At 53.4% G+C, this 118,259-nt stretch overlaps 4 protein-coding genes, 1 long non-coding RNA gene and 1 other non-coding gene across 7 annotated transcripts; 3 read left to right on the top strand and 3 right to left on the bottom strand.

Moving 5' to 3' along the window:
• Window positions 1–26,343: 26,343 nt before the first annotated feature.
• LOC102965774 (NADH-cytochrome b5 reductase 3) lies at window positions 26,344–54,199 on the top strand. Of its 2 annotated transcripts, none has more exons than XM_042993433.1 (9): window positions 26,344–26,435; window positions 34,168–34,299; window positions 37,848–37,920; window positions 38,306–38,412; window positions 40,460–40,589; window positions 41,100–41,183; window positions 41,406–41,491; window positions 46,038–46,137; window positions 53,032–54,199. In XM_042993433.1, exons 1-9 carry the CDS (start codon window positions 26,415–26,417, stop codon window positions 53,202–53,204), a joined length of 906 nt encoding a protein of 301 aa, XP_042849367.1. In that variant the 5' UTR covers window positions 26,344–26,414; the 3' UTR covers window positions 53,205–54,199. The 2 variants fall into 2 exon arrangements, with proteins under 2 accessions (XP_042849367.1, XP_007079538.1); XM_007079476.3 differs by lacking the exon at window positions 26,344–26,435 and adding an exon at window positions 28,448–28,497.
• Window positions 54,200–54,283: 84 nt separating this feature from the next.
• Window positions 54,284–58,618, bottom strand: LOC102966049. The gene is made up of 3 exons (XR_006220279.1): window positions 57,188–58,618; window positions 55,440–55,590; window positions 54,284–54,813 (listed from the first exon to the last, which is right to left on the bottom strand). It is a non-coding gene; the product is annotated as an uncharacterized LOC102966049 (long non-coding RNA).
• Window positions 57,765–57,914, bottom strand: LOC122240589. The gene has a single exon (XR_006220377.1). It is a non-coding gene; the product is annotated as a U12 minor spliceosomal RNA (small nuclear RNA).
• Window positions 58,253–80,116, top strand: POLDIP3 (DNA polymerase delta interacting protein 3). The gene is made up of 9 exons (XM_007079475.3): window positions 58,253–58,358; window positions 66,256–66,646; window positions 67,576–67,662; window positions 68,800–68,895; window positions 70,633–70,812; window positions 71,380–71,457; window positions 74,228–74,357; window positions 76,733–76,799; window positions 77,758–80,116. Exons 1-9 carry the CDS (start codon window positions 58,300–58,302, stop codon window positions 77,933–77,935), a joined length of 1,266 nt encoding a protein of 421 aa, XP_007079537.1. The 5' UTR covers window positions 58,253–58,299; the 3' UTR covers window positions 77,936–80,116.
• A 7,507-nt stretch (window positions 80,117–87,623) lies between these two features.
• Window positions 87,624–95,364, top strand: RRP7A (ribosomal RNA processing 7 homolog A). Its single transcript, XM_042993432.1, has 7 exons — window positions 87,624–87,710; window positions 89,889–90,031; window positions 91,608–91,733; window positions 92,401–92,518; window positions 92,940–93,037; window positions 93,402–93,600; window positions 94,845–95,364. The coding sequence occupies exons 1-7, from the start codon at window positions 87,638–87,640 to the stop codon at window positions 94,928–94,930; spliced, it is 843 nt and encodes a 280-aa protein (XP_042849366.1). The 5' UTR covers window positions 87,624–87,637; the 3' UTR covers window positions 94,931–95,364.
• Window positions 95,320–116,240, bottom strand: SERHL2 (serine hydrolase like 2). The gene is made up of 12 exons (XM_042993431.1): window positions 116,164–116,240; window positions 115,077–115,226; window positions 114,851–114,964; window positions 114,435–114,476; window positions 113,992–114,011; window positions 113,445–113,519; window positions 111,859–111,968; window positions 111,116–111,195; window positions 104,585–104,619; window positions 98,172–98,254; window positions 96,586–96,682; window positions 95,320–95,768 (listed from the first exon to the last, which is right to left on the bottom strand). The coding sequence occupies exons 1-12, from the start codon at window positions 116,165–116,167 to the stop codon at window positions 95,655–95,657; spliced, it is 924 nt and encodes a 307-aa protein (XP_042849365.1). The 5' UTR covers window positions 116,168–116,240; the 3' UTR covers window positions 95,320–95,654.
• Window positions 116,241–118,259: the final 2,019 nt, after the last annotated feature.

The following is a 118,259-nucleotide window of genomic DNA, read 5'->3' as shown; positions in this document are numbered from 1 at the left end:
GACCCCGAGGCTCCAGAGGGCGCCCCGCAGCCCCTCCGGGTGTCTGAGGCGCCCCGGACAGAGAGCGCGGGGTGGGGGGGGGGCGGGCAAGGGGGGCAGCTCTCCGCAGGCTGATTCGGCCCCTCACCAGGCCCCCCAGCTCTCCCACCTCCCGGCCTGTGTTCGAGCCACGCCCTCGGCCGGAACACCTTCTCCACCCATTGAACTCCTGCCGATCCTCCCAGGCCTTCCCGGGCAGCCTCCCCAGGCCGCCCACCCCGCCCCAGGACAGAGTTTCTGCTCCGCCCTGCGGCTTCCCCGGAGCCCACGGCCCGAGGGTACTGCACGGTTCCTAGAGGGGCCGCGGCCTCTCCTCCCCGCCGAGGGGTCTGCAAGGGGGACAGACGCCGGCTTAACGGGAACATCTCCTAGAGCGGTGGAGACACGAGTGCGCGCGCGCACACACACACACACACACACACACACACACACACACACCGGAGATGCACGCACAATTCGTAGGGAGACACGCCGCCGCCAGGAGTGGCTATTAGGGGTGCAAGAGGCCGCAGGCCCGCAAACCCGCGCAGGGAGCCTTTTCTTGGCCCTGGGCGCCCCCTGGTGGCCGGGGCCTGCCCGCGGGCGCGTACCCTGACTGTGCGCCCCCCACCGCTGACTCAGGGCCGGGTAGCCTCCCGGGGCCCCTAGGCCGGTGTCCCCTGTCCTGCCCCACCCCACCTCTCCCCAGCGTCCTCTCGGTCTGGGCGGACCGGCTGGGAGTCTGTGAAGAGCGTGCGCCTCCTCCAGGAATACCGGGGTCGCAGGGAGGGAGCAGGCAGGGGGAGCCGAAGTCCGGCAGATCTGAATCCACCACCACCGGACAGACCTTTCCGTCCCGATCCACCCCCCCCCCCCGCCCCACGCTGGATGGCACGCGCACACCGTGGGCACACACGCACGTGCCGGGGGCACACACTCGCCCCACCATACTTCTGCAAACACGCACTCACAGGTGCGCACGACAGCTAGCACTGCTGTAGGAGTGGGGTGGGTTAAGGGCTGCTGTGACCACACCACACCGCAGCGCTCGTGGCTGTGATGGTGGGATTTTAGGTCCAGTGACAGGCTGGAGGGGAGTCCCAAGCCCACTTACTGAGTAATTCATCACTGCCTTCCTAATTTGAAATGTCACCTTGACACTGGACTTCAAATGTTCCCCTGATGTCTATTCTGCATTGGACAGAACCAGGGAGCCTCCGCCCCACCCCCTCTGTTTCCCAGCAGAGGGGAACCTTGCTACCTGCCTAGGGTATTCTCTTGTGCTGCGGCTGGCCTGAGAATTAACTGACCTGAGACAGGTTATCCCGAAGGAAGCATACAGATTTATGTAATGTTCCTATGTGTACACAGGAATCTCTAGAAGAAAAAATAAAGACCCAAAGAAGCCATTGGGCCCCCAAGCTTGTATACCTTTCTTTGCATAAAGAACGAGATATCTTGGGGCGCCTGGGTCGCTCAGTTGGTTAAGCATGGGACTTCGGCTCAGGTTATGATCTCACAGGTTTGTGAGTTCGAGCCCTGCATCTGGCTGTCTGCTGTCAGCACAGAGCCTGCTTCAGATCCTGTTTCCCCTCTCTCGTTGTCCCTCCCCCCCTCAAAAAGAAATAAACATTAAAGAAGAAGAAGAAGAAGGAAGTACCGTGTAGGGATGTGACAAGACAAAGGGTTTTGCCTGGGGCAGTAAAGCTGTGGGACAGTGAGTAGGAAATCTATGGAGAAACTCTTGGAAGAGGCGGCTTATTTTAGATTTGTTTCTATACATCCGATTTGGCTTGGACCCCTAGTTTCCGGCGATAAGAATGTTCTCTTCTCAGCGCAGGGAGGGCCCGCTTCTCTTGGCAAATGTTAGGAGGGGCTTTTAGGTAGGAAGGGAGTGGGCAGGGAGCCCTTGCTCCAGCCGCTGCTTGTTAAAGGCCTTCAGCTCAACGTAGTCAATATAACAAAGCTGCATATTTTGGTGTAACTTGTTCTGAACCTGTCCCCAGTACTTAGAGCTCTGGCCCCAGGCATGGGACCTCGATTGGTGAACTGGGATGAGGACAAAGCTGCCAGTATCTGTCCCCTCACCCTCGACCACCCCAGTCCCCAGAGAGCCCCTCCCACTCCTAGGTATGGGGGGTTGGTGGCATTCCCGGCTGCTTGTGGCTGGATGGGGAAAGCCCGTCCCTCTCTGGGTCGGTTTTCCTTTCCTTTTTTTAATGAATAGAGTTTGTTTTTTGGAGCAGTCTTAGATTTACAGAAAATTGAGTAGACAGTAGAGAGTTCCCATATACCCCCCCTCCCTTGCCCACTGCTCCCCTGTTATTAACATCTCACATTAGGGCGATGCATTCATTACAACTGATGGACTGATACCCGTACCTGGTTATTAACTAAAGTCCGCAATTTACACTGGGGCCCACTGTCTGGGTTGCACAGTTCTGTGGTTTCAGATAAATGCATCATGTCATGTATCCATCATTACAATGTCAGATTGGCCTCTCTTTGACTAAGCAATATGTGGGGTTTTTTTTAAATTTTTTTTAACGTTTATTTATTTTTGAGACAGGGAGAGACAGCATGAATGGGGGAGGGTCAGAGAGAGAGGGAGACACAGAATCCAAAACAGGCTCCAGGCTCTGAGCTGTCAGCACAGAGCAGGGCTCCAACTCACGGACCGCGAGATCATGACCTGAGCTGAAGTCGGATGCTTAACCAACTGAGCCACCCAGGCGCCCCAGCAATATGTGTTCAAAGTTAGTCCATGCCTTCTCATGGCTTAATAGCTAAGTTTTTTTTGTTTTGTTTTGTTTTGTTTTTAGCCCCGAAGACTATCCCATCGAATGGATGTACATTCCATTATCTATTCATCTACTAAAGGACATTTTAGTTGCTTTCAGTCTGGGGCAATTATGAATAGAAATGCTATAAACATTAATGTGCAGGGATTTGTGTGACCAATAAGTTTTCAGATCAGTTGGGTAAGTACCAAGGAGTGGGACTGCTGGATCACACGGGAAGGCCATTTTAGCTTTGTTAAGAAACTACCAAACTGTCTTGCAAAATGGCTGCACTGTTGTGCATTTCCACCAGCAATGAGTGAGAGTTCCGTTGATGCACATGTTCACCAGCATTTGGGTATTTTTAGGTTTTTTTTCGGGGGGGGGCCATTTTGATTTTAATCGTTGTGTGTGGTATCTTATTGTTGTTTTAATTTGCAATTGACTAATACATGTGATTTTGGTCATCTTTTCCTACGCTTATTTGCCAACCTGTATGTCTTCTTCGGTGAGGTATCTTTTATTTATTTATTTATTTATTCATTTATTTATTTATTTATTAGAACTTCTTTTCACTTTTCCTTTTTAATTTTTTTTTATGTTTTTATTTATTTTTGAGACAGAGAGAGTCAGAGCATGAGCAGGGGAGGGGCAGAGAGAGAGGGAGACACAGAATCCGAAGCAGGCTCCAGGCTCTGAGCTGTCAGCACAGAGCCCGACGCGGGGCTCGAACTCACGGACTGTGAGATCATGACCTGAGCCGAAGCCGGACGCGTAACCGACTGAGCCACCCAGGCGCCCCAAGGTGAGGTGTCTTTTTAGATCTTTTGCCCATTTGTGGGTTGTTCATTTTTCTTACTATGGAGTTACAAGAGTTCTTTGTATATTTTGGATACAAGTTCTTTATCAAATATGTATTTTGCACATACTTTTTCCCGGACTCTGTCTTATCTTTTCAATCTCTTAATGGAGTTCTGCTTTAAGAAGCTCATTATTGGGGCACCCCCAGTCAGTAGAGCATGTGACTCTTGATCTCCAGGTTGGGAGTTCAAGCCCCACGTTGAGCATAAATCTTATTTTATTTATTTTGTAAAATGTTTAGTTTTGAGAGAGAGCAAGCAGGGGAGGGGCAGAGAGAAAGGGAGACACAGAACCTGAAACAAGCTCCAGGCTCTAAGCTGTCAGCACAGAGCCCAACGTGGGGCTCAAACCCAGGAACAGTGAGATCATGACCTGAGCTGAAGTTGGACGCTTAACAGACTGAGGCACCCAGGCACCCCGGCATAGACCTTACTTTAAAAAAAGAAGAAGGGGCGCCTGAGTGGTTCAGTGGGTTGTGTCCGACTTTGACTCAGGTCATGATGTCAGTTTGTGAGTTCGAGTCCCATGTTGGGATCTCTGGTGTCAGCGCAGAGTCTGTTTCAGATCCTCTGTTCCCCCCTTCTGCCCCTTTCCCACTTGCGCATTAGCGTGATCTCTCTCTCTCTCTCTCTCAAAAATAAACATTTGGGGGGGGAGGAGGAGGAGGAGAAGGGGGGAGGAGGAGGAGGAGGAGGGGGAGGAGGAGGAGGAGGAGGAGGGGGAGGAGGAAGAGAAGCTCATTGTTGCCACCACCTATGCCTCGACCCCGAATCCAGCTTCCGTCAGTAAGAGTGATGTGTCCCTGACTTCTCTGTCCTTCTCTCAGTGGGTTTGAGTTTGGGCAGGGGGAAAAGAGTACCTGTTTTGAGCCCCTAAAGCCCTAATATCTATTACGTCAAATGTTTAAATGAGGATCAAATGGTTGTTTTTACTGGAACATATTAAGTGCTCAATTAACTTAGATAATTATAATAAGCACTACATCTTTTGATAGCTAATGGAGTCAGTCTTTGCTCATTACACTTCCTTTCCAGAATTTTTCCTAGCTATTTTCATACGTTTACTGTTCTGGATGAATTATTTAATTAATGTTTTAACTAATTTGTTTGGATTTCATTAAATGCATAAGGAATTTAGAAAAAAATAGACATTTTAATGACATTGGGTTTCTCTCCAAGAATGAAGCTCGACTTTTGATTTAGGTCTTGCTTTTTGCCCCTTTTCTTCACATAGAACTTACACAATCCTTGCTAAATTTATTTCCTGGTACTTTCCTGTTTCTTCTTAAATGCTATTATGAATCAAGTCTTTTCTTCAGATACATATCCTAATCGATCACTATATATAGGCAATTGATTTTTTTAAATAGCCTTTATTATTTGGAACAGTTTTAGGTTCACAGCAAAATTGAGTGGAAGATAACAGAGATTTCTCTAAAACCCCCAGCCCTCACACATGCACAGACTCCCTGTTATCAGCGCTCCCCACCGGAGTGGGACATTTGTCACAGTTGATGAACCTGCATTGACATGTCATCGTCACCCAGTCCATTAGGCTTTCTTCTTGGTGGTGTACCTTCTATGGGTTTGGACAAAAGCATAATGACATGTGTGCACCATTAAAGTATCACACAGACTAGTTTTCGCTTGATTTTTAAGTAGTAATTTTTTTCTAATCTCCTTAAAGGTTCTAATAGTGGTTCCAATCGATTCTCTTAGCTTTTCCAAGTAATAATCTAAAAACGGAGGAATTTGGCCTCTGCATTTCCAACACTTATCCCTTTTATTTATGTGCCCTGTCTAATTGCATGGCTTAGTTCCCCCAGAGCAGCATTAAATAGCGGTGACAGGAAATACTTGCCTTGTTCCAGAAGTTAATGAGAATGCATCTAGTGTTTCGCCAGAGAACATAATGCTGGCTTTTGCTGTCATACGTTTATACATATTTTACCATGCTGAAGCATAAAATCTATTCCTATTTTAATAACATATTTTTCTAAAATTAAGAATGGAGGGGGGGGGGCGCCCGGGTGGCTCAGTCGGTTGAGCGTCCTACTTCGGCTCGGGTCATGATCTCATGGTTCGTGGGTTCGAGCCCCATGTCAGACTCTATGCTGACAGCTCAGAGCCTGGGGCCTGCTTCAGATTCTGTGTCTCCCTCTCTCTCTACTCTTCCCCTGCTCATGCCCTGTCTCTCTCTATCAAAAACAAATAAACATGAAAAAAATTAAAAAAAAAAAAGAATGGAGGGGTGCCTGGGTGGCTCAGTTGGGTAGGCATCCAACTCTTGATTTCGGCTCAGGTCATGATCCCAGGGTTGTGGGATCGAGCCTCACATGGGGCGGAGGGGGGGGCGGTGTGGAGCATGGAGTGTGGAGCCTGCTTGAGATGCTCTCTCTCTCTCTCTCTCTCTCTCTCTCTCCCTCTGCCCCTCTCCCCCGCCTCTAAAAATAAAAAAAGGGAAAAAATCTATTAAAAAAATAAAATTAGGAATGGATGTTGGCTTTTATGAAATACCTCCTTAGTATCTATTGAGACACTCATTTGCTGTTTCCCCTACAGTCAATTCATGGTGGAAGACAGGTTCTGTACAATTCGGGAAACAAGGCTCAGGCAGGTCAGGTCATTTGCCCAGGGTCACACAATGGGCAGGTGACAGGGCTCCTCGGAGCCCATGCCCTTTATCACCTGCCTGCCCCCCAAAGCTGCCTGCTCTGAATGCTTGTGACCTTGCAGCTCCTAGGAGGCCACCCTGCACCCCTAGTCCCCTGCCAGACCTTACCCACAGTCCTCACAGCCTTTGTGGCCCCCACATCCCTGCTCTCCTGCAGGAGATGCCAGCCCAGGTCAGCAGCCACCCGTGTCTCACCCATAAACACAGGTTAAAGCCACAGGAGACAGGCCTGGGCGGAGCAGGGGGTATTAAGCAGTCCCAGGGTCGCAGAAGGTAGAAGAAAAAGGTTTTTCCACCAGGCTTGATGAAAGAGGAAAGGGCATACAGCTGCCCTCAGGCAGAGGCATGGCTTCACAGGGGTGGGTTTAATTTTTTTTAATTATTTTTTTAAATGTTTATTTATTTATTTTTATTTATTTTTTAATTTTTTTTTTAATGTTTATTTATTTTTGAGACAGAGAGAGACAGAGCATGAACGGGGGAGGGTCAGAGAGAGGGAGACACAGAATCCGAAACGGGCTCCAGGCTCTGAGCTGTCAGCACAGAGCCCGACGCGGGGCTCGAACTCAGGGACGGCGAGATCATGACCTGAGCCGAAGTCCGCCGCTCAACCGACTGAGCCACCCAGGCGCCCCGATTGTTTATTTATTTTTGAAAGAGAGAGAGTGAGTTCGTGAGGGGCAGAGAAAGAAGGGGAGAGAGAGAGAGAATCCCAAGCAAGCTCTGTACTGTCAGGGCAGGGCTGGATGCAGGGCTTGAACTTGCATCGTGAGATCGTGACCTGAGCCGAAACCAAGAGCCAGACACTCCACTGACTGAGCCACCCAGGCGCCCCTCACGGTGTTGACTTTAAAGCAGATACACAGGGGCACCTGGGTGTCTCAGTTGGTTCAGCATCTGACTCTTGATTTCGGCTCAGGGCATATCTCCACGTTTGTGAGATCATGCCCCTCATTGGGCTCCATGCTGACAGCACAGAGGCTGCTTGGGACTCTCTCTCCCTCTCTCTGACCCCTCCCCTGCTCTCTCTCTCTCTCTCAAAATAAACTTAAAAATAAAATAAAATAAAATAAAATAAGATAAAATAAAAAAATGAAATGAAATAAAATAAGTAAACTAAAATAAGGTAAAATGAAATGAAATGCAATAAAGTAAAATAAAATAAGATAAAATAAAAAAATGAAATGAAATAAAATAAAGTAAAATAAAATAAGATGAAATGAAATGAAATAAAATAAAATAAAGTAAAACACAACAAAATAAAATAAAATAAATAAAATAAAATAAGATAAGATAAAATGAAATGAAATAAAATAAAGTAAAATAAAATAAGATAAAATAAAAAAATGAAATGAAATGAAATAAAATAAAGTAAAATAAAATAAAATAAGATAAAATAAGATAAGATAAAATAAAATGAAATGAAATGAAACAAAGTAAAATAAAGTAAAATAAAATAAAATAATGAAATGAAATGAAATAAAATAAAGTAAAATAAAATAAGATAAGATGAAATGAAATGAAATAAAATAAAATAAAATAAGATAAAATTAAAAAATGAAATGAGATGAAATAAAATAAAGTAAAATAAAATAAAATAAGATAAAATAAAAAAATGAAATGAAATAAATAAAATAAAGTAAAACAAAATAAAATAAATAAAATAAAATAAAATAAGATAAAATTAAAAAATGAAATGAAATGAAATGCAATAAAATAAAGTAAAATAAAATAAAATAAGATAAAATAAGATAAGATAAAATTAAAAAATGAGATGAAGTGAAATAAAGTAAAATAAAATAAAGTAAAATAAAATAATGAAATGAAATAAAGTAAAATAAAATAAAATAAGATAAAATGAAATGAAATAAAATAAAATAAAATAAGAAAATAAAAAAATGAAATGAAATGAAATAAAATAAAATAAAGTAAAATAAAAAAATGAAATGAAATGAAATAAAATAAAGTAAAATAAGATAAAATAAAAAAATGAAATGAAATGAAATAAAATAAAATAAAGTAAAACAAAATAAAATAAAATAAAATAAGATAAGGTAAGATAAAATGAAATGAAATGAACTAAAATAAAGTGAAATAAAATAAAATAAAATAAGATAAAATAAAAAAATGAAATGAAATAAAATAAAGTAAAATAAAATAAAATAAAGTAAAATAAAAAATGAAATGAAATAAAATAAAATAAAGTAAAATAAAATAAAATAAGATAAGATAAATAAAAAAAGAAATGAAGTAAAATAAAATAAAATAATTAAATGAAATGAAATAAAATAAAATAAAGTAAAATGAAATAAAATAAAGTAAAATAAAATAAAATAAAGTAAAATAAAAAATGAAATGAAATAAAATAAAATAAAGTAAAATGAAATAAAATAAGATAAAATAAAAAAATGAAATGAAATGAAATGAAATAAAATAAAATAAAGTAAAATAAAAAATGAAATGAAATGAAATGAAATAAAATAAAGTAAAACAAAACAAAATAAAATAAAGTAAAATAAAGTAAAATAAAATAAAATAAAATAAAATAAAATAAAATAAAATAAAATAAAATAAAATAAAATAAAATAAAATAAAATAAAAGCAGGCACAAAGAAAGCATCTGGGCTCAGAAGAAGAGCCTCGGGTTCTGGCTCAAGCCCATCCTGGCCATCCCAGGACCCTGCCCCTTGCCGTGCTGGGTGACCCGGACAGGCCCAGGCCCGTGAGTGCTGAGGCACAGAGCCCCACGAGGAAGCCTCTCAGAGCTCCGGGCCGGCCCACGAGGCAGGCGGCAGGGGAAGAGCTGGCCACTCTGCCTTCCGCCCTGGTTGCCACCCGCACCTGCTGCCTCTCTGGCCGGCGCGTGGAACAGCTGAGCCCGGAGGTGGCTCGGAGTCCCTGCAGGACCAGCATTTAGTAGAGACGCTGCGGTGGCCACACGCTGTGCTCATTATCCCATTTAATTTAAATTAACTTACTGTAATTAAATCCCACCTGGAAGATGACACGGTCTTCTCAGTGTTGAGTGCTTTGCAGACCATCTCATTTACCCCATTTTGCAGATGAGGAAGTTGAGGTGAGGGATGGAAAATAATGTACCCAGGGTTTTGGGGGGGGAGGGGCGGCAGGGAGGTCAATCAGAGCCAGGGTCCCTGCCTTTGACTGCAGTGTTAATATTTCAGCCTCCTGTAGATTTTCTGAGACCTCTGAGGTCACCCTGTTCCCAGCTGGCCACACCAGTGAAAACAGGTCGTGTGGGGGAGGGGGAGGAAACTGCAATTAGCCCAGGGCCTCCTGAGACTGAAATCCATGTTTACTTACGACAAAACCGAGAATTCGAGTGGCCTGAATTGTCCACCTGGGGGCGCTGGATACCAAGCCGGGACAGGAGCTTTGCAGAGATCTCTTTCCCAGCTGCCTAGGACATCTCCCCTCTGGGCCCCAGGGATGCGCTCCTCCTGCCTGCTCACGTGGGGCTCCTCCTCACCCCCTGCCCCCCCCCCCCAGGAGCCTGGACAGACCTCCAGGTGTCATCTTTGGCTCACAACCGATCCCCCCCTCCCCGACCCCCGCCAGAGTGTGGGAGGCCAGGCCTGCGCTGATCAAGGTGACACTTCTGGCCCAGATCAGGGCCTGGGCAGTCTGACTCCCCGACCTTGCTGGCCTCTCACCTGGCCAGCTGCGCCCTCGGCCATGTCCCTGCCACCTCTTCCAGCTCCAGAATGTTTTCTTTTCCTTCTTCAACTCCACTCTAAAGCAGGGACCCAGAGTGGGGGCTGGTCATTCTATAACAACCTGCTTCTGGGCCTGGGACCCAGACCTACAGCGTCTCAAGGGCAGGCCCGCGGAGGCCTCCCGGCGGTGTGCCGAGTGCACAAACAGCACGAGGTCCCTTGTGGGTGGTGCGTCCAGACAGGACAGGGCCTCGGGGGGGACCGGACATCCGGGGATCTGCGGTTGTAGCAGGATTCTCGCACAGAGAGTCGTGACTCTGCGGCTTTTCTTTCCAGGAAGCAACTTTAGTGGTGCCGGCACCGCTTTGTTGGCTTCATACCCGAAGAGCTGAGCCCTGAACGCCACGTGGCGTCGTAGTTTTTTTATATATTTTCTACCTCTTTGTCTCCCATCTATGGTAACATGCAAACAGGCAGTCTGATGAAAGGTCGTGAGGGATGTTGTCACGTATGGTCTAGCCAGGTTGCCTTGAGGTTTTTTTGTTTTTGTTTTTTCTTTCCTTAGGGGTGGGACCCTACCACATGGTTGGTCCTCTGCCCTGCTGTTCCCAGAACGGCCGGAAGTGGACCATATGGGACTTGACTTTCTGCTAACCAGACTCCAAGAAGCTGACCAAGAACCCAGAGTAGCCAGGTGCTGATTCACAGAGATGGTCACGTGTGTGGGGTGGCCTGCCCAGGGGAGCTGCTGAGGGGAGCGGGAGGCCTTCGGCCACAAGCCCAACACCATTCTGCGCAAGGCATTTCCAGATTCATCCAGCAAGCCCTTTGCCGCTCCACCTGGTGCACCCGTGACCCCCTGGGACTGGGGATCCGGGGTTATTTAGTGCTATGTGGACAGGCTATGTTAACTAATGTGGGCTCCCACGGAGAGAAAGTTCTTGCCTTTTCAAGTCCCTCTCCAGCCTTCTCATTAGGGCAAAAGAAAGCCTCGATTGGGTGGATGGCCTTTACGACCCTGGCAGAGCACTCTTTTCATCCAGACATGAACAGCCCTATCCCCAGCCCCACCCCAGGCCTCCAGGGCAACAGCATCTGGCTAGAAATGAATCACATGATTTCCATTGTGCCTATCTTTATGGTTGCTTTTTTTTCTTTTTTCTTTTTTAAGTTTTATTTATTTTTGCAGAGAGAGAGAGAGAGAGACAGAGGGTGAGTGGGGGAGGGGCAGAGAGAGGGGGAGACACAGAATCTGAAGCAGGCTCCAGGCTCTGAACTGTCAGCACAGAGCCCGACATGGGGCTCAAACTCACGGACCGCGAGATCATGACCTGAGCCGAAGTCGGACGCTCAACCGACTGAGCCACCAGGCGCCCCAAGTTACTTTTTATTTCTTGTAAATGATACTTGTTCTCTATTTGGGATGACACAAGTTTTTTGTTTTTGTTTTTCTAAGTTTATTTATTTAGAGACAGAGACACCACGAGTGGGAGAGGGCAGAGAGAGAGAGAGAGCGAGAGCGAGAGAATCCCAAGCAGGCTCTGTGCTGTCAGTGCAGAGCCTGACATAGGGCTTGAACCCACGAACCAGTGAGATCATGACCTGAGCTGAAACCAAGAGTCGGACGCTTAACCGAATGAGTCACCCAGGGCCTCGACACAAAGTTTTTTGTTTTTGTTTTTGTTTTTTAAGGAGAATAGTAAATCCGTTTGAGGACATAACAGAAGAGGTGGGGCTCAGATGGACCAAATCTGTCAGAATGCCCTGGAATGCATGGAGGTGGGGGAATGGAGAATGCATTCCTCTGACCCTCTCAACTACCCAGGAGGTGACCAGAGCTGGGGGATTGTCACCTTTGTACAGCTGAGGAAACAGAGGTCTTGAGAGGGGAAATGACCATGACAGAGAAAGCCCCTGGACCAGGTGGGAACCTGCCATGGCCATCCCACACACCCCCATGCCCACAGGGCCTGGGCCCCTTCATCTGCGGCCAGGAGCCCGTACCTTGGCTGGCAGCCTGGGCCTCGAGAGCCAGGACGTAAGGCTCTTGAGTGTCAGGGGCTTGAGCAACAGCTCTGTCTCCAGAGCACTCACCACTGACCCACGAGGCCCTGCGAGGTACCCCCTCCCGGAGGAGGGAGCGTGGCCCCACAGACGTGGTGTGTGAGGCACACAGGCGTCATCGTCTCCACACTGCTAATGGGGAAACAGACTGCAGCCAAGTGACGCGTCCAAGGTCACACAGCCAGGAGGCGGGTGGACGGTCTGGGCCTCGAACCCAACGCCATCTGACAGTGGAGCCTGTGTTCTGTCCTCTGCCCAGCTTCCGCCGCATCGAGAGTCTGAATGCTCCTGAATCCGGGAGGCCGGCTCCTTGGGAACCCACCCCGGGACTCTCTCTGGACTCATTTCTTGTTCCCATGATGCTCTTTGTTGGGGCCACAGCCAGAAGCGTGGGAAGAGGCCGGGACTGCTAGTCTGGCACCCAGCCGTGGGGCGTCTCCGGCTTTCCCGTGAGCCTCAGTTATGGCCTCTGGGAAACCCTGCCCATATCCCGCGCGGGGCTGCTGTGTGCGTCCCCGGGCCCTCACTGTGCTCCCTCCCCTCCTTGACCCCGAGTCTCTGTCTCCCCACGCTGCACCTGCAGCACAGGAAGCCTCACACGGTCGAGGTGTCTTGACCTCTGCAATCAGGACCACAGACGGGTCAGTTACTGAGGAAGTGCACTGAGTTAGCGGACCCGAGTCAAATGGAGCACCGTACCTTCAACGGTTGACTTTAACACGTGTAAGCGGACATCCCCTCGGGATCTGCTGATGAGGACCCCAGACCCTCCTGGAAACTGGGGCTGCCGCTGGAGACGGGATCGTGCTTCTTGCCTAGCCCACCCCCATCGAGCGGCCTCTGTGACTTCCAGGCGTGGCCCCCACAGCGCAGCGAGAACCTCCAGAGGTTCGCCAGCCACGGGCACACAGACCCCTCCTGGGTTTTGCTGATTTCCTCCCCGTATTTCGTAGCCACCTCATCCGCCTAATTTGTAGAAGCAACTTGCTTGTATCAAGCCTTCCCGTGGGATTCAAGTTTATTCTCATGGAAACCACCACGCTTTTTCTGTTTTGCCCAAGTTTCAACACCTTACATAACACTTAATTCCTGGATCTCTCTCGGGTGGGAGTGGCCTCGAGAGAAGCCAAATTGGCACTCCAGGCACCCTGTGGGCACGGAGAGATGGGGTGCCCACCGGGGGGGCAGCTTCTCCCCGTTTTGTGTCAGCTGCAGGGACTCCGGGAGCACCTTCACAGCCAGAGTGGGATGCATCTCCCAAGGGCCAGTGCATAAACAGGTGTCGCTGGTGGTCCCCACTCCTCGTGTCCTGTGGGTGACGGCACAGCCTCTGGCCCCTTCCCCTCCCCAACACCAGGACACTCACCCACCCAGAGTTAGGGCCCCTTCTCCTTGTCGCCCCACTGTCATCCTGCACCTGGTCACCGAAAGCCTCTGGGGATTGATGAGTCACCCCATTACGAAGCCTCACGGAGCCCCATTCTCTTCTTTCAGTCAAGGATGGGACTTGGGTAAAGCGAGAGAGGCAGAGTCATCAGGCCCCAAATTGAAGGGGGTGACCCAAAGCAGTCATTAGGACAAACAACCCAATGAACAGGGGGCACAGGGTCTGAATACACATTTCGTCAAAGAAGATATGCAAATGGCCAACAAGCACAGGAAAAGACGCTCAACGTCACTAATCATTTGGCAAATGCAAATCAAAACCACGCTGAGGTGACAGACACCTCGCAGTCACCGGATGGCTGCAATCAAAAAGAGAAGCAAGGGGGCGCCTGGGTGGCTCAGTTGGTTGAGCGGCCGACTTCGGCTCAGGTCATGATCTTGCAGTCCGGGAGTTCGAGCCCCGCGTCAGGCTCTGGGCTGACAGCTCAGAGCCTGGAGCCTGTTTCAGATTCTGGGTCTCCCTCTTGCACTCTGCCCCTCCCCCACTCACGCTCTCTCTCTCTCTCTCTCTCTCTCTCTCTCAAAAATAATAAAATAAGAGTGTGAATGACCTAAATATCCATATACAGATGAATGGATAAATAGACCATATATCCAAGCAACAGAATGTTCTTCAGCCAGACCTTGGTTTCTAATGCCATTCTTCAGAAGGAGGAACCAAAGCTCCTTGGAGAAATGGCTGATTCTAAGCCTGGGGAAGGATTTATAGGAAATAAGCCTGGGGCACCTTGTAGCACCAGGAACCAAGGAAATGTTTAAACACACACAATGCTGTGCTAAAGGGACGCGGGCCAACTGAAAGAGTTACCAATGGCCAAAGAAAGAAGGAGAGAATTGGACGATAACCCAAAGTAGGAAAATTTCTTTAAAAATATAGCCATGAGGGTCGCCTGGGTGGCTCTGTCGGTTAAGCGCCTGACTTCGGCTCAGGTCATGATCTCGCGTTTTGTGGGTTCAAGCCCCGCATTGGGCTCTCTGCTGACAGCTCAGAGCCTGGAACCTGCTTCAGATTCTGTGTCTCCCTCTCCTTCCGCCCCTTCCCCGCTCCCTCTCTCAGAGATAAATAAACATGAAAAACTTTTTTTAAAATAAAAATATAGCCACAAGTCCATACTGTTATAAATCAATGGTTGAATAAATAAATGAAAAGGGGAAAGGAGACAAATCTCGCAGATAGAAGAATTCCAAATAACTTATGCAGCTGCCCTGAACGTGGGGAGGTGGGGCATAACTCTCTCTCGAGTGTACAGGTGCATAGAGGCTTCCTCCCAGAGTGTAGATGATCTGATTGGATCCTTTCAAGAACGCCATTAGGAGCACATCGTTATTGTAGCCATTTTACCGATGATGAAACTGAGACTCGGAGAGGCCAAGCTCTAGGTCACCCAAGTAGTAAACAGGGAACTTTGCAGCTCCTTGAGGGAGTCCTAGCCTGTTCCCCGCCATATGCCCTCGGATCTCACAGGGACTAGGGGTGTGATTGGTGCTCAAAGAAATTGTCAAATGAGGGGCGCCTGGGTGGCTCAGTTGGTTAAGCTTCTGACTCTTGATTTCGGCTCAGGTCATGATCTCCCAGTTCTCGGGTTTGAGCCCCGCGTTGGGTTCTGCGCTGACAGTGCGGAGCCTTCTTGGGATTCTCTCTCTCCCTCTTTCTTTGCCCCTCCCCCTGCTGTCAAAACAAACAAACAAACAAACCTTTTAAAAAATTGTCAAATGAGTGAAAGGAGAGGACAGGAGAGGAGACTGAGAGATCACAGTAGAGACTGGGTGCTCCTGAAGCCACTGCTGTGGGGCTGTGTGATCCCAGGCAGCTCCTGGACCTCTCTGAGCCTGTCTTGGGATCCTCATCTATAAGAAGGTGATAGGCTTTCCTGCCTCAGAGGTTGCTGTGAGAATAAAGTGAGGTCACTGGTGTGTCTTCATATGAACCTCATTCAAGACTCTCGAGGAAACACAACCTCAGCTCTAGAGTCTTCGGGAGTTACAAGTGGGGGGCTGGGTGGGGCTGGTCCACAGGTTTTGGCCAAGATGCCCATCTTCAGAAATCGGCATAAGGTGGCTGAAATTGAGCAGCTCCCTGCTGCCTCCTCATCTCTGTGGGGCCCAGGGGCTTTTCTACACACCACCTGGGTCTGTCCTCTGGCAGTGTGGCCCGCTCAGGAAGCAGATGCCATTAGAAACGTCTTGTCCCGTTGTCCAAGAACCAAGCAGAGGTGGGAGTGGAAACCCAGCTTGAAACCCGGTGCAGCTGCCCAGAAAGCCCTGGATCCCAGCGTGGGGCAGAGAAGGGCCATGTCCCAGAGGGGGACCTCCCTAAGCCTCTCGCGCCTTGCCCCAGCCCTGGGTCCACCTCTCTGGTCAGGGCTGGGAGCCTTTATTCCTCCGTGTGTTCTCAAGGAGCCCTGACCATGCTGGAAGCCCTCTTCCTCTCACAGACAGGCTGCCGGCTTTCTGCCCACCGCCAGCCCTTCCCCCGGGGCAGCCAGAGCAGGGAAAGGGAAGGAGGAAAATACAGGGGAAGACAGAGCCCAGATCACCATCTCTGATCCTATCTCTCCACAAAGGCAAAGCGCCTGGCACCCGGGGGCTCCCTTCCTCCTTTGCATAGTCACCCAGCCTTCCCAGGTTCTCTGAGCACCTTGCCATCCTCCCCTTGCCCAGGTCACACAGTAAGTCAGGAACGCAGTCTTTTCCCGCTCTAGGACCCAGTGGTGACTCCCAGTGGGTGGCAGTCAGCTCACTTCAACTGCCCTGTGGTCACTGGCTTGCTGACCCCTTCTCCTGGGGACCCTCCTGGGCCCACCGCTCACCAGCCCTGCGCTTTCAGTGGGAGTTACCCCGCCTCCAAGCCCGCCCCCACCCACCCCACCCTTGCTTGACTCCACCTCCCTCACCAGAATGGTGGCTAAGGGGAGGCACCTGACCCAAGATGGGCCAATCGGAGAGCGCCAGTCCCCAAAGAAGGACATATGAGAAAACGGACCAATCAGGACCCTTCCCTAAGATTTCTTTGCTCAAACCAGTCCGGTGGGTGGCGGGAGGCGCATCCCTGCGGGAAGGGGCCCAGAAGGACTGGAGAGAGGAAGCTCCCTGGACGAGAGAGGCAAAGACGTGCAGGAGCCGAGTCCTGGCAGCATCCAGGCCATTCCCAGCCTCTCCCAGCCTCTCCCTCCTTTGATTTGTTGAGCTCCTTCGAAGAGCCTTTAGTAAAGCCCTCCCTGGTTAGCGAAGTTTGAATCGGGTTTCTGCTCGGGCGGTAGGTAGCACATCACACGTGCTAAGATCATGGACTCTGAAGCCAGCCAGCACTTAACCTTGGGTGCGTTCCTGAATAGCTCAGGACCTCAGTTTCTCCCACTGTAGCCCACACTTACCGCGGGGGGTTAGCGGAGTTATAATAGCACCTGGCTACACCCGGAAGGCCAGAACCCCCCCCGCCCCCCCCCCCCGGGCCGACAGCCCGCGATGGACACTGAGATAGACTCAGAATTGCCCCCTCTCTCAGTGGCTAACTTTGTTTTGGGGTGCAGCACACCACATATGGGACCCAGCGCAGTGGTGCTGGAAGGTGCTCCAGAAGGGTGAAGGCTGTCATGCCCGGGTGCCCAGCTCCTGCTCCCAAGGGTAGCTCCCTCCCAGGGCCTCTGGCCGCTCACACAAACAGCCATTAACCACGGGGTTGGACAGATCCGCCCAGATCTGCCTGAGCCCCAGGGTGCCCCCAGCTTGGACTCCGGCCGGGAATATGCTGTGCCCAACCCGGCTGTGCCAAGGAGCAACGAAACAGCTCTGTCGTGGGTTGAATAGTGTCCTCCAAAAAGATGTGTCCCCCTGGGGGCACCTGGGTGGCTCAGTCGGTTAAGCGGCCGACTTCAGCTCAGGTCATGATCTCGCGGTCTGTGAGTTGGAGCCCCGCATCTGGCTCTGTGCTGACTGCTCAGAGCCTGGAGCCTGTTTCAGATTCTGTGTCTCCCTCTCTCTCTGACCCTCCCCCGTTCATGCTCTGTCTCTCTCTGTCTCAAAAATAAATAAATGTTTAAAAAAAAAAAAGATGTGTCCCCCCGGAACCTCAGCCTGTGACCTCGTTTGGAAATAGGTCCTTGCAGATGTAATTATTTAAAGATTTCGAGATTAAATCATCCTGGATTTAGGGCGGGCCCTAAATCGAATGGCTGGTGTCCTTATGAGAAGAGGGGAGGACACAGACGCAGACAGAAGGCGGCGTGAAAATGGAGGCAGAGACCCCAGTGCCACAAGCTGAGAAACACCAGAGTTCAGGCAGCCGCCAGCGCCTAGGACAGAGGCGTAGGAACTCCACTCCCTCAGGTCCTCCAGAGAGAACCAAACTCGATTTCAGACTTCTGGCCTCCTGAACTGTGAGCGAATAGCTTTCTGTTTGTGGAAGGCAGCCCGTTTGTCGTCATTCAGTAACGGCCACCCTAGAAAACTCTCACCTGCTCACACGACGTGCCATCTGGCAGTCTGGCCGTGTTGCCAGGAAGCTTTGAACTTTGCTCTTTCTTTGCCCACGCAGTTCCACGTCTAAGCACGTACCTTTTACAAAATAATCGGAAAAACAAAGAGGTACGTGCAAGGGCATTGCCCACAGTATTGTCCAAAATGGTGACAAACTAGGAAAGAGCTAGATACCTATGAATGGAGCTTAGTCAAATAAAGGCTAGTACTCCACACAGTGGGACATCGGGCAGCTGTTAAACACCATTATGTGGGACGCCTGGGTGGCTCAGCCAGTTAAGCATGGGACTTTGGCTCAGGTCATGATCTCGCGGTTTGTGAGTTTGAGCCCCGCGTCGGGCTCTGGGCTGACAGCTCAGAGCCTGGAGCCTGCTTTGGATTCTGTGTCCCCCTCTCTCTCTGCACCTCCCCTGCTCACGCTCTGTCTCTCAAAAATAAATAAATGTTAAAAAAATTTAAAAAATATAAAGTAAAAAATAAGCACCATTATGTGTTTAATGTCCACAGAGATTATGTAGTCATACATGAAAAAAAATGTTTCGAAACTGCCTATCCGCACAAAACAGATTTACCGTAGGAAAAGATCGCCAAATTGGATTTCATTAAGATTCAGAACTTCTGGTCATCAAAATACAACATAAAGAGGCTGATTTCGAAGGCCAGTTCTCCCACTAAGTGGCTATGAGACGTTGGGTGAACTAGTTCAATCCTCTGCGCCTCAGTTTCTCATCTATAAAATGGGGAGACTGTCTTCGTGAGGTTTGTTCCAGTTAACTATTATTGCGTGACCAACCACTCTAAAACTTAGTGGTGTGAGACAGCAACGGTCTTCTTATTCTCTCATCTGTGTGAAATTAGAGCAGGGTTTGCAGGGGGTGGCTCACCTCTGCTCCTCAGGGCGCCGGCTGAGGTGGCCCAACGGGGGCTGGAGGACCTGCTTCCAAGATGGCGTGCTCACATGGCTGGCAAGTTGGTGCTGGCTGTTGACTGGGAGCTCAGGTGAGCGGAGGGTCCGAGGCCTGGGCTCCTCTCCACGGGGGCTTCTCTATGGGCTGCTAGGACTTCCTCACAGCATGGTGGCCGGGTTTCAAGAGCAAGCATCTCAGGAGACGGGACGTGGAGGCCACCCATTTCCTATGGGCTGCCCCTCCCACCCCCGCCAATGGTAGAGTGTCACTTTTGCCATATTTTTTTTTTTTTATGTTAAGTTTTAAATTTTTAATTTTTTAATTTGCATCCAAATTAGTTAGCATCTAGTGCAACAGTGATTTCAGGAGTAGATTCCTTAGTGCCCCTTCCCCATTGAGCCCTTCCCCCCTCCCACGACCCCTCCAGGAACCCTCAGTTTGTTCTCCATATTTATGAGTCTCTTCTTCTTTGTCCCCCTCCCTGTTTTTATATTATTTTTGTTTCCCTTCCCTTATGTTCATCTGTTCTGTCTCTTGAAGTCCTCATAGGAGTGAAGTCATATGATTTTTGTCTTTCTCTGACTAATTTCACTTAGCATAATACCCTCCAGTTCCATCCACGTAGTTGCAAATGGCAAGATTTCATTCTTTTTGATTGCCGAGTAATACTCCATCGTATATATAGACCACATCTTCTTTATCCATTCATCCATCGATCGACATTGGGCTCTTTCCATCCTTTGGCTATTGTTGATAGTGCGGCTATAGACATGGGGGTGCATGTGTCCCTTCGAAACAGCACACCCGTATCCCTTGGATAAATACCTAGTCGTGCAATTGCTGGGTCGTAGGGTAGTTCTATTTTTAGTTTTTTGAGGAACCTCCATTCTGTTTTCCAGAGTGGCTGCACCAGCTTGCATTCCCACCAACAACGCAAAAGAGATCCTCTTTCTCCGCATCCTCGCCAACATCTGTTGTTGTCCGAGTTGTGAATGTTAGCCATTCTGACGGGTGTAAGGTGGTACTTCATTGTGGTTTTGATTTGTATTTACTTCTGCCATGTTCTATTGGTCAAGAAGTCGCAGAACCCAGATTCAAGGGGAGGGGACCCAAACCCCCAATCTCTCAAAGGGTGGAATGTCAAAGAATTTACAGACATATTTTAAGACTGCCAAAGGGCTGCTTATGAGGATTAAGTCAAATCATGTCATCACAGTCTCAAAGGATCATCCCATAGATGACTTCCTAAATGCAATACGGCTTTACAGGGTAAAGCCTGGCCGTCGGCTGAGCCAAGTGGTCAAAGCTAGCCTCACAGAAATGGAATAAACCGACATGATTGCTGCTTCTTAAAGAAGCCACGCATACTCCTGCCTCAGGGCCTTTGCACTTGCTGTTGTTCTCACTGCCTGGAATGCTCTTTCCCCAGTTATCCACAGGGCTTGCTTGCTGACTTCCTTCGGGTCTCTGCTTCAATGTCATCACCCCAGGAAGGCCTCTCTGGCCCCTACATAAAATTGCTACCCCCGTCTCCTTCTGGCCCTGCTCTGCCTTTCCTTTTCCACCAGACATTACATGTCTTTTTTTTTTTTTTTTTTTTAAATTGTTTCTGCTTTATTCTGTTTTCCCCCATGAGAACGCCAGCTCTTCAAAGGCATTTTTGTCTTGCTCACTGCTGGACCCCCAGCACCTAGAATGATGCCTGGAACATAGTAGGTGCTTGGTAAAGATATGAGGAATGAATACATGAATCTGGTGGTGGCAGCCCAAATGTCACCTCTTTTGTGAGGCCTCCCTTGATTTCACCCGCAAGTGAAAGGCCTTGACCTCCCCCCCCTTCCTCCCCACTGTTTTCAGCTTGCTGCTTATGTGTGTCCCTGGGGACTGAGCCACATTCATCTCTCAGTCCCCAGCCTGCTCTCAGCATGCCAGAGACACTCAGGTAATCACGCTTCCAGCTCTCATTTCCACCTGCCCACAGACCCAGATTTGGGAAGCAGTTTACACGTGGCATCTCAGTTAACCCTCAACATAGCCTTCTGAGATATGCGGATCACCCCTGTTTGTGGACGTGTCCCGGAGAGGAGTGGTCACTGGCCCTAGACGGCTGGTTTGGGCAGAGCCAAGCCTAGAACCCTCGACTCCTGCTTTCCAGGGAGCAGAGTGCATGAGAATTACACACTGTCGGAGCACCTCACACACGAGGACCTGAACCTCAGCCTCATCAGAACCTGAAGGGCCCCCAGGCTGGAAGCTGATACGGCAAGAGCCTCGGATTTATCATAAGAAGCCAGAAATCCTAAGTTGGCAATTAATTCAAATGAAGCCAAAACCCAGAACAGATTCTCCCGTGGGCTGGATGCCACCCTTCGGCCAGCACTTTGCGACCTGCGTTCTGGCGAGGTTCTATCTAGATTCTAGATGGTCGTCTATTTTGTAGGCAAGAAAACAGGCCTAGAGAGGGGAGTGATTTGCCCAAGGCCACATGGCAAGAGCCAAGATTTTGAAAATTTCTGGTCTAGGGGCGCCTGGGTGGCTCAGTCGGTTAAGCATCCGGCTCTTGGTTTCGGCTCAGGTCGTGATCTCATAGTTCATGAGTTCGAGCCCCATGTCAGGTTCCACACTGTGCAGAGCCTGCTTGGAATTCACTCTCTCTCTCCCTCTCTCTCTGCCCCTCTCTGCGTGTGCTCTTTCTCTCTCTCAAAATAAATACACTTTAAAAACAAAAAAGGAAAGAAAATTTCTGGTCTAGAGAAGGCAGTATTTTATGGGGAGTGACCCGGAGCTCCCCACCCCGGAGTCAGTCCCTGCCATTCGCTGTAAGGCAGCCCAGGCCAACAGGGAAGAGGGAAAACAGATGCCTAATTCCAGGGTCAGGCGGCCATGGGGAGAGCTGAGTTTCAGAAGCAAATAGACCCGGGTTCAAACTCCAACCCAAACCCCCATCAGCTGTTGTGACATGTGGCCTCGAGCAAGGTTCTTCCCTCTCTGAGCCACGCCTCTCCTCCGTAAGCTGGGCACACGATACCCTGGGTAAGAAATGACTGGCTCCCGAGCTCGGCTGGGACTGGGCTTCGAGTACTTCCGAGGAGAACTGATGAGGTTGCCACATAGAATAGACACCGCCCCGATTCCTGTTTCTTCAGCCTCCCAGGTGCCCACACGAAGACTGTGCCAGAGCAGGCTGCTTGGCTTCCAAAGAGGCCTCGGCAGAACAGGTCTGGTGATCCTGGGGCTAACCTCCTGTCCCAGCACACCCTCCCTGTCCCAGCACTTTCACACACGGAGCAGGCGGCTGGATTCCACCATTAATGCTTCGGCCTCTGGCTAGGCAGCCACCCCAGCCCTGCAGCTGCTGCTACTGTGTTCCCCTAGTTCCTCCTACGGCAGGAGGTAATTTGGGCAGAAATGCCTCCCAGGTCCCCGCTGCACAGCCCCCTGCCCCACCGTAGCCCTGTGTCCCTCTTTCCCCGCCCCGGAGCCATTCTCTCCTCGGGCCTGGCCCCTTCTGAACTCCAGATGCCGGACCCCATTGACTCTCAGGCCTTCCCCGCCCCCTCTCCCACAGCCCCTTAAACTTACCCCGCTCATGCCAGGCCAGAGGCCTCCTGCCCACCTTCCTGAGCTGGTGGGCCTCAGGCCCCATAGGTCCTGCCCCCTGAACGCTCTTTACATCCCCTGAGCATTCGTCTGAACCTTATGGCATGTCACTGGTCACTGCAGCTGCCCCCTGATTGGTCCTTGACCTTCAGTCTTGCTCACCTCTGCCCACACTCCCCGCCTCCCACAGCCAGAGGAAGCTTTCTCTTTAGGGCTTGGACTCACGACCCGAGATCGACAGTCGCATGCTCTACCACCTGAGCCAGCCAGATGCCCCCAGAGGGAGCTTTCTAGAACTGTCTGGCAAGGGCCTTCCAAGCTCAAGTCCCTTCTTCCAGGGCTGTCATCTACTCTGACAGAAGGGCAGCTCATCTCAGCATTCAAGGCCCACCAATGTCACCTGCCTCATTTCTTGCATCTGATAACACCTGCCACACATGCTTTTATTCCCTACATCTGAGTTTAAAAATTATTCATTGGTACCTTGAAATTAAAATTGAACTGGATGTCCTATATCTTACTTGGCAACCCGAGTGTCAGTCCGAACATCCTAGACATCATGAGGTTTTAGTGTAATTTTTGGTGCAGCAACTGGGACATACTTAACTACTAAAAAAAAGTTCATTGTTTAACTAAAATTCAAATTTAACCGGGCACCCTATATTTTTATCTGCGAAATCTGGCAACCCAGATCTTACACAGATAACAGGGACCAGGGAGGGGGGCTGTCAGGGGTCAGAGAGCCCCAACCTGGACCCAGAAACCCTGCCCGTTATTCTGCCCGAAAGTCTCCTTCCCAAACGCCCAGCCTCGTCCATGGAGCCCAGAGACTCCTTGGGAGGAGCTATTCCACTTAGGCCACGTCTCTCCTCTCCCTGGGCCTCAGCTTCCTCTTCTAGCAAATGAAACTAACGGTTTTTCCATCCTCTCAGTCTCTCCCAAGGATCAAACCCCTGACTAGAGGAGGGGATTCCCAGCTGGCAGGGCGTGCCCAGATGGCAAACAGGCTTGGGGGGAGTTTCTGTTCTTTGGCTCATGGAAGGACCTTGAGGAATGATTAGGATGAAGGTCTTCCCCCAACCCAAAGCACCTTGTAAACCAGTTAAACCACCTCCTCAGTGGTAATTGATTCAGGCAAGCAGCATCCGCACATGCTAAAAACCGCTGGATCAAAATTTGTTGGGGATCAGGGCATTCACATAGCATCAAAGAAGTTACCTTATTGTAGGTAGACCGGGCCGGGCAACAACAGGGAACAGTCCATCACCTGCCCTCTGATCCAAAGGAGACCTGCCAGGTAAACTCCACGCTTAACCTGGGATTAAACCCTGAACCAGAAAAAAAAAAACAAATAAATAACAGCCAGAAAGGACATTACAGGGGCATCTGGGGCGATGGAACGTGGACCCAGGACTAGGTAACAGTATTGTATCAATGTTAAAGTTCCTGAACTTGATCACTGAACAGTGGTGTGTCAGAGAACAGCCTTGTTCTTAGGAGAAATGTGGTGAAGTATTCAGAGGTGAAGGTCACATATCTGTAATTCTCTATGGCTCAGCAAAAGCAAACATATAGGGAGGATGGGAAAGAGAGAGAGACAGGTCAAATGGTAACAGCGGGGGAATCTGATAGTTCATTGCACTATTCTTGCAACTTCTCTGTCCATTGGGTATTTTTCCAAGCCTGAGGGCACACCCAGAAATAAAATATCAGAATTAGAAGTGGTCTTGGGGCTCCTGGGTGGCTCAGTCAGTTAAGCATCTGACTTTGGCTCAGGTCATGACATCTGACGGTTTGTGAGTTCCAGTCCCACGGCCGGGTCACTGCTGTCAGCACAGGGTCCTTTTCGGATCCTCTGTCCCCCTCTCTCCCTCTGGCCCTTCCCTGAGCACACACACTCTCTCTCTCAAAAATAAACATTAAAAAAAAAAAAGAAAAAGTCTTAAAGACACTGTGCCCTCCCCCACCTCCCACAGAGGAAGACCCTGAATGGGGAAGGCCTGAGCCTGTCACACCAGTGAATGGCAGTTAAAATTACCCGCTTGATTTGAGTTCTAACAGCAGGAGGGGGCCACCTAATCAATGTCATCCCAGCCCCTCTCTCTGCTCCCCACATACCCCTCGACACTATGGCCGCCCTACTGTCCTGCAGGAGGTGAGCAGTTCCCGTGGAGTCTGGGGAGAAAGCTAGCCCTCCCTCTCCAAAGAAACAGAACTACTGTGATCTTAAAATTGTGATCAATAATTTTGATCAGTCGGTGGCTGGCTCAGTCGGTGGAGCATGCGACTCTTGATCTCAGGGTTGTGAGTTTGAGCCCCATGTTGGGCATAGAGATTACTAAATAATAGTAATAATAATAATAATTTATTTTATTTTATTTTCAATTTTTTTTAACGTTTATTTATTTTTGAGACAGAGAGAGACAGAGCATGAACAGGGGAGGGGCAGAGAGAGAGGGAGACACAGAATCCGAAACAGGCTCCAGGCTCTGAGCAGTCAGCACAGAGCCCGACGCGGGGCTCGAACTCATGGACCGTGAGATCATGACCTGAGCCGAAGTCAAACGCTTAACCGACCAAGCCACCCAGGCGCCCCAATAATAATTAATTTTAAAATGTGACCAATACAACTGAAATCATGCCTAACTGATCTGCTCTCACATTTACCCTTGTAGTCTAAGGCAGCAGATCTCTTTCTCTGTCCCTCTCTCCACACTGTCCCCACTCCTCTTTTAAAACCAGCTGTTCACTCCCCCACAGGCCTAAATCTTCCCCACAGTCCCCCACATTCCAGTTCTCTCCACCCAGGCCCCCATACTGCCTCATCCCGACTTCACATCACACCATTGTGCCCCCAGCTCCGCTGTTCCAGTCCCTCGGGCTTTTGTGACCTTGTGTCTGTCCACCTTGTTCCTACCTCCAGGCTCTGCCCAGTTCCTTCTGCCTGGAAGGCCCAGTTCTCCGCCTGGCCAGAACCATGCTGCAGGAACACATCACCTGGCAGCCTGACCAAGTCAGATTATCAGGAGCTCACATCCGGGTCCAAGACCATTCCAGGAGGCTAGGGCCAGAGAGCCCCCCAGGGACCATCGTGGGCCTACACAGAGGAGATACTGTTAAATTCACTCATTCAACAAGTATTGAGCACCTACTGTATGCCAGGCTCTGTGCTAGGCTCCGGGCATGCAGGGGACTTCAGAGCAGAGTCCTGCCCCCAGGGAGTCCACAGCCCACTGGGATGCGGTGGGGCTGGGGGCAGACCATCCCCGATACAACACACGGGATGACTTCGGCTCCAAGTGACGTGCTACGAAGACACAGGGTCAGCCTGGAGACGGGGAGCAGGGCAGGACTTGAGTAGGGAACAGCTGACCTGACAGCCAAACAGTAAGCCAGGGCTGGCCCTGAGGCAGCTGGGGATAGTGTCCCGGAGAGAGGGAACAGCACGTTCACAGGCCTGGAGGGGGCCCCGAGCTAAACCGGGTCTGCAATATGGAGGCCTGTGAGGCCCAGCCCCGCGCTCAGGGCCACCCTGAGAGGTTAGGCCAGGCGTGGCCTGGTGGTTTCCGGATTTTAAGTTCCGGATCCCATCGCGGGAGGGCGCCACCTTCCCCCTCTCTGGCGACGAGCCGGGAGGGGCGGGGGGGGGAGGGGGGGCCTCTGGGAAGGCCGACGTCTCACCCGAGGCCGCCCAGCGAGCCGGGCCCGGCCGAGCGCTAGCGGGGCGACCCCACCGCGGGCCACGTGCCGTGCGCGGGGTCCCCCCGCCGCCCCTTCCTCGCGGCGGCGTGAGGGGCGGGGCCTCCCGCTCGGCCCCGCCCCCCCTCCGAGGGTGACGCCGCCAGGGGGCGGGCCCTGGGCGCGGCGGCCCGACTGTCTCGGCGGCGGCGGAGCGAGCGAGGCGCGGCGCCACCATGGGGGCCCAGCTGAGCACGGTAGGCGGGGAGGGGGCGCGGGGGGCGCGGGGGGCGCGGGGGGCAGGGACGGGGCCGCGGGGTCGGGAGCGCGGGGCCCCCCCCATCCGCCGCGCGCGTGCCCGGTGGGCGCCGTGACTCACGCCCCGGCCCTCCATGGCCGGGACCCAGCCCTCCTCCCGAGGGGCGTGCGGGCGGCGGGCACCCGGCTGACGGGCACTGGGGCGCCCCGCCGCCGCCCGCATCCCTCCGGGTCCCGCCCCGTGGGGGGCGGAGCGGGCTGCGCGTGAGCCCTGCGAGCGAGGGTGGGAGAGAGGGTGTGGCTGGGAAAGTTGGCGTGTGCCCGGGTGTGCGAGTGTGCACGGGAGTGCGTGTGAGAATGCGAGTGCGCGCGAGTCGGTGAGTGCACGTGTGTGGCCGAGTGTGAACATGACACGGCGGGGTGTGCTGTGAACTGTGAGCGTGCACGAGAGTGCGCGAGCGCCCGCGGGTGTGTGTGTGTGTGTGTGTGTGTGCAGATGTGTGGCTGAGTGTGAGCATACGGAGTGGGTGTGATGTGAGGTGCGAGTACAGGAGAGTATGAGTGAGAGGGTGTGTGGCCGAGTGCACGTGTGTGAGAGTTTCTGCGAGCCCGTGAATGTGGGAGGGGGCGCGTGCGGGCGATGCGGCTGCATGGCAGGGTTCCTGGCTTCTCCGGGCACCGGTGACCCCGCTGCACCCCTGCCTGCTGCTGCGGGGCTGCAAGACTTGTGAGGCCCTCGCGAGGAGCCCGGTTTCACAGATGAAGAAACTCGACTCACACTTGGCCGCCTTCCCATGCTGGGGGTGGTGGTGCTGAACTCGTGGGGCTCCAAGGTCCACCATCATGCTGTCACTTTTGGGACTCCCGGTGCCTCCCTCCCCCACCTCCCCTGCCCGCCTCCTCTGTGGGATTTCTCAAAAGCCACAGTGGAGGGCCTGGGGACGGGTGCTCCAGCCTCCCTCCTGCCCCCCACCCCCGGGCGTGCTCTGGTCCCGGGAGCTGGCTGGGCACCGGGAGCAGTGGCAGGGCGGGCATCAAGAGGATTAGGCCCAGAGCCACTTGCGTCCGCAGCCACCTCCACCCCAGGCGCCTGCCTCTTCCCTCTGGCTCTGTGAGCCTCCTGCTCAGGGTGAGGCAAATGGTTCTCTTGGCCTCCGGGTATTTGTTCCTGCACTTGTGGCCCAGCCCAGGACTCTGGGGGACATCCAGACCTAGGAGCAGCCTTGCCCAGGGCAAACCTGTGGGCATTACTGAGGGTAACATCCTGACCCTCCTCCTTCGTTACTCAACCCCGCCCCCGAACCCCCACCCCTGCTGTTTTCCCACAGTGCTTCTCGCTTTCTAGCTGGTGCTGGTTGGATTTGTCACTGTGCCCCCAGCGTGTGGCCGCTCCATACATTTTGCCAAGGCCCCCTTGCAACCCCCTTGTGAGTTAGGAGACTCACCAGCTCCACGGCCCCCTCTGTCCAAGAGGCGGGCAGGGATTGACCTGCTGGGGTCCCCACCTAGCCCAAAATGCCCACAGCAGACCCTAGCCGGGCCTCCTGGTGCACCAGCTCCACAGGGTCCGCGGGAGGCCGGCTCAGGCTCTGGGCACCAGACTCTTATCTGGGGTGTACAGGCTCTGCAGGAGGCCTCCTCCTATACTCCAGGGGGCCCCAGCTCAGGGACTGGCACTTGGGGGAACATCGGGGGTTTGGCCTGCCAGCCGGGACCGTGGCTCCCCTGCCCCCGGCATATCCGTGAGTGCTCAGTGGGCCCCGATAGACCGCCACGACAGGTAGAGTCCCAGGCTTGCTCGCTGCCCCCGCAGCTCTGTGGCTCTTCCGTGGCCCTTGCCCCTAGCTCCAGGGGAGCGGGACTGTGTCTCCTCCACGGAAAGTGGCTCTGCTGTCCACCTGCCCCTCCTCCTGGGTGCACTTCCCCCACGGTTCCGAGCCAGGAGCCCCCCGCTGCAGAACTTCCTCCACTCCCTCCCACTTCCTTCCACTTCCTGAGAAGGGGACCCAGAGGGAGGTGGACACTCAGATCCCAGCGGGGCGGCTGGCGGGCGGCAGGCAGGTAAGCCTCAGCACCGGGAGCCGGCCCCCCGGGAGGGCTAGGCCTGTGCTCAGACCCCACCTGGGTAGAGCGGGTGCCCGGGTCCCAGTAGGGAACTCCACGGAGTGGGGCAGCTGGGCAGGGTGCCGTGTGGGGGGCAGCGAGGCTGCCCATCCCCTCAGCAATGGTGGGCGAGCTGGGGGCGCCCTGGAGACATCCTGGGACTCTGGCTGCCCCTTTCCCTCTCTCTTTCTGTGTCAGCAGAGGTGAGGAAAAGCAGGTGGTGGGTTCCCCGGTGGGCCGAGCACGGCCTGCGGGGCACCAGGTCAAGGCCTGGGGGGCAGCTGTCCCCTAGATCCCCCCGAGGGGCTGTGGTGACTGTGTGTGTGTGCGCGCATGTGTGCATACACATGTGTACGTGTGTGTGTCTGAGCAGCGAGGCTGAGGGGGAGCTGGGGTGGGGCCTTGGCTTCACCATCTGCCTCCTGTTTACTCTGTCCACGACTTGCAGGGGTGGGGGTGGTACCGTAGACTAGGAGGGGCTGCAGAGTTCATTCTGCCCCCCAGGTTGTAGGAACAGGGCATCCCTACCCCTTGTGAATCTGGTAAAGCCTCCACCTTTAACTTTCCATTGCTCCCTTTCCCGGGACTGTGTCTGTCTTCCCCACTGGCTTGAGCTCTTCAGGGGCAGGGTCCCCTGGCTGGTGTTCCCCGAATCCCCCGTGAGTCCCGATAGGTGTGCTCACTGGGGTTTCTGGCCTGAAGGACTGACTGACAGTGAGGGTCTGCCCACAGCTGCCTCCCCAGGTAGGAGTTCGTACATATGCAGAGTCCACAGGCGCAGAGAGGCAGGGCGGTACGGTGACTCGGTGCGTGGACTCGGTCACGTGCCTGGGTTCACATCCTGGCCCTCGGGCCAGGTCTTTCACCCAGGCCTCTGTTTCCTCGCCCGAAATGGGGGTGGTATCAGCTCCCGTCTCCTAGGCTTGAGGATTATGTGAGATGATAGGAGCCAAGCAGCTGTACCTCGCTCTGCATAGCCCAGTTTTGGGGACCGGAGGCTGGAAGGAGGGCTGCTGCTGACATTTATCAGCTGCCCACATGGGCGGCTCCTTCCGGCCATGGCTCTGATCCCAGCATCCCTCCACGCGGTAGGCGTGCCTCACAGATGCGGAGCCGCCAGGAAGCCAGGATCGAAGCTAGGATCGTAGCCACCCCGGCCTGTGCTCTGGAGGACTGTGGGTCTTCAAAGGGACAAGATGAGCTGGTGCCCCGCCCTCACCGGGAGGGATCTGGCCTCTTGCCCTGACTCCTGAAACTTCCAGGCAAAATAAAAAGAGTCAGACAGAGACCTGGGGGGGGGGGGGGTTGCTTGTTGCTGTCCCTTCACGAATTTATCCACACATGTTTGAGTGTCCCTGCTCTGAGCTCTGGGGATGCAATGGTGATGAGACCACAGATTCCCCCACCCCCCCACCCCTGCCCCTTCTGGGGCTTCTGATCTAGGATCTGCTGTTTCACGGCGACCGTGACCACACGTAGGCTCTGGCCCAGCCGTTTGAGCCATGGCTGGCATCCCGGGTACACGAGGCTGGTACTTGGAAGCTGGAAGGTCTGGGCTAGGACTGCGGCCTCCACCCAGGGCCTCCCTGAGCCTTGGTTTCCTCATTTGTTAAATGAAGAATGCAGTTGGTCTATTTCCTACCGCTGCGGGTCAGTGAGGAAATACAGGGGAAGGTTCTCTGCAGATTGTACAATGAGCTGCGGGCCAAGCGGCTGTGTTGGGGGAAATCAAAACTCCAGGGAGCACCAAACACAACTCCAGTTGGCTCTCACTGTCCTTCAAGTTCATCTCCCGGGCTCCCTACGACGCAAACCTAACTTCACTCCACTTTCTCCCTAACCAGTGTTCCCCATGGATATGGCTTCTCCGCTTGACATGGCAGGGCCCGTAGCAGAGGAATCTGCAGAATAGTCCTCAGCCCCAGGGGAGTTTAGAGAGGGGAGCAGGGGCTATGGAAGTCTGCCGAGGGCCTGATGAGCTAGGGAGGGGCCAGTCAGGGAAGATTTGACATTTAGACTGGGGTCTGAAGGATGAGTAGGAGTTTCCTGGCTGGATGAGGGAAGAGGAAGGGCATCTGGGGCAGAAAGAAGAGTGTGCAAAGGCCTGAGGAAAGGCTTATGGCCAGCGTTATAGCCACATAGCAGGGGCCTTGAGTGGAGGCAGGCAGCGGGGAGCCATCGTGGGTGTTTGAGGAGGGGATGGGTGGCCTGTTGGTTTGGCAGTTGGGGCCTCATCACGAGAGGCAGGGTATGAGGCTGTGGGATTCGGGCCTTGGGCTCTGTGGCTGGGGCACAGAGAGGGCACCTGTCCTGGGAGGTGGCTGGGGAAGGGCTAGACGGGCCTGGGGTTGAGTCCTGGCTCCACCCTTGACTTGCTGTAGGACCACGTGCAAGTCACTTAACGTCTCTGAGAAACAGGGACAGTAGTATCACTTGTGAGTGTGGTCGTCCAAGGATCCGCTGTGGTGCACCTGGGGCAAGACGCTGACCTTCTCTGGGCCTCAGTTTCCTTATCTGTACCCTGGTGATAATCACAGCGCCTACAGCCAAGGTGAAAACGAGGATTATCTCCGGGAGCTCACGTCCCACTCCTGGAGCCGTGCCAGCTTGGGAACGTTCGCTGCGGCTGCTCTGTGCACGGCCCTCTCACCTGTCTTCCTGTCCTCCCCAGCCCTGGAGGAGACTGTCCTCTTGCACTTGAGCGGGGTGGGGCCTGGAGAGGCCACGATTCTCTCCTGAGGTCCTGAGCTGGGGCTTTGACGAAGGCCTTTAATGAGACCCAGGACGGGTAGAACGCTGTGCGGTGCCTGGGACGCGGTAGGTGCTGGTTAAATGTGCGGCCGCCAGAGACCCCTGCCGCGTGGTGGGTGGGGCTGGAGAGGGGAGCCTTGGCTGGCTCCCACAGCCCGTTCCTTCGGACCCGTCAATCACAGACCCGGGGCTCTGTGGGGTGAGGCCTGGACCGCACTCAGCCTGGAGGCCCCGCCTGGGAGAGAGGCACCTTGTTCTAAGCCCGACAAAGCGCCTGTAACAGGCGCAACAGGGTAACTTGAAGCCGCCGGGCCGGTTTGGGGAGCAGGGGCCAGGCCTGGCTCGGGATCTTGGTGCTTCTGCCCTTCCTTCACTTGGGGGTCAAGAGAAGCTCCTGTGTGTGCGCCCACATCCCTCTGTGGCCTGGACACCCTTATCTCATCTCATATCTTGACTCCCCCAGGAGGTGGGCCGAGCGGTAGCTCTTACCTTCCTTCTACAGATGAGACACTGAGGCTCAGGTACTCGGCCAGAGCACCTGACACAGAGTGGGAATCCTGGCAAGGCTTCTAGGAAGCCAGGGAGCAGTAGGGTGGGCCTCGAGAGAGCAGGGTCCTCTCACCCAGCCCTGAGTCGGGCAAGGACCACCTCCAAGTCTATTCACTACCTCAGGAAGCCCTCAAAGGAAGCAGAGAGGCTTCCGTGCCAGCAGAGAACTTGGCTCTGAGCTTCCTGGCAACCAAGGCAAAAAAGGGATCTAGTAGGATTATGATAAGAAGAACACATGGTCGTTTGGTGAGAGAACCGAAGTCAGGGAGGTGTACTGGTCATGGGTGCCGAACAAGACATGAGACAGCTTTCTGGAGAAGCAGTGTTTTGTGCTCCCAGCCTCACTGTTTGAACCACCATTGTGGCCTTCTCCCCACCCCAGCCCTAGTTTTATTTTGAAGTTATTTCAAACTTACAGTGAAGTTGCAAGAATGTACGAAGAATTCTTGTAAACTTTTTGCCCGGATGGCCCAACTGTAAACGCTTACTGTATTTGCTTTGTTAGGTGTGTGTGCATATTTTATTTTTTTTAATTATCTGAGAGTAAGTTACAGACACGGTGTCCCTAAGTACTTCAGTGGGTGCCTCCTAAGAGCAAGGATGTTCTGTTGCCTAATTACAGGGCAGTGGATCAAATCAGGAAAGTAGCATTGATCCAATGCTCGTGTCTAATCTGTGGGCCTTAATTCATATTTTGCCAATTGCCTCAGTATTGACGTTTATAACTATTTTATTTTTGGCCCAGGATTCAATCCAAAACCACACATCACATTCCGTTGCTCTGTCACTCTGGCCTCTGTGTTGGTTCCCTAGGACTGTGTAAAAAATCACCACAAACTAGCATAAAAGAAATGACTCCCTTACGGTTCTGGAGGCCAGAAGTCTGAAATCAAGGTATTGGCAGATCACCTGTCTGGCAATCTAGGGGAGGGTCCTTCTTGTCTCTTCTTGCTTCTGGTGGCTGTCGGTGACACTTGTCACGGAGTTTAGGGCCCACCAGGGTATTCCAAGATGATCTCGTCTCAAGACCCTTAGTTGAGTTGCATCTACAAAGACCCTTTTTCCAGGTGAGGACACATTCCCAGGATCTGGATGGATTTATCTTTTGGGGGCCACCGTTCAACCCACAAGAGCTTTCTTCAATCTGGACTGGTTCTCCACCCTTTCTTTGTTTTTGTTTTTTTTTTGTGTGTGCCATTGACATTTTGGAGGAGCCCTGGCCAGTTATTCTGGAGAATAGCCCTCACTGTTTCCTCATGGCTGTAGACAGATGAAATGATCCCGTTTCACAGATGGAGAAGCGGCTCGGAAAGGCTAAGTGATTTGCCCAGGGACAAAGAAACAGCTAGAAAGCACAGGTGGCCAGTAGATTTGGGTTTTGTCTGTTTTTCAAAAATCGAAACCACCTCTTAGGGTCTTTGTGAGGTTGAGATGTGGGGGGCAGGGCGTTGGCAAGGAGGAGCCTCTCAGGGTCACACAGCACGGTGCGCATGGGCCGGTAGTTTCAGAGGGTGACTGGGGAAGCAGGTGGACTCAGGTTCAAATTGCAGCTCCCCACCCACCAGCTGTGTGAGTGTGGGCAAGTTGCTGCACCCCTCTGAGCTGTTTGCTCATCTGCAACCCTATGAGGGTTGTCCTGAGATTAACACCTGTGTGGGGCTCAGCATGGTGCTGAGCAGTAGACTCTCAGAGCTTCAGGGGACCTTGCAGGTCACCTGGTCCAGTTCAGAGAGGGGAAGGGACTTACCTAGGATCACACAGCCAACAAGGAGCAGAGCTTCCCAGTGTCCAGTTCAGTGCCTCAGCTGTCCCCCACACCTGAAGGCGGAATCCTGGGGCTCGGGGGTTTGTCTGTCTAAATAGAGCTAGCACTTGAGATCACTTAATAGGACCAGGGAAACTGACTAAAGGAAGGGAAGGAGGGAGGGAGCACAGGCGCCCAGTGCTCAAGGTTAAGCATAGTTACTTGTGAGCTTTACTCTGAGCTTCCTAGCAGCCAGAGTGAAAAGGGATACATGCCCAGTTATGTAGCTTTCTTTGTCCTGGTTCGTCTGGGAAATGGAGCTTTTCCAGCGACTTAGGAATAACTGATAGGTTTCACGTGTCTTGTTTTTGTAACTTCTCCCAGCCGGCACCAAAGTAGGTGATGGGGTTCCCTGGATGAGGATGGTGGGGGAGAGGGTGCTCCCGGAAGAGGGGACAGCATGAGCAGAGCGAGGCCTGGAGGTGGAAACACCTGGAAACGACTGGTGTGTTTGCGGGAAAGGCAGGTGGCAGGCCCCTCCCCGTGCCCACGCTGACCTCGTGGGTCCGTCACTGTCATTTCAGTTGGGCCACGTGGTCCTCTCCCCAGTCTGGTTCCTCTACAACCTGCTCATGAAGCTGTTCCATCGCTCCACCCCGGCCATCACCCTTGAGAGCCCGGACATCAAGTACCCACTGAGGCTCATCGACAAGGAGGTGAGTGCCAGTCACCATGGGGGCGGGGTATGGGCCCCCGGAGGCTCCTCTGTCTCCCTGCCTGCATCACAGTGTTTGTTGGCACCTGCTGTGTGCCCAGGGCGTGCCCCCCTCCCCCCCCCCGAAGTAGGTCCTATTGTCTGCCCATCTCACAGATGGGAAAATTGAAGTGATGTCCCTTTCTTTTAAATGTTATTTTTTTGGGGGCACCTGGGTGGCTCAGTCGGTTAAGCATCCGACTTCAGCCAGGTCACGATCTCGCGGTCCGTGAGTTCGAGCCCTGCGTCAGGCTCTGGGCTGATGGCTCGGAGCCTGGAGCCTGTTTCCGATTCTGTGTCTCCCTCTCTCTCTGCCCCTCCCCCGTTCATGCTCTGTCTCTCTCTGTCCCAAAAATAAATAAAAAACGTTGAAAAAAAAAATTTAAATGTTATTTTTTTGGGGGCGCCTGGGTGGCTCAGTCGGTTAAGCGTTCGACTTAGGGTCTGACAGGTCATGATCTCTCGGTCCGTGAGTTCGAGCCCCGCGTCGGGCTCTGTGCTGACAGCTCAGAGCCTGGAGCCTGTTTCAGATTCTGTGTCTCCCTCTCTCTGACCCTCCCCCATTCATGCTCAGTCTCTCTCTGTCTCAAAAATAAACGTTAAAAAAAATTTTTTAAAAATGTCATTTTTTTTAATGTTTATTCATTTTTGAAAGACAGAGAGACAGAGCACAAGCAGGGGTGGGGCAGAGAGAGAGGGGGACACAGAATCCGAAGCAGGCTCCAGGCTCCGAGCTGTCAGCACAGAGCCGGATGTGGGGCTCAAACCCACGAACCATGAGATCATGACCAGAGCTGAAGTTGGACACTTAACTGACTGAGCCACCCAGGTGCCCCGAAGTGATGTCCCTTTCTAAGGCTACTAGTAAGCGGCAAAGGGATTTGAACCTATGTCTCTGACCACAGAGCCTGTTCTCTGAACCACACTCTATCCCACAGAAGGTCAGAGCAAGAGGGACCCCTCAGGACTTTTGGGTCTAAGCACCCATTGAACAGATGGGAAAACAGAGGGCAAAAGAGGAGTAGGGGGGTATCGGAGGTCACACTGTGTGTTAGGGGAAGGACCAGGACTCAGGCCTGCCCGTTGTCTTGGTCCCACATGCTTCCCGTCCCGGTGCCCCTTTCCTTAAAGCTAATGACTCCTCCTCGCCCCCACGGCCATCGACTCGGGGCCTGGTGCTTCTTGGACTCAGATATCTTTTGCATCTGTGCAGATTCCCCGCGTGATCTCATGATCCCTCTGTGTGGCTCCCCCTGCCTCTCTGGAAGCCTTGCTCCTGCCCTCCCTGTTGGACGCTTTTCCGTTTCAAACTTCTGATCATGATTTAAAACCACCCTCTCCCTCCCTTGCCCTGCCTCCCTTTAGCGGCTGCTCTTCTCTCCCTCATCAGAACCCCTCCCTTGTGCTATTTCTGGCCACCCGCAGCTGCCTCGGAAGGGGTGTGACAGGGAAAACTGAGTCATGGAGCAGAGAAAGTCACCTGCAAGGCCCTGAATCCTGGGCCCCTGCTCCACCCTAGGCTCCACATCAGTCCCAAGTCCCTGAGGCGCAGAATTGGGGCTTCCTGAGCGGCTTTCGTACCAGGAGTTCACTGAAAAGTCAAAAACCAAAGAGGAAAAAAACCCGCCACTTCCCGGATGAGACCAGACTTACCCTTTCAATATGTTTTGTAGACATTTTAACAATTTTAATTCCAGAAGTAATGTATGATTTATATATGTTCACTCTAAAAATCCTGTTTATAAAGTATGAATGCCCCATCCTTCCCATCCCCCCCACACCACCCCTGTGCAGAGGGTCCCATTCATGGGCCAGCGTGAGCCTTCTTCTGGGCATCACATTCGCGTATATATGATGTATGGAGTTTTAGGTGTGTACTTACTTTCTCTTTCTTTCAATAGCCTGATTAAAAAAAAATTTTTTATTATTTTTGAGAGAGAGAGAGAAAGCACGTGAGCGGGGAAGGGCAGAGAGGATCTGAAGCGGGCTCTGTACTGAGAGTGGAGAGGCTGATGTGGGGCTCGAACCCACGAACCGTGAGCTCATGACCTGAGCTGCAGTTGGACGCTTAACCGACTGAGCCCCCCAGGCTCCCCTGGTTCATTATTATTATTTTTTAAATTTATTTTTCTTTGGGAAAGCACAAGTGGGGGAGGGGAAGAGAGGGGGACAGGCTCTGTACTGAGAGTAGAGAGGCTGATGTGGGGCTCGAACCCACGAACTGCGAGACCGTGACCTGAGCCGAAGTTGGGCGCTCAACTGACGGAGCCGCCCAGGTGCACCCCTAGCTCATTGATGACTGTCTCGTATTTCCTCATGGGGACGTCACACAGTGGACCCCCCCAGTTCCCTTTGACCGGGCCTGTGGCAAATGTCCTAGCAGTTAAATCTGCCCCCACGCCCGTTATAGCCTAGTGGTGGCTTTTTGGGGTCAGCGGGTGGGTCGACTTTGGGAAACTTTCGCCGAGCTCCCCCACAGGCACAGGGAGGCCCCCACCGCCTGCCCTTCCTGGGCCCACTGACTTGCAAGGTCCCCTTGAACCTCTGCGGCTCTACTGCTCAGCTCATCATGGCCAGCAGCCGAATGCCGGCACCGTGCGGAGCTCTGCACCGATGTTCGCGCGTGACTTTTGCTGTGCCTTGCTAGCGTTGGCCGGCACAATAATTATCAGTGTTTTTCCCTCCTTTCTGTTCTTCTTCCAAAAACTGGCATGTGGGTTTCTGACCTGGAGCCCCAGGACCAGTTGAGAACCCTGGGCTCCGTTCCCAGGAGGCCTGGGGCTCAGTTTGCATGGAGTGCAAGGTTTCGGGGGGGATGCGGCTTCGGGCCTGGGCTGCTGGGGCGGGGAGACCGCTGGCTGCCGAGCCCCGTGTCCTGAGAGGTGGCTGGGCTCTGGCTTCCTGAGATCAGACCCCCGGGCTCTGCTTGCACACTTCAGGGACGCTCAGAGCGATGCTCCGTGCCTTCGGAGAAGTCTGTTGTCCCCAGTGATGACACCGTGTCCACGAGTGCACATTGCCACATCGCCTAGTCTCACGTGGGCGTGAACGTGTGCCCGACAGCTGCCTGCCGTCCGGACGGCCCCTCCACACCCATGCTCCTGGCTGCACCGGGTGCAGGGGAGACCCCACAGAGGCCTTGTCTCGGCCCTGCCCCTAGTTTGCCAGCCCGGGGCCCGAGCTCTTCCTGCCACCCCAGGACACTGTCCAAGCTGATGGCAGGCTTGGATCCTCTCTCTTGCCCCCAGAATTTTCTGAGCCATCTGGCAGCCTTCCTTTGGGATCCGAGTTCATTCCTTACCCCGACCACCTTGCTGTGTGGCCCCGGTTGGGTCCCTGCCCTTCTCTGGGCCAGTGAGAGCAGAGGCACACCCAGCGTTGGCACACGTGTGTGTGCAGCTTGTGAGTCCGCATGAATCAGCATCACTTCTCACACTGGGCGCCGGGAGCTCGGAGGTCTGGGGGTCCCCCTGCCCCGGGTGCCGTCTAACAGCTCGGGCCTCTCTGCAGGTTATCAACCATGACACCCGGCGGTTCCGCTTCGCCCTGCCGTCGCCCCAGCACATCCTGGGCCTCCCCGTCGGTGAGCGCAGCCCTGACCCAGCCCAAGTGGAACCGGGTGCTGGGCCGCAGGGGTGGGAGCTTTGCCCTTGAACTCGGGAGAGTGGGGAAGGCTTCAAGGAGAAGGCGACAGCCATGGGGGCCTCCGGGGATGAGCGTCAGCCCGAGAGGGGAGGTCGCTGCTGTCCCCGGCAGCGCTACCAGCGTGAGCAAAGGTGTGGCTGCAGGAACTGGGACATGGTGGGAATCCCCGTGGGGGCGGGAAGGGGGTCGTGGAGCCGAAGCCAGGCCAGGCTTTCAGTACGGGGCGGGGCAAAGGGCGGTGGGTTGACTGGACTCAGTGGGCCCCACAGAGACAGTTGGCGGCCCCTCCGGAACTCCCGGAGTCACCCCTCCTCGTCCTGCAGGCCAGCACATCTACCTCTCGGCTCGAATCGATGGCAACCTGGTCATCCGGCCCTACACTCCCGTCTCCAGCGATGACGACAAGGGTTTTGTGGACCTGGTCATCAAGGTGAGGTCTCAGGGCCATGACCGCGTGGGGGCGGGGGTGACCTGGTCTCTGAAGGCCCAGTGCCCCTTGCGCCTGGTTTCTGAACGATTGGCAAACTCTGGCTCCCCAGCAAAAGCCAGTATGGAGGTCTCGGCGGAGGGCAGGCGCTGGGGCTCAGGACGAGCGTCTTCAACTCAGGACAGATGGTCCGCAGAAGAGAAACCGGGAAGGTCGAGCAGCTCGTGCGGGGCTCACCTTCCCGCTCTTGGACGGGCAAAGCCTGGGGCACCGGGTCCCTGGTGGTGGCCCCCGGGTGCTCGCTTCACTGCACTCGGTCACGCGGTCTCTGTGACCGGCAGGTCCTTTCCTGAGGAAACGGCCCACGGGCCCCTCAGGAGCAGTGTGAGGAGCTTGGGGCTGTTGTCTGGAGACCTGGGATCCATCGCGGGTCAGGGCTGAGCACACACTGTGGAGACGCAGCCTTTAGAACCAGAGAGGCGCAGAATAACCAGCAAGGATCTTAAAAATCATCGTATTGAGTGGAAAAAGCAATGCCAACCACAGCACAGTACACTTTTGTGACAGTTAGAAGCACAGGCTTTCCCGAATGATCCATGTTCTTGGATTACACGTCCAACTACTGTGAACCAGCCCAGGCCTGGATGTGGGCTGTCGGAGGCCCTCCCAGTATGGGCCCCGACCCCCATGGCCACCCTGGCTCAGCGTTCCTGTGGACCAGGCTTACTGTCCTACCTCCGCTGCGTGGGTCCCCTCACTAGGCACTTCATGGTGGAGGGACCGGCAGAGACCCCCTCTGGGCCAGAGCTGAGGCCCAGGGGCTGTGAGGGCAGGAAGGGAGCAGGGTCTGTCAGTCCAGGCTGTGGCCTGGGTCCCTCCTTAGCTTGGGGTCATTTTGATCGTGCTGGGTGCCCAGGCCTAGCCTCGGGAGCCTGTCTTTGCCTGGAGAGCGGACCCCCTTGCTCCAGGGGACAAACATGTGAGACTGAGCGCCTGGAATGGCACCAGAGCTGAGGCAGGTGGGGTGATGGGCGCTGCTCCCCTGGGCAGGCAACAGGGGGGTGAGATGTGGGGGCAGAGGACGCGTTGCCCAAACAGAGAGGAAGGAAAAGGACCTTCCCGGTGCAAAGGCCCTGAAGTCAGAAGGAGGCTTTTAGACTGACGCAAAGGGCGGGGGCTTCAGAGGACAAGAAGGGGGAGGTTGGGGGGCAGGCAGGGCCTTGGGGGCCCGGTAAGGTTTGGGCCTTTATCCAGAAGGAGAGGGAAGGTGGTCTGGTTCGGACCTCTGTTCTTGTTGGAATCACTCTAGCCGGATGTGGAGAAGGTGTCGGTGGGGGGGGATCCAAGTAGAGGATGGGACACTCAGGAAGACCAGACCCTCCTGCCTCAGAGACCTCGCTCCCTGCTCCCCGCTCCCCGTTGGCCAGAGTCCTGGCCCACATGCCTCTCCCTGTCCCCGCCCCCTCCCCAGCCGCCCCCTCCCTGCCCATCACTCCTGCTTGCCCCTCAAGGCCCAGCACCCTCAGCCCTGGCCAGGGCGAGCTGCTCACCCTCGGTCTCCCCATGTCTTTCTTGTAGCCCTTCCCTTCTTCCGGAGGGGAAGTCCCAAAGGGCACGGCGGGGTGGGGGGTGGCGGTGGGGAATTGTTCCAGGAGCGCTGTCTCTATGACAGCACAGAACGGAAAGAGCTGAGGATACACAGAAGGGGTGGGGCCCAGCCCATCTCCCCAGAGGCTTTTCTGCGCTGACCGCGTGGGAATCTCCTGCAGGGAGGGGGCACGGAGACAGTTCTCCGCAGAACATTGATGCAGCAGGCCCTCGGGTTGGTCGCCTTGTGCAGCAGGCCGAGGCTCTGCGTTCCCGGGGGATGTTGGGGAAGGGCGGACTCCGGGGGGGCTGGCACGCAGACGGCTGGCCGGGGCACTGCGTGAGAAAGCCACACACAGGCTGCAGAAGAAACCCAGAAGAGGTTCCTCTCGTCCCTCTGTGGCCCAGAGCTTACCCTGGTGACCCTGCAGATAGGAGGAAGGACTGTGGGAATGTCTTGCAGGTTTACTTCAAAGACACCCATCCCAAGTTTCCTGCTGGGGGCAAGATGTCCCAGTACCTGGAAAGCATGAAGATTGGGGACACCATTGAGTTCCGGGGCCCGAACGGGCTGCTGGTCTACCAGGGCAAAGGTGATTTGGGTTGGAATCCCGGGGCCCCGCGGGCGCGGTGAAGGTTGGGTGCAGGGCCCCGATTCTGCCGCTGTCTGGGTGGGTGACTCTTGTTGGGCAGGCCGTCTCCTCTCTGGGGCCTCGGTGTATTCGGCCATAGAGGAGGGAGATTGGCCAGCACAGGGCCTGCACACGGGCTGCCCTTGGGGGCCAGATGTGGCCCCCAGACCAGCTTGGTTTGTCTGAAAACAAGTGAAAGCTTCGAGCTGGAGCATGTCCCGCTCCCCAGCCTCCCCGCTGCTCCCCAGCCTCCCCCTGCCCCCAGTACCGTCTGCGGTGGGAGCGAGGGGCTCACCCTCGCGCTCCCCTTGGCCTGTAGCTCCACCTTCCCATCCTCTCCCTGCCCCCAGCTGGCTGCCCACACCTCAGGCCCCCGAAGTGGGAGCGGGTTCCCCAGCCCGTCCAGCCCCACGTACAGCCTGTTTGAGAGCTGGGGTCTCCCCGTCTCCTTCTACCTTCTCCTCCCCCCAGGAAAGTTTGCCATCCGTCCAGACAAGAAATCCAACCCCGTCATCAAGACGGCGAAGTCTGTCGGCATGATTGCAGGAGGCACCGGTATGTGGACCCAGAGCCCTTCGCTGAGCCCCCAGCAGGCAGATGTCACGGGTCAGGGTCAGGGCACAGATAGAAGCAGTCGTGAGCTCCCCAAGGTCAGGAGCCCAGGCCTGGTTGTCCTGGCACCTCCCCTCCACCCCACCCCGTGCCTGCCTGGCGCTGCTGGGCCTGTGTGCCCATACACAGCTGGTACTCACAGCGTGGGGGGCTGCTGTTTTGCAGGCATCACTCCGATGCTACAAGTGATCCGCGCCATCATGAAAGACCCAGATGACCACACCGTGTGCCACCTGCTCTTTGCCAACCAGGTCAGTGAGTGTTCCCGATAGATACGCAGGCCCGGCTCCCCCAGAGGGGGCGCCGGCCCCTGTGGGGCACCCATGGGGTGGTCTGCACGGCTGTGTGGCTGAAACGTGAGGGTCCTCTGAGCGTCCTGTGCACAGGTAGCTTTCGCTGTAGCTGGTGGGCGTCAGGCTTTACAGTCCAGAGCCCAGGGTCTGACCTGAGTGGGGCTGCTTGGGGGGGGGGGGGGGGGCGGAGGGGGTGATGCTTCTGGAGCACCCCCCACCCTGGGGTTTGCTCCCTGGCTGCTTCCTCTGAATCTCAGAGCTCACTCCACAAACAGTGAGGAACCCAGCAGTGAAGGGCAAGAACACTGGGCTGGGTGGGGGCTGGCCTGGAGCCAGAGGGGCCGAGAGCACACGTGCATGCCGTCCCTGAGCTGGGGGTGTTGGGGCAGGGTTTGGACCCGGTCTCTCTGGCTCCTGAGTGCGTGTCCCCCTCCCCGTGCCTGTTGCCCGCCTGCCCAGGCCTGCCGTGTGGCCTCGGGCAAGCCACTTGCCATCTCTGGGCTCTGCTCCCTCATTGTGGAATGAACTGATGAAGCCAGGTCATCCCAAGGGTCTTTCTAGATTCATTGTTTTATGACTGAATGTGTGGGTTTTGCAGAGTGATACCCCTTTGGGGCAAAGCCAAGGTGAGACACCCATCCCCCAACAGTGGGGGGGCCATGCCCAGCCCCCTGCGCCTCTCGGATGTGGTTCAGGTCAGCTTGCCCCAGGGCCCATCTGGCCCAGGCTCTGTACTGTCCATCTTTGAGGAACCAAGCTCAGAGGGGGAGGGGCCTGCCTGAGTCCTTGGACCCGCACAGCTGCAGGACACAGCTCTCAGGCCCACCGAGGGGGCTGCCAAGGGGCCCAGGGGTGGGTGGGAAGAGCCAGTGTTCTGAGGTGGTGGGGATGGGGTGAGGTGGGATGGGGGACGCTGGTTCCACTTGGTGCTGCTGGGTTAGTCTCTGGAGGCCGTCAGTCCTCTGTCACCTGAACAGGACATCCTCACGCCCGTCGGCCCATTGGGCTGGGCGGTAGAATGATCTCCACTTTATATAGCTCTGGGCTCAGAGACCCGGAGAGGTGCTGGACCTGCCAGTCGCACAGGAAGGAGCGCGACCAGGACTCGAGGCAGAGCGTAGTGTACGAGAGTAACTGTATTTTAGGAAATACGGTCTTGTTTTACGTTTTTGCAAGCCTTTGTGATGTCTGGCTGAGTGGAAGCCGCCGGATCCCGTATCTGGTTTTGCGTTCCGTTGGGGCAGCGTGGCAGGTCACGGAGCCTTCGGGAGTCCCAGCGTGCGCCGTGATGGAAGGAGAGTGAAACACGCACACAAGGTGCTAGTGTTCTGGGAAGACAGAGTGTCCGTGCGCAGCCAAGGAAGTTTGAAAAGAGAGAATAACAAGGTAGACTTGATGGTGTTATTAACACATCCGTGATGGAAACAGTGGCTCCAAAGCCACACACGAGAACTGGGCTTACTGGGGCTAAAGCATTTCCAGGTGATGCGATGGAAAATCCAGACTGTGCCGGAACATGCTAGAACACGTAGCTATTTACATTTAAGTTAGCGAAGATTAACTAAGATGGAAAACACCCTCTCTCGTGGGTTCCGTAGCCACGCGTGGCATGCGGTTACTGTATCGGGTAACACAGATCCGGAACATTCCCACATCCATCGTGGCAGAAAGTTCGGTTGAATAGCACTGGCCGAGGGACAGGGCCGAGTATACACGAGACTGTCCAGTTGGTGCAGGTGGCGTCTCAAACCCGAGGAGAGAGATGGAAAGGAGCGTTGGGTCAGCTGCTATGACTTTGGAAAATGCTGAGTAGACCCTACTTTAACCTTAAAGTAAAATGAGGTTTAGGTTAAAAATGTACGTGTAGAAAAGTGGTGCGTTAGAGGCGCTAGGTGAGCCTTTTTGTGAGTGTTGAATGAATGAATGGGGATGGGCCGTCTAAACAGAACACCAGAGGAGAGCCCATCTGCTTAAAAATGGAAAAAAACCGTATAAATGAGGTAGATTAACAGCTGGGGAAAAACCCAGGCTGCAGCACCGCTATAGAAAGAGTCTTTTCAAACTAAAAAGATAGAGCTAGGGATACGACGTCTCTCTTTTTGAAACAATAATAAATACGGGCACCCGGCTGGCTCGGTTGGAAGAGCGTGAGACTCGATCTCGGGGCCATGGGTTCAAGCCCCACATTGGGTGTAGAGATTGCTTTAAAGCAAACAAGCAAACAAACGTGAGATCGACGCTCCATGCCTCTGATGGGCAGAGCTGTGAAACGGTCATTACGCAGTGCTGGCAAAGCTTTAGGAAGACAGACAGTCTCGTCGCTGCTGGTGTGAGAAAGGCCCACCCAGGGAATACGGGGCTGTGGGTATTGAATGCCATACCCACGTGGAATTTTCTGCCCCAAACTCCACTTTCTCAGATTCATCTAAGAACTTAGGGCAGTGAGGATGGTCAAGGAGGCATTGTGAAGGAGGAGGGTGTTCAAACGATTTAAATGTCCTTCAGCAGGGAACAGTCCGTTGGTCCAGCACAAGCTGGGCAGCTGGTAAGGGAAGCGTTGGTGCTCAGAGACCGGTGACGCGTGGGGGGTCTGCGGTGTGTTCTTTCCTTAGGAGAGCAGGTGGCGGGGCGCCTGGGTGGCTCAGTTGGTTAAGTGTCCGACTTCAGCCTAGGTCACGATCTCGGTGTTCCCGAGTTCCAGCCCCGCATCTGGCTCTGTGCTGACAGCTCAGAGCCTGAAGCCTGTTTCAGATTCTGTGTCTCCTTCCCTCTCTCTGCCCCTTCCCCACTCATGCTCTGTTTGTCTCTCTCAAAAATAAATAAACATTAAAAAAAAAAAAAAAAAGCAGGTGGCAAGGTGGCCTGCACACCCTGGTCCTATTTTTGTTAAAAAGAAAGGATATGTAGTTATTAGAAAACGAAGTCTAGGGGTGCCTGGGTGGCTCTGTCAGTCAAGTGTCTGACTCTTGATTTCAGCTCAGGTCATGATCTCATGGTTTGTGAGATCGAGCCCCGCGTCAGGCTCAGTGCTGATAGAATGGAGGCTGCTTGGGATTCTCTTCTTCTCTCTGCCCCTCCCCTGCTCTCTCACATGCACGTGCTCACTCTCTCTCTCTTAAAATAAATAAATAAATAAATAGACCAACAAACATGAAAAGAAAAAGAAAACAAAGTCTAAAAGATACACAAAAAATTCTAACGTGTTATCTCTATCAGGTAATAGACTGACCTGAGAAGACTATTGGGTGATTTTTCTTTTCTCCTATATTTTCTCTAGTTTTTCACACAGAGCTTGTCGAGCCTGAGCCCTGGCCGTGTTCTCACTCCCATCAGCACAGGCACGGCCCCCTGCCCCCCCTTTAGAAATGGGAGAAACGATCAACACCCTCCTCCCTGAGACACTCAGAGGCTCGTGCTTCCTGCCTGCGGCCCATTTCCCAGAGGGGAACACTGAGGGGTCAGGACTGCAGGGTCCTTATGAGAACAAGTACGGCTGGGTCAGCCCCTCCTGTAGCAAGACGCCCTCCACGCAGCGGGTACTCAGCAAATGTTCATCACTGTGGCTTCAGATTATTTGTCTTTTCCTGCCCGCCTCTCGATGCCACTAAGCGCCCCCAATAGTCCCTTTCGCTGAGCCTGTCCGGGTGCCGTTGGTCACGTGGGACGGAGAAACTACATCTCCGCATCTCTCGCTGTCTGCCTCCGTGGGGAGGGCCATTCTGCCCTGGCCCAGGGGCTCAGTAGTGCTTTGTGAGTGGGCGATCCCTTCTGGCTGACAGAGCTCTTTGGCCCCCAGTTTAATAACAGTCCCATGAGGTCAGTTAGGCTGCCCACTGATTGGAGGAGCCCCTTCTATCTTCTGTGATCTGTGAACGCATGAGGCAAAGGCCCGTGGTCAGAGGGCCCATGTGAGGAGCACGCTGATGCCCCTGGGGAGTCCGGGAAGGCTTCCTGGAGGAGGTGGTACCAGGCTGAAGGACAGGGTCACGTGGGGCCAGCCGGATGAGGCCGGTGTGAGCAGAGAGTGGGGAGCTGTAGGTCAAGCAGGGGGTCAGCATGGGCGAGGCTGTGGAAGGAGCGGGTGTGACCTGGGGAGCAGCGTCTCCGTGACCCAGTTTACGGATATACAGCCCGAGACGCCAGAGCACAGAGAGGCTTGGCCGAGGGATGAGGGTGGCGGGGCCGTCAGGACGGTCCGTCCCTGCTCTGCGGTTGCGTGTGCCCGGCCTCGTTTGCTCGCTGTCCCCGCTCCCGCTTACAGGGGGCACGTCTCCCACAGCGCCGGGCGCCTTCCGCAGACGCCGTTTGTAATGAACGTCTTGTCTGCAGCTTTGATCCGCTCCTCCGGCGAGGTGGGCAGAGCGGGGCGGGGGTTTCTGGGAGTTTCTGGGAGTCTGGCTCGGCTCCGCCGGGCCCCTCCCCAGCAAGCGCCGCCAAGTGCGTGGCCCCCAGCGGGTGGGATGACGAGCCGTCCCTGCTGACCGCTGGGCCCTGTCCCCCGCAGACTGAGAAGGACATCCTGCTGCGGCCCGAGCTGGAGGAACTGAGGAACGAACATTCTGCTCGCTTCAAGCTCTGGTACACGGTGGACAAAGCCCCCGAAGGTGAGGGGAGGAAGCGCTGAGGGGGCCGGGGGCGGGGGGGGTGTGGGAGGCACTGGATCCTTCCCCGGGTTGAGCCTTCTGCACCCTTCGTCTCCAGTGGTGCTCAGGGTGGCCGTGTGCGAGGGAGGTAGTATGATGCCCTCTCACAAAAATGAGGAAGGAGGGATCAGAGAGGGGAAGTAAGTGTCCCACAGCACACAGCTGGAAAGCACCAGAGCCGGGGCTTGAACCCACATCCTCCTCCCCCAGAGCCCAAGGCCCTCCCTGGCTGCCCCGCCTCCCACCGGACAAAGAAAGTTGGCCTTTCTCCCCTTGGTGGGGGGCTCACTCTGGGGCAGGTCTTCAGGGTCACTGCTGGGGTTGGGGGCAACTGCCCCCGCTTTGCACTTTGTACCCTGTAAGGCATGTTACGCCCACTTTCTCCCTGGGCAGCGGCTGGAGGCCGGGCCGGGCTGACTCACGCTTACCCTCATTCGACCTGTCCGGGTAGGCTGTTTGCCAAGGTCATGTAGGAGGCAGTGGATGAGGGCCACCTCCAAAACCCGAACCGAGGCTGCCCCCTGGGAGTTAAATTCCGCCTCATTCTCCCGCTTTGGGTGGAGACGTGGGTACGGGAAATACCTGAGTCTCTTCTTTGCTGTGAGAAAAGCAGCAGGTCGGGCTTCTTGGCCGGTGGTCCTGATGGCGTCTGGCTGCAGGGTTGGGAGCCTGCAGGGAGGTGGTGCAGCCTCGGAGACCCCCACTCCTTCCAGAGGCCCCTCAGCCAGCCGTCCTTCCGTGTCCTTCCTTCGCGTCAGGCTGCAGCCCCACGGGCCGGGCCTTTCCGCTTTTCAAGAGAAGCAGGGCCCTGCATTTTCACGGGAAACTTCTAAGTGGTGGGAAATGGACATTTTTGAAGCATCCTTAGGGCACCGGTGTGTGATGTCATTCGCATCCGCCCCCCCCCCCCCCCCCCCCCCCCCCCGCCGGCGTCCACCTACCCTGGATCCGGGCAGACACGCTCTAGGGGCAGGTGCCCATCTCATGAGTGGGAGGAGCCACCCTTCAGGGTTGACAGATGGGGTCCTGGGCCTCCTGGCTGAGACCTAGGCTGGGATGTAGGTGAATTGTGGACCGGACGGCGGTGCCCTGAGGCCCCTCGCTGGCCGGCCGCCCTGGACCGGCCCATCCAGGCTCCTGGTGGAGCCCTCGCTCTGTTCAGGAAGCCAGCTTGGCCCCGTGAGTTGACGCTCTCGTAGAGGAAGATGAACACGAAATAGGTTTATTAGCACATTATAGAGCAGGGGACCTAACCCTTGGGCAACAGCAGGATTAGGGGCGCTGACCGTGCCATCGAAAAATCTGCATATCTTTTTTTTTGTTGTTTATTTATTTTTGAGAGAAAGAGAGACACAGTGCGAGCGAGCGGAGGAGGGGCAGAGAGAGAGAGGGAGGCACAGAATCCGAAGCAGGCTCCAGGTTGAGCTGTCAGCACAGAGCCCGACGCGGGGCTCGAATTCACGAGCCGTGAGATCATGACCTGAGCCGAAGTCGGACGCTTAACCGACTGAGCCACCCAGGTGCCCCAGCATATAACTTTTGACTCCACAAAAACTTAACTACTAAAATAGCCTGTTGACCAAAAGCCTTGTCGATAACAGCCGATTAACACACATTGTGTGTATTTTTACACACCGTATTCTTACGATAAAGTAAGCTAGAGAAAGTGGTATTAAGAAAACCATAAGGAAAATATATTTACTGTACTGCACTAACCGGAAAAAATGTACATGTAAGTGGACCCGTGCTGTTCACGGGCAAACTGTAGAGTCCGGCAGGGAGGGGTGGCAGGAGCACTGGTTCCTGGAGTTGCTTTTTTTTTTTTTTTACAGTAAAGAAAGGAACATTTAGCTTGTATTTGTGTCTCCCTGGAAGTCGGGGGCGTGGGGGAGGGCGGGAATGAGAGGAATGGGAGAGGTTTACTCCCTTCTGGTTACAGTTTCTAGTAGCAGTGGCGGGGGGGCCTCCTTGTCCCCGCTGCCTGCGGAGGAGGGGCCGGCGCTGACCCCTGCTGGTGGCACACACCAGAGCGCGGCCTCCTGGGGGCTGTTTAAGGGGCACCGGTTACCCGCCAAAGGAGGAGCCGGGCTGGGTCGTCTCCTGGCACTTCACACTTACGTTTATTGTTACCCTGACCCACAGTTCAGGAGGAGGCGAGGTGTTGCCACAATGTTAGGTAGAAGCTGAAATTCTGGGTGTCACGAGAAAGATGGTGTAACAGGTGGGCAAGGGCCGTTGTGGAACTGAGTGAAGGAACGGGGCCCGGGGCCAGCTCACGTGCAAATGCAGCTGACCTGCGCAGTACACGTGTAAAGAAAAACGCACCATTTAAACAAAATCCTTGTCAGTTTGCGATGTCTTCTATAGCCGCACGTTTTACACACTAGCAAATACAGCTTAGTCCCGTGCATATTCTTAAAAATAAACTTATACCGGAGCGCCCGGGTAGCTCAGTCGGTTGAGCGTCAGACTTGGGATCAGGTCATGATCTCACCACTTGTGGGTTCGAGCCCCACGTGGGGCTCTGTGCTGACAGCTCAGAGCCTGGATCCTGCTTCGAATTCTGTGTCTCCTTCTCTCGCTGCCCCTCCCCTGCTCGCTAGCACTCTGTCTCTCTCAAAAATAAACATTAAAAAGTAAAATAAACTTAGACCAAAAATAAAGTCAAAAGAAACTTCTACCTCCTCCACCCACCTCTGCCAGCCCCCTCCCCTGCCTCTGGCAACCAGCAATCTGTTCTGTCTGTGAGCTTGCGGTTTTTTGTTTTTGGGTTTTTTCTTTCTTTCTTTTTTTTTTTTTTTAAAGATTCCACATGTAAGTGACTCATGCGGTGTTTGTCTTTCTGTCGGACTCATTTAGCATAACACCCTCGAGGTCCATCCATGTTGTCACAAATGGCAAGATGTCATTCTTTTTATGGCCGAATAATATTCCATTGTATTGAAGGAGTTCAGGTCTCACCCACACCCCTCCCCTCCAGAACGTGCCACTTTGGCATGTGGGTTATTTTGAGCTGAAGGCACTTGAGACCCTGTTGGGCTCAAGAGAAACTTTTGTCCCTTCCTCGACCACACAGAAGAATCTAAATTGAGGGTCTTTCCGGGGCACCTGGTGGCTCAGTCGGTTAAGCGTCTGACTCTTGATATCAGCTCAGGTTATGATTTCTTGGTTTGTGAGTTTGAGCCCCACATCGGGCTCTGCACTGACAGCACGGAGGCTGCTTGGGATTTTCTCTCTCTTTTCTCTCTGTCCCTCCCCTGCTTGCTCTCTCTGTCTCAAAATAAATAAAAATAAACTTAAAAATAATAAATAAATAGGGGGTCTTTCTCAGAATGAGGGCTATTGTCAGAGGTAAATTTTATCTGAGTGACTCATCTGTATGGCAGGGCAAATATCTAATAAACATCCCTTCTTACCCTGCCGTGAAGTACATTCCCTCCCTCTGAAGTCTCAGATGCCTGCCCCCTTCTCCCGGGTTCAGAATGACATATAGACCTCATTTTGCCTGACTGCCTTTGGAATTTCCATGTCTGTGTGGATTCCCTATATATAGGCTATTAAATTTGATTTTTGCCTATTAAGCCCTCTCATGTCAACTTGATTCTTAGTCCAGCTAGAAGGACCTTTCAAGGGAAAGGAATTCTTGCTCTGTGAAAGCATTTGTAGCATAATTTCTTTTTTTTTTTTTAACGTTTATTTTTGAGACAGAGAGAGACAGAGCATCAACGGGGGAGGGTCAGAAAGAGGGAGACACAGAATCTGAAACAGGCCCCAGGCTCTGAGCTGTCAGCACAGAGCCTGATGCGGGGCTCGAACCCGGACCGCGAGATCATGACCTGAGCTGAAGTCGGCCGCTTAACCGACTGAGCCACCCAGGCACCCCATAATTTCTTTATCCATTCATCCATCAGTAGACATTTAGTTTGCTTCCATATCTTGGCCACTGTAAACAATGCTGCAGTGAGCACAGGGTGCAGATATCTTTTCGAGTTAGTGTTTTCATTTTCTTTTTTTTAATATTTTATTTTATTTTTGAGAGGTGGGGGAAGGGGCAGGAGGAGAGAGAGAATGGACCCGAAGCAGGTTCGGCACTGTCGGTGCAGAGCCCAGTGCAGGGCTCAAACCCACGAACCCTGAGATCATGACCTGAGCCAAAGCCAGCCGCTCAACCAACTGAGCCACTCAGGCATCCCAGTGTTTTCATTTTCTTCGGATAAACACCCAAAAGTGGAATTGCTGGGTCATAGGGTAGTTCTATTTCTAATTTTTTGAGGACGCTCCATACTGTTTTCCACAGTAGCTGCACTCGCTCGTACTCACGGTACACAAGGGTTTCCTTTTCTCCACGTCCTCTCCAACACTTGTTTGTCGTCTTTTTGATGGTGGCATCCTGACAGATGTGAGGTGTGCTTTTGGATGGAATGTTCTGTAAACGTCTGTTAGGTCCATCTGGCCTAACGTGTCGCTTAAGGCCAATGTTTCCTTACTGATTTTCTGTCTGGGTGACCTAGCCATTGTTATAAGCAGGGTATTAAAATCCCTCGCTCTTACTGTATTGCTCTCTCTTTCTCCCTTTAGATCTGTTAGTATTTGCTTTATGTGATCAGGTACTTCTATGTTGGACACATAAGTGTTTACCGATGTTACATCATTGTGGGGTTGACCTCTTTACCATTATGTCTCTCCCATCTTTGTCCCTTATTTACTTCAGCTTTCTTTTCGTTTCCACTTGCACAGAACATCTGTTTCCGTCCCTTCACTCTCGGTCTGTGTGTCCTCCCAAGTGTCTAAAGTGCGTTCTTGTAGGCAGCACATAGATAGGTCCCGTTCGTCTGTTTTCGTGCAATTTCGTGTCGTTAACGCAGTGTTCTATTAGTTTCAGGCGTACAGGGTAGCGATTCGGAAGTTCTATACGTTACTCAGCGCTCATCACGAAACGTGTGCTCTCCATCCCTTCACCGTGTCACCCAGGCCCTCACCCTCCCCTCTGGCCACCATCACTGTGTTTCCCACAGTTAAGAGAGTCTGTTTTTGGTCTCTCTGTTTTTCTTTGTTGGTTTTTTCCCTAAACTCCACTATGAGTGAAATCGTATGGGATTGTCTTTCTCTGACTGCCTGATTTCACTTGGCGTAATACTCTCTAGCTCCATCCATGTTGTTGTAAATGGCAAGATTTCGTGGCATCTCATGGCTGAATAATGCTCCCTCGTATATACGTACCACATCTTCTTTATCCGTTTATCCTATCAATGGACGCTTGGGCTGCTTCCCAAGATATCTTGGCTGTTGTAGAGAACGCCGCTATCAACACTGGGGTGCATGTATCCCTTTGAGTTAGTGTTTTTGTATTCTTTGCGTAAATACCCAGTAGTGCGATTTCTGGATCATAGGGTCATTCTGTTTCTAATTTTTTGAGGAACCTCCATACTGTCTTCACAGCAGGTGCACCACTTTGCATTCCCACCAGCGGTACGCAGGGTTCCCTTTTCTCCACATCCTCGCCAACACCTGTCGTTTCTTGTTTGGATTTTAGCCATTCTGACAGGTGTGAAGTGATATCTCATTGCGGTTTTGATTTGCATTTTCCTGATGATGAGTGATGATGAGCATCTTTCCATATGTCTGTTGGCCATCTGGATGTCCTCTTTGGCAAAATGCATATTCACGTTTTCTGCCCAGTTTTTAGTTAGATTGTTTTCTGGATGTTGAGCTGTGTCAGGTCTTTATATACTTCAGACACTAACCCTTTATCAGATAAGTCCTTTGCAAGCATCTTCTCCCATTCAGCGGGTTGTCTTTTAGTTTTGTGGGCTGTTCCCTTTGCTGTGCAGAAGCTTTTTATTTTGATGTCGTCCTAATAGTTTATTTTTGCTTTTGTTTCCCTCGCCTTAGGAGACATACCTAGAAAAATGTTGCTATGGCTGATGTTAAGAGAAATTCCTGCCTGTGCCCTCTTCTAGGAATGTTATGGTTTCAGGTCTCACATTTAGGATCTTAATCCATTTTGAGTTTATTTTTGCACACGGCATAAGAAAGTGGTCCCGTTTTATTCTTTTGCATGTGGCTGTCCCGTTTTCCCAACACCGTTTGTAGAAGAGACTGTCTTTTTCCCATTGTATATATATTTTCCCCCCTCAGACCAACAGCAGCCCAGTGCCCTGTCGAGGCTTTATTTGACACCACTCCCATTGTATATTCTTGCCTCCTTTGTTGAAGATTAATTGACCACATAATCATGGGTTTATTTCTGGGCCTTCTATTCTGTTTCACTGAACTATGTGTCTGTTTTTATGTTGGTACAGATGGGTCTTGTTTTTTATCCAGTCACTTTTTCTCTAATTTTTTTATTTTTACATTTATTTATTTATTTTTGAGACAGAGATAGCACAAGTGGGGGAGGGTCAGAGAGAGAGGGAGACATAGAATCCGAAAGCAGGCTCCAAGCTCTGAGCTGTCAGCACAGAACCCGATGAGCGGCTCGAACTCACGAATCGTGAGATCATGACCTGAGCCGAAGTCAGACACTTAACCGACTGAGCCACCCAGGCGCCCCCACTCAGTCACTTCTGATTGGAGAATTTAGTCCATTTACGCTTAGAGTAATTATCGATAGATACTCACTGCCATTTTGTTAATTATTTACTGGCTGCTTTGTTCTGGGTCAGCCAGGCTGGGGCAGGGGATCAGGGCACACGTTTGCTTCGGATCAACCTCTTCATTCTTCGATGTTTGTTGAAAGAAGGGAGGAATTCACAGCACAGCAGTTTAATGGTCGGGGAGGCGGTTTGGGGTAGGTGGGCGGTCGTTGGTCAGTCACACGACCACACTGGGACTCACCTTGTCTCCCGCCTGCAGCCTGGGACTACAGCCAGGGCTTCGTAAATGAAGAAATGATCCGGGACCACCTTCCACCCCCGGAGGAGGAGCCGCTGATACTGATGTGCGGCCCCCCGCCCATGATCCAGTATGCCTGCCTGCCTAACCTGGACCGCGTGGGCCACCCCAAGGAGCGCTGCTTCGCCTTCTGACGGCCAGGCCCTGGCTGCTCGCACGCCTGCCCCGCACACTCACCGTGCCCCGTCCACACCCGCCCTCCCCGCCGTTGCTCTTTAACCTGCCACATCTCCCGCTGCGGCCCTGGGTGTAGCCCGCCCTGCCTGAGCTGCGGTGGTGACCCCGCTGGGCTGGTTCCCCCGAGGGACCCCTTTGGGAGCAGGGTTCTGTTACAGGCAGGCCACCTCCAGCCACCATCTGGCCCTCTTCAGTTCTTACCCGTGATGCTCAGCCCTGGCCCCGCCCTGCCTCCACCCCACCCACCCACACACTACTAGGCCAAGGCTTCCAGCACTGCGATCCACCCACCCCTCCCAGAGCAGACCGAAGTCTGGAAGCAAACACAGGTGGTACGGGCAGCCCAGAGCTGCAGGTGCCAGGGACCCCCCCCCCCCCAAGCCACCGGCTCGGGACCCTCACCTGCCACCCCTCACTACCTGCTCTGGGTCACAGCCACCTGACACTACATAACAGGTAATGCCAAAAAGTGCTCTCGGCAGGGACTGTGGGGATGAGAGTCTGCCCCCGCTCCAGCGCCCAGGCAGGCCCCGCCGGTAGGGAGCTGGGCTCTCCCGGGGCTGGAGCAGGAGGAGGAGACTGGCCCACCGGCCCAGGGCTCCTCCCGGGGACACGCGGGCCCTCCGGAAGCCTCGGCATTTTCTGCGACACACCTTAACGTTCGGGCAGCTTTGGGAGTTCCAAGCTGTCGGCCCAGCAGTCTCATGGGCTGCCTCTGGGCCCTGGGCCCCCAGCCCTGATGGCAGAGCTGAGACGATGTTTATTTATTCCTCTGCCCCAAACCCGCCCATCCTGCTGCCTGCGCCCCAGCATAAGGGAGTTTGTCTGAGCAGCGTTCTCAGTGACCTCAGTGTTGCCTTTAGACGAGGGTGGGTGAGCCTCTTGCGTATCGGCTTTTCCAGAATCATTTATGAGCAGAAAAGACGTTGAAATAAAACTTTGCTAATACTAACCCTTCTGGGGCTCCTGGAGGCTCTGTGACTTGTGTCATTGTGGGGATGGTGGGGGGGGGAGGAGACAAGAAGGGGCTCGGCACTTACTTCAAACGTGTGTTTGTGTTTGTTGTGTGAAGTCTGGACAGTACGGAAAAATATACACGGGAGAAAAGACACCGGACATCCAGAGGCAAACGCCGACTGCCCTGGTGAAGCCACGTGGCCCACCTGAGGCCGCCGCTGTTGCCCGTGTCACACGGTCTCCATAAGCCCACATGGATCATGATTCATTATGCAACAGATCCCCTGGGGTTGGACAGCCGGATTGTTTCCCACCTGTGGATTTTGAAAATGACAGCGGCTCTCTTCACCCTCCTGTCAGATGACTTGTTTTGTTTTTTGAGGATAGATTCCTGGAGACAGAAAGCTGGGCCAGGGCGTGGGGACACTGGGGTCCAGCCTTTCAATGCCCCCGCTTTTGCCCAGCCTTAGTCATGTCATCTCAGCCATGCGAGAAGCCCTCTCTAGCCCTGTGCTGTACAACTCCGTGTGTCTGCACTGTTTTCCTTTTTGCTTTCCCGCTGGTCGGCCCTGAGAGGCAGGGTTCATTTGAGGCTCGGCGACGAATGGCCTCAGGTTGGAGGGGAGTCCTGAGTAAGGCAGGTATTGCTCCCCCCGTGGAGGGCTCCAAGGGGGTCCACTAGCCCTCTCGTGCCTTTGTGTCCCGTTCAAGTGCTGGGGACTCGGCCGCGGCTGCCCCAACACACCCTCCCCGACTGCTGGGGCACTGGTGAGAAAGTCCTAAGCCAAGTACCAGATGGTGTCATGAGTGAAACGGTAAATGCCAAGACAAAGTAGGCCACAAGGCAATGTGGGAATGAGGGCTGGTTTCTCTGAAGAGACAACGAAGCTGGCTCTGCAGGGATAGGTGTTCAAGGTGGCAGGAACGGGGAGTGCAGAGGCGTTGGGTTTGGAGCAAGCTTGTGGGATTAACGTCAAGAAACAGATGGAAGAAAGCAGGTGGCTGAGGGGACAGCGGAAATGAAGCTGGAAAGGAGGCAAACTAGCTGTGCTCTAGAGGGTGTGACCAGCAAGTGCAAAGGCCCTGGGGCAGAGGTCTGCCGGACGGCTTCAGGAACATTGTGAATGTCAGTGTGGCTGGAGGGGGGTGGGGGGTGGGGGTGGGGAAGTGCACTGGAAGAAACGCCTGAAGCCAAGCCACAGGCCCGGGAGCCCCTTTTTCCTCTCTTCTCTTACCTCTGTTCTGGCCCTGGCCTGCATCCTGGAGCAGGGCTGGGCTCCTTGGGGCAGCAAAGGGCTTGGCCTGGGAATCCCTTCCACACCCCTACCATGTGCTGGGGATTCTGCAGAGCACTGGACTCGCGTTAGGTCTCCTCAATCCTGGTCCCTTTTGGAGGATGAGAAAACAGTCCTGAGGGTCAGAATGTACACCTGCCTGAGCTCACAAAGGGCTGTTCCCAGGAGCTGAGAAGGGCATGGGTTGGACCTGGTCTCTACCCTCTCACCCGGTCTCAGTTTCCCCACCCATAAAATGGGTGAGTGATCATGAGTCTCTACCCTCTCTTGACTCCCACCCTTTCAGAGTAACATTTACAGGGGCGCCTGGAGGGCTCAGTCGGTTAAGCGTCCGACTTCAGCTCAGGTCATGATCTCACGGTTCATGGGTTCGAGCCCCACGTTGGGCTCTGTGCTGACAGCTCGGAGCCTGGAGCCTGCTTCAGATTCTGTGCCTCGCTCTCTCTGCCCTTCCTCCACTCATGCTCTGTCTCTGTGTCTCTCTCAAAAATAAGGAAACATTAAAAAACAAATTAAAGTGACATTTATAACAGACCCTTTTAGCCTCCTGAAGTGAATTCGCAGGTAGTATCACCGGCCTACACACAGAATTTTAAAAAATCAACACAAATCTCCAGCTATATTGTAAAAGAGCAAGAAAGAAAAGGAACTTACAAAATGATGCACATTTCAGTGTGTGAATGCTGGCCCATGTCCCCCAGAAGGAGGGTGGGCAGGGGTGTGCCCAGGCGCGGAGTCCCTGGACTGTCACAGCCCCTAAATGCAACCTGACTCCCCCCAGTCCCCGCTGACAGGGGCCCGGATTTCGCAGGCGGGGCAGCGTTCTTGGTGGGTTTCCAAACAAAGCAGGACCCAATTCCTCTGGCTATGGCGCGGCTGCATTCCCGGCAACCCCGTGCCTGTTCACACTGGGCAAAAAGTCCTGCGTGCTCTTCTTAAGCGAAATGGAGCGGAGCCCGGGCTGGGAGAACCGTAACAGGCCTCACCCCTCCTGGAATGCCGCAGGCGTGGGGAGGGCCCACGCCTCAGGACTGCCCCACCCCAGCCCCCAACCGCCACGTGACAGGATTCCCGGATCCGTGTCCCGCCGACCAGCCGACACCACCCTACGGAGCTCCGAAATGCCTCCCGGGGAGGGCCACCCGCTGACAGCTGACCTCAATTCTTTACCTTACTGGACTGGCTTAAAAAATAACCCCTCGGTCACTGTTTTACATCGCCCCGAAGGCGTGTCGGGGCCTTAACTCCCGCGGTCCCCTGGCCCCTCCCTCGTTCCTCTGCACCCGCCCAGCAGGCGAGCCTGGGACCCTCCCTTCCTCTACCTGGTCCCCCTCCCCGCCATTCCCGGAAGGAGGAAGGAAGGGAGAGGCTAGAGGTCCCGCTCTAGAGCTAAGAAAGGGACGGCCAGCCAGCACCCCACCGCGGCTGCGCGGATGGGACTTGGATTCCCTTCCTCGGTCTGGTGCCCAGCCCTCCAGCTTTATCAGCCCTTGCCCGCAGAGCTTCGGATGCCAGTCTGAATGGTGGCGTGTTCGGTCGACAGTACAGTAACTCCGCTGGCATCACCGGGCTGAGAAATTAGTAACTCAGCACGGGACGTGCTCTTGGCTGTTCTAAAGACGTTGCGTGTATTATTATTATTATTTTCTTTTTCTACCGGTCACGCAACAAACATATTGGACACTTACCTCGTGCCGGGCTCAGCGCTGGGTCCTGGGGCGGCCTCTTCTATAGCAAAGGCAATTCCACGAGTCCAAGATTCTCAGTCTATCATGCAACCCTCGCACCGACCGGCTATTTGCCCCATTTTATAGACCAAGCAAACCGCAGCATAACGAGGAGAAGCGATTTGCTGGTGAAAAAGCCATACCGCCACGAAGCGCGGCTCGAGGGGACCCAAGGGGTCCCTCCAGCTGTCACCCCGTGAGCTGCAACGCGAGCGCCTACTGTGCGCAGCCGGAAGCCGCAGGCGTCTTTCGCTCTAACCCACGACTTATTCTAGGATTACCAGGGGCAAGAAACTGGCTACGGTCGCCAAGCGGAAGGCAGTCCATGAATCACTATAATCGAAAAACCGGGCCAACTTAGCAAGACAAAAACAAAAAAACAAGAAACCGGGAATAATAAAAGCCAAGGGCGGGGCTGACAAGCACAAAAAGACCCTTCTGCAGCCAAAGCTCTTACTTCGCAAGAAACCACCTACTCTAAAAACTGACTTTTAACCAGGAGACACTCGTCTGTCTTTTTCAGTGATTAGAAGGGGGACGGGCAGATCGCGACTCCCAGGCATCCCGCAAAGTAGGCGGGTCACCTTAGGGGCAACCTTTACCCGCTCAAAAATTCGTCTCACATTAGCAGTGAGGATTCGGGCGTCACCCCGAATCGTTATTTTCCTTACTCATAAGTTTAAGGCATAAGGAGGAGCGCCTGTTACTCCCAGGGTAATAAATTCCATTCTCATTTGCCCTACGGTGAGTATCAGAGTCGAGCATTGAACTAAGAGCCCGATTCCTTCGCAGTGTGTCTCACTCGCTAGTTAAGTTTTTATGTCGCTTTCCATTTTATTTCTTCGTCTGAGGAGAACAGGGGACCGTAGGCCCCCCGACCGCCGTATGCAGATAAGCAGCTGGCGTCGCAAAGCCTCACGGGGAGCACCGCCCCTTCCGGTTTTTGCCCTGGTGGAGTTGTCGCGAGAGTTCGTCGGCCGAACGCCGGAAGCAGCTAGTTGCTCCTGAGCGGCCGAAGGGGCGGGCTCGAGGGCTGGAGTGTAAGCGGCTCGCGGCTCGCTCGGCGGTGCAAGATGGCGGACATCTCCCTGGACGAGCTCATCCGGAAGCGCGGAGCTGCGACGAAGGGGCGGTGAGCAGCCTTTTCTCCCTTCGGTGCTCAGGGCCCGCGGCCTAGCGGGGCTCGGGGCGGGGGAGGGAGCGGCCCGGGAGCGACGCGGAGCGCCGTCTGCGCCCGCCCCCTGCCGCAGCCGCGCTCCTCATTGGCTAGGCCCCGCCGCCGCCGCGGGCCCGGCCGCCCGACCGTCCACTGGCTGGAGGCGCCGTCGCCCTGGCGGGCCAGGGAAGCCGCTGGCCGCGGCGGGGCCGGGGCGCCCGGTTCGTGGGAGCGGCCCCGGGGGTTGGGGTGGGGGGGTGGGGGTCGCGCTGGGGCAGGTCGCGCGGGGGGAGGGGCCGTCCCCGACGGAAGGGTCCGGGGGGGGGTCTCCGCGCACGGCCCCCTCCCAATGGGAAGACCGGCACGTGGGCCCCGCCGTCCACGATCTCTGCTCCGCCTTAGAGTTTGGACGACTGAAGTGTAGCGGGGAAGTGAGTTGCTCGGACTCCTCCGATCTGTTACCGCCACCGCCGAGGCCGAGACTCAAACCCAGAGCTTCACGTCCAAATCTTGCGTGCGCTGCCCGGCCCCGCTGCCTCTAACACTCGCCTCCGAGGTGCGGCGTTTCAAGTTCTGCAAGCGCTTTCAAGTATCTCTTGTCCCATTTGCTCTTTTCGCAACCGTACCGGCCAGGTACTGATATTTTCCCCATTTTGCAGATGAAGAGCTTGAGGCCGGGAGAGGTTAGAGAGACTTGCCCGAGGCCACGAAGAGCTGAGAATCGGGGCTGAGTGCCCTTTAGCAGCTGGCTGAGTTGACCTCAGGCCTGGGCAGAAAAACAGGTGGAACTGGCTGGAGGTTAGAGCGGCTCGGTGCCTGTAACTCCCAGTTGTCAGAGTAGACTGTTCTGGATCTGAGTGAGGAGACGATTTGCAGTGATGTGCCCCAAACTTCCTCTGGACCCTTAAGTGTTGTTAGTCCTTTCCAGCCTTTATGGGCTCCAGTTCAGCTGTATGAAGAAGTAAGTGGGAACGTGGCCAACAGTTCTCCAGCACAAATTCAGGTGTCTTCCTAAACTGGCTGTAGATATTGTTTTCTCCCATGTCATTCACCCAACAGATGTTTATTAATATCCCCCTGGTGCCTGTGGCTAGAAAATAGATCCTTGCTGTTGCTAACTGAAAGGGAGATCCCACCCCCCAGCCCCCCACCCCCACCCCCACCCACACATCCACTACACCTGCTGCCTCCTCTGCAGAACTCAGCAGCCAGCACTCCACCTGGCTCCTCCTTTGCAACAGGCGCACAGGAAGTATTAATTTGCGCAGCTGTTCTCTCCTAGGTCTTCCCCTCCAATAACTGGTGTGGAATTGGTGCTGGGTCCTCTGGCCACTTGGGAATCCATCTGGGTTTCATAGATTTGCTGGACAGTTGCTGAATGAACCAGCTTCCCAGGACACGCATATGCCATCAGCTCCCCCACGGCCCTGACTGCGGGCGGTCTGTACTGTCTGTTGGGTCTGTACTTTTTTTTTTTTTTTTTTTTAGCGTGGAGGTGCGCAGAGTCTCATGTTGGGCATTGGGTGGGGGATCCGTGGGATGAACACCTGTCTGCGAGCAGGCAGGCCCGGTGCCTTTCTGGGCCCGTTGTTGGGTTCTTTGCCTCCCTGGCGAGATGACTTCTGAGCTGGGCAGCTCCCTCGTTTGTAAGACTGGTTCCTGGCAGGTTGCTGAGAAGATTAGATAGAATCCAAAAATGTATATTTTAAAGTTTGTACCAGGTAGTGAGTGTTCAGCAAATGTTGGCAATTATCGTGGATCTTTCCTTAAAGGAGTAGATGCCCAAACCCCCCCCCCCATGCGGGGTGGGGGGTGGGTGGGTCGGTAGGTAACCCTGGAGTCAAACTGTGAAGTTTGAGTTCCCTTCTCTCACTGTCCACATGAGCTTGTGCAAGTTACTTAACCATTCCTTACCTCTCTTATTTATAAAATGTGGATAATAATTCTTTTCTTGGGTGACTGTCAGGACTAAGTGAATTAATCTGTGTACAGTACTTTCAGAGTATTTGATGGTTCTAAGTGTTTGATACATGTTAGTTATGGTCATCATTATGGAAGGCTTTTAAGTAAAGAAGCAACATCCAATTTTGTGTCACGATACGTGAGATAGTATTACTTTGCTATCATGTGAAGATTGGAGGGGGGACCGTGCAGACAGAGACTAGTATGCGTGCTGTGTTTGGATTAAACCTGGTGGAAACTTCATTTTTATTTTACTTGCAAAGCCAACAGAAACTACAGCCAGGGTGTCCCTGTCAAGAACTGAAAGGTCTGAGCTTATTTCAGTGAACAAATGTCATTTCCTACAGTAACTGTATTCTGTCCTACCTGCTTGCTGGAAGAACTGTCCCCTTCCTGGGACTGTGGAATGATGGTGCATGGAGGTCCCAGGAAGAACCTTGTGCTTGATGGTTTATGTAGAACCTGCGACTGTCCCCGAAAACTTTCTTCTTCTTAGTGGAAATAGCAAAAGAACCGGTGGAGATGTAAATCACCTCTTTCCCCACAGGTCATGGAATGTATTCATTCTTTAGAGCAGTCTTTCTGTTTTGTGTTCATCACACCTTGTGAGCCAAGAAAGGGGTCATGCTTGTTACTACCTGCCCCCCCCCCCCCCCATTAATCAAAAGATTTCCATGATTAATGTGAAAATAGAGAAAGGGAGAGAATGATACTTCACTCAGCCATGGCGGGGCGCTGTCCTTCCCCCTGCACAGAACTCCCTGGGGACTTCAGTCGCTCAAGGCCCACGGATGAGTCTCCCCGGGAGGGCACTGGGCACCAGCTGCGGTGCGGGCCCGTTCTCGTCGTTTTTTTCCTTAAGATCTGAGCATACTGCTGGTCACGTTAGCAAAGTCGCCCGCTCTGAGTTTAGCTCTCAGATGACAGCTGTCCGTCCACTGCCGCCTCCTGGTTAGGGAAGGTTCCTCTAAGGTGGCAGGCAGCCTTAGTGGGAAGGTTTGAGCAGCTCTGGGCCAGATGCCCTGTCTGGGGAGTCCTGGGAGCCACGGGGAAGGAGGTTGGTCTCCTTTTCAGGCCAGGGCTCTCTGTTCCTGGTACTTGGGGTTTGTTTCCTTGTTGAAATAAGATAAAGGAATTGTAGACCTGAAGCAAAGAGGAGGAAAGTTAGTCGTTCTGTAACTTGGAGGGGAAGAATTGTGATTTAAAACAAAACATCTGCACGAGAGTCTCTTGGAGGTTAAGGGGATGGTATCTTGTTTCTTTGTGTCCGTGAAGCCCCTAATTCAGAACTGACTCTCGTGTAACAGAACTAAAGTGTGTTTCCTCCACATAAAGATGACCTCGACACACATGAACCCTGACCCAGAGATGCCCGTGGATTAAAATCCACTTTATGATAACAACCCAGGGCCCCACTAATGGGCCCGGATCCTTGGACTAGACATCTGTCCAGAGCCGGCTCGGGTCAGGGTGTGGGGGAGAGCACCCGGGCTCCAGTGGGGTCCGGGGCAGGCGCTGAGATTCCGGGGTGGGGGCATTGGCTCTCACCCGCAGCGCTCTCCCCAGGACCCCGTGGAGTACTAGTGGGGCTCCGGAGCCAGGGCAGAGCCGGGTGGGGCAGTTCAGAGTCCAGAGACTTGCTCAGAACCTCCCCCGCCCCTTCCCAACGAGTGCTGAGGCCAGAACGTGTTTCGGGGACCTCGGGGCGAGTCTGCAGTGAGGCTGCAGGCGGAAGCCGGGCCAGACCAGAGGCTCCGCTGAGGGGCTGGGCTTTGTTAGGGAGCCCTCGGGCGGTTCTTGGAACCGGAGGGTAACACACCGCGGGCTCTGTGTTTTGGAGACCCGGACCTAGCGGGAGTGTTTATTTGAAAAATTCCTGATGACTAATGCCTGCCTTGTACCCAGCGCTGCTGCCCGCCGGGATGAATGGTTGTCCTTTCATGCAGGAGGAGGGGCGGCGATTATAAAAAGCCTGCACACTGAAGCCCCTAAAGCTGCTGGGAAAGGAGCTGAAAGGACTGGGGGTTGAGTGCGGGGGACTGCGGGGAAGCGGCTCACTCGCGCTCCCACATCCACAACTACATGCCCTCCCTCCCCGATGGACCTTTTGTGCTGTTCACGGGGATAGAAAGACCGGCCCGAGGCATCTCGGTGGCCTTTCCTGCCAGACAGGCAGCGTGGCGCGTGGGGCCAGAGTGGGCACGCCGCGCCACGCTCGATGTGTGTGCGCTCACCCCCTGGTCACTAGGGAGTGTGCTGTGGTCCTGGACGGGTCTGGGGGCCTAAGGTCTTCCGTAGCCTGGGACAGCACTCCCCCTTCTTCAACCCCTCAGTCTCTGGTCTTTATCCTTGACCCATGCTTCATTTATTGGTGCTTTAAGTAGATGCAGTGAAGACCAGCCTTCACCAGGACATCCTCTGTGAAATGTGGATAATAACCTAATCCTCACAGTTGTGAGCGTGAAAGGAGAATATACGGGGGTGGGGCAGCTGTAGGGTCCCTGACACCACTTGGCGGGAGCTCACAACTGGAAAGCTCTTTGAGCCTTTTTTTATTCCCCTGGTGCAGGGCTGACCCAGGTGAGGAGATGGCAGGGTTTACAGAGGCTCTTAGTGCCGCAGGAGGTGCGGGCTTGGGAACAGGTCCTTGTGATTCAGCGCCGGCGACTTGGGCTTGACCTTCCCCAAGGAGGGAAGCTTCCGGGCCAGCCGGGAGGCGGTAAGGGAGAGGCGAGGAGGGAGTGCTCAGGAGGGCAGGAACCGGGGAACCCACCGGAGCTGCTGCGAGAGCAAAGAGGCTGCAGGCTACGGTGGGCTGTCTGTGTGACCTTTGACACCCTCTGCTCTTCCCAAACACCCGGGCCGCGTCTAAGTCTTCTCGCTGCCCCACAGGTGTGTCTGGCGGCTCGTGGCGTCCCCACAGGCGTGAGCCTTCCTCTCCTAGAGCGGGAGTGCTCCTCACCATGCTCTCTGTGGTGACTTGATTCCCCAGCCCAAAGCCTGTGGCTTCAGAGAGGTCCCCTGTGTGATAAGCAGACAGTTTTATCTGGAGTGCTTTCCACTGACGCTGGTTTCTCCTGGATCTGGGCAGTAAAGCTTGATCAAAATCCTTTTCCCCATTTTATGAGTAGGCCTGCAGTCGTAGCTCCTGGTCTGCACGGACAGCCTGTTGCTTTTCTTTGATGGGTGTAGGGAGATGTAGGGAGCTGAAGGCATTAAAAAACAAACAAACAAAAACAGTGGGGTCACCTCACCAGCTAGTTGGGCCTGCGGGTGGGGCTTTATTAGGAAGCGTGTGTTGTTCCCTCCATAGACACCAGGGGCCCCTCCAGTAGCTGTGGGTTTCGGTGCCGCCGGAAAGCCCCGCTCCACTATTGCCGAGGCCTCGCTGACCCTGAAACTGAGGGCAGGCCACTCCAGGGGGGTGGGGGGTGCTGTCTGTTCCTCTCTCCCTCATCGTGCTTCCTGGCCTCCCTAAACACCCCAGCCCTTTGGCTTTGCCTTTTTTTTTTTTTTTTTTTTTTAAGCCCCTGCCTCTACAGGAGAAAATGGGACAGGGACGGACAAGCAGCCCCACCCCCACCTTAAACCTAATCGGATCAGTTCTGTAAATGATCCTTTTCCTCTCTCTTCCACCCAGTTCCTGTATAGACCCACTGGAAAGTATTTAAATCCTAAAATAATTTGCTGTTTTTCAAAGAAAATTGGTCCGCGCATCACGGTCTCGGGCAGCGTTCTGGCATGCTGGGGGCAGCAGGTGTGTTTCCTCCAGTCTAAGGATAACCGGACGAAAGTCCAGGCTTGCCTTGGCTGGTTCTTTGGGTACGCTCCTGCTGTGAGCACGGGAGCTGCGGGACAGTCCCCAGGCGGCTGCGGAGGCCCGCGGGAGTACTAGGAGGCCTCCTGGGAGGCCTGGACACAGATGTGGGAGGCCGTACGGGAACTTGTTTGTTCAGCAGAATTTTGCCTCCTGACACCAGGTCCGAGATTCTGAACACTGCCGTCTAATCCAGGACCACCTATGGAGTCAAAAGTGCAGATGCCCAGGCCTTCACCCAGATTTTGGATTTAGGAGCTGTGAGGACGGAGTCTAGACAGCTGTGTTTTGAAGCGGCTCCACCAGAGTTTCTAACTTAGCTCAGCCAGGTTTCAGCACCGCTTGTAAAGCACCGGGCCCTGAAACAGAATGAGCCCCGATCTCCCCTCCCAGTCCAGTGGGGAAGAGCAAACAAGCAGATGGAGTTGGAGGCACAGAGGAGGGCTGTCCCGGAACAAGCAGAGAAGGAGGGTTTCCCTCAGAGGAGATGTTGCCTTGGGAGCCAGAGTCCCAGGCAGGGCACCCGCCGCGAGGGTGGGGGCAGCGGTGGTGGCGGCAGCGGCTGGAGTAGACCGGCCTCGTGGTGTGGTGGGCGGGGGGGTGGGGGGGGGTGAGGGAGAAGCTTGCGGACCCCAGGAAGGACTTCCAGGATTGTACTTGGAAGAGCCTTCTCTTTACTCACGAGCCACTGAAGGGCCAACAGAGGAACCCCGCAAGCAAATGAGGCCTGTGTAATGGAGTTTGGTTCATTTCCGATTTTAACGGTTTCTGGATTTGACGTTCTTGTTGTTGCAGAGTGTGATAAACACGTACTTGGTTTTATCCCTGGTTCCTGGCCCACAGGTCCTAAAACCCTGAGTTATAAGGGTGGTAGGAGCATCTTTTGTTCTAATGAGGTAGCTTTTGCTGGGTCCCTGGCTAGCTTCAGAACGGGGACTGGTCACCAGGAAGACCTAGGCATGGTTCATTGGAACTTGCAGTCCTCCCCGCCCTCCTCCCTCCAGGGAGACGGAGGCTGTCCTCAATGGCCAGCCATTCAACCTTGCTTACATAATGGAACCTCTATAAAAACCCCTGTACAGTGGAATTTGGGGAGCTTCTGGGTTGGTGAACACGTGTATGTGCTGGGAGGGTGGTGCACCCCAAGAGGGCATGGGAACTCCACACCCCTTCCATTTGGCTGTTTCTGAGTTGTATCCTTTATTAACAAACTAATGGTAGCGCGTAAACTGTTTTTGCTGCATTCTGTGAGCCACTCTAGCAACTTACCAAACTTGAGCAGGCGTGGGTCCCCTCAGTTTTAGTCTGTCAGAAGGATGGGAAGCCCAGGACTTGGGAGTGGCATCTGAAGTGAGGGCCGTCTTGCGGGACTGAGCCCGTAACCTGTGGGGTCTGCGCAGACTCTGGGTATGTTGTGTCAGAGTTGAATCATAGGACACCCGGTGACGTCTAGAAAGTTTGAGAAGGGTTGATGTCAGGAGAACACCCACACTTTTGGTGTCAGAAGTGTTGTGAGTGGAAACAATTCAGACAAAGTGGCTGTTTTTCTTTTCTACCTGTTAGCGGGTGGCTCCTGCTCCCAGCCCAGTGGGGATCTTGTGCTGGCCCTGGAGACCTGGACCACCGAAGGCAGGCTGGTGTCTTTTGTTTATCATCGAATCTCTCCAAGCCGGTTTGACCCACCCCACAGGGTGCTGAGAGGGCTGACTGAGAGCAAGCCTGTGAAGAACTTTGGAAACAGAAGTTGTTCTTCCCCTGTGTGGGGTTACACTATTTGGGGGATATGCCTTTTTTTGGCACCAGCATCATTTGGAGGTTATTGTTCCTAATGACGTCTCAGAACACCTGGTCTAGGGAGGAAACCAGTGTGTTACCTAGTGATCGAAACCGCCAGGCCCCTCTTCCGAATTTTATTTGCAATGCAAAGTTAAAAGTCATGAACCAGAAAAGAAGTTTCAACATAAGCCTGTTTGCTCAGCGAGCAGACTTCTGGTTTCTCCAGAAACTCCCTCTCTTCCCAGTATTACGATGGCTCTACTTCCACGGGCCGCTCTCGACACCCAGATCCACTTAATGTGCAATCTGTACTTGCAGTCTCAATGCCAGACCAGGAATTGGAGGTGTTCGATCTCGTGTTGGGACCCAGCAGAGCCTTCTCAGCCAGCCAGCACGCACAGCCACCTTCCAGCAGAGGTTTGATGCCCGGCAGAAGATCGGCCTCTCGGACGCCCGGCTCAAGCTGGGAGTCAAGGATGCCCGGGAAAAGCTTCTGCAGAAAGATGCTCGGTTCCGGATCAAAGGGAAAGTGCAGGATGCCAGAGAGATGCTGAACTCCCGCAAGCAGCAGAGCGCGGTGCCCCAGAAGCCCCGCCAGGTGGCCGATGCCCGGGAGAAGATCAGCTTGAAGCGGAACTCCCCAGCCGCCTTCATGAGCCCCCCCATTGGGACAGTGACCCCTGCCTTGAAGCTCACCAAAACCATCCAGGTAGGCGTGGCTCTCCTGGGAAGGCGGGAACAACTGTAGATTCGGGCAGGCGGTGGGGGCCAGGAGCGTTTGGCCAAAATGACAGCTCTCCCGAGTGTTTGGATAGTAACCCTGTGAGGGAGGCGGGGTTTTCAGCGAGTTTCGCGGAGAGGAAAGGGGGCTGCGGCAGAAGTAAGTGACGTCCTCAAGAGAGCTAGCGATGGAGGGAAGAGCAGGGAGAGGACGGACGCCGTGGAGCACGTGCTGTGTGGCAGGCACTACCACCTATGACCTTATTTCTCCTGCAACTCTGGGATCATTACCCCAGTTGTTTGTTTTGTTTTGTTTTGTTTTTAATTTATTTTTGAAAGAGAGAGGGCGTGAGCTGGGGAGGGGCAGAGAGAAAGGGAGACACAGAATGCAAAGTGGGCTCCAGGCACTGAGCTGTCGGCACAGAGCCCGCCCCGGGGCTTGAACTCACAAGCCGTGAGATCATGACCCGGGCTGAAGTCAGACGCTCAACCGACTGAGCCACCCAGGCGCCCCATTACCCCAGTTTTATAAGAGAAGACTCGAGGTCTCAATTGTGAATTATGGTGCCCAGGGCTAGCGCAACCGGTGAATGGGAGGACCGGGTAGGAGCCTGGTCACACCCGACTCCTTGTCCCGTGCCCTGGCCGCTAGCGCAGCTGCCCAGGGGGGCGAAAACAGTATCCTTCAACCTTCGCAGCAACCTTGGTGACAGGAGTAGCGGCTGCGGATGTATCGAGCCCGGCTCGTCGAGCAGGGTGACGAGGCTTCTGTCACTCCTGCTTTGGACATGAGGCACTCTAGGGCTTTTTACCACAGACCCAAACTGAGCGCTACCATACTTCAAGTTCAGTGATTCCTGACGCACGGAGGGCACGTGTGGACCCCAGGGGATGAATTCTGGTCTCTGGGTTTTCTAGGTTCCACAGCAGAAGGCCATGGCACCCCTTCACACCCATCCTGCTGGAATGAGGATCAATGTTGTCAATAACCACCCGGCCAAGCAGGTGAGAGAGAGAGTGTGTGTGCACGCGTGGGTGTATGTGCACACGTGTGTGTTTTGATGGACTCTTCTGAGTGGATGAACTGAGGCCTGGCCAAGGTTCCCAGTGTGAAGAATTGGAGAAATTACATTTAGCTTCTTGCAGTTTATGACTTTTAAAAAGAAACTTCTTATGGGGGAGGGGGTGAGTATTTAAGGGGCAGAGAGGCAGATTGAAAGTCTTCTCTTTTTTATTATAAAAGTCGTATGTGCGGGGGGCATCCGGGTGGCTCAGTTGGTGAAGCGTCTGACTTCAACTCGGGTCATGGTCTCACGGTTCGTGGGTTTGGGCCCCGCGTTGGCCTGCTTCGGATTCTGTGTCTGTCTGTCTGTCTGTCTCTCTCTGCCCCTCCCCAGCTTGTACTCTGTCTCTTTATCTCTCTCAAAAATAAACATTAAAAATAGTAGTATGTGCTTAGTTCAGAACACTGCAAAATAGAGAAAGATTAAAAAGGAAAAAAAAAGTCCCTCTTGGTCCTGCTTTCCAAAGCCAGCTGCTGTTGAAATTCTGCCCTGGTTCCTTTTGTTTTGAGTGTCATTATTGTTTAGTTAATGCATAGCTGTACTTGTGCTTATATTATTACTCGATTTTCTGTCATTCTGTTTGCACTCATAACTCAAGCAGTTCTCTGATTCACATTTTACTGTGAACGTTTTTAATAACTGCATAGTCCTTTGAGTTGATGTTCCAGTTTACTTAAGCCATTTTCCTGTCATTTTCACTGTTAGAAATCCTCCTGTGAACATTGTTGTGGCTAGAGCTCTTTCTCGGGGTTGGATTTATTTCTGTAGGCCAGACTGCCTGGGATGGACTTTCTAAGCCAAGATTGTAAACAAACATCGTAAGTGTTTCTAGGTGTTGCCCACTTGTGGAGAGGAAACTCTAATGTACCTGGAGGTCGCAGCACTTTTGTGGGGGTCCTTGTGGGTGAGGAGCCAGCCTATCAGGATTTGAACCCTGGCCTCCCGGGCCAGTCTCCCCAAGCACCCCCACACACACCCGCTTTTCCATCCATCATTCAGCTCCATGTCTTGCTGTCCTTGTTCCAAAGGTCTCTTGAGAGTCTGCAGGCCACGTTAGCTGTTCTTTCTTTCTTTTCAGAATGTATATGACCTGGAGGACGATGATGACGCTGTAGCCCCCATTCCCAGTAAACAGATGAAATTTGCAGCCTCAAGCAGCTTTCTCCACCACGTGGTAAGGCATTTTATGTTTTTCCTGCGCTCGCCATGCATAGCAGATCGGGTGGGTGGGAGACGTGGGCGAGTGTATGGCCTTTCAGTTCCGAAATCTTTCTTCCTTCGGGTCCTAAGGTTTTCAGAACTGGAACTAATCCAGTGGCTGGTTTCATAAATGCTGAGACCAGAGTGGCCGGTGATCGTGTTCAAGGGCCCGCAGCTAGTGAAGTGTGGGGCTACACCCTCCAGCTGCTGCTGGAGGCACTTCGGGGGAAGTGTGAGATCACACGGGAGGGAATCCCGTTTTCTTTCCTTTGTGGCAGAATGTTCTGTGTGTTCTCCTTCCCTCCAATTCCATTTTTGAAACTGGACTCCCTCAGTCGGTGTGAGCGAGAATAAACGACCTTGCCTGTGCTCTCCACCACGTGCAGCCCGCTTGCAGGGCAAGACTGGGTGCTGGTCACATGCCACGCAGAGAAGCAGAGAGAGCAGTATCTGGAATGGCAGGGAGGCCGGCGTCAGCGGGTATAGCCAGTTACGGGGAGGGCGGCCAGGGGCCACCCGAGCCGAGGGCCTTTGTTTGGCCTGCAGAGACCCAAAGACTCCGTATTGTCACTGCGTTGAATGTGCGGACCAGTTTCCTGGTTGCCACTGAAGTTCTTAAAGTGATACGTGAAGCTGAAGGTTGCCGATTTGTTACAGGCACTGGGCCTTTGCGCTGGTTGCGTTGCTGAGGTCTGCTGCCGGGGGGGTGTCGGCTGGCTCGGTTCGTGGCTCACCCTGATTGAGAAAATGCAGGGTTTGTGTGAACCAATTTAAGACTCCCCTTCCCGCCCACCCGGTGAGGTGGGTACTACTGTCGTTCCTGTTTTACAGATGAGGAATCAGGCACAGAGAGGTTAAATACGCTCAGTATCACCCAGCTTATAAATAGGGGATCTGAGATTCCAGCTCAAGCAGTCTGGCTCCCAGGCCCTGCGTGTAACCCCTACGCTCACTGCACTGGCTCTCAAGACTCAGCAGCTTGAGAAATGTGGAGTCGAGCGTGAGGAGTGGACACGTCATTTGATTCAGAGAAGCTGGTGAATCAGCCCTGCCGCTTCTGCCTCCGACCTCTTTTTCCTCAGACGCGCTAACACCCGGGAGTTGAGTGGCTTATATATCCAAGGGACCACATCCCCAGTCAGGGGCAGCAGGGGAGGGAGGGAACTGCGTCTGCTGGTCTGCACCTGCCAGCTCTGGCAGCCTGTCCCTGACGGTCTGGGAGCTGATCGGGCCAGGGGTCTGCATGGTGCCTCTGTGTGGTCGAAACGGGGACCAAAAAGCTGGGAGTCTGGGCCTTCTTAAGAGTGGGTTCCTGTGCCTCGCCAGCGCAGAACTGATCATCAGCCCATTGTGTGAGAAGCAGGTCTGGGAATGAACTTGACCCCAAACTTTCGGCCTTCTGCTTAGCCCCGAATCATAGGGTTTTCGTAAAGTCTGCGTGGTATGGGTCGGCCTGTGGCTTCAGATCAGGCCTGCATGGAAGTTGCTCACCAAGGACTTCTGCACTAGAGAGTGGCTTCTGTGAGCACAAACTGTGTTTCTCCCCTCCCGCCCATTCCTTGGGGGAAGTCCCTCGCAACCTTTTTTGGCTCCAGACCTCTAAGGGACTTGCGGAGCCGGGAGGGCTCGGGGGTGGCGGTCGTGAGCCCCTTAGGGCTTTTCTCTCCCCTTCTTCTCTAGCCCCTCAGATTCCTGTCTGCCTCTTGTCTAGGCCGGGCTGAGCAGTTCCAAGTTCTCCGTGTCCAAGGCCCTCCCTCTCACCAAAGTGGTTCAGAATGATGCGTACACAGCTCCTGCCCTCCCCTCCTCTGTTCGAACAAAAGCCTTGACCAACATGTCTCGGACGCTAGTGAACAAGGAGGAGCCTCCCAAAGAGCTGCCGCCTGCTGAGGTGAGGTGAAGGTGAAGGTGAAGGAGAGAAAGCGAGCATACCAGTGGAGAGTCAGCCCGCGCTGGGTGGGCAGTGTGTTGTGCGTGCCGTGTCGCGTCCTCACGGCACCTCCGTGAGGTAGGCGGACGCGGCCACCTCCATTTCACAAGCGAGCAAACCGAGACCCGGTGGCCCCTGCCCTTCGGTCGCTTGCAGGCGAGTGGGGAGGACAGAGGTGCAGACAGGGCAGTTTTGTGTGGCGGTAGAACGGAGGTCTGTCCAGAGGAGAGCTGCCGGGAGCACTGAGGAAAGAGCATTGGTCCCCTGGGCAAGCGGGGAAGGCTTCGAGGAGAAGGTCCACCTGAGCCGGGTGGGTCTTGAAACATGAGTGGCATTCCGTGGAGAGGCTCAGAGGCCTGAAAGTGTCTGGCATATCTGGGAGGTGATGAGAGGTTCCGGCCCTTAGCGTGGGGTGGTGGGGCCTCTAGGGGGGTTTCCTCTGGGCCTTCCTGGCCGCTGGCCCAGAGCACGTGCTGCTGTTGAGCGCATAGCTGTTGTGTGACTTCTGGTAACTGTCTTGTCTGGCAGCCTGTCCTCAGCCCCTTGGAAGGCACCAAGATGACAGTGAACAATCTGCATCCTCGAGTCACTGAGGAGGACATCGTGGTGAGTACTGTATCCTGCCAGAATCTTACATCTCAAGCCGCTTCTGTGTCAGGGGCCCCCAAGACCACCGCCAGGTTTGCTGGTTCTTTAGGAGGGCTCACGGGACTCCGTGTGGAGTCACGTCAGGCCCAGGGTTTATTACAGGATCCAAAGCAAAATCAGCAAAGGGAAAGGCTCGTGGGGCAAAGGCCGGGGGTCCAGGTACAAATTTCTGGATTCTTCTCCTCGTGGAGTCAGGGTGCACTCTATTTCCCAGCAGCGAGTCGTGTCGCATGAAACCAGGGAAGCTCATTACAGATTCATTGCCAGGGTTTTTATCAGGAACTAGTTACGTAGGCACCCTCTGCCAGTGCATACCAGCATTCCAAGACGCCCCAGAGGAAAGCAGGTGTTCAGCATAAACCACATCGTTTGCACAGTTTAGGCTCAGTGAACCACTCTTATCGATCAGGGTGGTGGGAGTCCCAAATTCCAAGTTCCCAGACATCAGCCATGGCGCAGCCTTGGAAGCCGGTCTTTGAGAAGATAGCCGTCGGACCGGCTGTGTCAACTCTGTTCTTCACAGCTTCTAAATCAGGGCCAGGGCACCGTGCTGGATGGGTCTCGAATGAGATCCTCTTGTTCCGTGGCATAAAGTCCGGTGGTTCCTGTCTTCCTGTGAGCCTTTGGAACTTCTGCCTCCTGCAGGGGTTTTCACGATGATTCCAAAGTAAAAGGAATGGGATGGATTGGTGTTGCTTGGTGGTTGGCTTTTCTAGATTGCCCTGGTCATTCCTGTCCCACCCTTAGTTCATGGACAGAACCTAAACCTGGGAAGCAGGCGGCCAGGTCCAGCCGGCACTGCTTGTCTGCCTCGTTTTCGTTTGGGCACCAAAAAACCCCACCATCGGTTTAAAAGTCCAGGTCCCCTTTTAGCTGTGAACTGTCAGATCACGGAATGAACGCACCAAATTCAGTCACAGCCCATAGTGGCCGCCTCGCTTGACAGTGGTTTCGGTTGTGAAACGTGACTGCTGTGTGATGGCTTTGAGAAGGAAGCAGGCTCCCCAGTGAACGGTACGCACGGTGGAGGTTGTAGCCTACTTTGTCTAATACTTCACGAGTTAATAAGGGATTAAAACATTTTTTTTCCTGATTATAAAAGGAGTAATAGCTACCATATCGAGCACTTGTTTTTGTTTTTCTTAAATTTATTTGAGAGCGAAAGATAGGCACGCACACACGGGGGAAGGCCGGTGGGGGTGGGGGGGAGGGGTGGGAATCCAGAGCAGGCTCCGCATTGTCAGCACAGAGCCTGACACGGGGCTCCATCCCAGGCCCATGAGATCGTGACCTGAGCTTGAAATCAAGAGCCAGACGCCTAACCGACAGAGCCACCCAGGCACCCCTATTGAGCACTTACTAGGTGGCAGGTACTTTGTATGCAGGGTCGTGGAAACTGACTGCCTGTGGTCACCACCACGCAGAGTAACCGCTGGTAGTAGCCACCCTCCCATCTTTACCAACACAGGTAATGTGTGGAGAACAGCAGTGATGAAGTTGGGATCACACTTAGCATTCAGTTCCACCTTTTGGTTTTGGAATTTAACATTTTCCACTTTATCATTAAAAACAAATCATTCCAGGGATGCCTGGGTGGCTCGGTCGGTTAAGCATCCGACTTCGGCTCAGGTCATGATCTCACGGTCCGTGGGTTCGAGCCCCGCGTCGGGCTCTGGGCTGACGGCTCGGAGCCTGGAGCCTGCTTCGGATTCTGTGTCTCCCTCTCTCTGTGCCCCTCCCCCACTCGCGCTCTGTCTCCCTCTGTCTCAAAAATAAATAAACATTTTTTTTTTTAACGTTTTATTTATTTTTGAGACAGAGAGAGACAGAGCATGAACAGGGGAGGGTCAGCGAGAGGGAGACACAGAATCTGAAACAGGCTCCGGGCTCTGAGCCGTCAGCACAGAGCCCAACGCGGGGCTCGAACTCACGGACCGTGAGATCATGACCTGAGCCGAAGTCGGCCGCCCAACTGACTGAGCCACCCAGGTGCCCCTAAATAAACATTTTTAAAAAATTTTTAAATAAAATAAACCAAATAATTCTGTGACTTTTTGTCCTCATAACAACCTTGTGAAAGGAGTTACTAGTGAAGAAACGGCATGGGTGGGAGTCGGCCTCTGTGGGCCATTTCCATGTTCCCTCTCTGGCCTCACCTCCTGCTCTGCAAGACACGATGAGGCGTCAGAGCACATGGTGCTGGCAGTGACACGTGTACAAAGCACTGCCCTGAAAAATGACTTCATTTGGGCTTTCACCAGCCCTGGGAAGTAGGTGAGACCTTCCTTCCCGCCACCCCCCCCCTCGCCCCCCAGAAGAGAAAACTCATTGTCAGAGAAGTAACTTGCACATTCCCAGGTGACATAGCATCCACTACCTGTGATGAGCCTACATGTTCCTTTTCGTGACAGAGCTCTCAGAGAAATTCTCTGTTGAGACAGTGGATGCCGAAGCAGGACTTTGGGATGCCCTGCTGGGGGCGGAGGGACTCCAAGGCTTATAAACCCAGACCCATTTCTTGCTGCCAGCTCAGCTTGTCCCCTCGTCTGGTCCCACAGTGAGAGGCACCTAAAATGGCACCTCCCTGAAATCCTGGGCATTGGGCATATTCAACTGGAGTGTAGCCACCAGTCTACCCAGAGCCCCCTGGAGTGTGTGAATGGCAGGCAGGCAGTATAATGGCCCCAAATTCTCCTATGATGATGCTAACCCCTCTTGTTCTTTGCAGGAGCTTTTCTGTGTGTGTGGAGCCCTCAAAAGGGCTCGGCTGGTCCATCCTGGGGTAGCAGAGGTGGTCTTCGTGAAGAAGGATGATGCCATTACGGCATATAAGAAGTATAACAACAGGTGTTTGGATGGTGAGTCCGGGAGAAAGCAGCCACCTTACCGTCCTGCTGCTCGTTGCTGTCAAGCAGCAGGCCATCAGAGCAGGCCTTCCTCTGAGATGGGGGGCGGGGAGGGGCTCCTGGTTCGTTCATCCCTCTGGGATTTCCTCTGCACCAAGAACATAGGGACGTGCAGTACCCTGGGCTGCCTGTTTTACAGGTTTTCATCCAGCTCTAGTACATAACTCTAGCAAGCAGAGAAATACCATTTCTCCATGGATAGTTCTCTTAAGAGGTCTCGCCGGGGAAGCCAGGAGTCCTAGCCGCTTCCTTCCAGATGTTGGTCTGATTACTGCTAGGAAACAGGTTCCTAAAAGGCCTGAAGCCTTGTCTAACTGTTAGCACCTGGGTGAGCTCTGCTTCTAGGGAGTAAGCTACTGATTTTACTGAGTTCAGGGTCACATTGTTTATCTCGGGTTAGCCTGTAGAGAGAAACTCTGTCTGCCATGCCACTTTTCTCCACTGTTCTGTTCTTTCTGTGTTTATTGAATAATTTGTGTATTTATTGCGTACGTACATCGATGCAGAGACTAATAGACAGCTGGTGGGGTTTTGACTTGCGTTTCCCTGATGGTGAATGATGTTGAGTGTCTTTTCATGTGCATATTCACCATTTGTATATCTTAGAGAAATGTGTATTCAGGCTATTTGCATACTTGTTGAGTTTAAAAGAATTTTTTTTTTAATGTTTGTTTCTTTATTTTGAGAGGGTGGGGATAGAGGGGTAGAGAGAGAGAGATAATCTCAAGCAGGATCTGCGCTGTCAACACGGAGCCCAGTGCAGAGCTTGATCTCGTGAGCCGTGAGATCACGACCTGAGCTGAAATCAGGAGTCAGATACTTAACCAACTGCGCCACCCAGGCACCCCTAAAAGAATTCTTCGTATATTCTTAATATGTCTCTTATCAGATAAGTGATTTGCCAATAGTTTCTCCCATTCTGTAGGTTGTCTTTTCACTCTTGTATTCAATGTATGCATTTACAGGTGTATGTTTTCCTCTAAGCAGTGCCTTAGCTACTACATCCCATATATTTTCGTATATTGTCTTTATTTTCATTCACCTTTGAGTATTTTCTGAATTCCCTTGTGATTTCTTCTTTGACCTGTTGGTTATTTAGAACTGTTTTGTTTAATTTTCATGTATTTGTGAATTAGCCAAATTTCCTTCTGTTCCATAAGTGTTCAAGGAGAATATGTGTTTTGCTGCTGGTAGATGTCTCTTAGGTCTAGGTGACTTATAATCTTCTGTTTCCTTTTTGGTCTTCTGCCTGGTGGTTGTATCTATTAATGAAAGTGAAGTATTGAAATCCTCAGCTATATTGTTCACTTATTTAAATTCTGCTGGTTTTGCTTTGTGTATTTGAAGCTCTGTTAGTTGCATTTATGTTTATAATGGTTTTCTTCCTGGTGAATTGACCTTTTATCATTACAAAATGCCTATTTGTCTCTAGATAACATTTTTTGTTCTAAAGTCTGTTTTGTCTTATATTAGAATAGCCACTTCAGCTTCCTAGGGTTGCTATTTGGGTAATATGTTTATTTCCATCCTTTTACTTTCAACCTTTCTGTATCTTTGAATCTAAGGTCTGTCTCCTACAGATAGCGTATTGTTGAATTTTTTTTTTTTTTTAAATCCGGTCTGACCGTCCCTGCCTTTTGATTGGATTAATTCATTCACATTTAATGTGGCTTTTTTTTTTTTTTTTTTTTTTACATTATATGACTATTTTCTAGTGTGGTATTTTAGTTCCTTTAAAATTTTTTTCACCATATTTTTTGAGTCACTATCTTACTGCTCAAGGGTTTATAGTGTTTGTGGTAACTTATCAGAGTCTATTTCAGATAAATACCGAATTCTAGTGAGATATAAAAATGTTGCTCCTACTTGGCTGTATTCCTTCTTCCCCCTTTTTTGTGCTGTTACTGCAGTGCTAGTCACATAGCGTGCAAAGTAGCAGCGTGGTACTTGTCACAGTTAATCCTTCATAGACGAAGTAGAAGTGTGTATATTCACTTTTGAATTCTTTTTTCACTTAGTTTCGTCACGTAAACATTTTCCTTTACTGCTTCACAAAGAAGTTTAGACTTTGTCACAGAGTTCAGTGTCTCCCTTCCTTTCGGTTCTCATCTTCTGCTAGAAGCAAGGAATGTTGGCCACTTTGCATTTTGGTGCTGTCATTGCTGAGGTTTCATAGCCCTCAGCCTGGGATCCCCAAAGCCTGGCCGCTCCATCCCCGGTCACGGAGCCAGAGCTGCCAGTGGTGGGTGCAGAGGTCACAGCCCTTGGCCTTTTGTCCTAGGCCGAAATCTCATGGCAGAGCTTTCTCTTTTTTTGCTCTTTTTCAGGACAACCAATGAAGTGCAACCTTCACATGAATGGGAACGTTATCACCTCAGACCAGCCCATTCTGCTGTAAGTTCCAAAGGCGGTGGTGCTGGGGACAGAGTGGAGCTTATCTCCTTGTTTACTCTGTGATTGTCTCTTCTCCTCGGGGGTAACTTGCCTGCAGAACCGCTTTCCTCTGTTCTGTTTCCTCCGCTCTGATGGCAGGTGGTCAGTCGGAGTGCTGAATTTTGTACAAAGTGAGACGTCTTGTCATTTCTGCAGGGGTTGACCCCACGAGCTAGCGTTAAGACCTTGTCCTCAGCTCTATAATTTAGAAATACCTGAGAAGGAAGTGGAGAGCAGGCCACTTGTGTCCTTTGTACAGCTGTGTGCACCACCCAAGTGATTGGAAAACTCCCGCCTCCTTGTCATTGACCCTGATGGAGACAGTACCCGGTGCCAGCCCTGTTTTTTTTTTTACACCTGCACATACATGTCTGGCCCAGGACTGAGGATTTTTCAGAGCCTGAGATGCATAAAATGTAGCCTGGCAGGACGTCTTTTATAGATGAGGAGACAAAAACCTCAGGAGGATATTAGACTTGCCAAGGTCGGTGGGGCAGGCAGACGGACGTTGAAATGTAGAAGGACCAGGATTTGGACCTTAGATATTGAATTGTGTGATTTGGACAAGTTTTTAAAGCTGTATTCCAGGAATAAGTTGTATTCTGAAAAATGAGGGTTTTAATGACCTAATAAGTTTGGGAACCGTTGTGCTAAACGGAGTGAATTCAGTTTCCGTACTTCAAGACTTCTCCAAATCCATACTAAGCTGACGTGTGTGGCCACCCCTCAAGGACATACGGAGTGTTTCCTAAACCTAAAACCCCTGATCACAACAGGCTACAGAATGTAATGCGATCAAGGGGTGCGGAGAGCGTTACGTTCAGCGCCCAGCTTTCGTAACCTGCTTGGTAAATGGTGGGTTCCCTCCCCATCCGAGGGAGAACTGACAAGGATTTTGACTCTTCTCTGCTCTCCACAGACGGCTGAGTGACAGCCCCTCAGTGAAAAAGGAGAGTGAGTTGCCTCGCAGGGTGAATTCTACTGCCTCCTCCAACCCTCCTGCCGAAGTGGACCCTGACACCATCCTGAAAGCGCTCTTCAAGTCCTCAGGGGCTTCTGTGACTACACAGCCCACAGAATTCAAAATCAAACTCTGAGCAGGGGAGTGAGGCAGCCAGAAGCAGGGGCAGAGGAGGGTGGCTCTGTTTCCTAAAGCGAAGCTTGTGACCAATGGGCCGTCGGACTGGAGGCCCCTGAGCGTGGGAAGGGTCGCCAGGGGTAGAGAGCTTCCTCGCTGGACGGAACCCACCTTTCTGTGTTGTGTTCTATCCCGTGCTCCTCTGTGCATTAATGTTTCCTGTAGTCTGTCTCTTCTCCCTCCACCTCATCACCAGGGTAGGCTTGCGTGGCTCGGAGCGTCTCTACCCCTAATTTGAGCCCCTAATTTGAACTGATTCCTTGTCTGAAAATGATACCCTAAATTCTCTGGGTGGCTTTCGTGTGGCCCCATGGAGTGCAGGGAAGGGCCTCTTTGAAGGACACTTTTTTTCTCCAGGAGGTGAGGAGTTGCCTCCCCTTTCTTGTTTTTAAACTTCCAAGCAGAGTGAGGAAGGGCGCCCCTGCCGTCCTAGTGAAGCCAGGTCCGCTCCGGAGCTGGGCCGCTCACCTGCCTGGTCACTGCAGGCGGCCTGGGTGCTCTCACCGCGACTGGCTCTAGACCCGTGTGGTCGGGAGGGGCCACGCGGCAAGGGCGGCGGGGGGTGCTGCTGCGCCACTAGGAAGAGCCTTCCCGGCCCTTGGCTTCGAGGGCCTGTGCCGTCTCAGGTGACTTGGTAACTTCTCGAGTTCACGGTTCCCATTCTTTGGGTTATGCCTGGTGCCCCGCCCCAGCTCTCAGCCTTCTCGGTATCGTTGCGGGCAGGGGCTGGCCGCCTTCCCAGTGCTCACCCGGCACGGCACTCTTCATACCTGGGGTGCAAGGCTTAGGTGCAAACGCCAGCTCTCCGCTAGTTGGGTTTGTCTTGTTTTTTTATATAAAGGTCTGGCTATTATTGTTCTGTGACACTGAGGGTCTGGGGGGTTATTTGAATGGGAGTAATGTCTTGCTCCTGGCTTTTTCTGGCTTCAGATGCCTACAGGACAGTGGGGATGCTGAGAGAGGCACAGATCCAGCCACCACCGAGGGGCACTGTTCCCATTGTTGGGAGTGACCCATCCATTCGTGACCAGAGGGGTCTTTTCCTGCCTTGGCAGTGAAGGGCACAGGAGTGGTGGGTGGCCTTGGTGGCGGGGGGTGGGGGGTGTTGAGAGAGCAGAGCAGCCCTTCCAGGCAAGCTGGTAGGTTGTTCCCTCAGCGTGGTTCCAGGCAGTTGGGGCAAAACTGTAGCCCCCAGGGGCAGCCCCCGAATACCAGGACAGCATGGCTCCAGGGGCATTCTCCGTCTCCGCTGCTGCTTTGTTGGGACTTCGAGGGAATCCAGGCTGGCAGAGCTGGAGCGAGCTGGGCAGCAGGGCTCTGGAGCGCTACAGAATCCGTAGCGAGTGTTGTGAAAGGCATAAGTCTGGGAAGTAAAGGGGACCTGAGACACTAAAGAGTCTTTCATGGCCTGCTTGGGGCCAGCCCAGTGAAGAAGAATCTGGAAACTCATGTTTTTGGAGTTCTGTCGGTAAGCGGGAAGGACTCAGGCTGTGAACGCTGTGCAGCCCTCCAGCTCTGAGGTTTCTTGGGCCTTAGGAGTCCAAGGAATGTACCTGACGGTGCCCCAGCTTCCAGTTCTCTAAAGGATGCTGCGTTTGTTCCTTTCTTCCCTTCTCCCCACTTTGAACGGGTGCAAACTTAGTTCTCCTCAGCAGCTGGAAGACATTCCTCCTACACTTTCCCCTTCTTGATCCATGAGAGCACCCACAAGGCAGTAGGACCTGGTTTTTCAGGTACTGGGGACAGTCGGATCACTCCTTGGACTCTGCTTCAAGTAGGGATGGTAAATCGCCCGCCTGCATATGGCTTCACCCCCACCCCCACCCCCCCCCCCGGGCCAGGTACTCCGGTGATCACAGAGTTCACGGAGCCCGGCTGCAGCCTCTTGGCCATCTGGGCCCTGTCCTCCGGACGGCCGTGTGGTCCTTTGCAGGGTGGAGCCTGTTGGCCTCCCGTGCTTCGTAGGGTGTCGTCATGGGAAATGGAAGAGAAGGTGATGGGCCAATCCTTGTGTCCCTCCACCTCCCACCCCTCCACATTCCTCACGTGTATCTTGTTGAGAAGGAGAGGAAGAGACATTAAGGGATAGAGGAGACTATATGTTACTTACCCATTTCTGAATAAATATTTGTTATTCCTACCTTTGAGCTGTCCTTTCTTAAAAGATGATGAGTGGCCTTGTGGGACTTGGCTCTAGAAAACAGGAATCGGCCTCTGCTTTCCTCCTCACCAGCTATGACCTTGCGCAGCTCCTCACAGGACTTGCCGAACCCCAGTTTCCTCAGCCTGGGACGTGAGCATGAGTCTGGGAGGCACCGGGCACTGTGCCTCGGTACATCCTGGGCCTGAAATGCCTCACTGGGTATCCGGCATCGTCAGCCCTGACATAGAATCAGGTCTGTTCATGGCGAACAAGAGAGCCCGAATTTGGTCTTGGTTTGAAGTTCAGCTCCTCAGCGAAATTGACCTTCGACCAATTACGCATTAGAAAGAAAGAAATTCGTTGGTGTGTGTGTGTGTGTGTGTGTGTGTGTGTGTGTATGTGGTAAAATACACATAAGATTTACTATCCATGTGTGAGTGTGTGCTTCAGTGGTGGTAGATACATTCACATTGTGCACCTGTCACCACCATCCTCCCCGTAACTCTTCATCTTGGAGAACTGAAAGGCTATTCACATGAAACAGCAACTGCCCGTTCTCCCCCGCCCCCCCCAAACCCTGGCAAGTATTCGTATACTTTCCGAGATTCTGACTACTCGCGTAGGTAGAATCCTGCAGTATGACTGGCTTATTTCATTTAGCAAAATGTCCTCAAGCTTCTGCCAGGTAGCATACATCAGAGTTTTCTTTTTAAATTGACGAATCCTACATGGTACGCGTATACCACATTTTTCTTATTGGTCTGTGGACCGACAGCTGGATTGCTTCCGTTTTGTAGCTATCGCGAAGAATGTTGCTGTGGACACGGGTATACAAATTTCTCTTTAAGACCCTACTTTCAACTTTGGGGGTCCATACCCAGAAGTGGAATTGCTGAATCACGTGGTAATTCTGTTTGTAATTTAAGGAACTGCTATTTCAGTTACCACAGTGGCTGTACCGTTGCACATTTTCACATGGTTTTATTATGGTATTAAAAGTGGAACAGCTCCTCTTCTGGAAAGGCGGGATGGGAAACTTACCTTTATCCTTTCCACTAAATACAGCCCTGGAAATTTTATTTATTTTAACGTTTATTTATTTTTGAGACAGAGACAGAGCATGAACGGGGGAGGGGCAGAGAGAGAGGGAGACACAATCGGAAGCAGGCTGCAGGCTCTGAGCCATCAGCCCAGAGCCCGACGTGGGGCTCGAACTCACAGACCGTGAGATCGTGACCTGAGCCGAAGTCAGACGCTTAACTGACTGAGCCACCCAGGCGCCCCAGCCCTGGAAATTTTATATAAAACAAGCATAAGCCTGAAAGGTGGAGAGAGAGCAGATTACCTGCACTGAGTTCCATGGATTTCTTTTTGCTTCACATCTCCCGGCCAGTGCTGGAGAAGCAGACAAAACCCCAAATAAGGGCCAGAATACGGATGGCTTAGCAAGACTAAAAACTCCAGCCAAACCACAGAAGAAACCACCCTGACTTTGCCAACATACGCCAAACTGGGAACCTAGGCTTCTCTCCTAGCTAGGCTGTACTGGGGACGCCCCCAAATTCCTGTTGGGGTGGTATCAGAGAAGGCCAGGCAGGGAGCTGGAACTTGCGGTTGGTGTCACAGGAGGCCACCTGAGAAATGAGGCCCCCCAGCCCCTCCCAACCAGGGTGTTGTAAGCAGAGGTGTGATGGATGATGGAACTCACCCCCCAAAGTAGTAACTGGGAGGCGCTCCCACCCTGGGCATCAGCAGACATCAAGCAAGGAACCTGAACCTGGCAGTAATTAAGTGGTGCCTTTCCATCCCTATCGGAGGGGGTGTGCTGTAACAAGATGAAATGGGATTCAGTCTTCGTAGCAACCCCAAGTGTCCATGTTTCAGTCAAAACTCACTCCTAGAAAAGGTCAGGAGAATCTCAAAGGGGAAAGGACAACACTGAGATGACAGAGATGTTAGGATTCTCTGGCAAAGATTCAAAAGCAGCCATCATAAAAGCGTCAACAAGTAATTGTGAACACACTTGAAATAAATGAAAAAAAAATCGGTCAGCAAAGAAAATCGAAATCATTTAGAGCTGAAAAATGTAATTACTAAAAAAGAAGCAATGGAGGAGAAATCCTTGAAGATAAAACAATAGAAATTACCAAATCTGAACTCTGAACAGAGAGGAAATATACTTAAAAAAAGATGGTGGGGGCACAATGGACCGATGGTACTATAACAAAAAATCTAAAATCTGTGTCATCATCAGTACCAGAAGGAGAGAAGAAAAATCGGGGCTGAAAAAGTAGTTGAAATAATAGCCGTATACTCCCCAGAAATGGCGAAAGGTTTAAACCCATAGATTCAAGACGCTCTGAAAATCCCAAACAAAATAAGTCTAAAGAAGTTAACACCAAGAGTCATCATAGCCAAACTTCTGAAAAGCCAAAACCAAAAATTTTTGGGGCGCCTGGGTGGCTCAGTCGGTTGAGCGGCCGACTTCGGCTCAGGTCATGATCTCGCGGTCCGTGAGTTCGAGCCCTGCGTCGGGCTCTGTGCTGACAGCTCGGAGCCTGGAGCCTGTTTCGGATTCTGTGTCTCCCTCTCTCTGACCCTCCGCCGTTCATGCTCTGTCTCTCTCTATCTCAAAAATAAATAAACCTTAAAAAAAATTAAAAAAAAAATTTTAAAGCAGCAAAAGAAAAATGACACCTTATCTATAAAGGAAGAACAATGTGAGTGACAAGTTTCTCACCAAAAACCATGAGATGAGAAGAATGTGGTGTATCTTTCACAGTGTCCAGCAAAGAAAAATCTCAGGGATTAGGGGGAACTTAGACATTCTCAGATGAAGGGAAACTAGGGGAATTGGTTGCCTGCAGGCCTACCCTAAAATAATGGCTTTAAATTTCTCTAACCTTAAAGGAAAAACTGAAAAAGGAGGAGCGCCTGGGTGGCTCAGTCAGTTGAGTGTCCAACTTGATCTCCGCTCAGGTCACAATCTCACAGTTCGTGAGTTCAAGACCTGCACCGGGTTCTACGCTGACAGTGCAGAGCCTGCTTGAGATTCTCTTTCTCTCCCTCCCTCTCTGCCTCTCTCTCTCTCTCTCTCTCTCTCTCTGTGCCCTCCTCTCAAAATAAATATTAAAAATAAAATTAAAAATTAAAAACTAAAAAGTAAAAGAAGGAAACTTTGTCTCTCTAGAAAGGAAGTGAGAACAACAGAAATAGTAAAACTATGGGTAAATAAAAATATCTTTCCCATGAGTTTTCTAAATTGTGGTTAATGGTTGAAACCAAAATTATAATATTGATGTACATAGAGGAAATGTACACAGAGGAAATATTTAAGGCAATTGCTTTATAAACGGGAAGACGAGAGGGGAATAGAGAGGTTTCTACACTTAAAATGGTAAAATGTCAACAAAAATATACTGTGGTAACCAGTATATATGATGAGATTCTTAGAACAACCACTCAAAGAAGATAATACAACCAAAACACTACAGATGTAAATATGTAATAAATAAATAAATAATAAGTAAAAAGGATTGGGGCGCCTGGGTGGCTCAGTCAGTTAAAAGCATCCTGACCTTTGGCTCAGGTCATGATCTCACAGTTTGTGAATTCAAGCCCTCGTCGGGCTCTGTGCTGACAGCTCAGAACTTGGAGCCCGCTTCGGATTCTGGGTCTCCAATCTTCTCTGCCCCTCCCTCCTTCTCAAAAATAAGTAAACATTTTTAAAAATACAAAAATAAAAAGGATTTCTTTAAAAATGTTCAAGTAACCCACAGGAAGGCAGAAAAAAAATAAAATGGGAGATTACATAGATCACTAAGATCACTAAGTACGGTGTATCACATGTAAATGGTCTAAATATATCTATTGAAAGGTTGGCGAAGTGGATGAAAGAACATGACCTAACTATATGCTTCTGCAAGAGATTCACTTCAAATATGACAATATAAGGTTGAAAGTAAAAGGACTGAAAAGTACATATCATACAAGTAGTCCCCCAAAAGCAATTATATAAGTATCAGATATATTAGACTTCAGAGCAAAGAAAGTTACCAGAGACAGAGGAACATTATATGGTGAGAAAAAGAGTCAATCCACCAAGAAGATATAATCTGAAATATGTATTTACCAAATAACAGAGCTGCAAAACGTGTGATGCTAATCTGGTAGTATTGAAAGAATAGTAAGTCCACACTTGAAGACTTGAACACCCCTTGCAACAATAGAACTAGACAGAAAATCAGCAAGGATGTAGAACTTAACACCATCAACCAACAGGATCCAATCAACAAAGACTATTCCACCCAATAGCAGAAGACACACTCTTTTCAAAACCATGGGACATATACCAAGGTAGACCATATCCTGGCCCAAAAAACAAATCTCAACAGATGGAAAAGAATTGAGATCATACAGTGTGTTCTTTGGTCACAATGGAACCCATAATCCCCGGGTTAAAAATTGAAAGTGTTTCCTCTAAGACCAGAGACAAGACAAGGGCGTCTGCTTTTACCCCTTCTTTTTTGTGGTTGTTTTGGGGTGTTTTTTTGTTTGTTTGCTTGTTTATTTGGTTTTTTTTTGTTTTTTTTTTGTTTTTTTTTTTTGCTTTTACCAGTTCAGTTTAACAGTGCACTAGAGGTTCTAGCCAGGGAGTTTGGGGATGGGGGGGAGGAGTGGGGGAGTTCCAGAGAAAATCGTGCAGATTGGAAAGACAAAAGGAAAATGATCTCTCTTGGTAGATGACATGGTCTTTATACAGAAAATGCTAAGGAATCCATTGAAAGACTACTACAACTAACAAACGTAGTAATGTTGCAGAATACGAGATCAATCAATATACTTACAACGAAAAATCTTAAAATCACCTTAAGGGGCACTTGGGTGGCTCGGTCGGTTAAGGGTCCGACCCTTGATTTTGGCTCAGGTCATGATCTCACAATTCGTAGGATCAAACCCTGCATTGGGCTCTGCCCTGACAGCATGGAGCCTGCTTGGGATTCTCCCTCTTTCTCTGTGCCCCTCCCCTGTGCACGCACACACACTCTCTCTCTCTCTCAAAATAAATAAACTTAAAATTTTTAAATGAATGAGTAAATAATCTTATTAACATGGGGTGGGGGTGTCTGAGTGGCTCCGTTGGTTAAGCATCCAACTCTTGATTTCAGCTCAGGTCATGATCTCAGAGTCTTGAGATCAAGCCCCCCATTGGGCTCTTCACTGAGTGTGGCACCTGCTTAAGATTCTCTCTCTCCCTTTCCCTTGACCCTTCCCCCACTTAAGCACAAACTCTCTCTCTCTCTCTCAAATAAATAAATAAATAAATAAATAAAATCACACAGAGATACCATTTTAAAAAATCATATTAAGAAAAATAATTCCACTTAGCATTGAATCAAACAGTAAAATAGGATAAATTTAACAAAATAAGCGTAAAACATATTCTGAAAACTCCAAGGCATTGTTGAAAGAATTTAAAGGGATTCTGAGTAGCTAAAACAGTCTTGAAAAAGAGGAGAGTTGAAGAACTCACACTTCCTGATTTCAAAACTTAACTATAAAGCTACAGTAATCAAGACACTATGGTACTAGCATAAGGATAGACATACAGACCAATGGAATAGAATGGAGAGTCAAAATTAAAGCCTCATATATCTGTCCATTAAATTTTCAACACGGGTGCCAGACAATTCAGTCAGGGAAAGAACAGTGTTTTTAACAAATGGTGAAGACAACGGATACTCTCAAAAAAAAGTTTAACTTCATCGAAGTTAAAATCTTTCATGCTGTAAGGAATACCTTAAAGAAAGTGAAAAGGTAACCCACAGAATAGGAGAGAATCTTTGCAATTCATATATTTTATGAGGTAATTGCATCCAGGAGAGATAAAGAACTCTTACAATGCAACAATGAAAGTACAAATAACCCAATAAAACATGAGCAAAGACTTTGAGTAGACATTTTTCAAAGTAAAAAAAGATACACAAATGGCCAATGAACACGTGAAAAGGTGCTTAACATCATTAATCATTTGGGAAATGCAAATCAAAACCCAATGAGAGGGGTGCCTGGGTGGCTTGGTTAAGCATCTCACTCTTGATTTCAGCTCAGGTCAGTCAGGATCTCACATTTTGTGAGTTCGAGCCCCAAGTCAGGCTCTATGCTGACAGCGTGGAGCCTGCTTAGGCTTCTCTGGCTCCCTCTCTCTCTCTCTGTGCCTCCCCTGCTCGCTCTTTCTCTCTCTCTCTCTCAAAAATAAACATTAAAAAAACAACAACAACAATAAGATGTCTCTCTACATCCCCTAGAATGGCTATGATCAAAATATAGGCATAACAAATAATGGCGAGGATGTGGAGAATTTGGAAACCTCATGCTCGGCTGGTGAGATTTTAAAATGATGCAGCCTTAGGAAAACAGTCTGGAAGTTCCTCAAAGTTAAACATAGAGTTACCATATGATCAAGAAATTCTACTCCTAGATATATATCCGAGAAAAATTAAAATATGTCTGCACGAAGTTGTATAGAACATTTCACGGCAACATTATTCACAATAGTCAAAAGTAGAAAAACCCAAATGTCCGTAGACAGATGGATAAGCAGAATATGATCTATACGTACAATGAAATATTATTCAGCCTTAAAAAGGAAGGAAATTCTGAGACATGCCACTACGTGGATTAATCAAGAAAACATGCTAAGTGAACTAAGCCAGACACAAAAGGACACATATTGTATGATTCCATTTATATGAGGTACCTAGCTAGAATAGTCGAGTTCATAGAAACAGAAAGTAGAGGGGCGCCTGGGTGGCTCAGTCGGTTAAGCGTCCGACTTCAGCTCAGGTGATGATCTCCCGGTTTGTGAGCTCGGCCCCACATCGGGCTCTGTGCTGACAGCTCAGAGCCTGGAGCCCGGTTCAGATTCTGTGCCTCCCGGGCCCCCTTCCCATGAGCCTCCCGGGCCCCCTTCCCACCCCACCCCCACCCCCGGCTCTGCCCCTCCCCTGCTCATGCTCTGTGTCTCTGTCTCTCAATAATAAATAAACGTTTAAAAAAATAAAAAAAAATAAAAAAATAAAACAAAACAAAATAGAGGGGTGGTTACCAGGGGCTGGGGGAAGGAGGACACTGGTAGAGTTTCAGTTTGGGAGGATAAAAAATTCTGGAGATGGATATTGAGGACGGTTTGCACAATAATGAGAACGTATTTAATGCCACTGAATTGTACACTTAAAAAATGGCTAGTTAAAACGGCCAACTTCAATGGGGCTTCCTTTGCCATTTCTGGAATGGATGGATGGTGGCGTTCCAACCTCATCCGGACCTTTACTCGAACGTTTACGTGCTGACCTTACTCAGAGCGAACAAAGGTTGCGCCCTTAACGTACTAGGGCGGGAAGGCGGGCCTGGAGCCAAGGGGGCGGGCCCGCACGCGGCGCCGTCGTCATGGAAACGGTCGGGCTCCGAGCGCCAAACTGCAACTCCCAGCGGCCCCCGCAGCTTCCGGTTGGCAAGATGGTGGCGCGCAGGAGGAAGCGTGGGGCCCGGGGCTCCGAGCAGGGGATTCCGAGCCCGCCCGGGTATTCAGGTGAGGAGCTGCGGGTCCGGGGATGGCCAGGCTTCTCCGGGAGTTGGCTCGGGAGGCGGCGGTGGCAAGGGGACCCCGGGAGCGGCCGCGCTGTTGGGTGTGAGTCCCGGAGGCCCCGAGGTCCGCGAGCTCGATGCTGCGCCCTGCTTGCGTCTGGCGGCGTTCTCCAGGGATGAGCCCATTTGGGGCAACGCTTCCCTTAGGTAAACAAACCGATGTCTGTCCACACTCTTCCCCAGGACAAACCCGTGTCCGTCTTCACACCTCCACCTCCCCCGCCCCGCAGGTGAGCCCAGCCACTTCCTGTCATCTCTTTGCAATTCCTAGTCTGGCCCCTGTCAGCCCTCACCTGGCTGTGCCCTCCTAATCGGTTCTCATGCTTCTGTTCTTGCCCCTGCGTACCGTTCGCCCAGGTGCCAGGATGTTCTTTCTAAAGTCAGACAGAAGTAGTATTTTGCCTCACAGGCTTACTTGTGTTTCCATACCCACAGAACTCACTCCAGTGGTTTTACGAGTCGGCACCTAAAACAAAATCCAGACTTCTTACGTTGATTTGTGTGGGCCCCCACCCCCACCCCCATGTTCTGGCTCGGCTGACCTAAAGCTTGTTCTGTTCCTCTGAGACAACAAAGTCTTTACATCCTCAGGGTTTGTGCACCTGCTGTGCCCTCCTCTGCCTCACACAGCTGTGCCTTCTGGCTTTAATGTCAGTTCCTCAAGGAGGCCGTTCTGATGGCCTGTCTAAAGGCCTCTGCCACCCGACCACCCTGCACTGTTTTCCCCTTTCTTTCATATTTGATAGAATCTTGTTCCGTGCTTTCTCGTTGATTGCCATCTCCCGCTCCCATGGGAGCTTCCTGAGCACAGGTACTGTGCTCTGAAGAAGGTGGTGAGAAGAACAGAAAACAGTCCCTAGCATTACAGGAATGTCAGCGATTATCCAAATGATCACACAGATGGAGGCTTAGAGACCATGAGAGGTGTTGGCAGGGCACAGAGCAGGTGGTTCTAACTTGGCATGAAAGGCTCTCCATGGAAGTTAAAGCCTGAAGGATAGGGGATGCCAGGGTGGCTCAGTTGGTTAAGTGTCTGACTTCAGCTCAGGTCATGATCTCACAGTTTGTAAGTTAGAACCCCGCATTGGGATCTCTGCTGTCAACATAGAGCCTGTTTCAGATCCTCTGTTTCCTTCTCTCTCTGTCTCTCCCCCATTCGTTCTCTCTCTCTCTCTCTCAAAGTAAATAAACTTAAGGGGTGCCTGGGTGGCTCAGTTGGTTAAGCATCTGACTTTGGTTCAGGTCATGATCTCACGGTCCGTGAGTTAGAGCCCCGTGTCGGGCTGTCAAGCTCAGAGCTGGGAGCCTGCTTCGGATTCTGTGTCTCCTTCTCTCTCTGCCCCTCCCCCGCTAGTGCTTTCTCTCCCAAGAATAAATAAACATTTTGGGGGCGCCTGGGTGGCTTGGTCGGTTAAGCGTCTGACTTCGGCTCAGGTCATGATCTCACGGTCCATGAGTTCGAGCCTCGCGTCGGGCTCTGTGCTGACTGCTCAGAGCCTGGAGCCTGTTTCAGATTCTGTGTCTTCCTCTCTCTCTGCCCCTCCCCCGTTCATGCTCTGTCTCTTTCTGTCTCAAAAATAAATAAACGTTTAAAAAAAAAAAGAATAAATAAACATTTTTTTAAATCTTAAAAATAAATAAACTTAAAAAGAAAACCTGAAGCACGGGTGGAGGGAGGAGAGTTGATGTTTCAGGTAAAGGGAAATGTGTGAGCACAGGTGAAGTCTGGGCTTCCTTGAGGAATAGGGAGAAGGTGGAGTGGCGGGCCCACACAGTGGTTGGGGAAAGAGGGGATGGAAAGAGGTGAAAGGTGGTCAGGATCTGGCAAGGCCTCCAGCCATTGTCGGGATTTTGGTGTTGACCCCAAGAGCCGCAGGGTTTGAACTCCCCTCTCATTTCGCTCCCCACCTGTAATAATTGCCTGTTTACATTCTCTCCCCCACCGGCTTGGGAGCCCCTCCTGGGCAGGTTCTCTGTTCGTTCACTCTCCCAGCCTGCACAATTCCTGCACAGGCCTTGCCTAGGGGAAGGGCTCAGTGATGGAATGGATAGACAGAACTAGAAAGGGACAGCCTGAACTTGATTTTCACGCCATCCACCCCTGCCCCCATTTCCCGTCCAGCCATCCCGATCAAGTTCTCGGAAAAGCAGCAGGCTTCCCACTACCTCTATGTGAGAGAGCACAGAGTTCGAGAAGGCACCAAGTCGTCCTGGCCTCAGAAGCGGACGCTTTTTGTCCTCAATGTGCCCCCATACTGCACAGAGGTGAGCGGGTGTCTGGGAGGGAACCTGTAGCGCTGGCCAGGAGTGCCAGGCAGGGCTGGGCTCCCACTGGCCTTCACCAAGTCCTCAGTGGTGAGTTGGAAGCATCTAACTGAAGCCCCAAGGGAGAATCTAGAGGTCTGCCTCTGTCTCTTGATAGGAAGTGGCTTTAAAAAAAATTTTTTTTTTAAGTAATCCCTACACCCAACATGGGTCTTAAAAACTTACCACCCTGAGATCAAGAGTCACACTGGACCAAGCCAGCCAGGTGCCCCGGAAATGGCTTTTTAAAGCTGTGTTTTATGGGGCACCTGAGTGGCTCAGTCGGTTGAGCTTCTGACTCTGAGTTTCGGCTCAGGTCTCATGATCTCGTGGTGCATGGGTTCAAGCCCCACATCAGGCTCCACGCTGGCAGTGTGGAGCCTGCTTGCGATTCTCCCTCCCTCCCTCTGTCCCTGACCCCCCAAATAAATAAATAAACTTTAAAAAAAGTTAAAAACTATAGTTCTGAGGAGCTCAAAGCTTCTTACTATTACCCAGAATTGTTTGAATTACATGTTTTTCCCTGATTATAAAAGTGATACATCTCCGTAAGAAAAATATAAAAGTACTTCTCAGTCTATCCAGACATGAACTTTCTTTCACAAAAAACAGTCAAGTTTTGCCTTCCATAACTTTATAGAAGAGAAACTAAGGGAGTTGCTGGATTTTAGGTGAATTGGGATTCAAAAAAGAAATACTGATTTCTAAAAGATTGTTCTAGAGAAAGAAGCAGAGGAGAGGGCGTCATTTTTTACCTTTTCCTGAACCGTATTGTGTATACAGAGAAGGGCCTGGGCCCTAGCGCACAGCTCGCTCCATTTCACAGACGGAACACCCCGTGTACTCAGCACCCAGAAACCGAACATGACCTGAGCCCAAGAAATCCCTTCATGCCCCTCCCCCCGCCCCCCAACGAGGGTCACCGCCAGCCTGAGTCCAGCAACTACAACATTGATTTAACTTCAGTTTTAAACGGCTGCTGTGGGGAGGAAAAGTTAGCCGGTTGTCTCCTAAAATCAGAATGTTCCGCATAACCCCGAAACGTCCTCACCTATTCTTGTAATAGAACCTGGTCCTACTTTGGGGATCACTCACCCAGAGAAATTGGTAGGGAAGGACTGATCTTTCAGCGAGATGGCCTTTCAAAGTGAGGAAGCCCTTTCAGGGACAAACCAAACCCCCTCCTGGGCATGTGCTTCCAGCAAAGCCCCAAAAGGCTTATACCTGGATTCTGTCTCGTACTCTGCCTCCTTCCTCCCACGTCCCCTGGCCAGCGGCACTGCGGTTTTCTGCTCAGAGTTTTGAACGTGAAAATTCACAAGATTGACGTCATGGGCCACGGGAGGCAGGATTGGGACGGTGCCGAGGAGGATGTGGTTTGCCCGGGCCTGTGTGTGCGCCCCCCTCGTTGGGCACACATGGACTCTGAGACCCCGCCCCCAGTGGTGCTGCCCTGGGCAGAGGGGGTTCCAGAAGGCCCTGCTGCCTCTCATGCCGAGCTTCCCCCCTCCCCAACCCCCTGCCCCCGCTTCGGCAGGAGTGCCTGGCCCGCCTCCTCTCTCCCTGCGGCCCCGTCCAGTCTGTGGAGTTACAGGAGAAGCCAGACCTTGCTGACGGCTCAGAGGAACCAAAGTCCAAGTTTTTTCAGCCCGCGCCCATTCGGGTAGGCATTCAAGTTCTGCGGTCTGCTCGCATGGGGCGTGAGGTGGGGCTGGGACAGCGTCCGCGGTGTGCGTGGGGCGGTGGTGGCAGGGTGACAGCAGGGCGGCTGAGCGGTCCCCGTGGTCCTAGGCCAGTCCTCGCTCGTGTGGTTGAGGATGCCTGTTGGGCAGACGGCGCCCTGCTCCTTTCCCTGCATCTGCCACATCCCTTAGCTTCTTGCCTAGCTCTTCCCAGCATCCTGGGGGAAAGCCTCTCTGAGCTCCCGAAGTCCGCCGAAGTCCATTCCTCCCTAGGCCCCATGGCCTGGTCTCGTTTCCCCTTGAGGAAACGTGAGGCACCTGCTCCGGGCATAGCGCGTGTGAACTGGTGTCCGCCCGTGGTGCTTGGTGAGCTCGCTTTTCACAGAGTCCCTCCCATAACTGGGAGGAAGGTCCCGAGTGTCTCACCTCGCCTGGGTCGCTTCTAGCACCAGTGGGAAGATCAGGAGCGTGGCCGTCCCTCCCCAGGATTACAGATCACTTTCTGCTTATCTTCGTGGCGGAACAGCCCAGCACACATCCCCTGGTCCAGCAGCAAGTCAAGCTGAGGGCAGGTGGCATCCCTGGTGCTGGGTGACTGGGAGGACGGGAAGGGCCCTGGCATTCTGACCTCTCTCCTTCTTCCCCCAGGGGTTCCAGGTAGCCTACGTGGTGTTCCAGAAGCCAGGTGGGGTGTCGGCTGCCTTAGCCCTGAAGGGCCCTTTGCTGGTCTCGACAGACAGTCACCCTGTGAAGAGCGGCGTTCACAGTCAGTACCGCGGCAATGTCGGGCACCTCCGTCCCGGGCCCTGGGTTGGCGGGGAGGTGCTGTGGGGGCCGTGCCTGCTGCGTGTGCCTGGGAGGCCTGGGCCTGGCACTCAGGGTGGCCGGAGGTGAGGGCCCAGCTCGCCGCCACTAGACTCTTCTTAGCTCCTGAAGCTTGGGCCACACGTCGCCATCCTCGTGGCCTGTGGAAGAACATCCTGACTGGGGGGCGCCCGGGTGGCTCAGTGGGTTAAGCGTCCGGCTCTTGATCTCGGCTCAGGTCTTGATCTCAGTGTTGTGAGTTCAAGCCCCATGCTGGGTATGAAGCCCACTTAAAAAAAAAAAAAAAAAAAAAAGATCCTGACTGGCTGGCCCTGAGGGATCGGGCCTGAGGAGGCCCCGTCCCTCACTCCTTTCTCCCTCAGAGTGGGTCAGCAACTACACAGACTCGGTGCCGGACCCTGAGGCCTTGAGGGTCGAAGTGGACACGTTCATGGAGGCGTATGACAAGAGGATAGCTGAGGTGGGGCTTCGGGAGGGGCGGCTGCGCGGCCACAGGGAAGGAGGTGTCGTGGGTGTTGTGTGTGGCTCCTGAGGAGGAGGGGCGGTGGCAGCCTGTCCCGGTTACTCCTCTTTTCCCTTCTGAGTCCTGGGTCACCTAGCTGGGTGACCTCTAGTCTCCAAGTGGTCTGTGGAAAACAGTCTGAGGGAGGAGGCAGCGTTGGCACCCCTGTGCTCCCCCGTCCCCCCGTCCTTAGCTACCGGGAGGGAGAGGGCGCAGCAGGTGGTGATGTGTGCCCGGGGAGGTTCCGGGCGCAGGAGGGAGAGAGCCACGAGAGGAGGGCGGGTCCCAGGCGCCTGCCCATCACGGGGTCTGCTCCTTGCAGGAGGAGGCCAAGGCCAAGGAGGAGGAAGGGATTCCGGACGAGGAGGGCTGGGTGAAGGTGACGCGCCGGGGCCGGCGGCCGGTGCTACCCCGGACGGAGGCGGCGAGCCTGCGGGTGCTGGAGAGGGAGAGACGGAAGCGCGCCCGCAAAGAGCTGCTCAACTTCTACGCCTGGCAGCACCGAGAGACCAAGATGGAGCGTAAGGAGCGCCCCGGGCCCCTGTGCTTCAGCCCCGCTTCCCTCAGGGCCCGGCCCGGCCCGTGGCCACTGCTGCCAGCCGCGGCCGGAACTCAGAGATCTGGAGGGCGGCCAGACCTGGGTGCGGGGTGGGGGTGTCCTTGGGCACAGACTTCCCGATAGGCTCTGGAGTTGGGGGTCCCAGCCTGCAGCATCCCCCGTGGTGGTCCCCTCGTGGCTCCCCAATGGCAGCTGTGGGGGCCCTTGGGTTGCTTAGAGGCTGCAGAGCCCTGAGCAGTTGGTGCCGGAACCTGTCAGCCTCCAGCAAGGGGCCATGTGGCAGAGGGTGGATCTCAAGTGCTCACCGGGTGCAGAGAGGGCCACCGTTGGATGTGATTGGGGGGGGGGGGGGGTGGGTCTCGAGTGAGCACCGTGCGTGTGTGTGTGAGTGAGAGAGAGAGAAAGAGTGCGCGTGGGCGCCATGTGTGGGCAGGGGGGGCCCACAAGGAGAGTGTTGGGGTGAGCGATCGCCTGTGGTTGACTCATGGCCATGACGATGCTGAGCTTGCTGCCGTGGCCCCTGATTCCCCTGCTTGCGGGGCAGCTGCCCGGGGGCCCGGGGGAGAGGGTGCTGGCCCTGGCCCTGGCCCCGGCCTCGGCAGGGGGACGAGCTCTGCGGCAGGTGGTAACCTGCCGCCCGGCACACCGTGCCCTCCCCGGCCTCACTGCTGCTCCCCACTGTGTCCTGCACCCCCGCTCCTGCCCTTTTGTCTAGATTCACCGACGGCGGGCCTCTGCCAGCCCTCCCTCTGGGCTCGACTGCTCACCTGGTGACAGACCTGCCATCTGGGTTCCGTGGCACTCTCAGGGCGGAGTCCCTTTACTTCCCGACCTTGTCCCCAGTCTGACTGCTGCAGCGGGGAGGGTTTGGGAGAGGTGCCCCGGGGGCTCCTGACACCCCCAAAGCCACCTGCCTTCACCTTGGGTCTGTGGGGTAGGGGCGGGAAGGGAGCAGGTGCCTTGCTTTCTCCGTGCTTTTTCTTTCACTGAGGAGGTTCCTCTGAAACCTCAGGTGTGCCGCCCTGTCTTCAGCTTCCACCCTCTGACTGGGCCTGCATGCTAGTCAGTCTCCATGCAAGGTCCCAACCGTTTCTCAGAGCAGAGGCCAGCAGGCTTGGGGGCCACGCGGCACATCCCCACCCCCACCCCCCCACGGGGCCACACTGACCGATCCGGCCCCATCTCCCCTTGTGCTTCCCGCCCTAGATCTAGCCCAGCTGCGCAAGAAGTTTGAGGAGGACAAGCAGAGGATTGAACTGATGCGGGCCCAGCGCAAATTCCGACCCTACTGAGCTGACTTGGCCCACGGGCCCCACGGAGCAGAACGGTGAACGGTGACGGTGTGCGGTTGGTGAGGACGCGGAGGTCTGGAACGCTCGTCCCCGGCTGCCCAGGCCGAGGGGCTACCGTGTCAGCCAGCCCCCGAGGCCGGAGTCCCCACGGGTGGGGTGAACGACAGCTCCTCCCTGGGCCCTGGTGCTTCTGCAGTCTCGGGGCCCCATGCTGGCGGGGCCTGCCCGGTGTGAGGGCTTGTCAGGACGCCACCAGCCTGGGGAGCGCTTGCTCCCTTCTCATCTCTGTTCCCGGCCTGTTCCTGGACTCTCCTCTCAGGCTAAGTGTCTGCTGTGTTCTCCCCTTCCCCCATTGGAAGGGCCCCCGCTGGCAGCAAAACGGCCTCGGAAACAGTGCGAATACAGAACATTTTATTTTTCATCCAGCTGGGCAGCAACCTGGCCCTTCCTTCCTCCATCCGCTACCCACTCACTGCCGATTATCGGCCACAAAACCGACAACCCTCCAGGTCCAAACAGTGTCTCCCCTTTGAAGTCTCAGATACCAAAAGTCAGAATCTTGGCCCCATCCCTCCAAACCCTGGTTTGGTTTCTCTGCCTCAGCCCCTGCTGGTCTCCAAGACCCGCGAGGCCTGTCCCCTCCGCACCTGGCCTGGCTGTGGGGATTGGGAGCAGGGAGTCTGGGGGGTGAGTGGGGGGAGCGGGGCAAAGCCCCAGGCCCAGGCTACAGCTGGTTCGGGGTACTGCTCTTCAAAAAGGAGCCGATGATCCCGGCCACATGCTGGGGTTGGTTCATGTGGATGTAGTGATTGCCCGGGACTTCTGTGTACTGGAACCACTGGAGAGGGAGGGATGCGTGGTGAGGTGAGGCCTGGATGCGGGGGCTCCGTGGGCCCCTCTTCCCAGGGCCCGCTGCCTCCCTGTGTCTCAGGAGGGTCCCTCACAGTGACCCTCGGGGCAATGACTGACCTGCAGCTCCAGGGGCACCCTCTGGTTAAGTCAGGGCCTGGCTCAGAGCCAGCAAGAAAGGCCTGTTTGGGGGGTAAGTGTCCAAACCCTGGGCTTCTGGACTGTTCTGAGCGGTGAGGTTGTAGAGCGAGGCTGGGGAGGGACCCGGGGTGCTGTTCATTCTGCCACTTTAAGGTTGGCTTGAAAAATGAGCAGCCTTTCAAACTTGATCCTCCTTGGGAGGCAGGAAGGCACTGCCCGCTGACCATCCAGCCGGCCACTCCGGTGATGATGCCGAGATGTTAGCAGAGGCCCCCCGGGGTCAGGTGTTTATGGTGGGTGATGGTCGCAAAGTGCCAGGTGCTCCCAGGGACAAAGCATGAGTCTCAGCTCCCCAACTGGGAGACCCACCCTCACCTGCAGCCATCACCCACTGATGTAACTGGTCACCTGCTCACCCTAGAAATTGTGGGATGGCCTCTGGCCCAGTTGGGCTTGGCCTACAGGATATGTGAGGACAATAAAACTGGGAGATTCTGCCAATTAAATGTGTTTCCTGTGCTGAGTCACATGTGGCTCCAGGGACTGGCCACAGTGGGGAGTGAGGCCTGGTAGTTCCTGGCAGTCACCCATTAGACCTGGGGCCAGACCAGAGCCTGGGTGAGGACCCTGCTGACCCCCAGCCTGGCTGAGCCCCGCACACCTACCTCCTTTAGGACAGATTTCAGTATGTCCTTCACCAGATTTAGGGCCGCCTTGTCAGCGTCGTTCTCTCTCCTCACGTTATAAAACCCTTGCATTGCTCTGGAAAGCCAAAGAAAAATCAGGGCTCACCTTAGGGCCACCTTGCGGTGCCTCGCCCCTGCCCTGGGTTCCAGGCCGAGAGGAGACAGGCCCGGGCCTGCCTCCGAGTTTCCCTCAGAGCCCAGGTGTAAATCAGGGTCGAGGCACCGGGCACCTGCGGGCACTCGGGGCTCACTGGCCAACGTGAGCCAAGTGCTGTGGGTTCAACTCCATCGGGTTGCAGGACCTGCCTGTGGCCACAGCCTCTGAATGGCAGGGCCAGGAGGTGATGACAGGCTCTTAAGTCGATGCTTTCTCTCCCGGCATCTTTACTGAGAGAACTTCACCCATTTAACATGTACCATTCCATGTTTGTTAGTATATTTGAGTTGTACAACCATCACTACGGTCAGTTTTAGGAAGTTGTTATTGTCTCAAACATCCCAAACCCGTAGTTTTCTTCCCCCCCGCCCCCTCTCTCTCACACACACACACACACACACACACACACACACACACACACACACACAGAGTGCCCAGTCCGTCTTCTGCAACCACTGATCAACCCTCTCTAGACTTTCCTCTCTGGACTCGCATGTGAAGCAAATCGTACGTGGGTACGTGGGTTTGTGTGGCTGGCTTCCACTTTACATAATGTTCCCGAGGCTCGCCCGTGTGGCCTGTACAAGTTCGTTCCCCTTTGTGGCTAAAACATAGCCCACTGCTCGCCGGCTGACAGACGTCTCCACCTCTGGGCCGTTGCGAACAACACTGCTCTGAGCCGTCACGTACGAGCTGTCGTGTGGTCCTGTGTGGGGCACACAGATGCCCAGGGCGTGCGGTTGCCGGGTCCTGTGGTAACACTGGCTTGGGAAATTGCCAGCCTGCTTTCCAGGTGGCTGCTCCGTGGTACAGCCCCCCGGCACGAGGGTCCTGGTGTCTCACATCCTTGCCGACACCGGTTACCTTTTAGTCCGGCCGTCCTAATGAGGACGTGCGGCGTATTTCCCTGTGGTGTGGATTTGCCTCCTAAACCCCCGTGCTCAGCGCCAGAGACACACGTGTCCCCAGAAGTCGGGGTTCCTGCCTCAGGCATGCCACAGTCTAGGCTGGCCGCAGCAGAGCAGAAAGCGGCATCCAAGCCACACGGGAGGATGTTCACTGTGGGACCGCTTCCGGCCGGGCGCCGGGAGTGGGGAGGAAGGCAGGTGAGCAGCCCGGATCTGGGGCCCTAAGGGGTCTGGTGTGGCTGGAGAATTCGGTAGAGCGAGCGTCCCGCTGTCAGGCCCGCTGGCCCCTGCCTCGCAGACCCCTGTCGAGAGGTGCCTTCGAATCCGCTCCACCCGCTGCCCGAGCCCTCCCCTTGCTTTGCCTTCCACTGCTTGGGGCAGTGGGAGCAGCCACCCATGAAAAATGACGGCCAGGTCTCGCTGGTAGAACCGGGAACCTCCCCCTAGAGCCGCGGAGATTCCTGACAGTCGAGCCTCTCGGGCACGTGGCTCCAACTTACTTGATGACCAGGATGTGGGCCTGCAGCTTCCTGATGAAAGGCACAAGCAGGTCCCTGCTGATGAAATCGATGCTGTACTCTGGCTGCAGAGACAAAACCACAGTGAGTCCTCCCACAGGTTAGCGGGTGCTGCTGTGGGTGCGAAGCCCATCTCTCTTGGGGGCAGCGGGGGCTTCGTGGGGCCACCACGGCCACCTGCCCCAGTACCCAAACACGTCACCTCAACAGAGGCCTCTCTAAACCCCACGGGTCAGACTGGTTTTCCCCCTAAATCTGTTCTCCCTCTTTCTGGGCTCACGGCTGCCCAGCCAGACGTTTCCAAATCCCTTTACCTCCTGCTGTGTTTGTGCGACTAAATGCAGAAAAGTGACCCGGGCTGCTTCTGGGCCTAGATTTGAGGACTAGGTGTGGCCCCTCGCCCCGAAACCCCTTTCCCCATCCACAGGCCGCCCTGTAGTGCTACCGGGCCAGGCAGCGGCCCGCGTGCCCGCACCAGCCATTTCCACGAGAAAGAAATCTGCTTAAGCCACAGGGCAGAATGAATATACCTCGATGTCCCCACCGCCCCCGCAGGCCTCCATCATAGCCCGGACCACCCTGTCTTATGACCATTGAAGGCGTCAGATCTGTGCTGTCCCACAAGGGACACATACGTGGCTATGAGTGCTCGAAATGGGGCTAGTCCAAGCTGAGATGCGCTGTAGGTGGAAACTGGACAGAGGATTTCAAAGACAGCATGAAAAAATGCCCAATATCTGAAATGTTTATACTGACTACATCTCGGATACATGGAGTTAAAAAATGCGAAAGTTGGTCTCACCTGTTTCTTTTTACTCTAATATGGCTACTCCAGGACGTGAAATTACACGAGGCTCACGTTAGGCTTGTACCGGACTGTGCTGCCCCAGCCCCAGAACTCGAGATGTGCCATAGGAGGAGCTCGATACAGGGGTGCTGAGCGGATGAATTCCACAAAGCTCCCACGAGGGCTGACTGTGTCAAGTGCCCGACACTCCTCCACCCCCTTGACGAGTATGAAATCCTCATGAGAGCACACACGTGCACACAGGCACACCTCCGGTCACAGCCACGAGAGCACACTGCCCTTGTTCTGCGCCGACCTCCCAGCTAGTTCCCGCTCCTTGGGCGAAAGTGACCTTGGGTGCTCTTCCAGAAACAGGCGTTCCCAGATGAACGGTCTACGAGGACCCGGACATGCTGCACCCCCTCCTCCAGGCAGAGCGCCCAGCTCAGGGAAAAGCACCAAGGTGGCTCCTGCCCACAGAGGGGCTCCCCGGGACCCGTGCTGATGGGCGTATTAAAACGGTGCTTTGGTGGAGGATCACACGGGCTAAAGATGCACGAGAGCAAACAGGAGACGGCACCAGGACTCGGCTCAGGTGTCTGCCCCCAGCCCCCATCCTCTTCGCCTTGCTTCCATAGGCTTCTCTGGCCGAACTGGGGCTCTCCGGCTTGTGGGCTCAGGCCCTCGACTCAATTCTGTGTCGGTCCCGAAGGCAGAGACCGAGGGATATTCCCTCCACATGCGTCTCCAGGTGTGAAAGCACAACACAAGGCTGGGGTTTTGCAGTGGCTTCTTCCAAGGCCACGATAGGAGGATATTTCTCCAAGAAAGTCTTTAAGAGCAAAGGCTGTTGGGTGTGCTTGTCTTTTTTTTTTTTTTTGGTTGTCTCTGCGTCTACATCCTTCTCCTCTTACCTTCTTTCCCTAGTCCGCTTTCACTTCCCAATGTATATTTTTCTTTTGTAAAATTTTTTTTGACTTTTTGTTTGTTTTTGAGAGCGAGTACATGAGCTGGAGAGGGGCAGAGGGAGGGAGACAGGATCCAAAGCAGGCTCCATGCTGTGAGCAAACCACGTGAAATCAAGTCGCCCAACCAGCTGAGCCACCAAGGCACCCCACATTTTCTCTTGTAATTCAAGTGTAACTTACGGCAAAGTCCCCAGATCGATGTGTCGGTTCGTGATGGCCCTTCACATGTAAATGCTCCGTGTGACCCAGATCGAAGCCTGGAACGTCGCCAGCACCCAGCAGGTTCCCCCCTGGAGTGTTCTCCAAGGACGTCACTATTCAGACCTCTAGCCCCAGAGATCAATTTGCCTCTGCTTGAGCTTCAGGTAAATGCAATCCTACAGAGTGCTCTCTTCTTTCTGGCTTCTTTTGCTCTGTGAGTGTGTTGGTTTTCTCGTTCCTGTGTGGTGCTCCGGCGTCTGAATATATAACAACTTATGCATTCTGTCGTTCAAAGACATGTAGGTGAGTTCCAGCTTGGGACTGTTACGAATGAAGCTGTTATGAGCATCCCCACACGTGTCTTTCGTGCACACGGCACGTAGTTTTGCTAGGTTTACACCTAGGAGTGGAATTGCGGGCTCACAGGATTTGCCTGTATTTTGCTTTAGCAGTTCTGCACCAATTTTCCAAATGGTTGCATCAATTTGTACTTCCTCCTGCAGTGTAGATGAATTCTGGTTGCTCCATGCCCCGAGTAAGACTTGGTGTTGTCAGGGGGCGCCTGGGTGGCTCAGTCCGTGTCCGACTCTTGGTTTCAGCTCAGGTCATGATCTCACGGTCCGTGAGTTCAAGCCCCACACCAGATTCTGCGCTGACAGTGCAGATCCTGCTTGGGATTCTCTCTCTCTCTCTGCCCCTCCACTGCTCGCTCTCTCTCAAAAACTAAACTTAAAAAAAAAAAAAAAGACTTAGTGATGTCAGGCGTTTTGATTTTGGCTATTCCAGTGATGTAGAGGTGTCTCATTGGTCTTTTGATTTGCATTGCCCTAATTAACGATGATGAGCACCTTTCATGTGTTGATTGCCCACTTAGATAGCCTTTTTCTTGAAGTGCCTGTTAAAATCTTTTGCCTGTTTTTAAAAATGAGGTTGTTAGTTTTTATCTTATTGATTTGTCAGAGCTCTTTGTATATTATGTGTATGAGTCCTCTAGTAGACCTATGCATTTAAATATCTTCTTTTAGTCTGTGGCTTGACTTTTCACTCTCTTAAATTGTCTTTTGATGAACAGAAAGTATTGTTATTATTTTTTTCTTTTTGAGGGAGAAAGAGAGTGTGCATGAGCACAAGTGGGGGGAAGGAGCAGAGGGAGGGAGAGAGAATCTCCACTCAGCATGGAGCCAAATGCATGGCTCAGTCCCACAACCCTGGGATCATGACCTGAGCCAAAATCAAGAGTCAGACACTCAACCCACTGAGCCACCCAGGTGCCCCCACGATGAACAGAAATTCTAAATTTTAATAAAGACCTGTTTGTCGATATTTTTATTGATTCACATGTGTATGTTGTTTTATTTAAAATATATTGTCTACGTCAAGGTCATGAAGGTATTCCCTGTTTTCTTTAGAACCTTTACTGTTTTACCTCTCATGTTATGATCTGTGATCCATCTTGAATTATTTTTGTGTGTAGTTTGAGGCAATGATCTAGGATCGTACTTTTTCATATGGACAACCCATTGCCTGAAAGCCACTAAATTGAGGTGGTGCCTTTATTATGAATAAGTGATACCCATTCATAATTTTAACAGTAACTAAATTCCCAAAGTATTCTACAAACTCAGTATTATCCCAATATAATCTTTTTTTTAAGTAAGCTTTATGCCCAACATGGGGTTTGAACTCACGACCTCAAGATCAAGAGCTGCATGTTCTACCAACTGAGCCAGCCACATGCCCCATCCCAATATAATTTTTAGCAGAAGACGATCATTCCAAACTTCATTTGGAAGTGAAAATATGCAATAAAAGCCAAGGAAACGTGTAAAAGAAGAACAAGGAGAGAGCCCTGGTTCCACTAACTATCAAAACAATTAGAAGGAAATAGGAATTAAAATAGAATGGTATTTCTCAGATGGTGACAAGATCAGTGGAACAAAAAATGGAATTCTAAAATGAAATTTTAGAATTTGTATCTATGTTCCAAACATAAACTTCAAATCGGTGGGCACTCTTCCCATTTTGGGCACTGTGACTGACCATGACCCCGCTGCAGAACAGCTGTGTGCTCCTAGGAGGGGGAAGGGGTGTTTCCAAATGCCACAAAAAGTAACCAACCCAACCCGCACTGCGGAGCGATGGAGAGTTGGGGCCCTGCCCTGCTGCCTAGAGGGTTGCCTGGCTCAGGTCAGGGGTCCAGCCAGGATCACTCTTTCTGGAGGGAAGCTTTCCAACAGGGGCCTCCAGGACCCCACTGGTTAGAATCTGGCAATTAGCTCCCAGCCTGAGGACCGGCACACAGAAGACAAAACACGATGAGTGAGTCTTAGTGGTTAGGAGGACCCCCAATAACTGGTAATGGGCCAACTGGCTATTCATCTGGGGGGAAAATGAAAATGGATCCCTACCTCACGCCATATTGAGAACAGATCCCCGTTGGATCAAAACCAAAAGTCAAACATTCTCATCCCTTTGGCTAATGCCCTGGTCCTGACCTCATGTCCACATCTGGGCCTGGGTGACGACTCTCAGTGGTCTCCCTGAGACCACCTGAGGCCAGAGGTTCCTACCTCTAATGACAGCATCTCACATGTGCAAAACAAGTTACTCTCTTAAACAATCTCATTAAGAGCACCGTCTGTGAGCACCTAAAGCAATGTGCTAGAGCGCTCAACACACAGGCCTTAACTAGTCTACACAGCAACCCCACAAAGGTGGGCATAGGGGCTGGTACCTCCTAGCTTTTCATTAACCGGCTGCATGGATGAATAAACCAATGAATGCACTTCATTTTTGCACACAAGACAGGTTCGGAGCGGGTAAGTGGCTTGCCCAAGGCCACACAGCCTCTGTGGTGGAGTTTCTGCAAATGCCCCTGTCGCACAGCTCCGGCTGGCTGCTGGCTTCCAGGCCTCGTGTTATGCAGCCCCTCTCTCCCCTTCTGGTCTTCACACCCTCCACCAGGAACCCCGTCTCAACACATGCTCTAAGCCTATTCTAAGCCCCTATCTACGTGGTAAGCAGGTACCTGGAAAGTCTTCCCCTTTCTTACCCAGGTCGATTCTGCCACTCTGGACCTGGCTCACGTCCCACTTCCTCCAGGAAACTCCTCTGACTGCCCCCTCTGCCCGCCCCCCTCCCTCCCCCCCCCCCCCCCCCCCCCGCCAGTGTGCCTTTCCTGAACTCCTGCTGCCCTTCCAGTTAATCCACATCCACGGAAGCATTTGCAACCACTTATGTGAAAGCCTAAACGAACAGCAAAAACAAAGAGCCCTAAAATAGGTCGGCGTCTACGTTCATAGTCACGAAAACACAAATGGGGCTGCAAAGTCTGCCCTCAACGTGGCCAACGGTGGGCCTTGACGTTCACGTTTTGCTCTGTGGGCCCCTGTGTGTCAGTAATGGTTTTTCAGTCGTTCGTGGGTGTGCAGCCCCCACCGACGGTGCTGCTTGACCGCAGGCAAGTCGTCAGGCTGCCTTCGTGTCCTCGCCTGCGGGGGCCGACAGGTCCCTCCTCTGGGGCTGCAGTGAGGACTACCCGGGCACACGTGCAAGGCGCCTGGAAGGACCAGGAGCGGCCGCTGCACCGTGGCCACCTCCCGCCGGCGTCCCTCCATGTCTCCCAGGTGCAGGGCAAACCCCGGTGCGGCCCCGACTCGTGCCGGCCCCCCTGGGGATCCCTCTCCACCTCAGCCCTTGCCACAAAGAGACCAACGATTTGAAAGAGGCTGTGCACCACCTCACACCCGCCAGGACGGCTGAAAATTTTTTGAAAAGGAAAGTGACGTGCGCTGGTGAGGTGGCGCAGAAATCGGAACCCTTGCCCGTGGCTGGTGGGAACGAAGACGGTCGCCGCTGCGCAAAGCAGTCTGGCGTTTTCTCAAAAAGGTGAAACACGGGATCGTCATGGGACCCAGCAATTCCACTCCTAGGTGTAGATCCAAAAAAATTGAAAGCAAGGGCTCGAACCGATATTCATAACCCGTGTTCACAGCAGCATGGTTCATAGTCACCGAAAGGGGGACACAAGTGTCGATCGACGGATGCGTGGATCGATCCAGACAAGCGGAATGTTACTCAGTCACGGGAGGAATGAAATTCCATCACCTGCCACAACACGGATGAGCTTTGGAAACAGTAAGTGAAATAAGCCGGACACAGGAGGCCACGTTTTGCATGATTCCACTTAGATGAGGTCCCTAGACCAGCCAAGTTCATACGGAGAAAACAGAACGGTGGCCACCAGGGACGGGGGGAGGGTGGAGAACCGGTGTTCGGTGGGGACAGAGTTTTTCTGGGGGCAATGATGGTTGTAGGACATTGTGAATGTATTTAGCGCCACTGAACTGGACACTTACGAGTGATTGTAAAACGATGACTATTGTGCCACGCATGTGGGACGGCGATAACAAAAGAGAAAGGGAGATGGCAGCACTCACCAAAGTGATCCTCCGGTCTCTGCTCAGCACCAGACCTGGAACGGAAGCACAAGGACGGGGGCCTCAGTGCTGCCTGTCGGGGTGAGGGACTCGGCGCGGCTTCCCTGGGGACCCGGGGCCCTTCCAGCCGGGGTGCTCTTCTTCAGCCTGCACTCGTGTCCTCTTGGGACCGAGCCAGGGCAGCAGAGCTTGGCCACGGCCACCCGGACACGGGCCAGTGTGGCCCACCCGGGCACGTCCCTCGGGCCACCCCAGAGAGCGGTGCAGGACGGTGATGGATGGTGGCTGTCATCTCTGAGAACCTTAAGGTGATCGCGTGATCTTTAAACCCCAGGAAGTACCCAGTGGCTAAGCATCAGTGCCATCAAGTGTCAAAGAGGTTGACAGAAGGTTGAAGAAGGTTGGCAGGGTTGGGAGACCCGTGGTCCCACCTGCTGGCCAAGCCTCGGTTCTCTGCCGCAGCCTGACGGTGGACTGGAAGGATATGAGCACGCTTAAAAAGCGGGTTATCCTGGGGGGGTGAGCTGAGCCACAAGGATGGGAAAGGGGTAAGACACGGCGAGACACACACAGCTGTTTATGGTACATTGTGTTTCAGACCACGTCACGTAGCACCTGTTCGAAAAAGTAATATTCACGTAAAAAGCAAAACCAAAATGGCGACTGGGTTGGCATCCGTGCCCAGCCCTTCGTACACCCCATCAGCTCCGGAGGAAGGGGTACTTGGGCAGGACGCATGGGTGGGGGGTCCACCAGGGGAAGGGCGTGAGGTCTCCCTGCTGGAAAACTGATGTTTGAATACAAAATGGCTTTCCGAGAAACAATTATGGGAACATTAAGGAGAGCTCTTTTCCATAATTATTAGGTTTCCCCCTCTAATTAGAGAGATTATGGAACTTTTAGACATAGTTTTAAATATAGACGATTAACTGTTATTAGAGGTTCTTAGGCATTTGGGACTCAAAATACTTGGGAGGACCGTGTAATCATCTCGGCCTAATGAAACCAAGGCTGAGGCCTCTGGGTGACCTTCGGCTCTGGCCATGACCTCCCTGCACAGACAACCAGCCCCCGCTGCCCGTGCAGGACCACAGGCAACCCCGGGGCCCCCACCTGGGCTCGCTGCCTCCTCCTTCCTCCAGGCCTGGGCTCCAGCTGCTCAGAGGATGTGACACAACTTTGAAAGGGGGTTACCTTAAGGGTGGGGTGACCCCCAAGGTACCTGGGGGTTCCTACCGAGCTGTTTTCTCTGCCCTGGGCCATGGCTTCTCTTCTCTTTGGCCACATCCTCCTCCTATTCCAAGACTTGCTTCCACTGGGCACATCCTAAACAGGCCCCAGCAGGCCCACAGCCTGGCTGCTTTTCTGTTGCTCCCCCCGCCCCATCATGAGACAGTGAGACTTTCGAAGGCCAGAAATGTGTTTCTCAGACCAGCAGGCCAGCACAGATACCCCTTAGAGGAGTTCCACGAACAGATCCAAGAGCAAGCAGCCCTTTTCTGGAAGGCTGCTTGGTGCTCTTCTCAGACTCAGGTCCCACGACATCAGGGCCAGCAGCTGCTCAGCGGGGCTTTGCACTGACTTAACTCCCTTAACAACCTGTTTCACTGGGAAGGAACTGAGAGGGATGAGGCCAGCGTGAGCCCCGGAAAGAGGAGAGACTGGGCTCGGCCTGCCCAGAGCGGGCTCTGCCCCAGCCCTGCTGGGGCCCCTCGGGCTAGCCGGGCCAGTGACTTGTGAGCCGACACCTCCTCCAAGACTTTTGGAATCCCTAACAAGTCGCGGGAAACATACAATTCGTAAGAAAATACTTTCGAATGCGGGAGATGTGATCAGAACCCTAGACCGCCCCCCACCCGTCTCCTGCCACAGCCAATAAAGACTGTGCTGTTGTGATATAATAGGAAGTAGATATTTTAGTCTGCAGGCCTGGCTCCTGGCCAGAGCTCCTAAAGCCTGTGTAATCTAAGCAATAAAGGTGCCAGGAGCATCCTTTGTTCTAATATTTGGCCTTTGAGGCCAGGTCCTGGCACAGAGCTTCAGAATCCCTTGCAATTTCCTAGGTGATAGGAGCACCTTTGGTCCTAATGAGGGGGCTCTTGGTGGGCTTCAGGGTCAACCTGTGATTAGAAGCCTGAAATTTTACGTCGACCTCCCCATCCTCTGGGAAGGGGAGAGGGGCCAGAAACTGTGATGATGGACCATGTCTACACGGCGAAGCCTCCGTTAAAAAAATCCCTCAACTAGGGGGTTCAGGGAGCTTCCCAGGCTGGTGAGCACATTGGTGCTGGGAGGACGGTGCACCCAGGGGACGCGTGGCCGCTCCGCACCCCTCCCTCACACCCTGCCTTCTGGATCTCTCCCGTCTGGCTGTTCCTCAGGTGTATCCTTTATAATGAACTGTATCCTAGGGAGTAAATGGGTTTCCCAAGTTCTGTAAGCCTCTGAAACTGAGGAGTGGGTGGAAGGAACCCCAGATTTGTTTGTTTTTAAAAAAATTTTTTTTTTTAAATTTACATCCAAATGAGTTAGTATATGGTGCAACAATGATTTCAGGAGTAGATTCCTTAGTGCTCCTTCCCCATTTAGCCCCTCCCCTCCCACAACCCCTCCTGTAACCCTCAGTTTGTTTTCCATATGTATGAGTCTCTTACGTTTTGTTCCCCTCCCTGTTCTTATATTATTTTTGTTTCCCTTCCCTTACGTTCATCTGTTTTGTCTCTTAAAGTCCTCATGTGAGTGAAGTCATATGATTTTTGTCTTTCTCTGACTGACTAATTTCGCTTAGCAGAATACCTTCCAGTTCCATTCACGTAGTTGCAAATGGCAAGATCTCATTCTTTTTGATAGCCGAGTAATACTCCATTGTGTGTGTGTGTGTGTGTGTGTGTGTGTGTGTGTGTGTGTATATACACCACATCTTCTTTCTCCATTCATCCATCGATGGGCATTTGGGCTCTTTCCTTACTTTGGCTATTGTGGATAGTGCTGCTATAACCATTGGGGTGCGTGTGTCCCTTCGAAACAGCACCCCTGTATCCCGTGGATAAATAAATGCCTAGTAGTGCCATCGCTGGGTCGTACGGTAGTTCCGTTTTTAGTTTTTTGAGGAAGCCCCATACTGTTTTCCAGAGTGGCTGCACCAGCTTGCATTCCCAGGGAACCCCAGATTTATAGCCAGTGAGTCAGAAGCACAGGTAGGAGCCTGGACTTATAACTGGCATCCACAGTGAGGGCAGCCTCGTGGGACTGAGCCCTTAACCTGTGGGTGGATCGTGTCAGAACTGAGATAAGTGAGACACAGGACCTCCAGCTGGAAGAGTCGGTCACTGTGGGAAACACCCACACACTCAGTGTCGGCTCCGCAGGACAGAAACGGTTCTCCCTCACAGAGACAAAGTCGTTTTCCGTGCCCAGGGCCCCTGCTTCGGTTCCCCTCTCATCTCCAGACCCAGCTCCCGACTCCAGCCCCACTTGGCCTCCCCTGCCACCTTCCAGATTGTTCTAGAACTGGACTCTGCAGAGTCTCGCTCGGGGTGGTGGCGGCAGGGGGCGCGGCTACCACCTTTCAGTGGGTCCCCACCCACCACCTTGGGCACCTTCACCTTCACCTTAACCTTCACCACCTGTTGCTCAGCGTGCCCACGAGGTCTTCCCCTCTGTCCTCCTCCAACCTCCCACCTCCCGGCCACCCTCCTTTCTCCTGCCCCTGAGCCCACATGCTGTCCAGAAGGACCTTCACCAGGTGACTGCTCCAGCCCACCCCCTGCCTTCCCGTGCTCTCCCAGGGCGGGCGCTCCTTAACGCGATATGCTTGGGAAGGAAGGAAAACCATCACGGAGTAGACAGTTATCTCCTGCATCTGTTTTCTAGAAACCAGCCCTCCCTCTTTCTGCAAAATGGGAATATTCACCCCTTGGGCTAAGAACCCCCAGGAATAAGAGGAAGATGCCCAGCAGGCCAGCCACCAGATGGTCCCCTCTCTGCACCCAGTGGGGGAATCCCACCTTGAAACACTCCTGGCGTTTTCCCAAAGAAATGTGTAGTTTTCAGGCATCCCCAGCGGAACCAGGTCCCGGTGACTCCTTAAAACCTTCAACCAGGGGCGCCTGGGTGGCTCAGTCGGTTAAGCGGCCGACTTCAGCTCGGGTCATGATCTCGCGGTCCGTGAGTTCAAGCCCCGCGTCGGGCACTGTGCTGACAGCTCAGAGCCTGGAGCCTGTTTCAGATTCTGTGTCTCCCTCTCTCTGACCCTCCCCCGTTCATGCTCTGTCTCTCTCTGTCTCAAAAATAAATAAACGTTAAAAAAAAAATTTAAAAAAACAAACAAAAAAAACCCTTCAACCAACTGCGGCAAGAAAGCAAAGAGCTGGCCAAGTAGCACCTGCCGTTGCCACCCTGACCCCAGCCTGAGCAGGGGCCCACCCTGCAGCCAGTGCCAAGTTCAGGCGGTTCCTCCCCACCTCCCCATCCTTCAGTGAAAACTGTGCCAGAGCCTCCCTCTTGTTAAAAAGAAAACCATGATAAAGGAAATGTTGGACTTTGAATGGCTGTGGGCTCCCAGGGAAGCTACGCTTAGAGCTTTGACTGCGGTCAGGATGGCTTCACTGAACTCCCAGGCATGATCTCTATTTCTGCCCCGAGCAGACACTGGGCAGGTGCCTCAAGAGCAAATGCCCTAGGAGAAAATACCTGTTTATTCGTGTTGTGTTAACAGGTCTCGGCGTGGTCGGCAGGATATCAGAGCAGCTCGCCTGAGTGCACCCGGGCGGGTCCTCAGGACTCGGTGCTGGGTGCCCCCACGGGCCCCTCGTCCCCGCCCCTGACTTCTCAGCACCTCACAGGTGTCTCTGGTGAGCTCTCCTGATACCCGGACCTCCTCAATTTGAGTTGACGGTCCTGACTTTTATTCGAGCTGTTAAAGGTGATCTGTAACCTAGAGGGTGGGGTGGACAGACTGTTTGAAGTTGGCCTTATACTAATGGATGTTATTAATGTGAGGCTTGGGTCAGTTTTCTGGCTAGAATTCGGAGAGACTGAATCACTCAGCTCCGAAGGGAAGGGACACTTGCTCCTTCCGGCCTAGCGGAAGCGTCTGAGGCTATTCCTCCAGCCCATCTCGTAAGGTAACTAGTGATTGGCTTGGCCAGGGAGGCACATGTAAGGATCGACCGTGCGGTGGTCTGAGACCTCTCTGGGAGAAACCCAGACACGTGAGAGAGTGTCTCAGGGCCCTTTGGAAGCGACACTCATGAGCAGCATCCCCTGGATCCGCCTCACTTAATATCCTTAGATCTTATTTCAGCCTTACTCTAAAAATAAAACCGAAACTAAAAGGCACAGGGAACCGCGCTTCAAAGGAGGGAACGGTCCCGCGAAAAACTAACAGCCCCCCACGGGCCACTCCAGGAAGTCGCTGCGTGGTACACGTGAGTCTGTACTTGTAAGTGCTTCTTACTTAAATGGGGAAATTTAAGGAAAACCGGAGTCTCAGACGGCCACATGGCATTCTCTTGATACGTCTGAATTAGCTTCTTATGCGCGCACAAGTAGAGGAGACCGGCCCTAAGACTAAGAAACCGGAAACCAGGGAGCTGTTTGGGTCGATCAGGGAAGCCTCCAACTTTTGGGGGAAGACCAGTGCTAACAGAAGCACCCTGGGCTTCATTCGGTTTGTTGTTGCAGGTTCTGGTAACTTGGCACAAACCTGGCCGTATTCTAATTGGAAATGACTAATTCACAGACCCATAAACTCTAAGGCTGTCTTACAATTAGATTTGTTTTAGTAAAAGGGGGATAGTTGGAAATTGGGGTCTTTATTTTATTTTTATTTATTTATTTTTTTAATGTTTATTTTATTTTTTATTTTTTTAAACGTTTATTTATTTTTGAGACAGAGAGAGATAGAGCATGAATGGGGTGGGTCAGAGAGAGAGGGAGACCCGGAATCCGAAGCAGGCTCCGGGCTCTGAGCTGTCAGCACAGAGCCCGACGCGGGGCTCGAACCCATGAACCGCGAGATCGTGACCTGAACCGAAGTCGGACGCTTAACCGACTGAGCCCCCCACGGCGTGCCTTCTTTTTTTTTCCATGCCCAACGTGGGGTGGCACTCACGACCCTGAGATCGAGAGTCACGTGCTCTACTGACTGAGCCTGCCAGGCACCCTGTCCGCTTGTCCGTTTTGAAAAACCTCTTTTGAGTCACGCTGCCTCAAACCCTAGCCTCGGACACCAGCACCCGCCACACGGGCCAGCACAGGATGGCTGGAACATTCCCCAACGTTCAGTCCAAAGACACCTGACGACTCTCAGCTGCCTGAGCTGGCGTGAGTCACTTGGCCTTTCCGAGCCTCAGTTTCTCCGGCCCTGGAGGGGGTGAGTATAGGGCAGCAGGGGGTTTCCGTGAGATACTGTTTGCTGAGCACTTAGCGTGATGCCAGGTCCAGAGCAAGCAGCCCTGGAGCTTAGCTATCGCTCCTCAATAAGAACAGTGCCAGTAAGCGACGGTCTTGGAGGGTGACAGTCCCTACCTGTGGCCACCTGGGTGGTTCCTCTCTGCAGGAGAAGCCGTGCACATTCCTCACCCACGTGACTGTTGTTCTTCAGGAACCTGGGGAAGACAGAGGGACGCTCAACGTCTTGGGGCAGGGGAGGTCAGATGGAAAGGAGAAGAGGGCCGCCCCACGGAGGACACAGGCATGTGTCGGTGGGGACGTTCGCATCAGCAGGGTGCGTATGTGAGTGTGCGTAGGTGTGCGTATTTTCACCCCTTTAGACCACAAATATTTATAGATCCCTGACTACCAGCGACACTTCCAGGTGCCGGAGGGACAAAGGCAACCCGCCAGCGGCCACCACCACAGGTCTTCAGTTGCCTACAGGGCAACTGGACCTGGGGGAGTCAGAGTCCCAGCGGAAGAGGCAGCCAGCCGAGGCCGGAAGGAGGAGTGGGGAAGTTAGCAAGGTGCCTGCAGAGACGACCAGGGAAGAATTACAGGGCGAAGAAGCGGGGCAGAGGACGTGTGGAGAGGGGTCCTGGTACATGAAGGGCGTGGCTATAGAGCGGGGAGGATTAAGAGGCAGATCAAGTCCCGGCTGGGGTGTCTGAAGAGTGCCAGGCAGCCTGGTGCCCAGGGGGAGCACAGAGAGAAACAGGCTTGCTGTGCATCTGCGAGGAGACAGATGCCCCCTCTGTGCCCCAGAGATGTCCTCCCTTGGTATCCCACAGCTCCTCCGGCTCCGCCACAGCCCCGTCTCCCCGGATTGCACTCACCCCTGCAACATCTCCTCCGGGCTGAGCACTCGCTGGGGCTTCTGGGAGGCCTCTATTTGTAGCGTGTGTTCTATCATTCTCCGCTTATAGGTCAGCAAGTTCTCCGATTCCTGGGGGGTTGCAGGTTCTGCTGGGTGGGCAGGACTCTGGGCTGCAGACAAAAGGGGCCAGCTCCTCCCCCGCCCCCCATACACCCCCTTTAGCCGGGAGTCCTTCTGACCCAGTGAGGGGGCGGGGCACAGGATCAGCCCCTGCTAGTTAGTCCTGTGATCAGGGCAAGTTGTCTGCCTCGGTCACAGCCAGGCCAGCCCATTCCCCCCCCCCCCCCCCCCCCCCCCGCCCCGGGGTCAGACAGCCGCAGGGATCAGGTTGGAGGAGGATGGAAGGGAAAGGAAACCTCGGTCAACTGCCAGAGCTTTGCAAAGGTGCAGCGGTAGGCCCGGAAGTCAAGCACCACCCAGGGTCGGCAAGTTCATCTGGTTTAATTAATGCTCTCACTCCAAATGGTGGAGAGGAGACTGCCGAGCGGAGCACTTGGGGCTTCCAGCCCCCCCCTTCGAGTGTGCCCATTCCCAACCCAGCTCCCTCTGAGAGCATCCCAGCCCTGCCCACGGTCGGCTCCGTGAGCAGCAGTGGGAAGTGACGCTCCCATCCAACCCCCTGAGAATGCAGGACAAAGAGGACCAGATACCCAGACCCCCGGGAGGAAGATCCTGGGGCACGTTGTTCGGTGACTCAGATAAAGAAGGAAAAGCAGCCCAAGTCTCACTGGATCCTCACGTTAACCCACAGGCCATCTACTCATGAAACCAGCACTTACTGAGCACTTACTGTATGCTGGGATCGGGCATGTGGTAATAAAAAGACAGCGTGGCTCATGCCCTTTTGGCATCTGTGGCCATTTTACAGATAAGAAACTGGAGTTGGTGACAAAGCTGTGTCATCACCGAGGGGCTGAGGCCTCGGGAAGCAGGATGACCGAATGTGAGAGAGGGGGCAGACACCTCTGAGGTCATCTAGCCCAACCATCTCATTTTGGTCCGGATAGGCCAAGTCGCTTGCCCAGGGTCACCCAGCAGGTCAATGGCAGAGCCAGGACTCAGATGCAGGGACGGCACTGTTTGTTGTCACTGGTGGCAGCGGCGAGAGGGATCGGCACTTTCCCATTGGTCTGCACTCAGGGCTACTGTGTGCGGTTGTCCAGTGTGTGCACAGCGCAAAAGCATGCAACTGAGCATGAATGCGGGTGGCCTCGCCAAGCTGTGTGCCCCCAGAGCTTCCTCAATCCACCGTTCCTACCCTCCCTGTCCCCTGCCACTTCATGACTGATCTGGCATTCTGTAGCCATGCCACATACAGGGTTTCCAAGGATCACAAAGACCCCTGCAACCCCTTTCTCTGCCCACTCCTTGGGGTATAGGCTGCACAACCCTGTCCTCTGTGGGGATCCTCTCTGATCCCCCCTTGTCTACCCTCTGCCACCTTCTCCCATCTCCCTGGTACCCACCAAAGAGACAGGGCTGAGGACACCACCAGGGGGCCTGGGTCTCCCCCATGACGGTACGCATGAAAGCCTTTATTCTTACTTTATAGTCCAGGGCACATGGCAACGCGTCCAGCAAGATAAGTTTATCCACCATCTCGGGGAAGGTACAGGAATACTTGATGGGACCCAAAAAGGAAACAATGAGTAGGAGAGGAAGAAGGCAATGAGACTCCAGCTTTTCCCTGGGGACACTGGTATTTCCAGTGTCTTTGTTCCCTTCAGGGTAGCCTCCTCTCCCCTCCCCCCAAGGTCCACACTCAGACGAAGGTCCACCTCCTGCTGTGGCTAGATTCCAGGGCTCCCTGGGGATGAAGAATGTGGAAACTCTGAACTCCATCAGGAATCTCCAGTTTCAGCAACCTCCCCACAATAATGATTACTGCCAGTGACAGAGCAAACTGACACTGGGTCATAAAATGCTGGCTTCAAATTTGTGATAGGAGGACACACTTCCTTTCCTGGAGCCTTCCCCTTCTTTCTCCCGCTCTCCCCCGCAACCACCACCCCCTTCCCCCCCCCCCCCCCCCCGCCACCTCTCAGAGCACCCAAGGTGGCCAGAGGTGGTCACTGCAAAGCCATCTACTCACCATTCCGCCCACAATACCACCTGGGGGGGGCAAAAGAAGAGTGGGCTGGTATTCTCCCAGCTCTTGAAGTCCTACGAAAACTTCCTCCCAAGGGCTGCCCCACCCCAGGCTAGGGGCCTGGCTCCTCTCTCCCCCTGGGGCTCTTAATTCACCGTCAAACTTGGGGTTCCCTCCCTGGGGCCATATGGCCCCTTCGTCAGACCTAACCACTCAAAAGGCCACATTTCTCTTGTCACGTTGGAAGACAGCCACCTCTGGGGCCGTATGTCCCTTGGGGGAGTTGCCTCAGGCCAAAGGGCAGAGCGCCCATAGTGCCCGCACACCCCTTCCCCTCTCCTTGCAGTGCCCAGAAGTGCAGGGTACTGGTGTACCGATTTTCTCCCTCCCTCGCAGCCCCCCAGCCCAGTCAGCCCCCTGCCCGCCCAAGTGTAATGTATACTCACCAAAACTGTGGCCCATGATGGAAAAACGATTCCATTTCAAAGCTGAAAACATAAGGAGCCAGCTTTGGATGGGCCCAGCCTCCCGCAAACCTCTGTCCTGCAGTCCCTGAGGTCACGACGTCCTTCCCCAGCATCTGGGGTGCCCCACTCAGGAAACTAGCTCAGAGGGACCCCAGCTTCCCTGCGGGAGCGGAACCCACAGGAGGAATAGAGCTCTTCTTTGGCTAGCCCTCTCCAGCTCTCCCAGAGTCACCCATGAATTCGTGGCACGACTAAGGCCAGACCCCAGGTCACTCCCAGGCCGGGATCGCTACCTGGTTACCACACCCCACTCCAGAGAGGACAGGGGATGTCCCCAGTGCACCCCTACACACACACACACACACACACACACATACACTCGGCCTCTTATTTACCTGCTACAACTCTCTGGACCTCAATCACAAAGTTTTGCTGGTAATACGGGAGACCTGGGCTGTAATGCGATGAGAGCCCATGTCCCCCGAAATCCATGGCAACGTAATGAAAGTCTGAGACGAGAGACAGGGGTTAGGAGAAGGCACCTAGGTCAGACGTCTCCCCCCACCTCTCACTCTCCTGCAGTCTATGCCCTGCTGCCCCTCGGCTTCCCTTCAGCCCTACCTTTTGGGAGAAGAGGGATGAGTCTGTCAAAGGAGTTGGCATTGTCCAGCCAGCCGTGCAGGCAAAGAACCGGGGGGCCCTGCCGGGAGCCCCAGAGTTTGGCAGCGATGTGTCCCCAGGGCACAGCCAGCTTCATCTCTGATGTCAGACCTAGAAGACAGCCACCCACCCACTCATCCATGAAGCCGGCACTTTCTGAGCGCCTCGTCAGTGTCCCAACGTGTCGGGACTCACAGCACTCCCAGCACAGCCCAGGGAGGCTCAGATTCCCACACTGCCCTCTGGGGCTTACCAGGAGAGAGCGTGAGGTGGGTTGGGGCATACCCAGAGGAAGGAAAGGTAAACTGGGTCCCCTGAATGAGGAAAACCGACAGAACTTTACGGAACTGGCTGGGGAAATCGGCTAGACCCCGGCTCTGCCACCTGCTGGCTGTGGCACCATGGGCCAGTTACTAAAAAAACCTCCTGAGCCCCAGGTTTCTTTTCTGTAAAGCTGGCGTCAACAGAGTACCAACAACATACTCTAAACTTTCAGAAGGGCAGATGGGATGGCCCCTCTCCTCGCTTCCTCACAGTAAATCTGATCATGATCACATTCCCTTCGCAAACCGGTAAACCGAGGCACGGGGAGGTGCGATTCATGCCCAAGGTCACCACGGAGACTGAAGCAGGGCCAGGATCTGGCGCAGGCGGCACAGCCCCAGGACCCCAGTCCCGACCACCCAGCCCCACGCTGTCTCTGTTCTGCTCTGGGCCGGGCTGCCTTCTCCACCGCCTGGCGCTGACCTTTTCACCCCGCTAGCCCACCCGCCGGGCTGGAGACCCGTGAACTCCCCGCGCCCCCGCGCTTATTTCTTGGGCTCTCAGACCCCTGAGAGGCCACGTGTAGCCCTGTCCTGCCCCCGGCTCCCGCGGGTCGGTCCGGCCTGCTCCCACTTCCGCTCCGGGGTCGAGGGTGCCAATGGTGGAGTCGCGACCCCGGGGAACGCGGCGTGGTCAGTCGTAAGTAGCTGGGGCAGGTGGAAGGGCACGCGTGGCCTCCCCCATCCCACTCCGGCATAAGGGGCCCGGGGCGCGGCGTCTTCACCCATTACAGTCGTCCTGCGGGGCGCACGGGGCCGTCACTCCGCTACGAGGTCGCCAGCGGTAGTCAGAACCTCTGAGCTTCAGACCCCGCCCCCGCGGGCCGGCCCCGGCCTGGCCCCGCCCCTCTGCCCAGGCCCCGCCCCCGACCGCCCGCGAGGGCCCTGCTGGCGCCGCCTGCCAGGGCTCGTGATCCGCCTGGCTCCTTCCGGGGGCCCTGAGAGCCCGGAGACTCACCCACCGGGCAGAGGCTGTGAGCAGAGCGGCTAGGGAGGCCTGGGGAGGTGGCCAAACCTCCTCCAAATTTTTGGGCTACACCCGGGATGATGTCGAGGAGAGTGAAGTCTCTGCTTGACACGTGGGTGCCGGACCCTGACCCTGGGCAGTCACCACGGCTGGCCTCGCTCCCGTGCGGGACCAGGAGCGGGCGGAGGCCCAGGGAGCAGTCACAGCGAACGGGGCTGCCAGGTGGGTCCTCCCTGGCTCGCTCCGTAGGACTAAAGGTGGCGTGATTCTTTAGTGGTTAAATGTTTGCCTGGAAGGCAAGGCTGCCTCCAGCATGTTCTCACTGTGTCCTGGGGTCACCAGTAGTGCCTGGCACGAACCAGCCTTAATATTTGTTGCACAAATGGATGAATATGTAAATCGGGGACATGGAGAACCTCCCCGGGTTTGGAAGGACAGTAACATTGAGCTTGGGAAGGATTGAGATCCCTAACGCATGAAGGGGATGTTTGGGGTACTAAATGCTGTAATAAAGTCACTGAAGTCCATCCTCTGAGTCAGAGGCAAGTCTCTGACAAATAAGGGAAAGTGCCTCCTGAACATCCACCACCGTTTGCTAATTGGAAGGTCTGACCCCTCAGAGGTCACAGTCCAGCAGAGTCCCTAAATGGTCAACTATAATCCAGCAGATGGGGGCTGGAGAGTGAATTCTCCCCGGGGAAATGATAGGAGATCCAGGCCCTGAAGGGGGGCAGGCGGGGGTGGGCCACAAAGCAGGGAACGTTGGTGGCTGGAAAATGTGGGGAAGGGGGGCACTGGGCTCAGTGCGGCCCTAAGGAATTTGCACCTTACTGAATGGTGGGAGTCTGGGGGAGGGGCTTGGAGCTAGGAGTGATGAGTCCATTTCTATAACGGGTACATGCACAGTGGTGCCTCAGTTCCGGAAGTGCTTTGGCTTCCTTGACACGTTATGCTGGGGGTCCGAGATCGTGGGGTGACAGAAACAATGACTACTGCCACCGACCGCCCTCCCCCACCAACAGCACCGTGGCAGCTCTGGTCTTGCTTCCTCGGGGAATCGCACAGAGAAGTCACTATTCTACACAAATGTACACCTGGTCACAGGGGCCCTGACAAAGGGTGACCTGCATTGACTCAGCCTCCGGACAGTCCCCCTTGTCCCCCGCCCCACCGCTAGACTGGACTGGGCTCCAGGCAAATGCCCTGCACGCTGGGCGCGAGGGAGCCAGTGAGCGCAGTGCACTCCTGAGGCTTCAGGACGGAGCAGACCCTCTTTTGTTGGGGCACAGATTCAGGAATGCTGCTGGGGAGTTAGGGGACTGGGTGCGGCCAGAGCACTGCAACGGTGACCGGGTGGTGGCCCAGCCTACCGTGGCGGAGGGGCTGGTGAGCTGGGCATCTCAGCAGCCGGAGGGTGCAGAGGGGGCTTCAATGCCTGCCAGCGGGGATGGGCAGAAATGCCGGGTCATTGTGGTGTGCCTGGTCCTGGTGCGAGTGGCTTCAGAGTGAGGGCCATACTCCAGGGAAGCTTGGCAGTCGGGAGCTGTTAAAAACTCTTTGCCGGGGGGCGCCTGGGTGGCTCAGTCGGTTAAGCGTCCGACTTCGGCCCAGGTCACGATCTCGCGGTCTGTGAGTTCCAGCCCCCGCGCCGGGCTCTGGGCTGATGGCTCAGAGCCTGGAGCCTGCTTCCGATTCTGTGTCTCCCTCTCTCTCTGCCCCTCCCCCGTTCATGCTCTGTCTCTCTCTGTCTCAAAAATAAATAAACGTTAAAAAAAAAAAATTAAAAAAAAAAACTCTTTGCCGGCACGAAGTCCTGGCGCGCAGTCCTGGAGCCGGTAACTCAGGCTTTGACGC

The sequence above is a fragment of the Panthera tigris genome, chromosome B4, assembly GCF_018350195.1.
Source record: "Panthera tigris isolate Pti1 chromosome B4, P.tigris_Pti1_mat1.1, whole genome shotgun sequence".
NCBI lineage: Eukaryota > Metazoa > Chordata > Mammalia > Carnivora > Felidae > Panthera > Panthera tigris.
The sequence above is the reverse complement of the archived record's forward strand: the minus strand, read 5'-3'. Positions and strand labels throughout refer to the sequence as shown.

Bases quoted from the DNA above. Each gene is read 5' to 3' on its own strand.
- LOC102965774 (XM_042993433.1), top strand. From the start codon at position 26,415: ATGGGGGCCCAGCTGAGCACG. The intron at 26,436-34,167 runs GTAGGCGGGGAG...CTGTCATTTCAG, and splicing joins TGGGGGCCCAGCTGAGCACG to TTGGGCCACGTGGTCCTCTC. The intron at 46,138-53,031 runs GTGAGGGGAGGA...TCCCGCCTGCAG, and splicing joins GGTGGACAAAGCCCCCGAAG to CCTGGGACTACAGCCAGGGC.
- POLDIP3 (XM_007079475.3), top strand. From the start codon at position 58,300: ATGGCGGACATCTCCCTGGACGAGCTCATCCGGAAGCGCGGAGCTGCG. The intron at 66,647-67,575 runs GTAGGCGTGGCT...TGGGTTTTCTAG, and splicing joins AGCTCACCAAAACCATCCAG to GTTCCACAGCAGAAGGCCAT. The intron at 74,358-76,732 runs GTGAGTCCGGGA...GCTCTTTTTCAG, and splicing joins TAACAACAGGTGTTTGGATG to GACAACCAATGAAGTGCAAC.
- RRP7A (XM_042993432.1), top strand. From the start codon at position 87,638: ATGGTGGCGCGCAGGAGGAAGCGTGGGGCCCGGGGCTCCGAGCAGGGG. The intron at 90,032-91,607 runs GTGAGCGGGTGT...CCGCTTCGGCAG, and splicing joins TGCCCCCATACTGCACAGAG to GAGTGCCTGGCCCGCCTCCT. The intron at 91,734-92,400 runs GTAGGCATTCAA...TTCTTCCCCCAG, and splicing joins TTCAGCCCGCGCCCATTCGG to GGGTTCCAGGTAGCCTACGT.
- SERHL2 (XM_042993431.1), bottom strand. The intron at 114,965-115,076 runs GTAGGGCTGAAG...CTCTCGTCTCAG, and splicing joins CATCCCTCTTCTCCCAAAAG to ACTTTCATTACGTTGCCATG. The intron at 98,255-104,584 runs GTGAGTGCTGCC...TTGTCTCTGCAG, and splicing joins GAGACCGGAGGATCACTTTG to CCAGAGTACAGCATCGATTT.